The following is a 135,184-nucleotide window of genomic DNA, read 5'->3' on the forward strand; positions in this document are numbered from 1 at the left end:
CTCCTGAAATCTATGGTTCTTGCTACGTTTGTTATATTCATTTACATAAAGCTGCAGATATTGTGTATATGCGTGAGAAGGTAGGTCTGGTGTAGTGCATTTGCTAATACAAAGTAGAATAAGCTTGAAAATCAGGTAGCCTATCAATCCTAACAATAGTACTATGATTATCATAATCACTATGTCCTTTAACCATGAAAACATTCCACCTAAACCCAAACTAGAAAAGGGGTTCATTCCATAATTACCTATGTCCCTTGCTTGTTTCATTAATTCATTTACCTGTGTTCGGTGTTGATTAATAACATCATAGTAGTCTGGGATTTCCAGGCTGGTATTGTGAAACCATGTACAATATTCATAATTTTGGGTCATTTTGCATAAACCTGTCAGAGCTGCACTCATGCTTTCAATAGCCAATTCGTGTAACTCTAGATGTCTTCTAATTGCTTTGAGCTCGACATTGAGTAGTCCTATATCTTGAGAGTTTTTTTCCATAACATCATTTATTAGACTAGTGTAGTTATTTAATTTGTCCATCATGGTTATGCCCCATTCTGTCCAGGATGGAAACCATGTCCATGACTTATCTGAAGTAGAAAACATAGGTGGGTTTTCTCTCTTGTATTTATAAGTTAATCTATGTACTGGACTTGAAGTAACTTGTATGTGATGTTCCGGATTCTGGCCTAGGGCTGACATGACTGGTACCAACTGTGCTAAATAACACCATCCTTTCACTCCTGCGGGGATCCATGGGTAACAAATTTTAGCACAGCATATTTATATATTGTTTCCCAATGAAAAACTTCTTAGAGAACTACGTTGGGGCTCAGTTCCAGCCTCAAATGCAGCACTAACAAGTTTACTCACAAGTATCCTAGAGGTTGTGTTCCTGTATGTAGTAAGTTCACTAATGGTGTTGTTAAGGGATTGATTTTTGTAACTACACATATGACCTATGATAATTTTACTGGTGTGGAAGGGAATACCCTATGAAATGTTAAATACAGACTTGGAAAACATACCTATTCCGTTGGATGTATTGCCTAACTGAACACACCACTCGGGTTCATGTGTCCTTCCTAAAGTGTAAAACATAATACTCTGATTGCGGTACCCTTCTGAGACATTCTTAATACTTAATACTAGAGGTTGACTTGAGGTTTAGAGGGACAGCTAAAAGTGTGATCTTAGCAGTTTCTGGGTGCAACATACTACAAATCCAGCATTTTTCACATCCTGACTTTCTAGCATAAGCATATTTAAATTATTTTCCAGAAAAACTTGTTTCTTTGATCAATTCATTAGAGACATCTCTTTTACTGCGATTTCTGAGGTGAAAGTCAGTATGGTTGGTGTATATTTCGCTTTTACCACATATGAGTTTCAAGGCACCTAAGTCATCAGGATGAAAGATACAGTTAGTTATTATCCACTCTGGGACAAAGATCAGAAGTAGAAACATCACCAGAAGGCAAAAGGCCTTCCCAGAAGTCTGTGGTGGAATGAGTGACATCACTGTCCTTTATGTCTGTGCTTGTCTTTTGAGGACTTAAAACACCTGCTTCACCTCTTTTCAGCCTTTCTTCAATTCCTGGGCTTAGATCAACCTTCTTCACTCTGCCGGCATGGATCCCAGTAAGGACTTTCCTCTGTAAGGATGGCAGTCCTGGTGACAGCTACCACTTTGGTCACTGGTCTGAATGGAACCTCTTGCGGCTTTCGACCTTTCTGAAGCCTTTGGACCACAACTTGATCACCGAACTGGAACGGGTGGGTTGGTACCTGTGAAGGAGGAGAGGTGCGAGCAACTCTTCTTTCAACAATATCAAGAGTTTCAATCAGTTTTTTTACATATTCCTCCTGTATTTGTTCCAAATCACCTTTCTCTACCATCAAGGGATGATTAGCCCACGGTGTGGGGAATGGCCTACCCATGAGTACCTCAAAGGGGGAATAACCCGTCACACTGTGAGGGGTCATTCTGATTTCAGCTAATGCAGCTAGGAGAACTTTTTTCCACTTGCCAAAATTCCCACCCGTAGCTTTCCTTATCCGGTCTTTAATGGTTCTATTCATTCTCTCTACAATTCCTGAACTCTGTGGATGGTAGGGGAGGTGAAATTTCCAGTCTATTTTTAGTACTTTTACAAGATCTTGTCAGATTTTAGCCGTGAAAGCTGGGCCATTGTCTGAATTTATTTGCAATGGACATCCCCATCTAGGAATAATTTCCTGTGTGAGGATCTTCACTACAGTTTGTGCATTTTCATTGTTGGTGACAAAGATTTCTGGCCAGTGTGACATCATGTCCACTATGACCAAAAGATATTGTTTCTTTCCTTCTTTGGGCATATGTGTAAAGTCTATCTGTAAATGGGTAAACGGTGTTGTTGGGTACTCAAGATGTTCATGCTTTGATTTCTTTGGGTTTGTTGGATTGTTCCTAATGCAAGTGACACATCTCCTTACAAAAGCTTTGACTAGATTAGGTAATCCTGCAATGAAAAAATCTGCATCTAGAAGTTCACATGTGGCCTGCCATCCCTTGTGACCCAGTCCATGGTATTGTGCAATGAACAGGGGGGTGCTAGCAACAGGAATACACGGCTTTCCCTCTTTGCAGATTAATCCTGTTTTAGGATCCTTCTGTACCATCCCATCACAGTTCCATTGCGCAATATCATCAGGGGTGGCAAAAGCCTGCAGTTCTGTGAGCCAATGTGTCTCTTTCAGGGAACATGGCTGAGGTGTTAGCATGGGCATTTGAATGTCTGCCTTTTGTATAGATACAGCTTCTTTAGCTATTCTGTCAGCTAGTGCATTACCTTTAGCTATATCAGTCATTTGGCCTGTATGTGCCTTACAGTGCATGATAGCTAGTTTTGAAGGCAACCGAATTGCATCTAGTAATGCTGTGACTAGGTCAGAGTGTGAGATGCTCCTTCCATCTGCTGCCACATATCCTCTGAAAAGCCATATTAAACCATGGTCCCAGACCACACCATGAGCATACCTGGAATTGGTGTAAATGTTTACCTCTTTTCCTGCAAACAGCTGGCATGCACAGGTTAATGCTATCAATTCAGCAGCTTGTGCAGACTGATAGGTTATTGGATTGGCCTCAAGGACAGTATCCGGCGGTTGGACAACAGCATATCCTGCATGATAGACATTATCACTTGGTCTGCTGCAAGAGCCATCAACAAAAACTGTTTGTGCAGTAGGAATTGGTACTGAAAGCATATCTGCTCTAGGTGAAGTGTCCTGATGTATTGATTGTGTACAGTCATGAGGTGGTGGTAAGTCATCCTGTTCTCATTTAAGACCTAATAAGGCATTCAAATTTGGAGCTGGGCCAGAGTTTATAATTTAACTTTTTATTTTCAGGTTTGGATTGGACAGTAGGATGACTTCATACCCACTCAATCTTTGTGCTGACATATGCTGAGTATGTAAAGTTTTGAGGAGTATGGTAACATTATGTGAGGTGTGTAAAGTAGTGTTATGGCCCAAGGTAAATGGTGCTGCCATCTCTACAACCATAGAACAAGAAGCCAACGCTCTGAGACAAGCAGGCATGCCTTGCACCTGTACTGGAACCACCTTTGAGAAAAAAGCTACAGGGCGCAGTCTCCCACCATGTTCCTGGGCCAGTACTCCTGCCATGGTTCTGCAATTTTCCCTGGCAAACAAGTGAAACATTTTGCCAAAATCAGGGAGGCCGAGGCTCAGGCTGGTAACCATTGCACTTTTCAACATGGCAAAAGCATTTAACATTTCATCAGACCATTTTACAATATAAGACATTTCAGAGAGGGTTGCTTGTCTCCATATATTGTCATAGAAATAACAGTCAGGTATCCATTGGCAGCAGTAACCAATCATTCCAAGAAAGGTTAGCAGGTCTTTCTTGGTAAGTGGGCGGGGCAGACCCACTATAGCAACAGTTCTTTTTTGACTGACTTTCCTAACTCCCAGAGACAGCACAAACCCTAGGTACTCAACCTCCTGTCTACACCATTGTAATTTTTTCTTAGACACTTTGTGACCACATGTATGTAACCATTTCAATAAGGATAGGCTATCAGCTCGGCAGTCCTCCTCTGAAGAACTACAAATCAAAAGATCATCAACTTATTGCAACAGTACAGAACCATGAGGGGCAGTCCAAGGCCTGAGGGTGGCTTGGAGTACTATAGAATAGACCACAGGTGAGTCTATGTAACCCTGGGGCATTCTATACCAGGTAAAATGGCGATTGTGTTGGTCAATCGACATAGTAAAAGAAAAGAGTGGCCTTGTCTCCTTGTCTACAAGGACAGAGAAAAAAAGCATTCTTTAAATCAATTACAGTAAAAAATTTGGCTGTTGATGGAATGGAGGACAGTAGTGATGGAACATCAGGTACAATGGGTGCTATTGGGACTATGTGGTCATTTATGGCCCTCAAGTCCTGTGCAAATCTGAAGGAGCCACCCGGCTTCTTTACAGGGTTAGCAGGTGTGTTGTATGGAGAAATAAATTCCTCCAGGATTCCATCCTGCAGAAACGTTTTCACCATTGGCACTATGCCATCCATATTTTCTTTAGAGAGTGGATACTGTTTGTGATAGATAGGAAATGCACCTTCTTTGAGAGTGGTCTTGTATGGTGTGCATGAAACAAGTCCTACATCCAGATCTGATGTAGACCAGACCTGGGGGTCTGTATCCTCAAAATCTTCTTCACTATTTTGTTGTGGCAGCATCAATAAACCTGGTTTGCATGCTACTATAGTGATTTTATCTGAGGAAATGTCTAGACCTCCTTCTGAGTTGGTTCTAATTGTGATTCCTAGTGGCCCAAACAAGTCTCTTCCCAACAAATTTACAGGACACCTTGGTATTATCCTAAAAGAATGTGTGCATATGGTGCACCCTTCATCATCTTCTATTGGTAGGGGTGGGGTCCTATATGTTTTTGTCAGTATCCCATTAATTCCCAAAGAGGGTTCCCACTGGTTCCCACTTGCCTCTGAAATGATCTTCCCAAATAGTACTCCTAGTGGCCCAGCTATCGACGAGATAGGGGAGGAGTCTCCCATTTATTGAAATAACAACCATTGGACTGTCAGTGAAATCATCTGAGACTAAAGGAAAACCTGGGACACTACCCTCCGGGCCCCATCATTGTTATTGATTTCCCCATTTGATTGCAAATGTTGGACCTTGTTGGATGGATGCCTGTGGTTGTTGTGTCTGGTTAGGGACAGAGCTGGAATCGGAAGTCTGAGGAGGGGTGGGGTGAGGACACTGACTCACCCAGTGATCCTCAGCACCGCAATTGAAACATCCATTGTTTCTAGAGCGACTCATCCCTCTTCCATTTCTGCCTTTAAAATTTCCTCTGCCTCTAAAGTTCCCCTTCATATTCCCTTGAACATGTTGTGTGGAGACAGGCGACGGCTTTGGTATATCAAAACAACCTGCTGCATCTTTCTGTGAAAGAACTTTGCCAAAGTCAGTTCTAGAAAGTGTTGACCATTCAGTAATCATTTGTTTGACTGTGACCACTAAATGGGGTTTGAGATTACTCAGGAAAGTCTGGATCAATAATGGATCCAAAGTTGTCAGAATACCCAAACCGGCTTTCTGTCCATCCTGCCATATGATCCACCCAAGGGTTAACTAGGCAGTGATGTACATTCTATTTTCCCATGAAAGCAAAACAATTTATCATGCTTGACTGCCACCTAACGGTGCAGACAATGGTGTGAATTAGACAATACCTCAACTTAGATTCCTTTAACAAAAAATATCAGTACTGTCCATGATACTTTTTTATACTAATACAGCTACAATCACTTCAAGTCTAACAGAATAAATTTGGAACAAGTTCAAGAGTATTTCAGACATACAATAAACGCACAATCTTGCTCATGGAGCTGCTGTTTTGTTTCAGACAAATTTAAATCTTCTATGAAATTAACTTTGCAATGTACATTAATCTGTTTACCTTTCCCAAAATAGCTTTATCCAAATTGTAACTTTATAACCTCCGGGAATACCACTCACCAAGTATGCCTTTTGGTTCTTGAAACAATATAGCAGTTCACATATACACACTCAGCGCAATTCATTCAGCGTGATACTTTTAAAGCAAAGCAGTTATACAATCATACACAAAGTTTACACAATACATTGATCATCAGTCACCAGTTCTGTCCCGAACCGAACTAAAACTCTAGAGTACTCTGTAAACTTTGCTAAGGTCACCAAAACCTTTTCTTCTAAGGTCACCAAAACCTTTTCTTCTAAGGTCACCAAAACATTTTCAAGTCTCCCCAAAACACTATTTGACCCCTAAGGTCATGACCGGTCAACTTATCTATAATTATGAGAGGTTCTATAACCCAACAGCAATCTGTGGGATGGAAGCCAAGTCACACACCTGACGCCTGGACCCCGGCAAGTCAATTTCACTCAATAAGAATAGAATCAACTTACCGAATCCGTTAAAAGTAGCTTTCCAATTCCATTAAGGGTAAATAAACATCCATCCCGGGACAAGCCCCCAGTGCTGAAAGGGTTAAACCTGTGTCTAGGGTGGTCCCTTCAACCTCTCAGACCTTAGATCCAATGTATTGTATAAATTCAGAGTACTCTGGAATCAATTCTCAAAGGACAAATAAAACCACACACACCATGGCGTCCTTCGAGAACTAATTGTATTGAGTTATCACAAAGTGATTCATATAGTAAATTACACGTCACACAGAATAAGACATGCGCAGTAGACATCAAGACGATTACAGCTGGTCAAGACAAAACGCTATTGTTCTTTGTTCTAAGCTGGCTAAAATAATGTGAGAAAAAGATAACAAGATGTGAGACAGTTCATGATTTCTCCAGTAGCTAAAGGAATACTGAGAAAATGTGTGAAAGTTTTAGTTAAGTGTGTGAGAACAAATGAGTTAGCCCACGTACACACGGGCGGAGATTTTGCCAACCAAATCTGTCGGATTTTGCCCGTCGGATTTAGTCCGATGGATTGTGTCCGAAACTGTTGCATACACATGGTCGGGCCAAGTTGTCTGAACGTGATGACGTAATTTCGTTACGATGGGACTACATTCAGGCTAGAAGCCAATAGCTTTGATGTAGGAATTTGATCTGAGCATGCGTGGCACTTGGTCCGATCAAAATGCTCTACACATGATCGGATTAGGTCCGTCCGGCCCAGTTGGTCGGGAAATATTTCCAACATGTTGGAAAATTGGGTCGGACGGAGATTCGGACGGAATCAGTCCGATGCATACCACACACAGTCGGATTATCTGACGACACGGTCCAATAAGACTCATTCCGACAGATTCTCCGACCATGTGTATAAGGGCTTAGAAGAATCTCATGTTGAGACAGTTATCTGAGAAGTTAAAGGGGTGTTCAAACTGTACATATTGTAAAATGGAAGTTTGTGAATATTAAGATGGCTGACAGAAACAAGATGGATGCTTTTTTTTTTTTACAATTAGAATTTATTAAAGAATTAGCCAGTTACAATACAAATATAGCAATACATAATAATCGCAAATACAATTGCCTGTGTGTACAATAGGGTAGCAATAGCGTTACAGACTCATACTTTTAGTCCTCTTGTTTGCATATAAACAGATTGACAGGAGATCCCATTAAACTAATAAGCCCCTCCAAAAGATGGAAAGACCTCTTAGTAGAAGGATAGGTACCTTACCATTCCCAAAGCGTCAATAGGACCTGAACATATATATCAATGGATTGTAAAAGCCTGTCCCGGCATGTCTGCATTATAACTTTATACCACTCTAAATACACCCTATTACCTATCATACAAAGGCCAAATGTGACTAATGGATATAGAAAAGAGGTGACAGCCTATCTCAAGGCTAGCACCTTAGAAAAAGGAGAGAAAGGAAAAGAAAAAAAGAAAAAAATAAAAAAAATAATGCAGTTGTCCCTAAGGAACAAGCGGGCATTGCTAGCCCAAACACACAGCGCCCCCTCCACCTCATGTTTGTATCAGAGAGGCGTATACAGAGGAATAGCTAAACACTACCCAAGGTCGCCATACAACTATGTACTTGCCCGTGCTTTCATGGGCTATAGCCCTAATTTCTTCCATTTTGTGCAAATATCCTATCTCTCCCAGCCATTCCGTAATTGAGGGAGTCGTAGTGTTCCTCCAATATCTCGGTATCACTGTCTTGGCGGCAGTTAGTAGGAATCTGATCAGCGATTTTTTATATTTTCTCATTGAAAGGTCAGTAATGTGTAGTAGACAACATTTAGCGTCTAGGGGGATCTGTGTATCAGTTATTTGTTGTATAATACTAATCACTTGGGCCCAATATGGTCTGATTAGGTCACACTCCCACCATATATGTTGTAAAGTGCCCTTAGCTTGATTACAACGCCAACATAGGTCTGGAACAGCGGGGAACCACTTATGCAATTTAATTGGCGTATTATACCAATTCGTCAAAAGTTTAAAAGAAGTTTCCTGTAATCTAGTGCTAATTGCACATTTATGAGCAAATACACATGCCTGTAGCCATTGATCGTTTGTAAATGATGCATTTAATGCTGCTTCCCAGAAAAGCTTATGTTTATTAGGTTCCAGACGTGCTGCGGATTGTAACCAAGCATACGTGAGAGAGATATTTTTCGTAGAAGCGTTGGCACGAAGGCAAACCGCCTCAAATGGCGTTAATGGTCGTATAAAATGTTTGATCCTCCGTGGGCTCAAAATATAATCATGTATTTGTCTATACGTCCAATGTCCCAAAACGGTTAAGCCCAAAGTATGTTGTAAGTCCGACATTGATTTAATCTTGTTACCCTCAAGACAATGAGTGGCTAATAAGGGCAGATTCCCACATATGAAGTGCCGGATAGGTTTATGCATGCCTGGTATAAAGTCAGGATTATCTACTAGCGGTGTTAATGGGCCAGGTGAAGTAGTCAAACCCGTCGTTTGAGACACTGTTTGTAATTGTCTTAAAGTGGTCCCTATAAGGGGATGTTGCTTAAGCTGTTTAGGGCATAAGTCCCACGGAATCCAAGGGGAATATGTCACTGGAATAGGACCTACATCGTTTTCAAGTTTCACCCAATCTTTATTATCCGCATGGCAGGTCCAGTCAATCATTCTGGTAAGATGAGTGGCCTTATAATAATTTTTGAAATTGGGGAATCCCATTCCCCCACTGCCTTTATCTCTAGTGAGTATTGCAAGGCTTATGCGTGGCTTTTTAGATGCCCATAAAAAGTGTCTAAAAATAGCATTCAATGACCGAAAAAAATTTGCAGGTAACCATATGGGCAGAGTCTGAAAAAAATACAGAAATCTGGGCAGGATTGTCATTTTGACGATCGCTGCCCTACCGAACCAGGAGAAATGTTTGAGTGTCCATCTCTCCAGGTCTTTTTTCACGTTTTGTAACAGTGGCAGAAAATTTTGGCTATATATCTCGTTTAAACTGGGAGTCAAATGAACTCCTAAGTATTTAAGAGAGCGGGATTCCCACTTAAATTTACAGTTGCGTAAAACAGCCTCCCGCGTAGTCTCTTGTAGCGTAAGATTGAGGGCCTCAGATTTTTTATAATTAATTTTGAAATTCGCTATATAGCTGTAATGCTTAAATATAACATGCGGCTGAGTTATAAAAAACAATAGATCATCCGCATACGCAGCACACTTGTATTCCTTATCGCCTACGTGGAAGCCATGTATAGAGGATGATAAATTAACTGTGCGGATTAACGGTTCCAAGGTGAGTATAAACAGCAAGGGCGAAAGAGGACACCCTTGCCTAGTCCCATTCCGTATCTGCACCTTGTCTGACAGTGTCCCATTCACCTTAATTTGTGCCGTAGGGTTATAATAAATAGTTTTAATCCAGGATAGCATATGTGCTCTCAGACCTATATGAGAGCAAATCGCATACAGGAAGTCCCACGACACACGGTCGAAGGCCTTCTCTGCATCTGTAGATAAGAGCATGCCTTCAAATTGTTCTGTTTGGGCCCTATGTATAAGATTAAGGGCTTTAATCACGTTGTCTTTCGCCTCCCTACCAGGCATAAAACCTACCTGCTCGGGACCTATAAGTTTGTGCAACAATGGGCGCAGTCTGTTCGCTAGTATTTTCGTATAAATTTTTAGGTCCACATTCAATAAAGAAATCGGCCTATAGCTGGCACAATCTAGAGGGTCTTTATTAGGTTTAGGCAATACTGTAACGTGCGCTCTCAGAAAATCTTCTGGTAACGTTTGTGGGTCTCGAAAATGGTTAAATGTCTTAATCATGTATGGAATCAATAATTCCGTAAAGGTTTTATAATAGTGGGCTGTTAAACCGTCCGGTCCAGGGCTTTTCCCCTTTTTTAATTCCTTAATAGCTGCGGTGAGTTCACCTTCAATTATCGGTTCTTCCAGCGACAGCGCTTCCTCCTCAGTAAGTTTGGGGAGTCCGCTGTCAGCCAGAAATTTATTAGTAATCTCTGCTGACGTCCCCCTTAAGTCGCTAGGTTTATGTAGCTGCGGTAAATTATACAAATTGGAGTAATATTCCTGAAATCTTTGCGCGATTTTCGCAGCATCCTGTGTTGTCTGACCAGCACTGGTTTTAATTGCAGCAATATTCGTCGATAATAATGTTTCTTTAAGGGCCTTCGCTAAAAGTTTGCCTGTTTTATCATTGTGTTCATAGAAGAACCCCTTCTTAAAGAAAAGGATCTTCTGTGCTTTAAGGTTCAAAGATGGATGCTTAACATAACCTTTCAATGACATCACAGTAAATTATAAACAGTAACCCTTCCAACGGAGTTCATTCAAAAGAACCAATCACAGATATGTATACATTCAAATAGACTAGCAGTGATGTGTGCAAACGATCAGGTGCAGAGACATAGGTTACACTAGAAAGCTGGCTCTGCACAAAACCACATGCAAATCGATCATCTGCTTTCAATGACGCAAACCATACAAAACCATGGCTCAATGGGCCATAATATTCATATAGTTATGCTATAGTTCCCATGTACACAGACATGTCTGCTTGGAGTCATTAACACAGTTGCCAGGAAGTGGCCAGTCTCCTGGTGAGGCATAAACGAACATCCTTAAAAGAGCAGCCATATCTGCAGTGTCCACAGGAAGGTTTTCACGGCCACTGGACTTCCGTCAATGTCTGTATGTGCGAATACGCTCACATGAGCGCATTACAGCAAAACCAACACTGGGGGACATCTGACAACATACATTTATAGGAATTTCCACAACAACCCCCAGACAGGTACAAGTCTGACCTTCTATTGATAGGGTGATGGGGCAACACGTGAGAGAACATGACACCATTCAACTCAAACCGCGGGCCGCCCTCATCCTAGCCAAGCGCGGTCCTGATCCACAGCACCCCAAGGGCTCTCCCCCTAACCCCAAAAACCCTGAGGGCTCAATGCACCTTGTATAGCGCTTCTCTCTGAGGACTCCAAGTATTAGAGATGGCATTGGCCGGGAATCGAACCCGGGTCAGCTGCTGAGAAGGCAGCTATGCTCACCACTGCACCACCAATGCAAGGACTGTGTGGGTTTCCTCCCACACTACAAAGACCCGTTCTGTCCACTTAAAGCGCCACCAGAAGAAAGCCAAACTTATCCTTAACTACAAAATATAAAAATGTTTTTATGTGTACACACACAAAGAATAAACGCACACCTCCACAACATGTGGGGAGGCGAGACGTAGGCCCGCCTCCATTTGTGGGAGGAGCCTCGCAATTATAAGATGGCCTCGGTTCCTCCCTGCCCTGTCGGATATCTCCGGAGGTTGTCGGAGGTGGGGGCGGTTCTCAGGGTCAAGAGGCTTAGTTCGCCGCGTCATTTCCTGTGCAACGGCATTTTCTAATTCCAGACGTGGAGATTTCAGCGGTGGTGGGCACTTATCTTTTCCCCTGTGGTCCGACGGGGGCAGGTAGTCATGGGAGGGGGGGCTCTTGCGGTCTATACTTTAACTCTTAGCCCTTGTACACACGGTTGGACATTCTGACAACCAATTCCGTTGGATTTTGTCCAACGGATTTTGTCCGAAACTGTTACATACACACGGTCGGACAAAGTTGTCGGAAAATCCGATTGTACATAACGTAATGTTATTTCATTACAACGGGACTATGTTCAGGCTAGTAGCCAATAGCTTTGGTCTAGGAATTTTATCTGAGCATGCGTGGCACTTTGTCCGTCGGAGTAGGCTACACATGATCGGAGTATGTCTAATCAGAATAGTTTGTCGGAAAATATTTCCGGCAAGTTGGAAAATTTGGTCCGACGGATATTCCGACCGAAACAGTCCGATGCATACCACACACAGTCGGAATATCTGACAAAACGATCCGATCGGACACATTCCAACGGAATCTCCGACCGTGTGTACAAGGGCTTAGTGTTTCAATTCGTTTTGTGGGGTGGGGGCTTCTATGGCGGGGGGGCGGTCACAGGTTGGGGGTTTAAAGGGTATGGGCATTTCGAAAAGGGGGGGTGGGGTTGGGGTTGCTCAGCAGGGATTTGGATTTATGAGGGGGGGAGGAGGGGTGGTCTTGCCACTGCCTGTTATTTTGGTCCGGGGGGGGGGGGGTATGTCACTGGTTCGCAACAGCGGTGCTTTCCATAGGGACATCGCTGACTGGGATAGGACATTTCTTGCTGGGATTTTGGTTAGAGGTAGGACGGTGTCATGGTCATGCAGGGGTAACGGCTGGGATGTTTTGTAGTCATTTCTTTCCGGTTTCATTTCATTATTTATTGTTTCATGTTTCCCTGCACAGGGAAGGTGGGGGTGGGTTCTTCTTTTTTCAGTTATACTGCAATGTCATTTATGCTTATGTTTTCCTTCCTTTTCCCTCAGGAACTATTTGGACCTGTTTGTGGGTGTGAGCAGCAATACAAGTTGTACTTATTTTGTCAAACCCGTAGTAATGCCTGTACGGTCAGTTCTGGGTTGGTCATGTCACTGAGGAAGCTCGGTCGGTGGGGAGTCTAGATAGGGCGTACATGCAAGGTTTAGGGGAGGTTTGAGAAGGGGGGGGGGTGTGGGGGGGGGGGGGTGTGCGTTCGGTCCAGATGGTTAGGGGATGTTTTCAGGTTTGGGGGGGGGGGGGTGAAGGGTGCCTCTTACTTTGCTGCGATTATGGTTGGTCATGTTTAGGCTCATTTGTCATCAGGACCTCATTTCTCTCTGGGTATTTTTGTCAATGCGTATACACATGTGTGGGATCAGTTGTATGTTTGCTCTTGTCAGAACTTGGTTTCTGTAGATTCATCGGCGAGTCGCATGGTTATTTGGCTGGTTTCATTTCTTTTGTCCTGTTCAATGTACTGTCAAGTTTGGCACGGTTGCAGGACCTCAGGGGTGTTTTCTTCTTTAGACTTGCAGTCTCAGTTTTTCAGGTATGTTCGGCTTTACTTAGGGGTTCGTCCCCCATGGTGAGAGCTAGGTGTGAGGTCACCAGGTTGGGTCTCGCAACACGGTTTCACTACTGAGGTACTCATTTTCATTTGTATGCTTACAAGGGGAGAAGGTCGGTCCAGGTTATCCAGGATTGCTTAGTGGCAAGTCATTTATTCATTTCACCTTTCTTATTATCCTAGCTGACACGTTTTTCAGGTTCTTGGGGCCCGAGTGTACGTTTTTAATTGCCTCCGGAATCACAGGTGGCTCGGCTCTATCAATTTCATTTCTGACACTTTTCCAGTTTTCCTCTCATTCACAGTTTACGCACGGGAGGGTTGGTACGTTGGTGTCGGGAGGAATGGTCGGTTGGGAATGGGGAGGGTGAGGTCATCATTTCAGGGTATCGGCACTTCTATAGTCTCGGGTTAGGTTTGGCAGGGTGGTTTCCTAATTCACTGTCACTTGTGTCAAATTAGATCATGTCTCAGGCGGCAGATATCCAGGATTCAGAGATCATCCCTCCTTCCCAGGCTGGGGAGTCTGAACATGGCAGCACACCCTCCATGAGGTCTTGGACGGTCCCCAGGTTGATGGCCGTACTTCGTCGTAGCGGTGTCGCTTATCCGGCTTCAGCTCGTAAAGTGGAACTTTTCAGACTTTTATTCCCCAGTGCTTCAAGCGCTACCCCTGAACAAGTTACCTTGCATTCTGTGGGTGCGTCGCTCACATTAATTCACTCCTCCCTTAGTGTGTTGGCTACATCTTTTCAGGAATTACGAGCCAGGGTGGAGGTTTTGGAGTGTCCTCCATGCCCTGCACCAGTGGCACCTGTGGGTCTCGACATGTCAGCAGTCCCGGGGTTACCTCTGGTCTTGCCATCGGCAGCAGGTAATAGTGCTAGTTCATTTTCGGTCACTCCAGCCCATTTTATCCCGGCCAATATTAAGAAAGATATTTTGGAGGGAAAGGACGTTAATTTGGCCTCCCTCTTGATCGCGGCTCATGACATCGCGGACAAGTCATATGCTTGTGGCGACGTGTCGGTGGTAGTCAAGACCAGGGCCCATAGGCTTAGTCGCAAACTTTCCATCCCTGATTTTGTGCTAGCTTTTAGCATCTTCAGGGATGTTGTTTGCTCGGTCAGTCCTCAGAGAAGGGAGGAGCTTGACCTATATTTGTACGCGGTGGTGGAGTTGGGACAGAAGTATGGGGGTTCGACATTTTACGATTATCATCGGTCCTTTTCAGCTAAAGCGGCGGCGGTGTTCGCTCAGCACCAGGTTACAACTGACTGGAGCAAGGTGGATACCGAACTTTTTTGTCGCCATTTTGCTGGGTTGAGGTCCACTGGCCACTTGCCAGTCCTCAGCACATACTACTTACTGATGCCCTCTCACGGGTCCTCCATCAGTCCCGGGCACTTCCAGGGGCCTCTCCGGTGTTTTACCTTCCCCAGGGCTTTCCACGGCTTTTGACAAAATGGGCCGCCCCAATTCAGTTTTTGGGGGAATCACAGGTCTGTAACAATTTCAATCAGGGTTTATGTAATTACAGCCAGTGTCATCTCCTTCATGTCTGTGCCAGCTGCTTTAGGGCACACCCCAAATCATTGTGTTCACTCAAGCAGGGGAAATCTTCCTGACTAAACCGGATCAACAACTTGGTTTTGCAGGCCTTTTTGGAGTTTCATCCGTCTCCCTCTTTACGACAATTCTTGGTGGAGGGTTTCACATGGGGCTTATCACCTTACTGCAGGGCACCTTTGAGTGCAAGAATTTATTGTCCACAGGCACAGACATGGAGGCGGTGGATCGGCTGCTTCAATCGGAGCTGGAGAAGGGGTTCATCATCGGCCCCTTTTCCACACCTCCGTTTCACCAGTGGAGGGTGAACCCTTTGGGGTTGGTCAGGGGGAAATTCTCCAATAAATGAAGGTTAATCTATGACTTGTCTGCGCCTCATTGTTCCGTAGTGCCTAGCTTGAATTCCCTGGTTCCCGCGGAGGAATTTTTATTGAAGTATGCATCAGTGGATTTAGCTATCCAACGCATCATTGGGGCAGGAAGGAATGCTTGGCTGTCTAAAGCAGATATTTCTGATGCTTTTAAGCTCCTTCCTATTCAGCCAGCGCTTTGGCGGTGGCACGGGGTCAAATGGAGGAATTTGTATTATTTTGCCACCAAACTTACTTTTGGGTCTAGAAGTAGTCCTTGGCTTTTTAATGTGTTCTCGGAGGTGCTCAATTGGATTCTCAAGCAGAAGGAGCGTTGTCAGGAGGTTATTCATTACCTGGATGACTACCTTCTGATTGAGTACGGGTCGGGTACCTTCGGATCTTCAGAAGTTTGTAGCTGTTTTTTCCGCTCTCAATGTTCCCTTGGCAAACAAAAAGATGGAGGGCCCGGCTACCACTCTGACCTTTCTGGGTATTGGTCTGGACTCCCAGGCCATGCAGGCCAGCCTGCCGGAGGATAAGTTGGTCAGGATCAGAGAGCGGATGCATGGGTTTCTTATTTCCCAGGCCGCTACTAGGAAGGATTTGCAGTCATTACTGGGCATGTTGAACTTTGCCATGAGGATCATTCCTCAGGGCAGGTCCTTTATTTTCCGGTTGCTGGCTTTGCTACCAATGGCTCCGGACTCGGATTCTAGGGTCAGTTTAGATTCCGCAGCTTTGTCCGATTTACACATGTGGGACAAGTTCCTCCATCACTGGAACGGGATTTCCATGTTTATCCCGGCAGTGTCATTGTCTTCTTTGCAAGTAGTTACTGATGCCGCCACCTCTAAAGGTTATGCAGCCATTTTTGGTACGCATTGGCTGGCGGGAGGAGTGTGGCTTGATTCCCAGGTTCTTTTAGACCTCGGCGTTATTTGAGATTTACCCCATAGTGGCGGCAGCCCAGGTGTGGGGGCATTTATGGACTGGCAATACGGTCACGTGTTTCACGGACAATCAGGCAATTTCGGAGGTCATCAATAAAGGCAGGTCTAGTTCCTTGCTCATCATGTTTTTTTTACGCAGGCTCACTTGGTTGTCAATTTCAGGTTTCACATACACTGCAGGTTTATTAGTGGCGTGCAAAATTCTGCAGCGGATGCTCTGTCCCGGTTTGATTTTTTATCTTTTTTCCGGCAGGTTGACAGGTCTCTGTCCATCAACACCAGGCGGGCTTACCACACAGCTTGGAAAGCTTTCCAGACGTTTCATACCCTGTACCCCAGGTCGGATTGTTTGGACGTGCGGTTCATTTTAGCGTTTGTAGCTTACTGTCATTCTCAGCTCGGGTTATCTCACGGCACAATCAGGGGTTACTTGGCGGGCCTGCAGCATTTTTTCTCTTTACAATATCCCAGTAGACCCTCTGTGTTTGCGGCTCATGCGGTCAAGGCAGTTCTGAGGGGTATTCAGAAGGGTAGCTCGCCGAGCCTCAGCAATAGGCTTCCTATCACTGGGGACATTTTCCGGGCCTTGTCGGTCATGTTATCTAGTTCTCCTTTCGGGGTTTTACCTAGTCTGGTGCTGAAGGCAGCAATTTGGCCTTCTACAGTTTTCTTAGGCCAGGGGAATTTGCTTGTACCGAGCCTGGGCCTCGCACGTTGTCCATTAATCAATTAGTTAGGTATCCTGATAATTTTTTGTTATTTAGAGGTTTGTAAGATGAAACAGATTGGGTCCGACGCAGATGTCAGGTTTTTCAGGATCAATTCTAGTTGGTGCCCGGTCATGGTTTTTGTTCTGTTGTTGCTCCAGTTGGCAGGACAACCCAGGGATGGTCCTCTTTTGCCCTTTAACGGGGCCACGCTCATGGCACCGCTTTTCATCAAATACTGCCGCATGCTTTTGGGGAATTTTGGGCTCAACCCCAAGTCCTTTCTTGGGTCCCTCCTTTAGGATCGGGGCAGCGGCTTCAGGTCAGGGGGTCCTTGTGCATATCATTAAGAGATTGGGTAGATAGAGGTCTTCATGCTATGCCAGGTACGTCCCAGAGCCGGTAACAGATGTCCCAAGCATTTCTTCATTTGACTGATTGATTGGTTCAGGTTGAATAAACTTTGTATTTTCATCTCCCTGCCTGCTGTACTTTTTTGCCCCCTTTTAGGCATACTGACCCCGGAACACCTTCAGATCGCTTTCTTTCAGTATGTGTCATTTCCATTTCATCATTGTTAAGAGTCTCTGAGCACAAACAAACTTATCCTCATCTACAATATATAACAAACAAATAAAGAGGGGTATAGTGGGGGGGGGGGGGGGGGCGTGCCTTGGAGTTCGGTGGGAATGGATGCTGCCTAACTGAGCTCTGCTAGACCACGGCACACGGAGCCCCTTCCAGCCTAATAATACTCGGTGACGGGCAAAAGAGACAGATTGCCTGCTTGCCCACAACAATGCCAATCTTTATCCATGCCTGGCTCCCGCAGCATACTAGACCTTTTCGGTACATAGACTCACAGAACGAGGGAGCAATCCGCTGTCAAGATGGCACAACATAGCGAGGAGGATTCCCCATCAACCTCAGAGGACATGGTAAGAGAACTGGAGCACACTGACCATTCCTTAAGGTTCTCAGATGACAAAAATTGCTGCAGACATAAACACACTTTTTGCCGCCATTACAGATCTAAGAATTGACTTTCTGGCATTATCAGATTGCCTATCCCACACACAGGGCAGACGCTAAGAGGGACAGAGCAGTTGAGAGGCTGACTAATACAGTCACATCCCATGCCACACACTTGAGTCTCATGAACAGGCAACCTGGAGGACCCGAACAACAGGGTCCTCAGGCAGAACATCAGGGTGCTATGCACACAGCCACATCTACTGTGCTCATATAAGAACCCATTTCCGTCTTAATGATATAATGCTTCTTACCTTAACTATCGACCCTCTCATCCAAGTATTCAGTCATCACTAGCATTCCTACATCCTCATCTCCGCTTGGCTGCTTCTAAGCCAGGCCCCTCTGGTTCCCCATTAAAGAGACATCACCAGCATTCTTACGTTCTCCAATAGGTCAGCATGCCTGAGCCCTCTGACCCAAGCGTCTGCTTTTATTTACATATCAACAGCAAGCCACACCCTGGAGGGTTTGCCTCCAACAGCTAAACGCCTCCTTCAAAGCTTGTGACCTCATAGGAGCAACACAGGATGTGAATAACCATATAAGGATTTGACAACACAGGAACCCTTCCAACAGCGTTAGTTAAGCAATACAACACAATACAGAAAGTGGTGGTGTCTTCGCAGACAACCAGACATTTGTTTTCCTTCGAGAGAACCAATCACAGACATATATACATTCAAATAGACTAGCAAACCGACTAAATGCTTTCAATGACGCAAACCATATAAAACCAATGAACGATGACTACAATTCTGCTAATAATCCAGGTATGCATTGTTCTCTGGAACAATGTATATTAACCACTTAAGCCCCGGACCAATTGTCAGCCTAAGGACCAGAGGTCTTTTTACAATTTCGTACTGCACTGCTTTAACTGGTAATTGCGCAGTCATTCAATGTTGTATCCAAATGAAGTTTGAGTTCTTTTCTTCCCACAAATAGAGCTTTATTTTGATGGTATTTGATTGCCTCTGATTTTTATTTTTTGCGATATAAATGGAAAAAGACCGAAAATCTTCTCTTTCTACTTTGTTATAAGAAAAATCGAATAAACTCAATTTTAGTCATACATTTAGGCCAAAATGTATTCAGCCACATGTCTTTAAGTAAAAAAAAAAAAAGTAAATAAGCGTATATTTATTGGTTTGCGCAAAAGTTATAGCGTCTACAAACTAGAGTACATTTTCTGTAATTTACACAGCTTTTAATTTATGACTGCCCATCTCATTTCTTGAGGTGCTAAAATGGCAGGGCAGTACAAACCCCCCCAAATGACCCCATTTTGGAAAGTAGACACCCTAAGGAAATTGCTGAGAGACATGTTGAGCCCATTGAATATTTTTTGTCCCAAGTGATTGAATGACTAAAAAAAAGTTGTCACTAAATGATATATTGCTCACACATACCATGGTTATATATGAAATTGCACCCCAAAATACATTTTGCTGCTTCTCCTGAGTACAGGGATACCACATGTGTGGGACTTTTTGGGAGCCTAGCTGCGTATGGGGCCCCGAAAACCAACCACCTTCAGGATTTCTAAGCGCGCAAATTTTTGATTTCACTTCTCACTACCTATCACAGTTTCGAAGGCCATAAAATGCCAAAATAGCACAAAACTCCCCAAAATTACCCCATTTTGGAAAGAAGACACCCCAAGCTACTTTCTGAGATTCATGGTGACTATTTTACAGCTCTCATTTGTTTTTGAAAATGAAGAAAGTAAAAGAAAAAAAGATTTTTTTTCTTTTTTCAAATTTCAAAACTTTGTGACAAAGCGAGATCTGAAAAATACTCACCATACCTCTCAAACAGCTTGGGGTGTCTACTTTCCAAAATTGGGTCAGCCTTAGAAAGCCTGAAACCGGTGCTTGGTTTTTGGGGTCCTGTACGCGGCTAGGCTCCCAAAAAGTCCCACACATGCAGTATCCCCATACTCAGGAGAAGCAACAGAATGTATTTTGGGGTGTAATTCCACATATGCCCATGGCATGTTTGAGCAATATATCATTTAGTGACAACTTTGTGCAAAAAGTTTCCCAGACAATATTTGCACAGCGATTTTTCAAATGCATTTTTTTTTTGTGAAAAAACACACTTTTTTTTTATTTTAATGCACTAAAACACACTATATTGACAATTTTTTTTGATGAAATAAAAAAGATGATCTTAGGCCAAGTACATGGATACCAAACATGACATGCTTTAAAATTGCGTACAGACCAACATCAAACGTTCCCTCGACTCCTGGTATAATCTGAAACTTACTTGGTGGGGGAGGATGAACGTCATTAAAATGGACATACTGCCCAAGGTTCTGTATCTGTTCCAAACTCTTCCTATACTTCTTCCTCGGACGTTCTTCCTCTCCCTCCGATCTGCGATAATTAAATTTGTATGGCTCCGCCACCCCCCTCGACTGAAACATAGGATCCTATGCGCCCCCAAGCTCCGCGGGGGGACTGGACTACCTGACTTTCAACTATATCACACGGCATCCTTGCTGTCTAGACTGTTAGAATGGTTCCCGAGACCCCTACCCAAACTTACAGTGACTATTGAACAAGATATGGCCCTTAGAGACCTTAGGGCCCTGTTATGGGGACATCATGCCGTGTTCCGCTCACTTCGTGGGGTCTCCCCCCTGACGATCGCAGCTCTGACCAAATGGTACGCCGTCTCCGGTACGACAGGCCTGTCCACGGATCCTGGCCCTCTTTCCTCCCTTTTTGACAACCCACTTCTCCCCACTCTCCTCTCGGCTACCCACATTGGGGCATATCGCAGGGAGGATTGGCCCACAGCTAATCAATTTGTCCACCCCTCCACTGGTCGCTTGCGAGCCCTGGCGACAGCGTCTCCCCTACCGGACCTAGATTGGCTCTCTGAGCGGTCCATCAATCAATTTTGCAACTCACTCTTCCTATCCGGTAAAACTCATAGGACCCTCACCTTATTTGAAGAACTTTGTACTCTACCTCACACACCGAGACACACGTTATCTCTTCTTTACAAAGAACTCCAATCTCATACTTACACCTCACTTCCCACTTACACTGACAAATGGTCCGCTGACGTCGGAACCGAAATCTCCTCATCACAATGGCATACCTCCTTTATCCTCACTCACCAATCCTCTAGATCAGGGTTCACTCAGGAAAAAAACTATAAATTGTTATCACGCTGGTATAGAGCTCCAGTCTCGGTACGCAGAATGTTCCCCGGTTCAACGGATGTGTGCTGGCGGTGCCATGGTGCGACAGGTACGTTCTTTCATGTCTGGTGGGAATGCTCTATGGTTCGCCCTTTTTGGGATAAAGTTTTTGAAACGTATAATGCTATGTATCAAGCTTCCTTATCCCCCTCGCCCTTGGTGGCCTTACTGTCCATTATACCGGGCTCCATCAAACGGCACAAGTCTTGCCTTCTTAGATTCCTCCTCTCTGCTGCCCGTCATAACATCACCCTCTCTTGGAAGACGGATCGGGTCCCGTCGGTGGTTCGCTGGATAGAACTTCTTAACGAGATGATGGTCATGGAGGAGCTGCAGGCGAAGGTGGACGACAGATATGACAAATTTATTGTTTTGTGGTCTATCTGGCGCCATCATTCGGCCTCAGCGGGCTTCCTTAATGGCATTCGATAGGACAATGCCATGTCCTGTATTTTTGCTGTTCACCTGTGATACTCCTTTGGGGTTGCACAGCTAATGGGCCTGTGCCCATACTTCTTTTTGCACACCACCATCCGGCTGGGCCCCCTCTGTCTTCCCTCCCCTCCATGTGGTGATATAGGTTGAATGTCGGGCCACCGACCTGGATCCATACTGACGGCTGCACTACGGCCCAGTGTGATTTCAGTTTTTTGAGGTTCCTGTCATCCTCCTTTCCTCTCCCTCACCTTCCCCTGTCCCTTCCCCCCTCCTCCCCCCCCCTCCCTCCCCTCCACAGGTTGATATTTTTTTTCTTTATTTTCATTTATACTGGTATTAATCAGTCTTGTCATTTACGCAGTTTTTTATGCTTTTACACTTGTACCTCGCTGTTTGTGTATCTTTTGAAATGTACTGCTATTTTGTACTCCTTATTTACACTGACCTTGTGATAATAAAAACTATGTTCAACCTTAAAATTGCGTACAAACGCGCAGTGACGACAAACTACGTACATTTTTAAAAGCCTTTACAGGTTACCACATAAAATTTACAGAGGAGGTCTACTGCTAAAATTACTGTCCTCGATCTGACCTTTGCGGGGATACCTCACATGCATGGTGCAATTGCTGTTTACCTATGACGCTTGCGTTTGCGCAAGAGCAGGGGGGACAGGGGTGCTTTATTTTTATTTTTAAACAGTTCCTTCCATTTTTTTTTTTTTATCCTTTTTATTGTTATCTTAAGGAATGTAAATATCCCCTATGCTAGCAATAGGTAGTGATTGGTACTCTTTTTGAAAAAATTAGGGTCTATTAGACTCTAGATCTTTCCTCTGCCCTCAAAGCATCTGATCACACCGTTCGGTGTGATAAAATGCTTTCCCAATGGTGCTGGGGGGGAGGGGCATTCCCTCCCACTACTTGTAAAAGCAGTCTAGAGGCTAATTAGCCGCTAGGATTGTTTTTACATGAAAGCCGATCACTAGCTGAAAAGAATGATACCAAGATGATACCTAAACCAGCAGGCATCATTCTGGTATAACCATTCAAAGTTCAGAAAAATACCAGTACGTTTCCTGGTCCTTGTTGGACATATATTGTAATCTTTTCATGCAGCCTGTTGGCTGAATGAAAAAAAAATTAATCGGTGGGTATGCCCACCATTAGAATACCTCCCTTCATCCACCCACTTCTAATGATGGGCATACATGCACCATTTATATATGCCGAAGCATGGGGGCATCCTACCGCAAAAAAGTTACGCCACATACACACGGTCTAACTTTTCCACTGGCAAGCCCACCGTCGGAATTTTGACCGTATGTACGTGGCATTAGGAGCAAAATTGCTCCTCCGCCCCTGCTGCCCCCATGCTTTGGCATATATGCTCTTTTTTTTTTTTTTTTTTAACTGTGTTGGTGAAATCACCTCCTACAGCACTGGAGTCATGGCTTTATGTATCGTGGGAGCAAACGCTGTTGCTGCCAAGATAAATAAATTTGCGCTGCAGCTGAATGGAGCACCTGAAAACAAAAAATGGTTAACAATAAAACACAGTAAAAAGTAAAGTATAAAAAAAAAAAAAAAATTACATACCTGAAAAGAAAGCATGATAAAACATAATAAAATATTGCAGAATAGAATACAGTAAAAAAGAGCAACAATAGAGAGAGATAGAGAACAATAAAATGGCAACTATTTTTGGTTTTTATATTTTTTTGTGTTTTTTTTTTACTTTTTTTTGTAACTGCAACAACTGTAACAGTTTGGGAGACCCTGTGTAAGTGTGTCCTAGCCTGTGAAAGGCTGTACCCTATGCTAAAACTTCACTAGTATGTTGTAGCGTTCAAAACATTCACCGATGCAAAGACCAGTATTGCCAGGACAGCTTGGACAATAATAATGGGTGTCACGCCTATATCCGCGCTTGGTACAGACACGACATCTTTGGGGGGCTCGTTGGGTAGGGGTACTCAAGAACATACAGAAAATGCCTCTCATGCAGCCGGCTTACTGCATTTGGTTGGGAATGGTGAGGTGCAGAACCGTCTGGATACAGAAGGTCTGTGACAATCTCTTTCTGGAATAAAAGAAAGGATAAAGTCCCGCCTGAAGCTCTGTATAGCACATGAGCGTTCAGCAAAGCCAGTTGAAATAAGTAAACAGACATTTTCTTGTACCAGCGTCTGGCCTTACGGGCAACTAGATACGGTGCCAACTGGTCATTGAGGTCCACCCCTCCCATATTTTGGTTACATTCGTGGACACAGAGGGGTTTCTCCACAACACCAGTCGCAGTAAGAATTTGGACTGTTGTGTCTGCATGAAGGGAGGCAAGAACGAAAACATTCTTATTATCCTTCGACTTCATAGTGAGCAAATTATTACACCGAAAGCAGGCTCTTTCCCCCAGCCTAAGACGGGAATCTATAAGCCCCTGGGGAAAACCACACAACCAGCCAAGCTGAAACAGAACCAGAATTGACAATAATGGCAGTCTGAGCAATTCTGGTTCTGTTTCAGCTTGGCTGGTTGTGTGGTTTTCCCCTTGGCCTAGGGATGGCTCCCTATTATTCGGCCAAGGTTGGAACAAGCTGGGTGTATTGAGTGCCTCTTTGCCCGGAAACAGTCAGTGGGTGTGGTCTGCCTGCTGCGCATTCTGGGAGAGGGTACTTATGGGACAGACAGGGGGAGTTCTGACCTGATGGCCCTCCTGGCCTAAGGTGTGTTGCTTCTGCTAAATTGTCTCAGGGTCGTCAGTGTCCTGTGCTGTCTTGCCTGCGGGAAGAAGTCGAACGACTGGAAGATCTAGGGGAGGATTTTTCAGGAAAGGACCGAGCAACAAGGGCGGAGCCTCTAGAAAAGCCTGGAGACTCAGTTGGAGGATGTATCCCGGGTCACCTACCACACAGTACCATAGGTTCGGAAGAAGGGGACTGGTACTATGTGCTCAAGCCTTGACATTGCAAAAAAGTCGCTAATTACCCAATCCTGTGGCAAAGCATTGTGTAATGGTTATACCAAATATTAAAGTCTGTGGCAGAGACTATGACCGAGCATCGCATTGGCTGCTAGGTCAGTGAGAGAGGCCTATCCGGTGGTTGCTGAATTCAGTTGTGGAGCTGTTGCCCTCTGGATCAAAGAAAGTATTCCTTATCTGGAGTTCAGAGGTACCTGAGTTCCCCTAAACCCTCCATCCCTTTATTGCATGTGTCTTTCTTTAAAAAAGCATTGGAAAAAGAGACTATGGGGCTGATTTACGAACGGTTTGCGCCATGAGTTGTGGCACACGCCGATGCACACAGGCCGTTTTCATATTCACAAAACATTTGCGCCTCTAACACATTCCCCATTCCCCATTTTACTATGATAAATGTTAACCGAAGGATGAAGGAAATAAGAAGGAAGAAGACCCAAAGAAGATGAAAGAAGAAGACTTTATTACAGGAATTGTCAAAAACTGGCTCTTGTCATTTTTAACACTTTTGATACTTTTTTGGGTGAAATGGTAGGGGTACTTTTGTACCTCCTTACCATTTCACACCGGGGGGGGGGCGGGATCTGGGGCTCCCGTTGTTAAAGGGGGCTTCCAGATTCCGATAAGCCCCCCGCCCACAGACTCCCACAACCACCGGCCAGGGTTGTGGGGATGAGGCCCTTGTCGTTATCAACATGGGGACAAGGTGCTTTGGGGGGCTACCCCAAAGCACCCTCCCAATGTTGAAGGCATGTGGCCTGATACGGTTCAGGAGGGGGGGCACTCTCTCGTCCCCCCTCTTTTCCTGTGGCCCGCCAGGTTGCATGCTCGGATAAGGGTCTGGTATGGATTTTGAGGGGGACCCCACGCTATTTTTTTTGCAGCGGGGTTCCCTTTAATATCTATACCAGACCTGAAGGGCCTGGTATGCTCTTGGAGGGGAACCCATGCCGTTTTTTTATTTAAAATGAAAGTCGCCTGGCCTGGGGGTGACTTAAAGTCATGTTGTAAGTCGCCCCAAGTCGTGTTGTAAGTCGCCCCAAGTCGCGCTGTGAGTCATACTCAAGTCGTGTCCAAGTGGCCTCCCAAAGTCGTCCTGGAAGTCGTGTTGCCCCTGTGTGAATGGACTGTTAATGAATACGGCATGCGCTATTATCAATGTCATATTATTATCGCGTGCGCGGCATATTATCTGTTGTGCTTATGCGTGCACCGATTCACACGCTCAATTAATAATTTATCAGGTGCACAAATTAAGGTATGAACCGGTGCAGCGCATTTACCTTAGTAAATTACCCCCTTTGTGTCGGAGCTAAAATCTGTGGAAAGAAGTCTTTAATGGGACCCCTATGATGGATATGGTGGAACAGTGAAGGAACGGTAAGCCCAATCAAATACCAGCAGCTCCTTCGGGGGTCAGTGCTACATATATATATAGATATATATATATATATATATATATATATATATATATATATATATATATATACTCATTTAAACAAGGATTGCCGTACTTAAAATTTATGTGGTCCAAAATAGACAGAGATTACATGTTATGATCCAAATAGCTAGCTTTCGGGCAAAGTACAGAACGCCCTTCCTCAGGCCAGAACATAATGATGATGCTCTAGCCAAAGGCGTTCTGTACTTTGCTATGTACTCTGCACTTATGAGTACACACACAAAAAAAAATAAAAAATAATAAAGTACAATACAAGTATACAGGTTCAATTTATATAGGGGAGAGAGAGGGAGAGAGCAGACGAAGAGAGCGCGCAGAGAATGAGAGAAAGAGAGAAAAAAGAGGGGGGGGGGTGAGAAATAGAACAGAAAAGAAAAGAGAGAAGAGAGAGAGAATTTGTATAAAATAAATATGTTTTCCAAACCAACAACAGAAAAAAATTACAATCAATATTTACACAGCTAATAGAGAAACAATATAACATATGAAATAAGAACACATGAATAATTCTGAATAAAAGAGAGACAAAGTGAGAGAGAACCGAAAAGAGACAGAGGGAGATCAAGAGAGGGAGATAGAGATAGAAGAGAGACCACAGAGAGAGAGAGAACAGAAAAGAGAGCAGAGCAAGAAGAGAGAGAGAATATGTATAAAATAAATATGTTTGCCAAACCAACAACAGAAAAAAATGACAGTCAATATTTAAATCGGTAATAGAAAAACAATACAATGTATAAAATAAGAACACATGAATAATTTTGAATAAAATAGACACAGGCAGAGAGGGGGGAGGGGGGGGGGAAGAGAGAGAGGGAGAGAGAGAGAGAGAGGGAGAACGAACAGAGAGAGGAGAGAGAGAGAGAGGGGGAGAGAGAGGGAATGAGAGAGAGAGAGAGAGAGAGAGAGAGAGAGAGAGAGGGAGAACGAACAGAGAACAGAGTGAGAGAGGTAGAGAGAGAGGGGGGAGAGAGAGAGGGAGAGAGAGGGAGTGAGAGAGAGAGAGGGGGAGAGAGAGGGAGAGGGAGAGAGAGAAGGAGGGAGAACGAACAGAGTGAGAGAGGGAGAGAGAGAGAGAGGTCGGCGAGAGAGCTAGAGAAAAGAGAACATAAAAGAGAGAGAGATAATTTGTATAAAATAAATATGTTTTCCAAACCAGCAACAGAATAAAATTACAATCGATATTTACATAGATAATAGAAAAGCAATTCAATGTATAAAATAAGAATACCTAAATAATTCTGAATGAAAGAGAGAGAAAGAGGAAAATGTTATACTTACCTGACAGTAATTTTCCTTTCCTGATTTAAAGCATGACAGCATATTCGTATGGGTAGGCTCTGCCCCCTGCCCTATTCCAGGACCGGTTATACTATATAAGTAAGTCTCCTCCTTGCAGGCAGAATTCTCGTAATCTATTATACATATCTTTGTTTATGTAGTTCCCTCCAATACCGAACAGCCAAATAGCACTGTTGTTAAGGCCTTGGGGTCCGCCTTATAGTGGCTTAAGAACGTATTGAAGGTTACCCAAGTTGCGGCTCTGCAGATCAGTTCAGGGGTAACCCCCCCGGAATTCAGCCCATGATGCCGCCATCCCCTGGGTGGAGTGAGCCCTTAGCTCCGCTGGGGGTTCCAGACCCTTTGCGATATAAGCTCTCTGTATGACCTTGATTAGCCATGATGCTAGTGTCCTTGTGGACACTGCCAGCTCTTTTCTGCTTCCTTCAGGAGTGACGGACAGCTTTTCAGTTTTTCTAAAGGAGGCATCATCTCTATGTGTATTTTTAAGGTGGACCCGACGTCCCGACTGTGCGGTGCTTCTGATGCTTCCTTCTGGAATGTTCTGAGTACTATTTCCTGATTTGGATGAAAGGGTTTATTGATTTTAGGCCTGTATTGTGGAAGGGTCCACAATACTACTCTGTCTGTAAGGTGGTAGCAGTATGGTGGTTTGTAGCCTAAGGCTTGTATATCTGACACCCTCCTTCCTGAGGTAATTGTCATGAGGAATACCGCTTTTGAGGAGACGTTCCATAATTATGTAGTCTGCCCTCCCCGAAGGGAGCTTGTGACAGTAAGTCCAACACTATTTGAAGGTCCCACGGTAGAACATATGATCGTTCTGTAAGACAAATTCTTGCACATGCCTTCAAGAATTGATGGGTTAGACACCGACAGGCCCACTTAACCCCCATTAGCGCTATCATGGTTGAAATTTGCACCCTCAGTGTGCTCACACTAAAGCCTTTATCCAGGCCGGTTTGTAGAAAGTTCAGTACTTGTGGTTCCTGTGGCGCTCTGGGATCAAATTCAAATCAACTTCCTAGGCTTCGGCGAAGGATTTGAACTTCTCCCAGACCCTCAAATAGGTCTGATTATTGATGGGCACTTCCAATACTGTTTTCACCACTGCCGCCGAATACCCTGCTTCTTCTAATCTTCTCCTTTCAGCTTCCAGGCTGCTAACTGTAGTACTCCTGGGTCTGCATGTACCACTTGACCCTGCTGTAGGAAATCCAGTATGCCCGGAAGTGGCATTGGTGGTTCCACCGTTAAGGATTACAGTGACGGGAACCATGGTCTGTGTGGCTGGAATTATTGTTATCACCTGGGTGTGTTCTTATTCTGTTGAGTAGCCTGAAGATTAGCACAACAGGAAAGGGAAAGGGAAAGACATATGAAAGTCTGCACTCCCATCTGGCATTGAGAACATATATTGCTTCCACTTCCTGGAACCTCACTCCGGACAGAAATTGTCTGAATTTCCTATTGACTGCAGTTGCTATTAAGTCCAGGTCTGGGTACCCCCACTGCTTGCATATCCAGTGGAAGACTGACTGGTTCAGGGACCACTCTTTGGGGTCTAGGGATTTCTGACTCAGGGTGTCCACGACAAAATTCTGAGGCTGGAATGTAGACCGCTGAGAGGTGGGTTAGATTCCGTTGCGCCTAATCCATTATCGGTGTTACCTCGGTCAGTAGCGACCGACTTTGCATTCCGCCTTGTCTTCTTACATAAGTGACTGATGCTCTGTTGTCCTTCTGGATGACTATGTTTGCCCCCTGAGTCTGCATGTGAAATGCTTTCAATGCACAGAAGGCTGCCCTCAGCTCTATCACATTGGAGACCTCCTTTTGCCTGTGGCCCCATCTGCCCTGGGCTAGGAGACCATTGTAATATGCGCCCCACTCGGATGCTAAGGCATCCGATGCGATCACTTATAGTGGCTCTGATACTAGCTGATGTCACTTGCGGAGATTTGTCAGATTTCTCCACCACACAAGGGACTGTCTCATTTCTGGGGTTAGTAAAATTTTTTTGTCGGACTGACTGTCTTCGCTATTGGTTAAGGAAGCCTTTCTGGAACACCCTCATCCTCCAATGGGATTGTGTCAGAAAGTGTCCCCAGGAGACTGAGGCAACATGATTCTGAAAGATAAGTCATTTTCAGCGTTTCTTCTATCTTGATTTTGAGGGGTTGCCATTTTCTCCTTCTGAAGTTTTATCGTGTTTCTGTAGGTGTAGACTCTGTGTAGGTTCTAACTGACTCTTTTCCCAATTGTTGAGCCAGCTCAACTCTTGTAATGTGTTGATCAGCATTTGTCGATGGTCTAACAAGACCTGCAGACTTCTAGCTACCAGCAGGATGTCGTCCAAGTAGTGAAAGGCTTGTAAGCAAACAATGGCTATTACTGGTAGTAGACTTTTGGAAAAAGTTCTGGGTGAGGTGGACAGGCCAAATGGTAGGCACACGCACTGGAAGTGTTGGTCTGACACTGCAAACCACAGATATTTGAGTAAATGCAGATGCACCGGGACGTGCAAATATGCATCTTTCAGATCGAGTGACAACATCCAGTAACCCCTTCTGAGGGCCTGCATTATTTATTGTAAGGATTCCATTCTGAAGCTCTGGACAGAGATTGTCTTGTTCAAGCTTCTTAGACCTAGGACTGGTCTTAAGTTGCCAGTTTTTTTCTGACTCAAGAAAAGTGGCAAATAGAAGCCTTGCATTTTCTCTTGTGTTGGTACTGGTTCTATCGCGCCCTTCTGTAGTAGCATTCGTATGTACTTGAATATTACCTGTATCTTCTGCTGGTCGCCTGGTAACCATGTGGGAGAAAATGGGGGATTATTGGAAGGGATAGAAATCTCCAACGATGTCCTGACTGGATCACGTCTGTGACCCAGGGGTCTTTGACTTGCCCCGTCCAGACATGGGTGTATCTGCGTAGCCTGGCACCTACTGCCCCTATCTGGATGGAGAAATTCTTAAAAGGGTTTCTACTGTTGTGCAGGAGCTGTCCCTGCTTTTGGCATATGCATCACTGTTGTTTGGGGTGCTCTTCTGCTTCTTCTGTACTCTCCGAGAGGCCTAAAGGGTCTGAAATCTCTTTATCTTTGTTTTGGTACTGCTTCTTTTCTGGATAGCGTCTCTGCTTTGGTTTCACGTCTTGTGGGAGCATACCTGATTTGCCCCCCCCCCCCCATGACTTTTGACATTGCTGATTCCATTTTATTCCCAAACAAGGTAGTTCTGTCGAATGGGATATAGCACCCATTAATCTTTGACGAGGTGTCCGCCGTCCATGGCTTGAGCTCTCTTTGCCATTACAGATGATTGCATGGCCCTTGCTGAGCAGCGCAAAGAGTCGATCGTTGCTTCACCCACAAAGTTACCTGAGTGTTTGATATTGTTGAGTAGTTTGAGGGCTGTTGCTGTGTCTGCACCTGACTGCAAATCTGCCTCTATTTTTTCTGCCCATGCGCTAATGGCCTTGGCCAGAGATGTAAGCTCCAACACTGGTCTACATGTGTTGCCTGCTGCTGTGTAGGCTCTTTTCATGTCTGCATCCATTATTCTATCTAGAGGATCCTTAAAGGACACTCCATCATCCATGGGTAGTGTTACATGGCGGGCAAGTCTCATGACTGCCACATCCACTAGAGGCGGTGTCTCTAATGAGTGCATGTCCCCTGTCTTGAAAAGGTATATTTTGTTAAATCTGTTGAACTGTGACACCATTCTTACCACCTTCTCCTATTCCTCTTGAATTACATCTTTCACCTCTTATTTAAGGGGAGAAGAGAGGGGACAACAGAGAGAATGAGAGAGGGATATAGAAAGAGGGAGAGAGAGAGAGAGAGAGAGAAAGAAAGAAAGAAAGAAAGAAAGAAAGAAAGAAAGAAAGAAAGAAAGAAAGAAAGAAAGAGAGGATGAACAAGAGAGAAAGAGAGGAGAGGGGGAGAGAGAGAGAGAGAGAGAGAGAGAGAAAAAAAAACAGAAATGAAAAGAGAGAGAATTTGTATAAAATAAATATGTTTTTTAAACCAACAACAGAAAAAAAAACTACAATCAATATTTACATAGATACTAGAAAAACAATACAATATATAAAATCAGAATACATCATTAATACTGAAAAAGAGAAAAGGAGAAAGAGACAGAGAGAAGATACAATAAACACATATCATTTTTTTCTTACCCTAAAAAAAAAAATACATTTATTAAAAAAAAAATCGAGATGTATATTGATAATATTTCAAGTTACATTTATTTCATGTTTTTCGAGATTTTCTTTTAAATCTTTTAAATCTCAAATCCACTTAGCTCTTCAATCTATAGGATCAAAATAATAAAACATGCATTAAATAGGAATATAATATAAGACAAAGCAGAAAAGAAGGATAATAACACAAAATAAAAATAGAGCTGAAGATTTTTAAGGCACGAAACAAGACATTACATGCAGTTTTCTTATTAAAAGGTGTAGTGTAGAGAGGACCTCACCAATGCAGTGGGGGAAACTTGATACAGAATCTTGTGAGAGGAGAGAGGGGGAGGCGGGGAGGAGGAGGTGGTGGATAGAGGTGAGAGGAGAGAGGAGGAGGAGATGGATATAGATGAGAGGATAGAGGAGAAGGAGGAGGTGGATAGAGGTGAGCAGAGAGAGGAGAAGGAGGAGGTGGATAGAGGTGAGAGGAGAAAAGAGGAGAAGGAGGTGGATAGAGGAGAGTGGAGAGAGGAAGGAGGAGAAGGAGGAGGAGAAGGAAAAGGCGGTGGATAGAGGTGAGAAAAGAGAGGAGAAGGAGGAGGAGGAGGTGGATAGATGTGAGAGGAGAGAGGAGAAGGCTGAGAAGGAGGTGGATAGAGGTGAGAGGAGGAAGGAGAAGGAGGTGGATAGAGGTGAGAGGAGAGACAAGAAGGTGGAGGAGGAGGTGGATAGAGGTGAGAGGAGGAAGGAGAAGGAGGTGGATAGAGGAGAGAGGAGGAGGAGCAGTAAGTGGATAGAGGTAAGAGGAGAGAGGAGGAGGAGGTGGATGGACATGGTAGGAGAGAGGAGGGAGAAGAAGGAGGAGGGGGAAGAGGTGAATATAGGTGTCAGGTCTGGCTTAGCCCTTCCTCCTCTGGGCTGGCCGCTCAGCTGTCGGCTAATTGACAGCTCTCTTCTCTTTCCACAGTTACCAGCTCTTCCCGATGAAGAGCTGCCTTTGTGTTGGTCACATCACTAGGAACCATCTCCTGCTGTTTGTTTCAAGACTGGCTTGCTGACATCCCTCCTGGCTTCTTATCCTGCTTGTAGCTGCTCTCCTTGGATCCCTGACTTCAGGCCTGGCTGATTACCGGATCTGGCAGTGGTTAATGAACTTTGGACTGGCTGACTACCCAATCTGGCTACTGGACTCTAGCTATGGTTGACTACGCTTTTTCTATTTAGCTTTTTATTTTTATTAATAAAGAAGTGTGATTTAAATGTACTTCTGGCTCAGTCTGATTCAGGGTTTCTGACAGTACACGAAGGCCATGAATTCAGAAGATACAGTCAATCCATTTGTTGGTAATATTTTTTCCAGATTGGATGAGCAAGATCACCGCATGGATCAGTTTGCCTTGGCGTTACGAACACTCCTGAATCGCACGGCTCACCTGGAATCCCCCACGGTGGCTGCTCCGGTACAACCTGAGTCGCAGGCCGTCCCTGCTGCTGCCTCAGTCTCTGTGTAGGCACCCGCCTCGAGTATTACCTCTATAAGAGGTATGTCTGGTTCTGCTCCACTTCCCCAGCGATTTGGGGGCAATCCAGTTCAATGCAGAGGGTTTCTCAATCAGGTTGAGATTAGGGCTGCAACTAACGATTATTTTCATAATCGATTAATCGGCCGATTATTTTTTCGATTAATCGGATAAAAAAAAGGGGGGGGGAATATATATACGCGCACGCGCGCACACACACACACGCACACGCGCACACACGCACACGCGCACACACACACACACGTGTCCCCCCCAGTATAGATGACACATTCCTCCCCTCTCACATGGTGTCACTGCCCCACCTCCTCTCAGTGCTCCCCTCCCCCCCTCCGGTGTCTCGGGTTTTCTCACCCCTTCATGGTGACAGCGGCTCCTCCTCGGTGTGCCGGGGTGGTGTGGGGCGGAGTCTCAGTCCGGACCCGCCATACGTGACTCGGCCGACTCCTCCAAATGGAGCGAAGGGCACCCCGAAGCCGGGAGATGGATGCACGCATGTGCAGAGCCCAACCTCCAATCACAGCAGCGCTGGAAAGCGGGGATGTGCGGGGACAGAAGAGGACGGGGGATGTGTGGGGACAGAATAAGAGGACGGGGGATGTGCGGGGACAGAAGAAGAGGACGGGGGATGTGCGGGGACAGAAGAAGAGGACTGGGGGGATGTGCGGGGACAGAAGAAGAGGACGGGGGGATGTGCGGGGACAGAAGAAGAGGACGGGGGATGTGCGGGGACAGAAGAAGAGGACGGGGGATGTGCGGGGACAGAAGAAGAGGACGGGGGATGTGCGGGGACAGAAGAAGAGGACGGGGGATGTGCGGGGACAGAAGAAGTCAGGACTTTTTAGGAAAGTTGGAGGGAAGATGTGAAGTCTCTGAGGGCTGAACTTTATTCAATCTGCTACTTGACAAGGCAGGCTGTATGGAAAGGGTTAATGTTAGAGTAATCCCCCTCCCCCTATACACAGACCCCAGCAATGTGAGGACTGAGGAACTCATCCTGCACTGTACAATAACGCTGACAGACAGCAGGGAGAACCTACCGGTAGTCCAGCCACGGGGGATGTGCGGGGACAGAAGAACTCCGTGACTCCTCCAGAATTCATTCACTTGGGCTGACAGGCTGAACGCCGCGCTGGGGGTGACATCAGCGCGCAGCTCGCTGCCGCCGGGTGTACCAAGATGGCCACCAGCTCCGAAGCTAGGCCGAAGCCGCGGTCTTTCCTAAGGCCGCGGCCCGCTCTGCGGATCACATGGTGCGGACCAACTAATCGATAATGAAAATCGTTGACAACGATTTTCATTATCGATTATTATCGATAATATCGATTAATCGTTTCAGCCCTAGTTGAGATATACTTCGAAATGCTGCCCCAGGCATTTCCCACGGACAGAAGCAAAGTAGGTTTCGTGATATCTTTGCTTTCTGAGAGAGCCTTTGCTTTCTGAGAGAGCCTTGGCCTGGGCTAACCCTCTATGGGAGATGCAAAAACCTGTTGTCTTGAGTTACCCTCAGTTTGTGGCCTCCTTTAAAAGGGTATTTGACGTTCCCGCACGCTCCGATTCTGCTGCCAAGTACCTCATGTCCATCAAACAGAGTACGGGAACTGTTGCCGACTACGCCATTGAATTCCGTACTCTGGCAGCAGAGGTTGCTTGGAACAATGAGGCCCTCGTGGCTGCTTTTTCTCATGGTCTCTCAGATTCCATCAAGGATGAGATAGCGGCCCGAGATATACCCACTGAGCTGGAGAGCTTGATCTTGTTTGCCATCCTCATTGACTCCAGATTCAGAGAAACACTTTCTCTTAAGGAGCGCTTGCAGAAGTCTCCTGTACGTTTGACTACAAGCTTTGTAGTCTCACCCATGCCTCCCTCACCTCCCATGGTACCGAGTTGGTCAGTAAAGATGAACCCATGCACCTGGGCTTACCACATCTCTCTGCGGATGAGAGAGCCTTTAGGAGGAGGGAGAGATTGTGCCTTTATTGTGGCCAACCAGGTCACTTTTTGAAGTCTTGTCCTACCCGTCCAGGGAACACCCGAACCTTGAGGTCTATTCATATCGAGCGCGCTCACAGAGACGTTATGATATTTGGAGCAGCACTTTGAGCTGTTCATACAGAGACTGTATGTGTTGATTCACTTTATGATGTTGCACAGTGCACATGATTGATATACCAACAGAAGTGTAATAACAACTATGGGTGTACTGTATGTATTCTGTACTGTGTACACTACCAGAAAAGAAGTAGCAACTGCACTAGGCATGCACAGTACTGTGTACACCAACAGAAGTGTAATAACAACTATGGGTGCACTGTATGTATTGTGTACACCACCAGGAAAGTAGTAGCAACTGCTCTAGGGGTGCACGGTACTGTGTACACTAACAGAAGTGTAATAACAACTATGGGTGTACTGTATTGTGTACACCACTAGAAAAGTAGTAGCAACTGCACTATGGATGCACAGTAGATTGTACACCATCAGAAGTGGAATAATAAATATGGGTGTATAAGTATATTAGAAAAAGTACACCAGGAACGGCCTGCAGTGAGATATAGCTAAACTGGATACAGAGACTGTCTGTATATATATATATATATATATATATATATATATATATATATATATATATATATATATATATTAAATACACTTCACCTACCTGAATAACCTGCCTGCCTGCTCAATCTAAGTGACACTCTCTCTCCATCCACACCAACAACACACTACACAGGGCCGACGTGCAGGCAGCCTTATATAGTGTGGGCCGTGGACTTCGTCCCCCTGCGCCATGATTGGCAAAAGACACCCTGCCCTTGGCCAATTATGGCTCTCTTAGCTGAGGGTGCTGGGATTGGCCAAAGCATGCAGGTCATGGTGCATGCTTTGGCCAAATCATCATACAACAATGCACTGCGCTCCCAATATGGGCCGTTACACGCCGCTTGAATTTGTCGCAAATGGCCCATAATGTTCAGTTTTTCGATGAATGGGTGAACAGCTAATGTTCGAGTCCAACTCATGTTCGACCCGAACAGAAAGCTCATCCCTACTCAGGATGTACGTTGATGATGTTCTTTTATTTTTAACAGACCCAGTAGTTTCTTTGCCAAACCTGGTTTCGACCCAACGCATCTTTCAGGATTTATTAGGTCTGGGGGTTAATCTTTTCCAAATGTACCGCACTTCCAATTAATTTCCCACATGCCTCAATATCTGATATTCAGTCTAGATTTGGTTTTGTCTGGGGCGGGGAAACACTATTATATTTGGGCATCAAATTCGCCCCATCCCTTCACAAGATGTACTATGCTAATTACCCACAGGCGTTCTCACATACCAGACAATTACTGAACACCTGGGTCCGATATCGCATTTTCAGGCAGGGTCCAGGCTGTTAAGACGTATATCTTTACAAAACTTTTATTCTATTATTATACTTTAGGGCTCTCCGCTTATACTTCACTCATCAGACACTTGAATTGATTCAAAGAGACAATAATAAATTCATTTGGCTTGGTAAAAAGCCTCGCCTAGGCAAAATGATGGTGTATAGACCACGGGAGACGAGCAGGTTGGGTTTGCCAAATCTCTGGCTATATTATCTGTCCATCAGATTGGTTCAACTGGCAAAATGGCACCCCCCCAGCCCATATTCCTTGGCTACACTTTGAGCAGATTTCCATTGACCCCTACTACCTGCCAGAGTTATTATGGTGAGGCTCAGTTCGCCATAAGGACATTTTCCCTCCCATTCTATTAGTGGGCCAATCACTCCATCTGTAAGCACTATATAAACAAACACTTTCACTGCCCCCCCTCCCCCAGGCTGGCTCTTTTTTGGGGGACCCTACCTTCCTTCCTGCATTTTCCCTCCCGAAAAGATTTCTCCCATTGGATATAGAACAATATCATTACCCTTGATTCACTGATGAAAGATAGCGTATTTAACTCTGCCCTCCAATCAAGCCATTCCTTCCTCAGAACTGAATTTTATAAATACCTGCAGGCAAGGCACTTTTTTACCACCTTGGACAGGCCTAGCACTGATACCACCTTTGAGCTCTTGTGTATGTCCTCTTCTAGACAGAGGAGTACAATTTCTATTATCTATAATTATCTAAATGGGATAGGTCCCCCAGAAAAGTCCTCTGCGATGCTGAGCTGGGAGGAAGAGACCAGCCAGGAAACTTCCCCCAAGGACTGGTTTGATAGGATTTATAATATGCATAAATGCAAAAAATTCATGAAAGTGAAAGAAACAGTTGTTAAACTCCCCATCAGGTGGTATTACACCCCTTCAAAATTACACAGGTTCTATCCCACGGTCCCAGAAAATTGCTTCAGGGGATGCAGCTAATAATGCCACAAGCACAGTTTTGATAGCCTTTTATTATTTCCTTTTTGTTATTTAAGCAGTTGATTGTTTTCTCTTATTGTATTATTATCTCTTGTACTTTACACGGGGTTAATTCTCGGCTGCGTAGAATGGCTGAGGAAATCTATGATGATTATTTTAGTAGGTTCTCAATCGGGCCTCAGGCCATATTGCAGAATGAAATGTACTGTTCTAGAGCTGATTGCACTGTTTTGATACTTGCTATGTAAGTATTTGTATGTGTTTTCTTGTTATCTTTATTAAAACAATCATTGATATTAAAAAACAAATAAAAAAAAACTCAGTTTAACAATTTTGACCAAGTACCAGGATGTATTAGTTAAATATGGAACAAAAATAAGCACCCTTTCTTTCGGAAGCCCTTTATTTCAAATAGAAGATGAAATATGCATTACATTATCATCAATAGATCTAATGGAAAATACCCCTACCCCTAAGCAAGTAGGGGTTACTATGAAAAATACAACAGCCACTATTACAACCATATTTTATCATGTCTCGATAAAAAATAAAGAAAGTAAGCAAATAAACATTTTATAAGTAAATTCTGCTAAAAATAACCATTTTACAGTTTTTTACCATTTTCTTTTAACACATTTAACACACAAGTGCCCATTTTGGCCTGAATAAAGTCTAACTAATGGCAAAACTTTTTTTTCTAGTTTTGGATTGAGAAGAAAGGCAATAGAACACCTGTCAGTTTTTATTGCTGTCTGTGCTCCCTTTAGGATGATTCACCTTCTCTGTTTTTCCTGTTTACTGTTATCATCCAAAGTGAAAGTAAAAGAAAATCCACTAGGGATGGACCCCCCTGTTTGGTTCGCACCAGAACTTTTGAACATCGCAAAAGTTCAGAAACCGAATAACAAACCCCATTAATGTCTATGGGACCCGAACTGGAAAAATCAAAAGTGCCCATTTTGAAGGCGTTTATGCAAGTAATTGTACATAGAATGGTTATGAGGGGTCCAGGTACTGCCCTGGGGGACGTATATCAATGAAAAAAAAATTACATGTTTAAATGAGCAGTGATTTAGTGATGCTTAAAGTAAAAGCATAAAAATGAGAAATAACAATAAAAATGAATACATATATATATATATATATATATATATATATATATATATATATATATATATATATTGCCTGGGGGTCCCCTTAGTCTACCTGTAAAGTGGCGCATATGTACTTTGTATAGAAGCTGCTGAAGCAATAATTGCATTTATAAAGCCATAAAAATTACATTTTCCCAGCAAGCTTTCTTTATTTTGTAAACAACAGTTTGAGGAACCAGTCTGTATCATGAGACCACGATGTAGTACACTTTGAATAAGATTAGAGATTTTTTGGATAAATTCTGGTGTTTCTTCCACAGACTTTGGATAGAAATAACTGGTGCAGAAAAATTGGCCTTTGGGTGTCGGTGGCGCCTTCACACTGTAACCCTATAGAGATACTCTTGATGAAAGCAAGAATTGTCCATGCTGTCAAAAATATAAATGATATGCACCTGTGAAAGAGGTGGGGAAAAATTGGTCTTTGAGTGTTGGAGCTGCCTTCACACCATAACCCTATAGAGGTACTCTTGATGAAAGGAAGAATTGGCCTTGCTGTCAAAAATTTCAATGATATGCACCTGTCAAACAGGTGGGGAAAAATTGGTCTTTGGGTGTCCGAGGTGCCTTTACACTGTAACTCTATAGAGGTACTCTTGATGAAAGCAAGAATTGCCTTGCTGTCAAAAATTTCAATGATATGCACATGTAAAACAGATGCGTAAAAATTGGTCCTTGGGTGTTAATTGTGTCCATGAAACCTACACCAAAAAAATTCTTCAAGATGAAATCAATACCCACAATGGTAGGCAGCTTAGAAGTCCTGCAGAGATTCCACATCCCAAAAACACTTAATTGGCGACATCAGCTGGTCAACCAGGGCTGATTCATTTTGATAAATGTCAGACGGTCCACGGAGTCTGTGGACAGACGCATTCTATTATCAGTAACAAAATCTCCAGAAGCACTGAATACCCATTTGGAAAGCACACTGGACGCAGGGCAGCGCAGCAGCTCAATTGCTTACTGGGCAAGTTCTGACCAGTGGTCTATTCTCATGACTCAGTAAGCCAGTGGACCGTCAACTGGAAAGCTCTCCATATCTGTTTTTGCCCGTAGATAATCACCCTCTGATGCAGATGCTGCCGATGGTATTTGGAAGCTGACAGTACTGGGGGGTGAGGACTGTGAAATGCATCACCTAGGCAGCCGCCTTCTCTACCGCAAGTCTCTTCACCAACAGAAACCTGTTTTCCATACCACTGTAACCTACCAGATTAGAGAAAAGTGTTAGGTAAACTCCTCTTTAAGGTGTCCTTAAGAGATTTCATCTCCTGCACCCTCTGTGGAGATGAGATGAGTTCTGAGACTTTCCCCTTGAAACGGTGGTCAACGAGTGTTGCCAACCAATAGTGATCCTTCTCCTTTATGCCACGTATTCTTGGGTCCTTTTGCAAGCATTGAAGCATTAGGGAGCCCATGCACTACAAGTTTGCAGAGGCATGAGAAGCAAACGCCTTAGGGTCACTGAGGATTACAGTATCTGGAACTGCCTCCTCCCAGCCAGTTACTACTCCCAAGGGTTCTGGGGATGGAAAATCATCTCTTAATGTTTGAAGTATGTCTTCCTCTGTTACTCCAAAACTGCTAGAATCCTCCTCCTCCTTCTCCTCCTCCCTCTGCTCTTGTGTGTACTGTGGTATAGGAAGAATGGTGTCTGCATAAAGTGATGCTGCTCTGCCTCTAGTGCCCTGTTCATAATGCCATGCAGAGTCTGCTCCAGCAGGAACACAACAGGGATTGTGTCACTGATGCATGCATTGTCATGGCTCACCATCCTTGTGTCCTCCTCAAATGGGGACAGTACAGTGCATGCATCCTTTATGAGCAGCCATTGGTGTGGGGAAGAAAGAAGAGCCAGTCTGAGCCTGCCTTTGAGCCATACTCAGACAGGTACTCCTTGATGGCCCTCTGCTGCATGTTCAGCCACTGAATCATTGCCTGGTGGGCATGTCACAAATCAGGCACTGTATTGCCTGAAATGGATACAGACTTCACTGGCCTGCTTTAGCAGATCTTCCACCCTGGGTACCTATTTAAGAAACGCTGCACCACCAAAATTGAGACCATGTGCCAGGTATGGCACATTTGTCAACTTTTCCTGTCTAAGGGTGGACAGGATGCTTGTGCCATTATTGCACATCACCATTCCTAGCTCCTGCTGATATGGCAGGAACCACCTCTGAGCCTGCCCCTGCAGAATTGCAAGAATCTTGGCTCTGGTATGGTTACTGTCCCCTAGACACACCAGCTGAAGCACTGCAAGGTACCTTTTAGCCTGATTTATTGAATAGCTCCTTGAACGCCTAGGGGGTACTTGAAGTTCATAAGAGAATTCAGCAGAGGAGGGCATGGAGGAGGAGGAGGAGGAGGAGTGGGTAGAATTCACAAATATTCCATCATTACCACTAGCTGTATGGTGACGTGGTGCCACGTGGTGGCACAACAAGCTGCAGCACTGAGCCCTGTCCTGCATCCTTCTGAGTTGCAAGCAGAGTTACCCAGTGTGCTATGAACTAAAAATATCGTCCCTGACCATGCTTGCTGGACCACGTGTCAGCAGTAACATGGAGTTTGCGGCTGACTGCCTTGCACAATAATACCACAACATTGCCTTCCACGTGATGGTACAGAGCTAGAATAGCCTTACATGAAAATAAATAGCCACTGGGAACCTGCCATTGTAGTACAGCGCATTCTGCAAATTCTCAGAAGGGGGCAGAATCCACCAGATGGAAAGGCAGAAGTTGTAGAGCCAGCAGCTTTGTCAAGCTTTAGACACTGGGCATGTGGGTGACTGTATCTTGTTTTTCGCTGCAGCAGATGGGGCAGAGAAAGTTGCCAGCTATAGCAGTTGGTAGTGTGCTACTGGCAGATGTGCTGCAAGGAACTGGGACACCCTGCGCTATACCATTATCCCTGCCAGTGAAGGCTGCTTAGAGGTCATGAGGTATAGTGGGGGCAGACTAAGTTGAGTAAGCAGGAGGAACAGAATTGTGTCCCTTTTGTGTGGCTTTCAGGTAAACATGTGCATGCCGGAAAAATTTGTTTAGTTTTGTCTCTATTCGTTATTTTAACTATTTTGTTTCATCAAATTCAGTTGCGTTTTTTCATTCCTTTTTGGAATTCATATTTGAAATTCGTGTCAAACTTCGATATGCATTTTTTCAAATAAAGCGCTGTGCAAACTATCCTGAATAATAATAATAATTTTTTGATTTGCCAGTTTTTTCGGCTATAAGCATTAGTTTGAAAAAACATTAGAATCGTTTGATTTTCGATTAAAATGCAACATTCAAATCTTGATTTTGATTTTAGATTAATATGTGACAGCCTTAATATTGACATAAGAAACAAGTGCATTTTTGCTTACTAAATCTGAATTCACTGACAAATGAAGTTCAAACATAAGTAAAATATTTTATTTTCCCAGTTCTTATGTAAAATAGTCATATATTGTAGACCACTACCATAATGCAGCGCATTTCCCCTTGCCCTTGCACATCATATAAGGCCTTGTGTGTTAGCCATTTTGTGAGAGAGAGAGAGAGGAGAGAGAGCAGAGAGCAGAGAGGCAGTGTTGTTTAGGTGAGATTGATTGATTGTGTACTTTTTTATTTGAGGATGTCTGTTGTGCAAAAGGTGATTGTGTGTGAGGGTGAACATATTCTAATTGTGCATGGAGGAGGTGATCGTGCTGGTTGTGCTGCATCTGAATGTGAGCCTGTTGGGGAATTGGTTAGTGTATTTGAGCAAGTGAATGTATGTAGTAGAGAGTCAGAGCATGTTGTATTAGATATTAAAGGTGGTGCTGGTGCGTTGGAGTGTGTTGATGTTGATGTGCGTGGTGACAGGAGTGGATGAGGCATGGTGTGAAGGAGGAAGGGGAAAGGAGTAGTGTTAGGAGTAAGCAAAGGAGGGATGAAGGAGTAAGTTACATCATGTTTTCACCCCGTGTGAGGAATCTGAGTCAAACTCAGATTCTCAACCTTGGGCTGAAGGTGATGCTAGTCATGCGGCTCCCTCCAAGAAGCGTTCCAAAAGGGGGCCACGGTTCTCTGAAGCTGAAAATCTAGCCCTTGTGGCTGCAGCTGTGAAAGAGCATCTTGATTGAAAAAGCAGCCACACAAAACCAGAAGAATGCTGTCCGGGTGCGGGTCAGCTTTGTTGTGAATGCTGTTGGAGATGTTGAGCGCAACACACAGTGTATACATAGTGTAAAGGAAATTTGTTCTATATATACCGTATATACTCGAGTATAAGCCGAGATTTTCAGCCTCTTTTTTGAGGCTGAAAGTGCCCCCTCGGCTTATACTCGAGTCGCCGCTGTCTGACTGCTCGATCAGCGTATCGAGCAGACAGACGGCGGACATTAATTTTCAAAAGCCGCGCCTCCTTCTCCGCCTCCGCCTGTGATAGGCGGAACACTGAATTTCCCAGCAGGCAGTGTTCCGCCTATCACGGACATCCGCTCATTCTCATACTACGGACGAGTATGAGAGGATGTCTGTGATAGGCGGAACACAGGCTGCTGGGAAATTGAGTGTTCCGCCTATCACAGGCGGAGGCGGAATTTTCAATTGTAGAATGGCCGCCGAGAAGAGCGGCGATCCATCGGCACGGGACGGAGGAGGCACGGCACGGCACGGGACGGAGGAGACACGGGACGGAGGAGGCACGGCACGGGACGGAGGAGGCACGGCACGGGACGGAGGAGGCTCGGGACGACGGCGGCTCGGGACGGAGGCTTGGGACACAGGTAGGCTGGACACACACACAAGGCTGCACGGACACACACACACACACACACACACACACACACACACACACACACACACACACACACACACACACAGGGATGGATGGATGGATGGATGGATACACACACACACACACACAGGGATGGATGGATGGATGGATGGATGGATACACACACACACACACACACACACACACACAGGGATGGATGGATGGATGGATACACACACAGGGATGGATGGATGGATGGACACACACACAGGGATGGATGGACGGACACACACACAGGGATGGACGGACACACAGGGATGGACAGCCATGTCTCACCCTCGGCTTATACACGAGTCAATAAGTTTTCCAGTTTTTTGGGGGTAAATTGGGGGCCTCGGCTTATACTCGGGTCGGCCTATACTCGAGTATATACGGTAATTGTATTCTATTTTGTATGAATTGCACACTGTCCTCACTGTGCACACAGCTCTAATAATGTTTTCATTACATGTTTGCATTCATTCGAGTCCTGATTAGCAAAACAACCATTTGGAAAGATGCAGAGTGCATCTTTTGTGTCTGTTCCCAACTGCAGTAGTTATTATTAATTTGGAACCACTAATCAATATGAGGATAGGATTTGCCTATCTATAAAATGTCCATTTCAATAGTTACATAGTTAGATAGCTAGTAAGGTTGAATAAAGACACCAGTCCATCCAGTTCAACCTGAGTGAGTGTGGGTGTGAGTCTAAAATGATATGTCATTGGTAAGTATACATAATTATACTACTATATGTGAATTGATTATATTTGTTTTAATTTTTTTAATCGCTTCACACATGCACTGTCTGGTCACCATTTAGGTTGTCTCCTCACTAGTGATGGACGAACTTCCGACGGGACGTTTCGCGAACGCGAAACGCGAACGGACACAAACGTTCGCGAAAACGACCGTTCGCCGCGGGCTCCATTGACTTCAATGGGAGGCGAATTTCGCAAACCTTTAGGTCGAATTTGCGGCCACGGGGTAATTATTAGGGGGTAGCACGTAGTCCCACCACCTGGACAATAGCATAATACATGTATGAGGTGAATTTGGGATCGATAACTACAAGCATTTTTTTTTTATTTGGGAAATTGTTCTGACAATTCAGGACTATGGAGCTAATGAAGGCAATGGAGGAGAGGGAAGGTCAGGGACCAGGGTAGGCAAACAAGAGGGTGCAGGAGATACAGAGCACTGACAGCAGCACCGTAATACAGAGCACTGACATCAGCACCGTGACATACAGCGCTGACAGCAGCTCCGTGACATACAGCGCTGACAGCAGCTCCGTGACATACAGCGCTGACAGCAGCTCCGTGACATACAGCGCTGACAGCAGCTCCGTGACATACAGCGCTGACAGCAGCTCCGTGACATACAGCGCTGACAGCAGCACCGTGACATACAGCGCTGACAGCAGCTCCGTGACATACAGCGCTGACAGCAGCTCCGTGACATACAGCGCTGACAGCAGCTCCGTGACATACAGCACTGACAGCAGCTCCGTGACATACAGCGCTGACAGCAGCTCCGTGACATACAGCGCTGACAGCAGCTCCGTGACATACAGCGCTGACAGCAGCTCCGTGACATACAGCACTGACAGCAGCTCCGTGACATACAGCGCTGACAGCAGCTCCGTGACATACAGCGCTGACAGCAGCACCGTGACATACAGCGCTGACAGCAGCTCCGTGACATACAGCGCTGACAGCAGCTCCGTGACATACAGCGCTGACAGCAGCTCCGTGACATACAGCGCTGACAGCAGCTCCGTGACATACAGCGCTGACAGCAGCTCCGTGACATACAGCGCTGACAGCAGCTCCGTGACATACAGCGCTGACAGCAGCTCCGTGACATACAGCGCTGACAGCAGCTCCGTGACATACAGCGCTGACAGCAGCACCGTAAGCAGCCCCAGGAGGAAGTCAGCACAGCACAGGGATGGTGTGATCCCCTCATAATAAGAACCCCCAGGAGGAAGTCAGCACAGCACAGGGATGGTGGGAGCCCCTCATAATAAGAACCCCCAGGAGGAAGTCAGCACAGCACAGGGATGGTGGGAACCCCTCATAATAAGCAGCCCCAGTAGAAATATGACACCGCTCAACCTCTTCAAAGAGGAGGGTAGGGGCATATAGTACGGTGTGCTTTTTTGGGTCAGGGAAGTGAGCCAAATGAATTAAGAAGGTCTGTGTGCTTGATTCCAAAAATTGTTTATAGACATATACATGGTCTACTGATCACATGTGTTGAATTCCTCCGAGATCCATGCCTCATTCATTTTTAGAAATGTGAGGTAGTTAACACTGTCGTGAGCTAGGCGAGTACGCTTATCGGTCACAATCCCCCCTGCTGCGCTGAACGTCCTTTCGGACAGGACACTGGATGAGGGGCAAGCCAACAGTTCGATTGCAAATTGGGCAAGCTCTGGCCAGAGGTCAAGCCTGCCCACCCAGTAGTCTAGGGGTTCATCACTCCTCAGAGCGTCCACATCGGCCGTTAACCCAATGTAGTCGGACACCTGACGGTCTAGGCGTTCCCTGATGCTGGATCCGGATGACACCTGTCGATGGGTCGGCTGAAAGAATGACCTCATATCCGAAGTCACCAACACATCTTCAAACCGGCCTCTTCTTGCAGGCGCTGTTGGATTGGTACCCGCAAATCCTTCTCTGGGAGTGGGAATTGCTCCTCTGCCAGCGCACGCAAAAGCAGAATGCAGCATTTCTCGAAGCAAGGCCTGGAAGTGCTGCATTCTGACAGCCCTCTGCGACGGCGGTAACATTTCCGCCATTTTGTGTTTGTACCGGGGATCTAAGTACGTTGCCACCCAGTACTGGTCCTTGACCCTCATGCTTTTTATACGGGGGTCCCTATTAAAACACTGGAGCATGAAGGCCCCCATTTGCACTCAAGCGGAAGGTATGTGGTGGTGGTGGTGTTGTTGGTGGTAGTGTTTTTGGGGGTGCACATAGCAGAGAGTGAAGAAGAGGGTGCAGATCGAGAGGATGAGGAGGGTGCAGAAGAATAAGGCTGAGTGAGCCACTCAACCAAGTCTGGTGCGTCCTTTAAAGTAATTGAACGCACCTTCTGCAACTTCCCACTTTGGCTCAAGGCTGTTGCTCCTGCCCTACCCCTACCACCCCTGCGGAAGGGCCTGCCTCTTCCTCTGCCTGTCATTTTTTAAATCACCCTGTGACAAAACTCTTAGTCCCTATACCGCTGAAGGACTGCTGCAGTATAGGGCAGCGGTCAGCAGTAGTGCACGTCAACCCTATGTATTGTGGACCGATAGCGGTCCTTACAGAACAGCAGACTGTACTGCACTCAGGCCTATGTACCGTAGCACCCTATACCAAGTTACCAGTCCTTATAAAAACTTTTGTGGACCAAGCAGGTTGTGTGTTAGTGTTTAGCAGACTGTGCGTCAGTCCCTATACCGCTGAAGGACTGCTGCAGTATAGGGCAGCGGTCAGCAGTAGTGCACGTCAACCCTATGTATTGTGGACCGATAGCAGTCCTTACAGAACAGCAGACTGTACTGCACTCAGGCCTATGTACCGTAGCACCCTATACCAAGTTACCAGTCCTTATAAAAACTTTTGTGGACCAAGCAGGTTGTGTGTTAGTGTTTAGCAGACTGTGCGTCAGTCCCTATACCGCTGAAGGACTGCTGCAGTATAGGGCAGCGGTCAGCAGTAGTGCACGTCAACCCTATGTATTGTGGACCGATAGCGGTCCTTACAGAACAGCAGACTGTAACGCACTCAGGCCTATGTACCGTAGCACCCTATACCAAGTTACCAGTCCTTATAAGAACTTTTGTGGACCAAGCAGGTTGTGTATTAGTGTTTAGCAGACTGTGCGTCAGTCCCTATACCGCTGAAGGACTGCTGCAGTATAGGGCAGCGGTCAGCAGTAGTGCACGTCAACCCTATGTATTGTGGACCGATAGCAGTCCTTACAGAACAGCAGACTGTACTGCACTCAGGCCTATGTACCGTAGCACCCTATACCAAGTTACCAGTCCTTATAAAAACTTTTGTGGACCAAGCAGGTTGTGTGTTAGTGTTTAGCAGACTGTGCGTCAGTCCCTATACCGCTGAAGGACTGCTGCAGTATAGGGCAGCGGTCAGCAGTAGTGCACGTCAACCCTATGTATTGTGGACCGATAGCGGTCCTTACAGAACAGCAGACTGTAACGCACTCAGGCCTATGTACCGTAGCACCCTATACCAAGTTACCAGTCCTTATAAGAACTTTTGTGGACCAAGCAGGTTGTGTATTAGTGTTTAGCAGACTGTGCGTCAGTCCCTATACCGCTGAAGGACTGCTGCAGTATAGGGCAGCGGTCAGCAGTAGTGCACGGCAACCCTATGTATTGTGGACCGATAGCAGTCCTTACAGAACAGCAGACTGTACTGCACTCAGGCCTATGTACCGTAGCACCCTATACCAAGTTACCAGTCCTTATAAAAACTTTTGTGGACCAAGCAGGTTGTGTGTTAGTGTTTAGCAGACTGTGCGTCAGTCCCTATACCGCTGAAGGACTGCTGCAGTATAGGGCAGCGGTCAGCAGTAGTGCACGTCAACCCTATGTATTGTGGACCGATAGCGGTCCTTACAGAACAGCAGACTGTAACGCACTCAGGCCTATGTACCGTAGCACCCTATACCAAGTTACCAGTCCTTATAAGAACTTTTGTGGACCAAGCAGGTTGTGTATTAGTGTTTAGCAGACTGTGCGTCAGTCCCTATACCGCTGAAGGACTGCTGCAGTATAGGGCAGCGGTCAGCAGTAGTGCACGGCAACCCTATGTATTGTGGACCGATAGCGGTCCTTACAGAACAGCAGACTGTACCGCACCCAAGCCTATGTACCGTAGCACCCTAGACAGACCAAGTTACCAGTCCTGATAAAGAGCTTTGTGGAACAAGTGAGTTGTGAATGATTAGCAGACTGCAGCAGAAGGGCAGCAGTCAAGTATAATATTCTTTCTATATTTGGAAGAAAGAATATTATACGTGTACAAGCCTATTACCGTACCACTGATACCAGTCCTGAAAAGAACCTTTGTGGAACTAATAGTAACAGCAAGTCTTTAAAATTATCCTCACTGCCTGACACACTGCTTCCTGCCTGTCCCTATACAAATTGGCAAAAAAGAGTAGGCTGGAACGATTAGCTGGAATAGCTCTTTTGTGGACCTGATAGTAACAGCTAATGATGATGATGATGATGATGATGAAGAAAGACTAATCTGGCTGAGCTGTCCCTAAAATAGCAGCATACAGCGCTCTGTCCCTTTATCTAAACTGACAAAAGAAACTCAGGCTGCTGACCTAACACCTATACCAGTCCTGAAAAGAACTTTTGTGTACCAAATAGCTAGCGTTTTCTCTGTCCCTACTCCACACAGGATCCTTTCCCTACAGTGACAGAAGAAAGAATGTAAAATGGCCACCGGATCGGGTGTATTTATAGGTTAGGGGGAATGTCCAAGTGTCCATGAGCTGTCATGTCTCAATTGGTTGTCCTGTAACACATGATAAACGTGTCACGAAAGGTTAAAGTTCTTGTATACATTAAACACGTAAGTCCGCCGGGGCGAACGACGGAAAAAGGCGTTCGAACCCGCGGACGGCGAAAGTCGGAAATTCGCCGCGAAACGACCGCCGGGCGAAACGTTCGTCCATCACTACTCCTCACTCACTTCATGTTTTGTACCATACAACCATAGGCTGGAAAGTAACCTGCTTTTTAGACATGTGCACTGCCGAAAAATTTGTTCGTTTTCGTATTTGTCTCATTCAGTTTTTGTTTTGTTTTTTTCGTTTTTTTTAAGTCATGATTGAATTTCATAAATTTGAAAAATTTGTAAAGTCAAAAATCCAGAAATTCGAATATCCACAAATTTTAAAATTCAATGATTCGTAAATGTGAAAATTTGGAAATCCGAAAATCAGACAGAAAAACTGAAAATTTGAAAAACCGAAAATTTGAAATAATAGCTAACTAATAATAACTAACTAATAAATTATTGGTATTGGAATTTCCTTTCAAATTTGGCTGTTAGTGAATGTAATGAATACGAATTTATCCGAAGTTGTGAATTATCCGAACTAACGAATGTCACATCTAAACACATGGAACAGAATTTTTTACGAATATTCAGAGAAATTTGTTAAATGGGTTTTTTGTTAACTTGGATATTTCCAAATTAACAAATTTGTTTAAATTCAGAACGGGACTAATTGCACATGTCTACTGATTTTCTGTTCCTCAATTTCCATCTGTGATGCCCCTTCTAGGACACCCCCTATTCAGGACTTATTTTACTCACAATGTTTGAGACAAATGTAGGAATAAAATGTATTTTAATAAATGTTTTATATTTATTTTATCCAAAAAAATTATTACAATTGAATTCTATTGGACTCACTAATGTTAGTTGTCTTATATACAGTTGTGTAAAAAAAGTATTTGCCCCCTTTCTGATTTTGATTTTTTTTGCATATTTGTCACACTTAAATGACTCAGATCATCAAACACATTTTATTATTATACAAAGATAACCCGAGTAAATACAAAATGCAGTTTTTAAATGATTGTTTAATTTATTAAGGAAAAAGCTGTCCAAACCTGGCTGGCTTTATGTGAAAAAGTAATTGCCCCCTAAACCTAATAACTGGTTGTGCCACCCTTGGTGGCAACAACTGCAATCAAGCATTTGCAATGTCTGGCAATGAGTCATTTACATTGCTGTGGAGCAATTTTGGCCCACGTTTCTTTTGCAGAATTGTTTTAATTTAGCCACATTGGAGAGTTTTCCAGCATGAGCGGCCTGTGTAAGGTCATGATACAGTATCTCAAATGGATTTAAGTCCGGGCTTTGAGTAGGCAACTTTAAAACTAAAATTTTGCTTTGTTTGAACCATTTGGAGGTGGACTTACTGTTGTGTTTCAGATCATTGTCCTGCTGCATAACCCAAGTGCACTTGAGCTTGAGGTCACGAACTGATGGCCAGACATTCTCCTTTAGAATTTTCTGGTAGAGCTCAGAATTCATGGTTCTATCAATTATGATAAGTCGTCCAGGTCCTGAAGCTGCAAAGCAGCCCCAGAACATCACACTACCACCACCATGTCTGACTGTTGGTATGATGTTCTTGTTATGAAATGTTGTATTCATTTTGTCAGATGTAACGGGAGGCACATCTTCCAAAAAGTAAAAATTTTTGTCTCATCAGTGCATAGAATATTTGCCTAAAAGTCTTGGGGATAATCAAGATGTTTTTGGTAAATGTGAGATGAGCCTTTGTGCTATTTTTGGTCAACAGTGGCACCATTTGGCCATTTTTGCCCAGTCTCTTTCTTATTGTTGAATCATGAACACTGATCTTACCTGAGGCAAGTGAGGCAGTTCTTTAGATGTTGTTCTGGGTTCTTTTATGACCTCCTGGATGAGTTGTCGTCATGCTCTTGGGGTAATTTTTGTAGGGCAGCCTATCCTGGGAAGGTTCACCACTGTTCCAAGTTATCACCATTTGTGGATAATGGCTCTACCCATGGTTCACAGAAGTTCCAAAGCCTTAGAAATGGCTTTGAAACCCTTCCTACATCACACTACATGTACATTACTTTGTTTCTAATCTGTTCTTGAATTTTTTTAGATTGTGGCATAATGTGTGGCTTTTTGTGATTTGTTAGCGTGCTTCAATTTGTCAGACAGCTTCCATTTATGTGATTTCTTGATTCAACAGGTCCTACAGTAATCAAGCCTGGGTGTGGCAACAAAATTTAATGCAGCTTTCCAAAAAATTGTGGTTAATCACAGTTCATTCATGATTCAGCATGGGAGGGGGAAATTACTTTTTCACATAGGGTCAGGCAGGTTTGAACAGATTTTTTCCCCTTAATAAATGAAATAATAATTTAAAAACTGCATCTTGGATTTACTTGGGTTATCTTTGTGTAATATTAAAATATGTTTGATGATCTGAATAATTTAAGTGTGAGAAATATACAAAAAAAAAAAAAAAAACAGGAAGGGGGCAAATAATTATTCACACAACTGTAACTCTAGACCTCAATATTGCCACTGTGTTGTGTGTTACATTAGGACTTAATGGGATGTTACTGTAACTGTTCTATGTAAACTTCTTCCAGTCTTTCGCCCCCTTACTCTGGAACCAGTGTAGAGTGAAATTTACCCTAATACACGTATGCATTTTTGATTAATGTTCCATGTTTGCACATATCATTCATACAATGTTGTAATTTGTGTAGATACAAAATGTAAATAAGTAATCATGCTGGAAATGTGAATTATTTGTTGACATTTTTCTATTTCTTAATCAATTTTCAGTCACAAAAAGAGAAATTTCAGTGTCCTATATAGTCAAAGTCTGTATATTTTCAAAAATGTATTTTCTATGTACAAACATATCTATGCAAACTGCAAATAAAGGATGACGAATTAATAATAATTACTAATTTTGTACAGATTTTATGATTGTAATTCTACCGTCAAAGGAACGTTGTCCACTACCAAACAGGGTTAAAAAACCATGCTCCCTAACATTAGGCTGAACAAGTGTCAGAAACTTCTGAAAAATTTGTTTTTGACAACAAGGAGGTCATCATTAATATGTGGAGGCCAGGAGGCTGAGTTGGACAGGCCCAGGAATCTTCAGAGTGCTGGTGAGTAAAAAGAAAGAAATCATAGGATATAGCAATATTTCATTCTGTAATTAATTAGTATTAACTTATTAACTATGCATACATTAGACTGAATTTTTATTTTTTTTCATTTTGTCAAGTTCCAAAATCCCAATCTCAACTTCCCGCAACGCCGTGCCGAAGCAAGAAGACTGCAGCATCTAGTTATTCTTGTGAGTATCTAAAAACATTATCAATATTATGTAAAGGTCCTGGAGCAAAAGAAAAGAAAGAAAATGAGCGTAGGGACAGCATGACGGGGTGGATAGTAGGACAGCTAGTGAAAGGTAAAAATTGTCAGGGCAGTAGGTCTCTTTAAGGTAGGGGGTTGTGGCTGGGGCTGGGAGGGGTCCCAGGAAGTTTAGGGGGAGTGGTGAATGGCGAGGGGCCAGTCGGGAGCAGTACCAACAAGAAGAAGCTTCCCACCCGCCCTCCCTATGGTTGTGGTTTTTCTAACGCAGCTGTCATGGCAGCCTGGCGGTGGATGGTCTTTGGAGGAGGAAAATCCTGGATTATAGAATAGCCGGGACCCATCAGTGGTATGGGGTTCTCGGGTACATTCCGGTTAACGAGGGGTTTAACTCGGAATAGGCAAATGGAGGTCACTGCGGATGATGAGGATTGTCTCCTAGACAGTGTTTTGTGGCTGGAGGCCTAAGTTTAAGAAAAGGTTAGCAGTAACCAGGTTGTGTGTTGTTGCCCTCAATGACCACCAAATGTTATTTTCTCAATTTTTGTCTGATCATTATTTTAAGTATGTTATTTATGAAAGTTATGTATTTTTGTTAAATAAAAGGCTGCAATGTCCTGTTTACTCCAACCTTGTCATGTCTTTTATTGTATAGTTGGGGGGTTGTAGGAAATGGTCTAGCAGACTTGGGTAAGGCTGCAGGTTATCTATACTACACATGTCATGTCGTCTAACATGTATTGTGCACGTTGTTCTTTATAATAACTCTAAAAGTGCCTTATTTATTGTTGATTAAAATAACATGGTCTTATAAAATTATTTCCACAGAGTAGCCTAGTTAAAATACTTCTAATTCTCAGGTCCCCCTTTCTTTAGCACTCCTGGTCCCTCCCACTTACTGGGTGCCACCACAGCAAGCAACTTGCTATAGGGGCACCAAAGCATTGATGCTCCAGAGCAGAGGCTATGTGTTTTCATAGATTCTAGGACAGTGGTCATCAACCCTGTCCTCAGGGCCCACTAACAGGCCAGGTTTACAAGATAACTGAAATACATCACATCACCGGTGATATCATTTGCTGCTCGGTGAATGCAGTATTCTAGTCTGCATCTCCCCAAGGTAATACATAAAACCTGGCCCGATAGTGGGCCCTGAGGACAGGGTTGATGAACACTGCTCTAGGAGTCTCACCTTGGCCATGCCCTCTCCATCTACTGATTGCTGCACCGGCTGTGATTGACAGCAGTGGTAGCTATGTCTCCCACTGATGACAAAAATTCAATCTGGAGTGCGTGTTTCTGGAGAGCAAAGGATTGCTGGATCCATAGGGTGGATCAGGTAAGTAACAGTATTAGGGTGTCTGCTGCACACAGCTGGTTTTTTAACATCATGAATAAATTCAATGCATGAAGTTTCAAAACTGCGTGCCTTTGAAAGTGTAATGGAAATTTGTAGGTTCTGTATATAATTGTATTCTATTTTATATGTATTGCACAATGCCCTCACTGTGCACACGGCACTAATAATGTTTTCAGTACATGTTTTGCATTCTTTCGAGTTCTGATTAGAATAAGCCTGCCTATGTAACGCCCCTTGTTACCATAAACATACAATTGTAATATTAATGTGATACCTACGTAATCATGTGTATAAAAACCTTCACATGCGTCATAATAAAGGAGAACGGTTATTTGGAAAGATGCTGAGCGTATCTTTGGTGTCTGTTCCCTACTGCAGTAGTTATTAATTTGGAACCACTAATCAATATGAGGATAGGAGTTGCCTATCATCAAAATAACCATTTCAAAAGCATTTTAATTTATAATGATGATATATTTTGCAGATACATAATGTCCCCCCTGAATTTATCCTCATCTTTTAAATCAATAAACTCTCATCTTGTTTGTTATCTTACCATGTTCCGCCATTTTGCTCTGAAGGCACATATATTGTTTTTTTTGTATGCACTATAGAAGCTTGAAACCAAGCTTGTTAATTCATTGTTTGATAATTTTATATTTTCATAATTTCATATTAATTATACTAATCAACGTGATGCTTATAATCCTTGCTCAGCCATATCAGGCTTAAGGCATTGGCAGTAATAAATCTGAATATTTTATCAAAAAGGATATCCCAGCAGGCTCAGCTAATTTACACATATTTTGTACAGTGCACTAAATGCAAAGCTCCAATTTCCTATCAATATATAAAATGTATACACAAAGAATGAATATACCTTACCTCACAATTTCATTTACATTAATATTCCAGAGCAATCTGTTCACTATAATATTTGACAGCTATTACCTGAGATACATATTTAACATGCTTTGATCAGGTTAGCAGCATGCCGCTACATCATCATACTAGATGATGCTTACACTTTTCAATGCACTCAAAGATCACCCAGTGTTCCAACTGCTTCACACGTATTTTACAGTGAGTACCTATGTGATATGAAACATAGATGCAATGCTGAACATGGATGGATGGCACAAGTACCTTTTTTTTCAATCCTTTTAGCATGCAGAATGGTGTCAGGGCTGGGCTCAGCCCTTCCTTCTCTGAGCTGGCCGTTCAGCTGTCGGCTAATTGCCAGCTCCCATCTCTCTCCACAGTTACTCAGCTGTTGATGATATCCTGCTCGTCAGTCCTACTTAAGGTGTCCAGTCCAGAGGATTGCTACCTTCACTTTTCTCTGCTCTTTCCTGAGGATATTGCTGTTTTTTAACACTGTGATGGAAGTGTCCAGCAATCTTACAACATGAGTCTAGTAGTGTGAACAGCCTTCCACTTGTGTTTTCCTCAGAAAGGGCATTTTTAACAGCAAGATTAATTAAATGGGCTGAGCACCACACGCCCATATATTTACCATTGGGTTACGGCTTTCAACATATTTGCACCACCGTCAGTGACAACATAGCCCATCTCTGACTGTGTACCAGTACCACCCTGCTCTCCCAACCAATGTGCCAACATTTTCTATAATGCTTGAGTAATGTTTTGTGAGGTGTGCTGCTCATCCATAACCTCTGCATGGAGGAAGACTGACCGGTGCCCTTGATTAACTATCACAGCTGCAGAACCTTTTCTTTCCATAGCTGCTGTTAGATGTTCTTGTGGCTGTGTCACTTTGGGCTGCCATCAGTGTGCTGCCAAGGACAAGAATGCATGTTGCCCACTTGGAGGGCTCCATAAGTCAGTGGTAAGGTGAACTGACTGTCTAGCAGCCTTAGACAGTTCACCTTCAACACTGCAGCAAAGGAGTGATAAAGGGATGGCGCTATAGTGATAGTGATTTCCGGTAGGGAAATATTTAGACAATGTGATTTTGCCACATTAATTTTAAAGTTGCCTAAAGTACCAAAAAGTTATATTTCTTTAAAGTGGTTGTCTACCCTTATGTTACATTTTTATCTACAGGTAAGCCTGTAACAAGGTTTACCTGTAGGTAAAATTAATATCTCCTAAACCTGTACGATTTAGGAGATATTCACTTTGTATGCAGCAGCAGACATCAGAGGCGCATGAGCTGTGACGGTAAGGCTGAAGGTCCAGCAGATGCTGCCAGACCTTGCCGGAAAGAAGATTCCCACGCGCATGTGTGGGAGTGAAGTCATTGCGGCTCCAGCCACTCACAGCACTGGAGCCGTGAACCCGGAAGACACAGGGGAGAATGTCAGCTCCCTCGGCGGTGACTGGGATCAGATGCCGACGCCTCATTCCAAGGTAAGTATTTCATAATGAGCTAGTAGGCGGTGCCTACTAGCTCATTATGCCTTTGCATTACAGTATTTTTAAATTTTTGTGTGGGTATACAACCGCTTTAAAAGCGCCGGAAATGCAATTGTTGGATTAAGTATATGGAGCAAAAGATCATCGGCAAACAAACTTATCTTGTATTACTTACCAGCAATGTCTACACCCTATATTGAACTGTTAACAGGCAAAGCCATCTCCAAATGCTCCATTGCTAGTGTACACAAAAGTAGCGAAAGAGAACATCCCTGACAGGTTGCATTTGATAGATGGACCGGGTTCGGGAGTAGGGCATTCACTCTAATACGAGCTGTTGGGCAAGAATACAGAGCCATGGTATTTTTAATTAAGCCTGAAGATAAACCTATTTGCTCAAATGTTGCTTTCAAAAACTCCCAATCTAAGTGATCAAATGCCAATCTAAGTAATCAAATGACACAACAGAACCTTTTGTAGCTGACAATAAGAGACTATATTTTAATAGTGTGATCCCTTGCTTCTCGGGTTGAGACAAAGCCCATCTGATGTAAACCAAAAATAGAAGTAATGACTGCTTGGGTACACTCTCTGAAATGAGGGGTCCCCTTATGACACATTTCAAGGCCTCCCATTTAGCCTCCCATTTTTTTAACCAATTATAAATGCAGTATTCCACATATGATTGGTTAAAAACTGAGAAACCAATCGTCTAACTGTCGCGCATGTCAAATCGTTTTAGAAAAATGCAGTACATTAATATAAAAAAAGAATGGGAAATGGTCTGACCAAAATTGAGTTCCAATATATGACCGAGGTTGCCAACTAATGAATTGGGGAGGTGAGGGGATCCTTTAATAGACAGAAAACTCCTAGGGATTCTAGGACCCCGAGGATCAGTGGCAGTGCTGGGGGGAGGGGAGGTTGTGATCAATGGCAATGCTGATCCTTTTACTGACTACCAATATAAAGAGGAGTTCCAACACTGGCCACCAATGTAATATTGGTTTACACTGACCACTAATGTAAAAGGGGTTTATGCTGACCACTAATGTAATAGAAGCATTCACAGTAACCACCAATGTAAGGAGGGATTTACACTGATCACCAATGTAAGGGGACAGTCACACCAGTGGCCACTAGTGTGAATGAAAGGATTCTACATCAAGCACCAATGTAATGAGAAGATTTACACTGGCTACCAATGTAACTGGACATTTAGCCTGTGTTCACATTTGTAGGTGATGGGAATGCATGCAAAATCACTTTCCTGACACCACGGAAACATGCTGCTCTTTAGCAAATACACAATTCATTGATAATGACACCCTCACACATCTGCGGACATGTGCCTTGGCAACATCTGATTTTGAAAAAGGGTTTGGGACTTTCTTCCACATTCGTAGCGCATAGAGCAGCCCATTGAAATTAATAGGCTGCCCTACATGTGACCTACATCTTTATCCACCCTGTCAGTACACCTTTGCATCCTAAAACCCATGCTAACCTCTGCATTCCAAACCTCCCCCATACTCTCCACTCAAATCCCTGTCCTTTTTAACTCTATCTGCCTCCTCTGTTAAACTTTGCACCCACCTTCCTTACCTCCATACATCCCCTGCTTGCTCCCCTGTGCACCCCAAACTGTAAGTCCTACTCTGCCTACCTCTGCACATCCTCCCCCCACTGATTTGCTTACCTGTGTAGAACAGGCTGATGGTAGGCTTAATGACCACAGTTGCCAGCATTCAGCAGAAGTGATGGTGGATATGACCTCAGGGGGACATGATATACATACGAATACCACCTCTATTTACATATGAATACTGCCTGAAACTATTTACATATCAATACTGCCGCTATTTACATATCAATGCCGGTATTTACACAGGGTCTGCAGGTGAGACATCTGTACACAACAATAGGGCAGTGCTGGGCAGCATTAGTAACAGAACTTCACACTGCAATATCAGGACACAGCATGGGACTAAAACCTCAAGTAATGAGGGAATTTAAACTGGGACAGTTGGAAAGTATGAGGCAGCTGCTTTGGTCCCCTCCACAATGACAGGGCCCAGGGCAGCTGCTCCTTTGCCCTGCCTTAAAGATGGCCCTGACAGAATGCTGTGGCAGAACACTTTCTGAGAGAATGCCAAGGTGACAGGAATGATTCAACAGAACTGATGGCAAGGAATCATATGAAATGAGGAGCTAACCTACCAACCAGCCCCCCTTCTTGGTACTGCCCTCAGTGCCCCCCCCCCCCCCCCCCTGGAAGCTTGCAGAAAGAACTGCAGCAAACAGACCTCACAAAATGCCGACCAATGAACCTGCTGGTCAGTGCCCCCTCCCCCGTGAATTGACCATTTGTTCCTTATTTCCCTTTATAATAAGGGAATTTACTGTGTCATTTACATAGTAAAAAAGTCAAAAGTGTCTGATGTGTCCACCATAATGTCGCAGTCACGATAAAAATTGCTGCCATTACTGATGAAAAAAATGAATAATAATAAAAATGCCATAAACTATCCCCTATTTTGTAGACGCTATAACTTTTGCGCAAACCAATCAATATACGCTTATTGCATTTTTTTTTTTTTTTTTACCAAAAATATGTAGAAGAATACATAGTGGCCTAAACTGAGAAAACATTTTTTTTTATATATTTTGGGGGATATTTATTATAGCAAAAAATAAAAAATATTGCGTGTTTTTTGTCGCTCTTTTTTTGTTTGTAGCACAAAAAATAAAACCGCAGAGGTTATCAAATACCACCAAAAGAAAGCTCTATTAGTGGGAAAAAAAGCATGTCAATTTTGTTTGAGTACAACGTTGCATGACCACGCAATCGACGCAGTGCCAAATCGCAAAAAGTGCCTTGGTCAGGAAGGGGGTAAAATCTTCCGGAGCTGAAGTGGTTAAGGGGAAATTTTTTTTTTAATTAAAAAAAATACTTTTTTTTGCTATTAAGTGTAAATATGAGAGCTGAGGTCTTTTTGACCCCTGATCTCATATTAACCACTTCAATTTAAGGCATTTTCTTCCCCCCTTCCTGCCCAGACCAATTTTCAGCTTTCAGCGCTGTTACATTTTGAATGACAATTACGTGGTCATGCAACACTGTACCCATATGAATTTTTTTCCCACAAATAGAGCTTTCTTTTGGTGTTATTTGATCACCTCTGCAGTTTTTATTTTTTGTTCTATAAACAAAAAAAGAGCAACATTTTTGAAAAAAAAGAAAGTGGTCTTGTCATGCCTTTTTTTCTATTACAAGGGATGTTTACATTCCTTGTAATAGGAATAAAAGTGACCCAATTTTCTTTAAAAAAAAAAAAAATAAATAAGAAAAAATTTAATAAATTTAAAGTGCCCCGTTCTGCCAAGCTCACGAGCAAAAGTGAACTAATACGTAAGTTGTGCTTGCATATGAAAACGGTGTTTAAACCACACATGACAGGTATTGCTGGGATCGTTAGAGTGAGAGCAATAATTCTAGCCCAATACCTCTTTTGTACCTCAAAACTGGTAACCTGCAGAAATTTTTAAAATGTCGCCTATGAAGATTTTTAAGGGTCAAAGCTTGGCGCTTTTCCACGAGCGGGCGCAATTTTAAAGCATGGCATGTTGGGTATCAGTTTACTCATCATAAAATTATCTTTCACAATATATAAAAAATTTGGGCTAACTTTACTGATGTCTAAAAGTGTATTTTTTCCAAATAAATTGGGCTTGTAAAACCCCTGCGCAAATACGGTGTGACCTAAATTATTGCAACGACAGCCATTTTATTCTCTAGGGTGTCTGCAAAAAATAATAATTATATATATATATATATATATATATATATATATATATATATATATATATATATATATATATATATGTTTTGAGGTTCTGAGAAGTTTTCTAGCGAAAAAAATGATTTTAACTTGTAAACAACAAGTTTGAAAACTAGGCCTGGTTGTTAAGTACTTAATTAATGTATTATCACATAGGAGCATTAAAGCTTATTCCTGAATGAGGATTTATGGACTGCCTTGAGCTGGAGGTCTTCCAGGGTTGCTCCACCCAATCAAACAAAAGCAGATCTCTATATAAACTCTGTAGCACCGTGTGTCTCAGTTTTCTCTTCCACGATGGACATAACAGGGATATTAACAGGGATCCTCATACTAATCTGCTGCTTCTTCATCTATTCAGCATGGGACACAATGCACAGAAGACATAACCTACCTCCAGGTCCTACACCTCTGCCTCTTATTGGAACTTTGCTGCACATTAAATACGGTGGGCTAGTAAGCTCATTAATGAAGGTTGGTATATTTTTAATTTTATGTACAGGTCCTCATTTGAAAAATGTGATTTTTTTTTAGGGTTAGCATAATTATATAAGTTGGCCAAGGAATGGCATTTAGATCATATATTTTCTCCACTAGGAATAAAGGAGAAAAGCTCTCTGAAATAATTTTTCTTTCATATATTGAAGCTGTGGAAACAATATGGTCCAGTCTACACTTTGTACTTTGGTTCTCGTCCCGTGGTTGTTATATGTGGATATGAAGCGGTGAAGGAAGCTCTGGTAGAAAAAGCAGAAGAGTTTGGCGCTCGGGGTCCTGTACACCACATTGAGAATTTCACCCAAGGCTATGGTAACTAGTCAGTCACATGTCCAGTCTAGTCCAAATGATTTACTGTTTATATTGAGCCTATTATTCAATATTTAAACTTAAAGTAGAACTATGGGCAAAACTTTTTTTACATTTTGGATAGAGTAAGAGAGGATTATAACCCCGTTATATTTTTCTGTGTCCTATTGTGGAGATTTCCTTTTCTTTTCCTGTCCCAAACAGGAAGTGAGAGGAAATCCCTGCAAATTAAGGTCATCTCTTGGGGACCCCCAGATCACCAGAACTATTGTCCCCATTGGAAGAGTTTCCCCTTATTACTTTTCTGGGGACGATCCAAAATTTGGGATTTTCTTTTACTTTCCATTTCCATTATAATGGTAAACAGGACACATAGAGCGGATGAATCTCCCTAATAGGGGAATAAACAGCACTAAATGGGGACACTTCTTCTAATAGGGACACTAGTTCTGGTGAGATGGGGGTCCCCAAGGAATCACCTTGACCACTTCCGGACCACCTGCCCTCGTTATATCTTGGTACTTTGATGTTGAATACCGTTGCTATGGCAGCAGATAGCTGCCATAACCCCAGTATATTCTTAAATGGTGGGAGGTCCACTTTCAGATAAAAGTGGTCTCCATGGCAGATTCGCCACAAAATCACTTATATCGGCAATGGGAGAGGTGCCCCCCTCCCGCCGCATTTTGGTGCATCGGTAGCGGCAGGGACGATCCAATCCTTTCCCCTCTGAGGAACTGTGTCGAGTGAGGGAATGATGGCCAGCGAATGCAGATGTAAGTCGCACCCGCATATGTAAATGGTGTTCAAACCACATCGCAAACCACTCTATTGTCACGATCCTTAAGCCGCGTACACACGGGCGGACTGTATGGCCAACTTAGTCCGTCAGACAATCCGACGGACAGTCCGTCCTACTTTCAAATGAACGGACTTGACCACACACGGATGCACAAACAGTCCGTCGAAAGCTTGCGCGATGACGTGTACAGCACGTACGACGGGACTAGAAATAGGAAGTCCAATACACAGCAATGCAACCTTTCGCCGTGTAAATCCTTTCTGAGCATGCGCCATACTTAGTCCGTCGAACTAGCCTACTGACGAGCGGATTGTCCGCTGAAACCAAAGTATGACGGACAGTATTACGGAAATTCCGAAATACTTAGTCCGCCAGACTGCACGCTGAAAAAGTCCGCTGAAGCCCACACACGAGCGGACTGTCCGCTGAAATGTGTTTCAACGGACTAAGTTGGCCAGACAGTCCGCCCGTGTGTACGCGGCTTTAGAGTAAAACCAATAATTCTATCAAAAGACCTCCTCTGTAACTCAAAACTGGTAACCTGTAGAAATGTTTAAACGTCACCTATGGGGATTTTTAAGGGTCAAATTTTGTCGCCATTCCACGGACGAGTGCAATTTTGAAGCATGACATGTTGGGTGTCAATTTACTTGGCGTAACATCTTTCACAATCAGAAACAAAAAAAAATGGGCTAACTTTACTGTCTACTTATTTTTTTATTCAAAAAAGTGTATTTTTCCCCCAAAAATTGTGTTTGTAAGACCACTGCGCAAATACAGTCTGACATAAAATATTGCAACAGCAGCCATTTTATTCTCTATGTCTGAATATATATATATATGTGTATATATATATATATATATATATATATATATATATATATATATATATAATTTTGGGGGGTTCTAAGTAATTTTCTAGAGAAAAAAAAAAATGATTTTAACGTGTAAACAAGTTTGAAAAATAGGCCTGGTTAATTTGCAGGGATTTCCTCTCACTTCCTGTTTGGCTATGGGACAGCAAGTGAAGGTAAATCTCCCCAATGGGACACAGATGGCAAAAAAAATATCTGACAGGAGTTATAACTCTCCCTTACGCTATCCAAAATGAAAAAGAGATTTTGCCTATAGTTCTACTTTAATGTAACTTTTATGTCTTGTATTGAACTGCATTAGGTTATCAATTTATTGTAGTATGCTTACATTAGGTGGCAGTTGGGGGGCACTGCAATTTGTTTATCAATGTGATTTTGGTAGCTTCCTGTTTTCATTCCCAGTTTAGTGCTAGTTGGCATAGTCCTAACTAGACCCTCCCCACCTCTTTCATTTTCATTTAGTCAGTGTTAGATATTTGCATGCAGGGGTAAGAAAATTTGTTGTCTTAATATACTTCAAAAGACTGGAGGAACATCCTATGTAATGCAATTAGCTGAAGTAAAAAAGCATTAGATTCAACTTCTGTGTCTTATTAAAGGGTTAAGCAGCCTGTGGATGGTGCCAAGTCAGCAAGTAAGCATACTGTCCAGTCAGACTGGGTCTAAGGAAGTATGTCAAAGTATAAAGTTGCATTTGAAACAAAACATACAGGGAATTAAAGGGGTTGTAAATAAAAATAACAACCATGCCTATGTTTGCTCTCTGTAATCGTTTTGCACAGAGAAACCCAGATCATCTTCTTCTGGGGTGCCCAGCTGGCACTCCAGGCCCCTCCTCTTCATTGAGTGCCCTCACAAAGAGCTGCTTTCCATGAGGGCACCCGTGCAGACTCGCTTCTGAGTCCTGCTGCTGCGTCCATTGACACAGATGGCAGGACTTGGCCCCACCCCCTGCTCCTGTGTCACCGGATTTGATTAACAGCAGCGGGAGCCAACAGCTCCTGCTGCTATTAATCTGTACAATAAGGAAAGAGACAGTGGCTGGAGCCGCTACATTCGTGCACATTGGATCGGTTAGGGCTCAGGTAAGAAAAAATGGGGGTCTGGGCGGAGCTGCAGCACAGACTGTTTTTCACCCTAATGTATAGAATGAATTACAGTGAAAAACCTTGAGGCTTTACAACCACTTTAAATTTCACAGGACTTCTAGATAGGAATGTGGCCTCAGCATTAAACACACCTGTGCAATAAAAAAGATGATCTGGGATTTAATTGGCTTATATTCAATGTCTTTGAGATGGTTTGCATCTAAAGGGGTTAAAGGGGTTGTAAAGGTTAATTTTTTATTTTCTAAATAGGTTCCTTTAAGCTAGTGGATTGTTGGTTCACTTACCTTTTCCTTCGATTGCCCTTACTTTCCCTTACTTTCCCTGACTAAACACCACTCGGATGATGGTGTGAAGTTTACTGAGCAGAAACAGGAAGCGAGAAATTCAGACAAAGAAAAAAAACATTTAGAAGGGAAATCGAAGGAAAAGGTAAGTGAACCAACAATGCACTAGCTTAAAGGAACCTATTTAGAAAATAAAAAACAAAGCTTTACAACCCCTTTAATCTACAATGCAGCATAAAAAATAGATAAAAAACAAAACCATTCGGCAGAAAGATTGTGTCCCATAAGTAAATTTAAATGGCAAAGGTTCACATCTGACTGATGCATACCTTAAATCAAATAAAATTTCTAATTCAGGGCTGAGTGTCAGCAACGGGGAAAGGTGGAGAATCATACGGACCTTCACGTTAAGAACACTGAAGAGTTTTGGGTTTGGAAATAAGAATATTGAAGGGAAAATACAAGAGGAAGCATTGTGTTTGGTGGAAGAATTCAGTAAGTTTCAAGGTAAGTACAAAGAATTTCATTAAAAGAAAAAAAAGTAAAAATTAATTAACTACAGTACTTCCCGACAGCGCTATAGCCAAAAGATGGCTACAGCTTGGTCGTCCAGTTCTGGGAGGATGTCCATGGCTGTCCTCCCAGAGCCCCACCTCCCACGTGGCTTCAGCTGTGGCTGACACACGGCGCTCGTGGATTCCTCCATAGAAGACATCTCGTCTGTTCTCCTGTGATCCTGTGACGCTGCATGTGGAAGCTCCTACCCACTCTAGCACTCTGTAAGTGCACCCCATACTAAAAGCCCCTTGACCGCCTTTAGGGAAATGGAGCCTTGACTGCTGGAAGCATGGCATCACAGTGGGTGTGAACCTAAAAGGGAAGATAAATAGATCCCTTAGAATTGGCTAAAGACCTGAGGTGACTGGGTGGAGCCTAAACTCTAGGAAAAGGCTTTGCTGAGGCACATCCAACTGCTGTGAGGAGATTCAGTTGTGACAAGATTTGGCCACCCTCCCGCCCGTTGTGATGTTTTGTCACAGTTTTATTGGTGGTCTTGAACTTGCCAGCAACTGATGTTGCTTTATGGGCTATGCCCTCAAGTTAAATTCTGGGGTCAGTCTAATGCCTGTCTGGCACTGATGTTAACCACTTGCCGACCGCCGCACGACGATATACGTCGGCAGAATGGCACGGGCAGGCATATGGGCGTATATATAAGTCCCTGCCTGCCTGCGGGTGGGGGGCCCGATCGGGCCCCCCCCCGGTGCCTGCGGCGGTCGGCATTCGTTCGAGAGCGATCCGGGATGAGGGGGCGGCCATTCATTCATGGCCACCCCCTCGCGATCGCTCTCGACGAATGGAAATCCTTTGTGACATCACTTCCTCTCCTGTAATGTAAACACAGGAGAGGAAGTGATGTATTCTCTCCTCCGTGTCGGTATTTTTCGTTCCGGCACCGAGGAGAGAGGTTCGGTGAGTTGCACCAACACACCACACATACAGTAGAACATGCCAGGCACACTCACACCCCCCCTTTACCCCCCAATCACCCCCCCAATTACCCCTGCCCCCCCAGTCACAGTGACACCAATTGCTTTTTTTTTTTTTTTTTTGCATTGGTGTCATTTGTGACTGTAATAACTGTTAGGGCAGTGAGGCCGCGTACACACGCGGGGACTGTTCGCTCAACTTTGTCCGTCAAACAGTTTCAGCGAACAGTCCGCTCAAAATTAGCATGGACGGACTTGCCCACACACGATGAACGAACAGTTTGCTGAAACCGTGCGCGATGACGTGAACGGCACGTACGACGGGACGGAAAATACGACGTCCTATACACTGCATTACAACTTTCGGCGTGTAAATCCTTTCTGAGCATGCGCGGAACTTAGTTTGACGAACAAGCCTACACACGAGGGGACTGTTCGCTGAAACCAAGTTTCAGCGGACAGTTTTTCGGAATTTCCGAAAAACTTTGTTCAGCAGACTGTTCGCTGAAACTGTCCGCTGAAAGCCCACACACGGGCGGACTGTCCGCCGAAACACTGTTCAGCGGACAAAGTTGGGCGAACAGTCCCCGCGTGTGTACGCGGCCTTAGGGTTAGCCCCCTTTAGTTCTAATGTGCCCCCCTAACCCCCCCAATAAAGGTTTAACCCCGTGATCACCCCCCGTCGCCAGTGTCACTAAGGCTGGGTTCACATTGCAGCGGTTTATGAGAACGGATGTGATTCGCACCGCACTGCAGTGCAAATCACATCCGATCTCTGTGCGATTCGAGTTCAGCCATACAGATAGTATGGCTGAATTCCCGCCGCACCCGCCGCAAATTCGCACGGGACCCTTTTTTTGGTCCGCAGCAGAATCGGATCGCATGGGTGTTCACACCATGCGATCCGAGTTTGCAGATCGCACTGCGATATGCGAACTGATCTGGGGGTGTCATTAACATTTCACTGACACTCCCAGCAGTTCGCATAGGGCAGTGTGAACTGCCCTATGCGATGCGGGAACCCGCCGCGGATTCGTGGCGTTCCCGCATCGCTCCAGTGTGAACCCAGCCTAATAAGCGATCATTTTTCTGATCGCTGTATTAGTGTCACAGGTGACGCTAGTTAGGCAGGTAGGTATTTAGGTTCGCCGCAACTTTTTATAGCGCCAGGGACCCCCATATACTACCGCATAAAGCCCCCTGATTGCCCCCTAGTTAACCCTTTCACCAGTGATCACCATATAACTGTTACAGGTGACGCTGGTTGGTTAGTTATTTTTTTATAGTTTCAGGGCACCCGCCATTTATTACCTAATAAAGGTTTAACCCCCTGATCACCCGGCGGGTGTCATTTGTGACTGTAATAACTGTTAGGGCAGTTAGGGTTAGCCCCCTTTAGTTCTAAGGTACCCCCCTAACCCCCCCAATAAAGGTTTAACCCCGTGATCACCCCCCGTCGCCAGTGTCACTAAGGCTGGGTTCACATTGCAGCGGTTTGAGAACGGATGTGATTCGCACCGCACTGCAGTGCAAATCACATCCGATCTCTGTGCGATTCGAGTTTAGCCATACAGATAGTATGGCTGAATTCGTGTCGCACCCGCCGCAAACTCGCACGGGACCCTTTTTTGGTCCGCAGCAGAATCGGATCGCATGGGTGTTCACACCATGCGATCCGAGTTTGCAGATCGCACTGCGATATGCGAACTGATCTGGGGGTGTCATTAACATTTCACTGACACTCCCAGCAGTTCGCATAGGGCAGTGTGAACTGCCGCCGGGAGGCATGCGATGCGGGAACCTGCCGCGGATTCGTGGCGTTCCTGCATCGCTCCAGTGTGAACCCAGCCTAATAAGCGATCATTTTTCTGATCGCTGTATTAGTGTCACAGGTGACGCTAGTTAGGCAGGTAGGTATTTAGGTTCGCCGCAGCTTTTTATAGCGCCAGGGACCCCCATATACTACCGCATAAAGCCCCCTGATTGCCCCCTAGTTAACCCTTTCACCAGTGATCACCATATAATGGTTACAGGTGACGCTGGTTGGTTAGTTATTTTTTTATAGTTTCAGGGCACCCGCCATTTATTACCTAGTCTCACTAGTGTACCCCTAAATTTAGGGGTGTCTACTTTCCAAAATGGGGTCATTTGGGGGGGGTTTGTGCCATCTTGGCATTTTATGGCCTTCAAAACTGTAACGCCCTTAGAAAGCCTGAAGGCGGTGCTTGGTTTTCGGGGCCCCGTACGCGGCTAGGCTCCCAAGAAGTCCCACATATGTGGTATCCCCGTACTCAGGAGAAGCAGCAGAATTTATTTTGGGGTGTCATTTCACATATGCCCATGGCATGCGTGAGCAATATATAATTTAGTGACAACTTTGTGAAAAAAATAAATAAAAAAAAAAGTTTGTAATTTTCCCGCAACTTGTGGCAAAATATAAAATATTCCATGGACTCAACATGCCTGTCAGCAAATAGCTTGGGGTGTCTACTTTCTAAAATGGGGTCATTTGTGGGGGTTTTGTGCCATCTTGGCATTTTATGGCCTTCAAAACTGTAATAGGTAGTGAGGAGTGAAGTCAAATATTTACGCCCTTAGAAAACCTGAAGGCGGTTCTTGGCTTTCGGGGCCCCGTACGCGGCTAGGCTCCCAAAAAATCCCACACATGTGGTATCTCCATACTCAGGAGAAGCAGCAGAATTTATTTTGGGGTGTCATTTCACATATGCCCATGGCATGTGTGAGCAATATATCATTTAGTGACAACTTTGTGAAAAAAAAATAAAAAAAAATTAAAGTTTGTAATATTCCCGCAACTTGTGGCAAAATATAAAATATTCCATGGACTCAACATGCCTCTCAGCAAATAGCTTGGGGTGTCTACTTTCTAAAATGGGGTCATTTGTGGAGGTTTTGTGCCATCTTGGCATTTTATGGCCTTCAAAACTGTAATAGGTAGTGAGGAGTGAAGTCAAATATTTACGCCCTTAGAAAACCTGAAGGCGGTTCTTGGCTTTCGGGGCCCCGTACGCGGCTAGGCTCCCAAAAAATCCCACACGTGTGGTATCCCCGTACTCAGGAGAAGCAGCAGAATTTATTTTGGGGTGTCATTTCACATATGCCCATAGCATGTGTGAGCAATATATCATTTAGTGACAACTTTGTGTAAAAAAAAAAATATATATATTTTTTTTGTCATTATTCAATCGCTTGAGGCAAAAAAATAAAATATTCGATGGGCTCAACATGCCACTTATCAATTTCCTTAGGGGGTCTACTTTCCAAAATGGGGTCATTTGGGGGGGTTTTGTACTGCCCTGCCATTTTAGCACCTCAAGAAATGAGATAGGCAGTCGTAAACTAAAAGCTGCGTAAATTCCAGAAAACGTACCTTAGTTTGTAGATGTGACAAGTTTTGCGCAAACCAATAAATATACAGTTATTGACTTTTTTTTTACCAAAGACATGTGGCTGAATAAATTTTGGCCTAAATGTATGACTAAAATTGAATTTATTGGATTTTTCTAATAACAAAAAGTAGAAAATATCATTTTTTTTCAAAATTTGTGGTCTTTTTCCATTTATATCGCAAAAAATAAAAATCGCAGAGGCAATCAAATACCATCAAAAGAAAGCTCTATTTGTGGGAAGAAAAGGACGCAAATTTTGTTTGGGTACAACATTGCATGACCGCGCAATTACCAGTTAAAGCAGCGCAGTGCCAAATTGTAAAAAGACCTCTGGTCATTTACCAGCAAAATGGTCCGGTCTGAAAGTGGTTAAGGACAGGCCTCTTAGACCATGTGAGTTTATGTTTATGGGTGCACATTGTATATACTGTGACCGGCATGTTGTTTGGTAAATTCTGGGGTTAGTCTAATGCCTGCCTGGCACTGATGGTAAGGACAGGCCTCTTGGACTATGTGAGTTCATATTTATGGGTGCTCATGGTATATACTGTGACTGGCATTGTTTGGTACATTTGGAAATTTGTACTTTTGAAAAGTTCAATAAAGCTGTGGCCTTGCCCTATTTCCAACTTAATCAGCTTCAATGTCTTTTTGGGGGGGGGGGGGCAAGGTATTGGTTTATTGGTCATAAATGAGCCTATGCTTCTCAAGCAGTCATGTTCACGCAAGTTATGTGTGTTTTTCCTGAATATACTGAATAAACTATATGTTGCTTAACCACTTAAGGACCGCCTCACGGCAATATATGTCGGCAGAATGGCACGGCTGGGCACAATTACGTACCGGTACGTGATTCTTTAAGTGCCCAGCCATGGGTCGGGAGCGCGCCGCCCACGGTGCACTCCCGACCCGGTCCTGTGCTCCGTGACCGTGGCCGCGGGACCAGCGGACCCGATCGCCGCTGGTGTCCCACGATTGGGTCACAGAGCTGAAGAACGAGGAGAGGTCTATGTAAACAAACCTCTCCCCATGCTTCCCTGTGTGGCTGTCACCGATCATCTCTTCCCTTTTATAGGAAATGACGATCAGTGACGTCACATGCCAGGCCACGCCCCCATAACACTACACTGCCCCCTAGTGGTTAGCTCCTTCACTGCCAGTGTCATTTACACTAATATAGCATTGATTGCTGTATAAATGACAATGGTCCCAAAAATGTGTCAAAAATGTCCAATGTGTCCACCATAATGTCACAGGCACAATAAAAATCACTGATCACCGACATTACTAGTAAAAAAAAAACATTTATAAAAATTCTATAAAACTATCCCCTATTTTGTAAACGCTATAACTTTTGCGCAAACCAATCAATAATCGCTAATTGCGATTTTTTTTTTACAAAAAATATGTAGAAAAATACGTATCGGCCTAAACTGAGGAAAAAATAATTATATATTTTTTGGGGATATTTATTATAGCAAAAAGTAAAAAATATAGAATTTTTTTCAAAATTGTCGCTCTATTTTTGTTTATAGCGCAAAAAATAAAAACCGCAGAGGTGATCAAATACCACCAAAAGAAAGCTCTCTTTGTGGGAAAAAAAGGATGCCGATTTTGTTTGGGAGCCACGCCGCACAACCGCGCAATTGTCAGTTAAAGTGATGCAGTGCCGAATCGCAAAAAGGGGCTTGGTCCTTTGGCTGCAAATTGGTCCGGGGCTTAAGTGGTTAAAGTGGTTGTAAACCCTTAGGCCGCGTACACACGGGCAGATTGTCTGTCCAACTTAGTCCGCTGAACCGTGTTTCAGCGGACAATCCGCTCGTGTATGGGCTTCAGCGGACTTTTTCAGCGGACTGTCTGACGAACAAAGTCTTACGGAATTTCCGAAATTTTGTCCGTTCAAACTTGGTTTTGTCCGTCCAAACTTGGTTTCAGCGGACAGTCCGCTCGTGTGTAGGCAAGTTGGATGAACTAAGTATGGCGCATGCTCAGAAAGGATTTACACGGCCGAAGGTTGCATTGCAGTGTATAGGACGTTGTTTTTCTAGTCCCGTCGTACGTGCTGTACACGTCATCGCGCACGCTTTCAGCGGACTGTCTGCTCATCGTGTGTGGTCAAGTCCGTTCATGCAAATTTTAAATGGACTGTCTGTCGGATTGTCTGACGAACTTAGTTGGCCAGACAATCCGCCCGTGTGTACGCGGCCTTAGAGGCCACTTTGACCTACAGGTAAGCCTAGATTAAAGAGGAAGTAAACCCTGATGGGTTTACTTCCTCTTTTTTTCCCTGCAAAGGTAAAGCATAATGGACTACTATGCATCGCATAGTAGCTCATTATGTGTCACTTACCTGACACAGGAGCCAGCGAAGTCGCCGCTGATCCCTGTAGTCCGCCGCATCCATCTTGCTGGTGGCGTCTCGCAGCTCCGACCAATGACAGTGGCGAAGCCGCGATGACGTCACTCCCGCGCATGCGCACGGGAGTCGCGTCTCGCAGCTCCGCCGCTGCCATTCGGCGAAGCCGCGATGACGTCACTCCCGCGCATGCGCACGGGAGTCGACAAATTAGGCAAATCCATTCTTGGACTTGCCGCATTTAGTGCGCCTGCGCGCCGCTGTCTACGGCGCATGCGCCGTAGACAGCGGTGCCCATTTTCGGGCAAATATCTCCTAAACCATATAGGTTTAGGAGATATTGCTTGGACCTACAGGTAAGCCTTAATCTAGGCTTACCTGTAGGTCAAAGTGGTTTGAAGGGGTTTACTTCCTCTTTAAGGCTTACCTGTAGGTCCAAGAAGTATCTCCTAACCCTACACGGTTTAGGAGATATTTGCAAATGACAGGCACCGGTGTCTCTGGCACATACGCCGTAGACAGTGGCGCGCAGGTGCACTGAGCATGCCACTGCTAATGGCAATCATGCCGTTAGTGACGGCTCCCGCACACATGCGCAGGGGGGCGTCATCACGGCTCCAGCCAGTCACAGCGCTGGAGCCGCGATACCTGGAAGTCACTCCGGGTATCATGGCGGTGTCGAAGAAGGACAACGAGGGTCGCTTCGGGGGCTTCGATCTCAGATAAATTATTCATAATGAGCTAGTATGCTATGCATACTAGCTCATTATGCCTTTGCCTTGCAGGGTCTATTTTTATTTTTCTTAAGGCATTACTTCCTCTTTAAGGATTGGTTTGGCACGTCTCTCTCCTCTCTTTGCCTTTCTTTTACGCACAGTGATCGGGTCCCCCAGCCCATGCCTGAAGCAACCTCGCTCCCTCTGCAGCACCTATTCAGAGACTTTACTCTATAGAGCAGGCATGTCCAAAGTCCAGCCCGGGGGCCAATCGCGGCCCGCCGTCCGGTTTTGAATGGCCCGTCTGGCTATCTAACCAGTCTTTCTCAACCAGTGTGCCGCGGGATCAGGGCTGTCAGATGAGCCCAATCCCCTGCACTGTGAGAAGCTCCGTCAGCTTCAAAAGTGAAAGTAAAGTGCAGGGGAGTGTGATGTGCTCTCTGCTTCCCCCTACAGTGCAGTACCCAGCTGAATGAGGAAGCTGGAAAGGTAGAGTACCGTGCTACAAGCTAGATTCCTTTTAAAAGGACTTTATTCATGTGTATGTGTGTGAGTGTATGTGTGTGCATGTGTCTGTATGTATGTATGTCTGTATGTGTGTGCATGTGTCTGTATGTGTGTGCATATGTGTGTGTATGTGTGTGCATGTCTCTGTATGTATATCTGTATGTATGTGCGTGCATGTATGTGTGTGCATGTGTCTGTCTGTATGTGTATGCATGTGTCTGTTTGTATGTGTGTGCATGTGTCTGTATGTATGTCTGTATGTGTGCATGTGTCTGTCTGTATGTGTATACATGTGTCTGTATGTATGTGTGTGCGTGTGTCTTTATGTATGTGTATGCATGTGTCTGTATGAATGTCTGTCTGTATGTATCTGTATGTATGTGCATGTGTCTGTATGTGTGCTCATGTGTTTGTATGTATGTCTGTATGTATGTATGTATGTATGTATGTGCATGTGTATGTATGTGTGTGCATGTGTCTGTATGTATATGTGTCTGTATGTGTGTGCATATGTGTGTGTATGTGTGTGCATGTCTCTGTATGTATTTCTGTATGTATGTGCGTGCATGTATGTGTGTGCATGTGTCTGTCTGTATGTGTATGCATGTGTCTGTTTGTATGTGTGTGCATGTGTCTGTATGTGTATGCATGTGTCTGTATGTATGTGTGTGCGTGTGTCTTTATGTATGTGTATGCATGTGTCTGTATGTCTGTCTGTATGTATCTGTATGTATGTGCATGTGTCTGTATGTGTGTTCATGTGTTTGTATGTATGTCTGTATGTATGTATGTATGTGCATGTGTATGTATGTGTGTGCATGTGTCTGTAAGTATGCATGTGCATGTGTCTGTATGTATGTGTGTGCATGTGTCTGTATGTATGTGTATGCATGTGTCTGTATATATGTTTGTCTGTATGTATCTGTATGTGTGTGCGTGTGCATGGGTCTGTATGTGTGTGCATGGGTCTATATGCATGTGTCTGTATGTGTGTGCATGTGTTTGTATGTATGTCTGTATGTATGTGTGTGCATGTGTCTGTATGTATGTGTGTGCATGTGTCTGTATATATGTCTGTATGTATGTGTATGCATGTGTCTGTATGTGTGTGTGTGTGTGTGCATGTGTCTGTATGTATGTGTGTGCATGTGTCTGTATGTGTGTGTATATATGTCTGTATGTATGTGTGTGTATGTGTCTGTATATATGTCTGTATGTATGAGTATGCATGTGTCATTATGTGTGTGCATGTGTCTGTATGTATGTGTGTGCATGTGTCTGTATGTATGTGTGTGCATGTGTCTGTATGTATGTGTATGCATGTGTTTTTATGTATGTCTGTCTGTATGTATCTGTATGTGTGTGTATGTGTCTGCATGTATGTGTGTGCATGTGTCTGTATGTCTGTATGTATGTGTGTGCATGTGTCTGTATATATGTCTGTATGTATGAGTATGCATGTGTCATTATGTGTGTGCATATGTCTGTATGTGTGTGTGTGCATGTGTCTGTATGTGTGTGTATGTCTGTATGTATGTGTGTGCATGTGTCTGTGTGTATGTATGTTTGTATGTATGTGTGTGCATGTACATGTGTCTGTATGTGTGTGCATATGTGTGTGTATGTGTGTGTGTGCATGTCTCTGTATGTATATCTGTATGTATGTGTCTGTCTGTATGTGTGTGCATGTGTCTGTCTGTATGTGTATGCATGTATCTGTCTGTATGTGTGTGCATGTGTCTGTATGTATGTGTGTGCATGTGTCTGTATGTATGTGTATGCATGTGTCTGTATGTATGTCTGTCTGTATGTATCTGTATGTATGTGCATGTTTCTGTATGTGTGTGCATGTGTCTGTATGTATGTCTGTATGTATGTGTATGTGTATGTATGCATGTGCATGTGTCAGAATGTATGTGTGTGCATGTGTCTGTATATATGTCTGTCTGTATGTATCTGTATGTGTGTGTGTGTGTGCATGTGTCTGTATGTGTGTGCATGTGTCTATATGCATGTGTGTGCATGTGTCTGTATATATGTCTGTATGTATGAGTATGCATGTGTCATTATGTGTGTGTATGTCTGTATGTGTGTGCATGTGTCTGTATGTGTGTGCATGTGTCTGTATGTATGGTTGTTTGTATGTGTGTGCATGTGTCTGTATGTATGTATGTTTGTATGTATGTGTGTGCATGTGCATGTGTCTGTATGTGTGTGCATATGTGTGTGTATGTGTGTGGGCATGTCTCTGTATGTATATCTGTATGTCTGTGTCTGTCTGTATGTGTGTGCATGTGTCTGTCTGTATGTGTATGCATGTGTCTGTATGTATGTGTGTGTGTGTGTGTGTGCATGTGTCTGTATGTATGTCTGTATGTGTGTATGTGTCTGTCTGTATGTGTGTGCATGTGTCTGTATGTATGTGTATGCATGTGTCTGTATGTATGTCTGTCTGTATGTATCTGTATGTATGTGCATGTGTCTGTATGTATGTGTGTGCATGTGTCTGTAAGTATGCATGTGCATGTGTCTGTCTGTATGCATGTGTGTGCATGTGTCTGTATGTATGTGTATGCATGTGTCTGTATATATGTCTGTCTGTATGTATCTGTATGTGTGTGTGTGTGCATGTGTCTGTATGTGTGTGCATGTGTCTGTATGTATGTGTGTGCATGTGTCTGTATGTGTGTGTATATATGTCTGTATGTATGTGTGTGCATGTGTCTGTATATATGTCTGTATGTATGAGTATGCATGTGTCATTATGTGTGTGCATGTGTCTGTATGCATGTGCATGTGTCTGTATGTATGTGTGTGCATGTGTCTGTATGTATGTGTATGCATGTGTTTTTATGTATGTCTGTCTGTATGTATCTGTATGTGTGTGCATGTGTCTGTATGTGTGTGCATGTGTCTGTATGTCTGTATGTATGTGTGTGCATGTGTCTGTATATATGCCTGTATGTATGAGTATGCATGTGTCATTATGTGTGTGCATGTGTCTGTATGTGTGTGTATGTATGTCTGTATGTATGTGTGTGCATGTGTCTATATGTGTGTGCATGTGTCTGTATGTATGTATGTGTGTGCATGTGTCTGTATGTATGTGTGTGCATGTGTCTGTATGTGTATGTATGTATGTGTGCGCATGTGTCTGTATGTATGTGTATGCATGTGTCTGTATACATGTCTGTATGTATGTGTATGCATGTGTTTGTATGCATGTGTCTGTATGTATGTGTGTGCATGTGTCTGTATGTGTGTGTATGCATGTGTTTGTGTGCATGTGTCTGTATGTATGTGTATGCCTGTGTCTGTATATATGTCTGTATGTATGCGTATGCATGTATCATTATGTGTGTGCATGTTTCTCTATGTGTGTGCATGTGTCTGTATGTGTGTGTATGTATGTATGTGTGTGTACGTGTGTCTGTATGTATGTGTGTGCGTGCATGTGTGTGTGTGTGTGTGTGTATGTACAGTGGTGTGAAAAAGTGTTTGCCCCTTCCTCATTTCCTGTTCCTTTGCATGTTTGTCACACTTAAGTGTTTCGGAACATCAAACAAATTTAAGCAATAGTCAAGGACAACACAAGTAAACACAAAATGCAATTTGTAAATGAAGGTGTTTATTATTAAAGGTGAAAAAATATCCAAACCATCATGGCCCTGTGTGAAAAAGTGATTGCCCCCTAAACCTAATAACTGGTTGGGCCACCCTTAGCAGCAACAACTGCAACCAAGCGTTTGCGATAACGTGCAATGAGGCTTTTACAGCGTCCTGGAGGAATTTTGGCCCACTCATCTTTGCAGAATTGTCCTAATTCAGTTACATTAGAGGGTTTTCGAGCATGAACGGCCTTTTTAAGGTCATACCACAACATCTCAATAGGATTCAGGTCAGGACTTTGGCTAGGCCACTCCAAAGTCTTCATTTTGTTTTTCTTCAGCCATTCGGTGGTGGACTTGCTGGTGTGTTTAGGATCATTGTCCTGCTGCAGAACCCAAGTTCGTTTCAGCTTGAGTACACGAACAGATGGTCGGACATTCTCCTTCAGGATCTCTTGGTAGACAGCAGAATTCATAGTTCCTTTTATCACGGCAAGTCTTCCAGGTCCTGAAGCAACAAAACAGCCCCAGACCATCACACTACCACCACCATATTTTACTGTTGGTATAATGTTCTTTTTATGAAATGCAGTGTTCCTTCTACGCCAGATATACTTGGACACACACCTTCCAAAGAGTTCCACTTTTGTCTCATCGGTCCACAGAATGTTGTCCCAAAAGTCTTGGGGATCATCAAGATGTGTTGTGGAGAAATTGAGACGAGCTTTGATGTTCTTTTTGCTCAGCAGTGGTTTTCTCCTTGGAACTCTGCCATGCAGGCCATTTTTGCCCAGTCTTTTCCTGATGGTGGAGGCATGAACGCTGACCTTAACTGAGGTCTTTTGTGACCTCTTGGATGAGTCGTCGCTGCGCTCTTGGGGTAATTTTGGGCGGCCGGCCACTCCTGGGAAGGTTCACCACTGTTCCATGTCTTCGCCATTTGTGGATAATGGCTCTCACTGTGGTTCGCTGGATTCCCAAAGCTTTGGAAATGGCTTTATAACCCTTTCCAGACTGATAGATCTCAATTACTTTCTTTCTCAATTGTTCCTGAATTTCTTTGGGTCTCGGCATGATGTGTAGCTTTTAAGGATCTTCTGGTGGACCTTACTGTGTCAAGCAGCTCCTATTTAAGTGATGCCTTGATTGTGAACAGGTGTGGCAATAATCAGGCCTGGGTGTGGCTAGAGAAATTGAACTCAGGTGTGGACAACCACAGTTATAGTATGTTTTAACAAGGGGGGCAATCACGTTTTCACACAGGGCCATGATGGTTTGGATTTTTTTTCACCTTTAATAATAAACACCTTCATTTACAAATTGCATTTTGTGTTTACTTGTGTTGTCCTTGACTATTGTTTAAATTGGTTTGATGTTCCGAAACACTTAAGTGTGACAAACATGCAAAGGAACAGGAAATGAGGAAGGGGGCAAACACTTTTTCACACCACTGTATGTCTGTATATGCATATGTGTGTGTGTGTGTGTGTGTGTGTGTGTGTGTGTGTGTGTGTGTGTGTGTGTGTGTGTGTGTGTGCGTGTCTTATTGCTCAAATGAATTTTAATGGTTCTAAGAATGTCAGGCAAAATGGTCGGCCCTCACGCATGTTCACTTCATCAAATCTGGCCCTCTTTGAAAAAAGTTTGGACACCCCTGCTATAGAGGTTCATCCCCCCAGGAACTTTCCGCTCCTCTACATTTTTATCATATGCTTTATTATCTTTTATTTTTTTATTTTCTGTTTTTAAATTTTCTTTTTACTTGTAAGCATTTTCAGTGTTGCTCTTTCATGTATCAGCATGCAGATGCATCCCTTCTTATTTAATCTCAGTCATCAGATGTTTTAGCGCTGAACATTATACTAATCTTGTGTATGTGTTTCTTCCAAAGTCAGGTAAGAAAAACATGTTTGTTATTTTTATTTTTTTTTTCATATAAAAAATTGTCCTTTACAATTACTTTAAGGGCCCATAGAAAATTGATGATTTTGATGAGTACATGGATAAAAGAGTTACAGTGCCTTGAAAAAGTATTCATACCTCTTAACCTTTTCCTCTTTTTGTCATGTTACAACCGAAAACGTAAATGTATTTTATTGGGATTTTATGTGATAGACCAACACAAAGTGGCACATATTAAAAAGTGAGCTCCTGCTATGGAAAGATAAATAACGCCTGTATAGGTGCTGCACACACCGTATGAGTCAAACAAATCTCACAGACAGGTAAAAAATATTCTAAAGTGGTGTTGCGCACCTAACGTGAAAATGTCAATAATTAATGTGATGCAATAAATAAATATAAAAGTGTCAATAATTAATGTGATATAATAAATATATAGGTGAAAAAAAATCTATTTAAATATAACGTGAATAGTGCTACCACATAAAGTGCTGCTGTGCTACTAAATAGCCACAATACTATATAAAGTGTTAATGTGCTATTAAATAACTACAATACTCACAGTGATCATAAAGAAAAAAATAGGACAAATAATCAAACATGAGAATATCAGCATAAAATAAATAAAAAATAAACAAGTGTAGCACATTAATAAAAAAGAAGTGTGTGATACACATTATTGCATAGAGCCCGATCTGAAATATCAGGTGCCACTGAAGTGAAAGTCTATATATGCAGTGAAACAAATCCTCCAAATGACAGTGAAGTCAGTGAAACATCACACATAAGTGACAGATAGTGTGCAAAAGCACTAATGATTCTCAGGTGTCCACCAAGCCCATGATTGTACCAGATAATTACCTTACAGCTGTAAGGTGAACAGCACAAATCATTAAATCCTCAAAGAGGGCTCGCTTCTATGTTTCACTTCTCCTGTCCAAACCAACTTCTTATTCCCAAATAGATAGCGAGAGTAACTTGAAAAATGCTCAAAAAACTAATTCATGGAGCCTGCTATCGCCGCGATTGTTAGAGTGAGCGTAATAATTCTAGTCCTAGTCCTCCTCTGTAACTTAAAACCTTTCAACCTGTAGAATTTTTTAAACGTCGTCAAAGGAGATATTTGTGGGTAAAATTTTGTCTCCATTTCACGGGTGGGGGCAACTTTGAAGCTTGACATGTTGGCTATCAATTTACTCGGCGTAACATTATCTTTCCCATTATAAAAAAAATTGGGTCAACTTTACTGCTGTCTTGTTTTTTTATTAAAAAAAGTGAATTTTTTCCAAAAGAAGTGCTCATGTAAGACCACTGTGCAAATACGGACAAAAAGTATTGCAACAATCGCCATTTTATTCTCTAGGGCAGGCATGTCCAAAGTCCGGCCCGCGGGCCAATTGCGGCCCGCGGTCCGGTTTTGAACGGCCCGCCTGGTCTTTCTCAATTTATTGTGCTGCGGGATCAGGGCTGTCAGATGAGCCGATCCCCGGCACTGTGAGAAGCTCCGTGAGCTTCAAAAGTGAAAGTAAAGTGCCGAGGATTGTGCTGTGCTCTCTGCTTCCCCCTACAGTGCAGTACCCGGCTGAATGAGAAAGCTGCAAAGGTACTGTACTACAAGCTAGATTAGTATTAAAAAGGCCTTTATTCATGTGTGTGTATTTATGTATGTATGTATGTGTATGCATGTGTCTGTATTTGTGTGCATGTATGTCTGTATATGTGTGTGTGTGTGTGTGTGCACATGTGGCTGTATGTGTGTGTGTGTGCACATGTGTCTGTGTGTGTGCACATGTGTCTGTATGTGTGTGTGTGCACATGTGTCTGTATGTGTGTGTGCACATGTGTCTGTATATGTGTGTGTGCACATGTGTCTGTGTGTGTGCACATGTGTCTGTATGTGTGTGTATGTGCACATGTGTATGTATGTATGTGTGTGTGTGCACATGTGTCTGTATGTGTGTGTGTATGTGCACATGTGTCTGTATGTTTGTGTGCACATGTGTCTGTATGTGTGTGTGTGCGCGCATGTGTCTGTATGTGTGTGTGCACATGTGTCTGTATGTGTGTGTGCGCGCACATCTGTCTGTATGTGTATGTGTGCACATGTGTCTGTATGTGTGTGTGCACATGTGTCTGTATGTGTGTGCGTGTGCGCACATGTGTATGTATGTGTGTGTGTGTGTGTGCACATGTGTCTGTATGTGTGTGTGTGTGCACATGTGTCTGTATGTGTGTGTTTGCACATGTTTCTGTATGTATGTGTGTGTGCACATGTGTCTGTATGTGTGTGCGCACATGTGTCTGTATGTGTGTGCGCACATGTGTCTGTATGTGTGTGCGCACATGTGTCTGTATGTGTGTGCGCACATGTGTCTGTATGTGTGTGCACATGTGTCTGTGTGCACATGTGTCTGTATGTGTGTGTGCACATGTGTCTGTATGTATGTGTGTGTGTGTGTGTGTGTGCACATGTGTCTGTATGTGTGTGCGCACATGTGTCTGTATGTGTGTGCACACATGTGTCTGTATGTGTGTGCACATGTGTCTGTGTGCACATGTGTCTGTATGTGTGTGTGCACATGTGTCTGTATGTATGTGTGTGTGTGTGTGTGTGCACATGTGTCTGTATGTGTGTGTGTGTGCATATGTGTCTGTATGTGTGTGTGTGTGCACATGTGTCTGTGTGTGTGTGCACATGTGTCTGTGTGTGTGTGTGTGCACATGTGTGTGTGTGTGTGTGTGTGCACATGTGTCTGTATGTGTGTGTGCACATGTGTCTGTATGTATGTCTGTATGTGTGTGTGCACATGTGTCTGTATGTATGTCTGTATGTGTGTGCACATGTGTCTGTATGTATGTCTGTATGTATGTGTGTGCATTTATGTCTGTATGTATGTGTGTGTGCACATGTGTCAGTATGTATGTCTGTGTGTGTGTGTATGTGTATGTGTGTGTCTGTATATATGTCTGTATGTACGTGTGTGTGCACATGTGTCTGTATGTCTGTATGTTTGTGCATGTGTGTCTGTATGTATTTCTGTATGTGTCTGTAAGTATGTGTATGTGTATGTGTATGTGTGTGTATGTGTATGTATGTGTGTGTGTGTATGTATGTGTGTGTGCACATGTGTCTGTATGTATGTCTGTATGTGTGTGCATATATGTCTGTATGTATGTGTATGCATGTGTCTATATGTGTGTGCGGCGTGCATTTGTCTGTATGTGTGCCTGCATTTGTGTGCTTGTGTCTGTGTGTATGTTACTTTTAATCCGGACCCCCCTCCCCCCATTCTTATACCATCAAAACTGCTTTTGTAGGGCTTGTGTGTGATATTAGCCAGGACTCCTGCTCCTTTGAAAAGCAATCCATGCACAGATCTCTTTTCAGAGGCATTTGAATGGCGGTCAAGAGGCATTATGTTGCCTCCTCATCACCTGTTTTAAGCCTGTAAATGCAACATCTGTGTGGCTGCGTACTGTGTGTAGGGCAGCCCATTAATTTCAATGGACTTCTCTACTCACAAAAATGCAGGGAAAGAAGTTCCCGAGCTTTTTTTTTTTTTTTTTTTTTTTTATTGCACTACATTAGTGCCTACATTTTCCAATGTGTGGGGTACCATTAAGAATTAACGGTGCCCCCTAAAGTGCAGAGCATTCGTCTGTGTGGTGGGAACGAGTGCGACAAAGGCAAGAGAATTCTTGTTGGGCCGTGTATTAGCGCTCGGATGGACACACTTAGACCGAATTTTCAATGGTTCAAAGAATGTCAGGCAAAATGGTCGGCCCTCAGGCATGTTCACTTCATCAAATCTGGCCCTCTTTGAAAAAAGTTTGGACACCCCTGCTCTAGGGTGTTATAAAATATATATATATATATATATATATATATATATATATATATATATATATATATATATATATAAAATGTTTGGGGGTTCTAAGTAATTTTCTAGCAAAAAAAAAAATGTTTGTTGATCAGTTTTTGGAATAATTTAAAATGTAAATGTAAGATCTTAGGGTAAAGCACGGTTGAGATAAAAGTCACATGATAATATTTTCTGTTCCAGATGTTCCATTAGCTCCAGATGATCTGCTTAAAATTTCCTTTGCCAACGTTCTCTGTTCTATCATATTTGGAGATCGCTTTGATTATGAAGATGAGAAGTTTTCTAAACTCCTGGACATTGTCAGGGAGTTGTTCAGTGTTGTGAGTTCTACATGGGGACAGGTAAAATTATGTTTGTAACTTGAAGGAATTTTTTTTTATTTTATGGAAGAATTTATTTCCACTTCAAGAGGATCAACAATAACCAACATGAAATAGATAAAGGTCGTGCTATTCAATAATGTATATACAAATATAAAAATTTGATGATTAGAACAGTCCACAAGTGATGTGAAAATAAATGCTGATGTCAATCTCCACCATCCACCACCATAGTGATCTTAAATATCAGGCCGCGTACACAACTTTGTCCGCTGAACAGTGTTTCGGCGGACAGTCCGCTCGTGTGTGGGCTACAGCGGACAGTTTCAGCGGACAGTCTGACGAACAAAGTTTTTCGGAAATTCCGAAAAACTGTCCGCTGAAACTTGGTTTGAGCGGACAGTCCGCCCGTGTGTAGGCTTGTTCGTCAAACTAAGTCTCGCGCATGCTCAGAAAGAATTTACACGCCGAAGGTTGCATTGCAGTGTATAGGACGTCATTTTCTAGTCCCGTCGTACATGCCGTTCACGTCATCGTGCACGGTTTCAGCGGACTGTTCGTTCGTCGTGTGTGGGCAAGTTCGTCCATGCTAATTTTGAGCGGACTGTCCGCTGAAACTGTTTGACGAACAAAGTTGAGCGAACAGTCCCCGCGTGTGTACGCGGCCTCAGTGTCTTTGTGTTTCCTCTGGACGGAGGAGATGCATCAACTGGAACCTAATTGAAAAATCCTCACATCTTATACGGTGCCAAGTAGTGATCTTGTTGGAAGACCATTTGGACCTGGGAAAAGGCCTTGGCTGGGCTAAAGCCACAAGCGCTGTAATGAGGGATCGATAGGTAAGAGAGCCTTTCAGCTGTTGGTGGACGCACTGATATTTAAGATTAGGGACGAGCCCAATGTTTGACTCAAACATCGGGTGTTCGCCTGTTTGCCGAAGAGCGAACAATTTGGAGTGCCAGGACCGAAAATTCATTATAGCCGCGAGTACTTTTAAATTACCTTTTTTCCTTTAGAAATGTCATTTAGTGCAGGGACTGTTGTAAACACAGGAAACATGCGCCACTTTACAGATTTTCTATAGACACCCTCCAGGTACGAGATTTAAAGGAATATTACACTTTTATTGTTTTACTTTAAGCATTATTAAAATCACTACTCCCGAAAAAACGTCTGTTTTTAAAACTTTTTTTTGCATTGATACATGTCCCCTGGGGCAGGACCCAGGTTCTCAAACATTTTTTATGACAATAACTTGCATATAAGCCTTTAAAATTAGCAATTTTGATTATTCATGTTCGTGTCCCAAAGACAATTTTTTTCCTGTTTGCATGTTCTGCTGCGAACCAAACTGGGGGGGGGGGGGGGGGTTGTTCAGCTCATCCTTATTTAAGATCACTACAGTGGTGGATGGTGGAGATTGACATCAGCATTTATTTTCACATCACTTGTGGACTGTTCTAACCATCTAATATTTACATTTGTATACAGTATACATGATTTAATAGTGCAACCTTTATCTATTTTAAGTTTATTCCCTGTGTATATGTCCCACAGAACATTTGCTGCTTACACTTTTCAGTTCAGAATATTTCTTAGCACTTTTTTTCACTTTTGTTTATAATAACTACCATGATCCTGAGACGGAGCCTTTTCATAACAGCTATCCCGATTTGCTTGACTTGTTTGGGTACCCCTGGTTTGTCCTGGTTTAGGTAGTGATGATGTACATCACTACCTAAAGAACCATCAGACCCTGCAAAAGGCTAAATTTGCAGGCGCATACGACCTCGCTCATTCAGGGGGTCCACCATTTCTGGTAAGAGTCCCGACTTATAGAGTAGGTTGTTTTTTCTCAAGAAACCCCTATCTCTTTGGTGGTCGCAGAAACACTTTGGAACACATCATTTCACTGGAAGTTTTTTTTCACACTGTGGAACTTTGCTATGTGGACTTAAGAATTTATTTTAATTTTTCAATATATGAAGATGCTTTGTATTCAGTTATACACACTTTTTCATATCTTTCATTTATTTTGTCATTTGTACCTCCCTTGTACTTTATTTAAGATTGCTTTGTGATTACTGTTATATATAATATATATATACAAGCACAACTTATTTATTTATTTACATATTTGTTCACTGTGGAGATATCTTAGCCCTTGTACATGCGGCCGGAGAATCCGTCGGAATGTGTCCTATCGGACCATGTTGTCGGATAATCCGACTGTGTGTGGTATGCATCGGACTTTTTCCGTCGGGAATATCCGTCGGATCAAATTTTCAAACTTGCTGGAAATATTTTCCGACAAACTGGTCCGATAGGACATACTCCGATCATGTGTAGAGAATTCCGATCGGACAAAGTGCCACGCATGCTCAGATCAAATGCCTACATCAAAGCTATTGGCTACTAGCCTGAACGTAGTCCCATCGTAATGAAATTACGTCATCACGTTCTGAAAGATCGGATTTTTCGACAACTTTATCCGACCGTGTGTATGCAACAGTTTCGGACAAGATCCGACGGACAAAATCAGACGGACAAAATCCGACGGATTTGGTTGTCGAAATGTCCGACCGTGTGTACAAGGGCTTAGAGTTGTGTTGCTGCTGTATAAATTTTTAGTTTAATTATTGTATGATCTAGCATGGTAAACCCATTTTATTTATTGAGCTGAGTATATATACTGTAAGGGATTTCAATGAGGAGACTTTCTTTGAATTTCTGAGATGTTAGAGAAGTTTTAGAAGGTATGATGAAGGGACAAGACTCCGTGATTTAAAGGAAAAATTACCAACAAGTTATCCTTGTAAAAACAGAAACTGTAGGGGGGAGGATGTGATGTGGGAAAGCTGGGGGAGGAGCCCGAGGCGGTGTCTGTGAGGACGGAAGGGGAGGCAGGAGATCCATGGCAGCAAGTCTGATGCAGATGCTGGTGAAGTGGGATAGAACACCGTGTTAGAGGACAGCACATGGTGACCCCGCAGATGCCTATTCCCCATGATATTGGATCAGGAGACCAAGGAGGAGCGACTGATAGATCGGGGTGGACAGCAGTAAAGGATGCAGGAAACTGAACAGGGGTAAGTGAGAGATATCCCTGGTTCAATCAAAAAAATGGCTGCAAGAGAAAACACCTGATCCTGAGACCCCACGAGTGACTGTTGGTTGCTGGCCTCCCTTCTGTCTCCTCCATACGCCCCCCCTCTTATCTCTGCCTTTGTGTCCTCTGTATATTATGCTCTGCATACTACCCTCCAGAGCCCCTAGGTTATCCAGCGCTGTTGCATCGTGAACTGTGTTTGAACTGTGTTTGCTGTGGAAGCTAAAGAGATTTGATGACTAACTGAGGGAGAGATGCAGCAGCTGGGACTGGCTAAAATTTAACTGACTGGAGACATAAGAGAGGTCTTGATGGAGCAATGATTCTTTTTGAAACCTATGAATCTATGAGAGCTACGGAATTGAAATGTTTGTAAGAACGTACCAATGAGAGGACTTGTTTAAATGTCAATGATTGTCTAATAACCCTAGGAGTGGCTCAATTGATTAAATGCTGGAATTACTGGAAACTGCTAAACTGATAGTTGAAACTAGTACTGAGTTTTAAGCTCACTTAAGGACTAAGTATTGATACAGCTTAGTACTGACTGAAAAGGTTATGAACTATGCTATGAACTAAGCTGCAAATTAAGTGATGAACTCTGCGATTTAACTATGCGATAAGTTCGGAGCGATACCTACTGGAGAGTAACTTTCCATTATATCTACTGGAGAGTAACTTTCCTTCCTGTGGTGGATAGCAGCTGATTAGATAATTGGGTTAAGCTAATATAGAGCTGAAAAAGCATAAGGACATTCCTTTTTTTTCTTCCCTCCGAATCCTCCCCCCCCCTCTGCGTTTTTTTCCTTCGTATCTTCCCGCCTCTCTTACGTTATACAGAGACCGGGAAAGAGGGATGAATGGTACGTTTTTCATAGGTTCTTTATAGGATTTTCATAGGTGCCCCAGCAAAATAAAATACAAAAAAAAAAAAATCCACCAAGTTGCAGAATTTTCAATTCCATCTAAACTAGGGGGCCTGAAAGGGTTAAGTGACTGGAGACATAAGAGAGGTCTTGATGGAGCAATGATTTTGTCTGAAAACTATGAATCCAGGAGTGGCTCAATTGATTAAATGCTGGAAGTACTGGAAACTACTAAACTGATAGTTGAAACTAGTACTGAGTTTTAAGCTCACTTAAGGACTAAGTATTGATACAGCTTAGTACTGACTGAAAAGGTTATGAACTATGTTATGAACTAAGCTGCAAATTAAATGATGAACTCTGCGATTTAACTATGCGATAAGCTTGGAGCGATATTTTCTGGAGAGTAACTTTCCATTATGTGGTGGATAGCAGCTGATTAGACAATTGGATCAAGTAGAAATAGAGATGCAAAAGTATAAGGACATTCCCCTTTTTTTTTTTTTTTGTTCCTTATGCGTTTTCTTTTTTTTTTCCTCTCTCTCTACGTGTGCTCCCGCCCCTCTTACGCTATATAGAGATCGGAAAAAAGGGACGAAGGGTATGTTTTTTTTTTTTATTGTTCCTTTACAGGATCTTTACAGGTGCCCTAATAAAAAAAAAAAAAAAAGTAAAAAAAAAAATCCATCAAGTCGCAGAATTTTCCATTCTTAAAGCAAAAGTGAAGAGAAGTATTCCATCTAAACTAGGGTGCCTGAGAGGTGAAACGGCAGGATATTCTTCTCTCCCCTTGCCCCTCCATTCAAATCCAATAAAAGCAAAGATTGGAACCGAGAGGTACTCCCCTCTATACAGGACAACTATTTTGTCAAACAAGACAAGTGAACAAGATACATGATGAGGGGAAGATCACATAAAACAACAGAATCTAAAACCCCGAGGGAGAGTTTAAATACTAGTGTAACCGCTAGTTCAATACAAAAATACTTGACAACTAAAGAGGGTAACCAAAAAAGCCCAGATGTAGAAAAAAAAAAAAAAAAAAACATCCTTGCCAACCAAAAACGCAAAAAAGGAAATGGCTAAGTTAAAAGGAGCCCAAGGAGATAAAACAAGAGAAGAAACACAAACAGAGAGAGAGATGGAAACTTACGAGGGGGACGGGGAAGAACAGCGAAGTATAGCTCAAATGCCCACGAAGATCGAGATGATGGCAATGTTTGAAAGGATGGAAAGTTTAATTAAGAGTGAGATTACAAATGTCCGGATGGATCTGGGCCATTTGCTGCGGAGAGTAGAAGAGGCTGAGGAGAGAACTGAGCAACAAACACAAGAAATCGCAGAATTAAAATCGCAAGTGAAAGCACTGCAAATAAACCAAAGAAATACCTTCTATAAAATGGAAGCACAGGAAAATCAAAATAGACGCCAAAATCTAAGGATAAGAGCCCTCCCAGAGCAAAATGGAGAGAAACTGGAAGAAAAAATAAGGAAAATATTTAACCCCCTACTAGGACGAGAAGAGGACGAGGAGTTAAAGATCGATAGAGTACATAGAATTAGAAAGCCTCTAGGAATGAAGGAGGAGACCCCACGAGATGTCATTGTTAAATTCCATCGGTATACAGATAAGGAGAAAATATGGAGGAACCTCAGAGAGAGACACCCGTTGCAATACGAGCAAACAACTTTGCAAGTATTTGCGGACTTGTCAAGTGAAACATTATCCAGAAGAAGACAATTAAAACCATTACTAGAACATTTAAGACAAGCTAATATTAAATATAGTTGGGGGTTTCCTGCAGCATTGATAGTACATAGGGACGGAAAGACGGTTAGATTGAAATTTCCGGAAGAAGTACAGGACTTTTGTACAGAGTTACAGATTCCAACCATTAGTATACCTAAGCGATCGGAAAGAGAAGAAAGACTAATTGAAGAGGGAATAGGGCAGAGAGCTTAATGTAAGGGGGGGGGGGGTAGGGGGAGAGGGGGGGAGGGGGGGCTGGTGTAATTTATTACAAAAGAAACGAGATGGGAGAGGTAAAGTAAATAAAAGTTAATGTGGGTATGGGTGAAAACGGGAAGAGCCTCCCTGGACTTTCTGCTCCCTCCTCTCCCCCCCTATGTCTACCGGGCCTTCAAGGCCGGGGGGGAGTGGAGGGACACGGAATGCCGGGCTTGGAGCTTCACCCCAAGGGGTGAGGTACATATTCCAGGATGGGGATATATTCTGGATATAGGTACAAGGACCAAAGAGGGGTCTGGGAGGGTTGGGAGGAGGTTGGGAGGGGGGGTGGGAGGGGTGGGGGGAGAAAGAAGACCCGACAGCAGAGAACCTCGTTAAGTGAGAAAAGAGGAGAAACCAGCCTGACTAAAAGCTATGTTTATAGTTAATTGTTTGTCATATAACGTTAGGGGGCTAAATGAATCAGCAAAGCGGTTTAAAATTCTGAAAGAAATAGAACAATATGAAGCGGGTATAGTGTTCTTACAGGAAACCCATCTATCATACGAAAGCAAGATTAGAATATACTCCCCTAGGTTCCCGGTGTGGTTTTATGGAGATTCTTACTCAAGGAACTCAAAAGGGGTAGCTATCGGTATAGGACGGGAGGTATACTATAAAATAGAAGAAAGATTAGTCGACCCGGAGGGTAGATTCCTCTTTCTGAAGGGGAAACTATGGGGAGTAGACTATACCCTCGCTAACATATACTGCCCAAATAGAAGTCCAACGGTTTTTCTGAAAGGAATATTGGAGAAATTATGGGATTTTAAAAGAGGAAGAGTAATTATAGCTGGAGATATGAACTTTTGTATGAATCCGCAAATGGATAGTTCGTCCCGTGTGCAGGGGATTGGGAAGGAGCAGAGGAGAATAATAAAACACAGGCTATATCAGTACCAGCTTATGGATGTGTGGAGAACTATGCACCCAAGGATACGAGACTACTCGTTCTATTCCCCGGTACACGGGACGTACACAAGGATCGACTACTGGTTAGTGGAACATAGGGTTCTGGACGAGGTGATATCCACAGATATAGGAATTAGAACATTGTCTGATCATTCTCCAATATGCCTGAAGATCAAAATCCCAGGATTTCAGAAATCTCCTTTTTCCTGGAAATTGAATAGGGAACTGTTGGACGAGAAGGGAGAGGAAATAATTAGAAAGGAATTGGAGTTTTTTTTTACCACTAATTTAAATGAAGAGAATATGGAAAATATTATTTGGGAGACACATAAAGCTTATATAAGAGGGATATATATTTCACTAGGTACAAATAGGAAGAGAGAAGGTATTAAAAAGAGTAGAGAGTTGAGGGAGGAAATCCATGGATTAGAGCAAGAACATAAAAAGGCAAATGGCAGGGAAAGTGGACAGGTAGTGGACCTATTACATAAACTGGCTATGAAAAGAGAGGAACTCGGGGAATTAATGGAACAGGAAATGAGGACGATATATAATAGGATTAATAAAGAGAGATATTATAGCGGCATTAAAAATAGTAAGATCTTAGCAAAGATATTGAGGAAAAAAAGATCGAAGAATTATATAGAGAAAATATTAAATAAAGAGGGAGAGTCGGTCTATAAAACTAAGGAAATAGCAGAAGTTTTTAGAGAATATTATGGGCAGTTATATTCCGTGAGAAAAAAAGAGACAGAAAAGCAAGAGATGAAGAGAAGGGGAAAAATCAAAGACTATATATTTCAAGCAAATATCCCTAAAATACCGGGGGAATTGGCGCAGGAATTGGAGAATCCAATCTCAGTCCAAGAAGTAATACAGGCAATAAAAGAGACCAAAGGAGGAAAGAGTCCAGGGCCTGATGGCTATACAATAGAATATCTAAAAAAGTTTGGAGACATACTAGCCCCAATTTTATGTGCATATTATAATGGACTAGGTACAAAATATGGACTGAGCGAGGAGGCCTCCACTGCGACAATCTCCACGATATTGAAAGAGGGAAAAGAGAATACAATATGCTCAAACTATAGACCGAACTCACTACTCAATACGGACATTAAATTGTTCGCAAAAATATTGGCCGCTAGAATAAAGAAGTTAATGCCTAGCTTAGTCCATGCAGATCAGGTGGGATTCATTGAGGGGCGAGAAGGAAAAGATAATGGAGTAAGGTCATTATTACTGCTTCAGAGGATGAAGGAGAGTAGAATCCCCAGTCTACTCCTATCAATAGATGCTGAGAAAGCTTTTGACCGAGTAGACTGGGGATTCATGATGGGTACCCTAAGGGGAATGGGGTTTGGTCCCAAAATTTTGAAGTGGATAAAGGCACTATATAACAGCCCCAAGGCAGTGGTAAGAGTTAATGGGGTACTATCAACAGCCTTCAGAATGAACAATGGGACTAGACAGGGGTGTCCGCTGTCCCCCCTATTGTTCGTTCTGGCATTGGAGCCACTCCTGGAGACGATAAGGAGAAACCCAGATATAAAGGGGGTTGAGATAGAGGGGGAAATACATAAGACAGCCGCATTCGCGGATGATATTCTGTTTTATGTATCCAGCCCACGAATCTCCATGCCAAACTTGTTAAAGGCTTTACAGGAATACGGAGAATTATCTAACTTTAAAATCAACCCAAGCAAGTCAGAAATCTTAAACGTAAATATAAATCCGAGAGAAGAACTTGACATTAAGAGAGAATTCCCATTTCTATGGCAAAAGGAAATTAAATATTTAGGGATTAAACTGACTGCATCAATAGAAAAAATGTACCTAATAAACTATATCCCCCTTCTAGAAGAATTGAGAGAAGAAATAAGGAGAATGAGAACAAAGCCCCTGTCATGGTTAGGAAGAATTAATGCCTTAAAAATGATTATTCAACCTAAAATCCTTTATAAATTTCAGCTATTACCAATATATATCCCCCCCCTATATTTTAAAATGAAAAATTCTTTAATTTCTAAATTTATCTGGAACAACAAGAAACCTAGAATCCCACTGAAGACTTTGCAAAAGGGAAAAGACGAGGGGGGTCTGAATGTCCCAGACTTTAGAAAATATTACGAAGCAGCAGTGTTAACACGGGTGGTGGAATGGGCAAAATTAGAAAGTAAAAAAAGATGGGGAAAAATAGAACACAGTTTATCAGGCACAAATTTAGGTAGAGAAATCTGGACTCCTTTAAAATATAGATCACTAGGGAAGACAACACCTTTGGTCACAAAAAATGTGTTTAGAGTATGGGAGGGAATACACAAACATAATAAGTGGAAATATAATTCCCCTTTAATTTATTTAAAAGATAATGATTTTTTTGCACCTGGTAAAAGTACAATAGGAGGGAAATGGATAAAACAAGATAATATGCAATTACGACACATAATTAAAGAGGGGAAATTGAAAACACTAGCAATATTACAGAAAGAAAATGATTGGATGGATTTGAATGAGTGGCGATACCTGCAGCTTAGACATTTCGTCTCAAGACTACCACAACTGCTTAGAGATGGAGAAAATTTGACTGCCTTGGAGCGGATATGTGAGGGGAAATCCCCAAGGGCAGGTATTGCCCAGCTTTATAAGGTCTTGAGACGGGAATGTGAAGCGGAGGTACCAACTTTCATTCAAAAATGGGAAGAAGAGATAGGAGCACGGGGTGAAAACCAAAATATAGAAAAAATATTGAAGATGGTGCACAGATCCACGGAAAATAGTAAGATGATAGAAACAAATTATAAAATTTTAGTAAGATGGTATAGGACCCCAGATATAATGGCAAAGTACCAGGAGGGACAATCTGGGAAATGTTGGAGGAATTGTGGACAAACGGGAAGTTTGGCCCATATATGGTGGGATTGTCCCAAGATTAAAGAATATTGGAGAGAAATAATAAGATATATAGAAGTAATAGCTAAAATACAGTTACCTGAGAACCCATGGTTATGCCTATTCCATGCAGTAGATACCCCAATTAAGGAGTATAGGAATTCCCTCACAAGCTCATTAATAAACGTGGCAAAAAGCCTGATTCCGAAAAAATGGAAAGAAATAGAAGCACCCAAAGTAAAGGAATGGCTAGGAAAAGTTGAGGAAATGTATAGTATTGAAGGGCTGGGAATGGAGGAAGAAAGAGAAAGAAAGAGATTCCATGTGAAATGGAAATACTGGAAAATCTTTAGACAATCTATGATTTTTAACGAGGTAATGGGTCGGTAGGGGTGGGGAGAGGGGTGGGAGGGAGATATTTTAGAAGAACTCGAGAAGTAAAGAAAGAAAACCAGGATAATGTGAAAAATTTAAGGGCATGAATGTATTTTGGTCCTATGGTTTTCTTTTATAATACTTGATTATGTTTTGTACGCAACTTAAATGAAAAATTTAAATAAAGAATAAAAAAAAAAAAAAACAGAAACTGTAATGTTCAGATCTGAAACACAAATCATGGAGTCATATCCAATAAATGATCCATGATGGATGTTTTGTTGAAGAATGTTTTGTTGAAGGAAGTAAAGTAGAGCGTCAATTATTTCCTTTAATGTCGGTATATATCCAGAGATACTGATGAGATCTTACTTGTAAAGGCAGGCCTGCCTTATAGGTAGGAAGTAGAAAGTCGATCTCTCCAGTTTACAGCCAGCAGTCTATTGATAGGAGAAACAACATATGTGAACCATGTATGTTGTAACATTGTGCAGTACTGATAGTTTGAAATGGAAACCCCAGCGATATTTAATTCTTGCAGACTGCAGGCCTCCCTCATTCTGCGTCTCCAATCTAGTGTGGCAGGGGAAATGTCTGGGTATATTTGAATACTAATGCCATCCAATTCTATGTTGGAGATATTCCTGGATGCACATATGATATCTTCCTTGGTAAGAAAATCTTTCCTACACATGATCACATCACAGGGAGGTTTGTCTGGTGGTTGTTTTGGGTTCAGAGCCCTATGGATCCTGTATATAAAAGCAGACAGCGGTTTATTAGGCAGGAGGTTATGGAAGAGTTTAGAAATGGCTGGCATGACATATGTAACAGACTCAGGGATCCCACCTATCCATATATTATTACAGCAATTTCTGTTATCTTCCACCTGGGCCTGCAGGAAAGAAAAGTAATTTTGTAGTCTTTCCTGAGATCATTATGTGCTAGAGATAATTCATCGCGTTTAGTCTCTGGAATATCAGTGCGGCCACCTATAGCTGCAATCTCCTGAGAGAGAGCATTAGTGGATTTGTTCAATTCAAGCTGTATCTTGTCTACCAGCTTTTCATATATTGCTGACAAGCTTGCATCTAAATCTGCTTTAGAAAGCGGTGGGTTGTACTCACAGTCTCTCTGAGCTGAAGTGTGTTCAGGTGCGGCGCTACAGGAGGCCGCAGGAGGCTTGACGCCATTTTGAGACATTTTCACTGCCTCTTTAGTGCGGAGAAAGTAGTTGGTAAGAGAGTGTTGCGAGCGGCGACCGCACGCCTTCTTGCCCATTGGGTAAAGAGATTAGGTTAGGCAAGAATATGAGCAAGAGCACAGTTCCTCCTGGGACAGGGAGCGTTTCAACTCTTTAGCTTGTTGTGCAGGAATGGCTGTTGGGCCATATTTAGACAAAAAGTGCTGAATCAGGTCAGTACAAAATTCAGGCGAGGTTGTGTCAGGGGCAGTCTGAACACTATTACTTGAAAAAATATAATTTGAGCTCTAAGGCCGCGTACACACGCGGGGACTGTTCGCCCAACTTTGTCCGCTGAACAGTGTTTCGGCAAACAGTCCGCTCGTGTGTGGGCTTTCAGCGGACAGTTTCAGCGAACAGTCCGCTGAACAAGGTTTTTCGGAAATTCCGAAAAACTGTCCGCTGAAACTTTGTTTCAGCGAACAGTCCCCTCGTGTGTAGGCTTGTTCGTCAAACTAAGTTCCGCGCATGCTCAGAAAGGATTTACACGCCGAAAGTTATAATGCAGTGTATAGGACGTCGTATTTTTCATCCCGTCGTACGTGCCGTTCACGTCATCGCGCACGGTTTCAGCAAACTGTTCGTTCGTCGTGTGTGGCCATGTCCGTCCATGCTAATTTTGAGCGGACTGTTTGCCGAAACTGTTTGACGGACAAAGTTGGGCGAACAGTCCCCGCGTGTGTACGCGGCCTAAGTGTTTTGCTATGTCATAATTTCTTGAAAGGAGTTCACCATGTCGGTCATGTATATGGTGAATTGTAAGAGGTCTTGGAGGCCTGTGTTACATCAGATTAGGCAACTCGTCGAATGTTGTAACAGAAGTGGCATTCCGTCGCTGCTATTTTGGTACACCTTGCACTCAGAAAGCCTACAGTCTGAAGTCGCCAAGAGGACATTTTTTTACACCAACCGAAGTCTTGCATTTCACACTTATTTTTACCAGTAAACTGAGCTTATATCGTGAAATCCAGTATTTAGAAGTCCGTGATACAGTTTTAATGTTGAATTTTAAAAGCAGCGTTCTTCTGTTAGATTACCAAATGTGTGAGATCAGCAGGCTTGCCACTTCTTTTCAAATTCAACATTAAAACTGTGTCACAGAGTTTTAAATACTGGATTTCACGATATAAGCTCAGTCACACATGTATGTGCTTCCCAGAGGAAGGGTTGCAACATCATCCCTTTAATCCAGGACATATATTAATTACACAAGTTCTGAGGCTGATTTAATGCAGATAAGGCACCAAGTAAGTTTAATTACCACCTTAATCAACCATAGAACTTGTGTAATTATTGCGTGTCCTGGATTAAAGGGATGATGTGGCAACTCTACCCAGAGGATGACAGGAGAGGCATAAGGAGTGGGGTTTTCTGCAAAATAAGTACAAAGCCGTATTGATAGCTGGTGATCTATTTCAGGGTCTTTCAGTAGGGAGGGATTTATTGTTCTATTATTTTATTATGACTTTAATAAATTATTGTATTTGAATGATCTTAAATATATTGTACTTTCTTTGATGTATACCAGGGATATGCAATTAGCGGACCTCCAGCTGTTGCAGCACTACAATTCCCATGAGGCATAGCAAGACTCTGACAGCCAAAAGTATGACACTCAGAGGCATGATGGGACTTGTAGATTTGCAAAAGTTGGAGGTCCGCTAATTTCATATCCCTTATGTATTCCAATATTATTTAGAGTAGGAAAGCTATCTGGATCATCTTTTCAGTGACTGAGTTTTGATGGAAATCTTTCAAATTTTTCTAGCTGCATAGCATTCTTCCTACCCTTATGAAATACATTCCTGGACCTCACCACAAGACAACGCTGCTATCTGAGCAACTTGCTGAAAATATACTTGAGAAGGTGAAGTCCAGCCAAGAGACTCTGAATCCCACCATTTCAAGGCACTTTATTGACAGCTTCCTTATTAAAATGGAACAGGTATTTATGTAATTAAATATTTTAAGTTGTATCATTTTAGTTCCCACAAATGCCACCTTCTAATGTGACAAAATGTACCATACTCAAAATAGTGAGCTATGGACAATGAGAGAGAGACAGCGCAAAATATTACAGGAGTATGCCTGAGGCTGCATGGAGACACTGGTGTCTAAGTGGTACTAAGGGTGCATTGGAGTCACAGGTTGAAAAAGTATGCTTGGGATAGACTGGAATCACAATTGGAGTCATTGCATGACACAAAGTGCTCTAGGATCATTGGCCAACATGGGATGCTCTGGGTTCACAGCTTGACACAGGATGCTCTTGGGTCATTAGGCAATACAGGATGCTTAGGGTGCTCTGGAATCATGGAAGTTGAGGATGACAGAGGATGCCTACAATGCTCTGAAATCACAGGGATCAAGGGATGCTACAGGGTGCTCTGTTGTCACAGGGGTCACCGAGTGATACAGGATGCTCAGGGTGCTCTGTGGTCCCAGGGGTAATGGGATGATATAGAGTGTTTGGGGTGCTCTGGTGTCACAGAGGTCATGGGATGTTCTGGATGCTTTGGAGTCACCAGGGTCACAGGAGTGAAAAAGAATGTCAGAATGCTCAGGGTACTCTTCAGTCACTGGGGTTACAGAGGTAACACAGGATGCTCAGGCTGCTTGGAGTCCAGAGGTCTCGGGATACTATGAGTGCTCTGGAGTCACAGGGGTCACAGTGAGCATTGAGGTTACTGGGGCAAATAAAGATAAGCACCTGGGCAAAGTTTAGGACTAGGGTACAAGTGGTTAAAATAATACATTCTGGTTTAGCGGGAGCTGCAGTATCTTGGGAATAAAAAGAGTGTGTAATAGCATTAGCCTTGTATGTGACAGAACCAGATTTGAATATGATCACAGAGTTCACCCAAGAGAAGAACAGGGACCAACAGACATGCCTGGAATTTAGGTGACAAGCAGTTTGCAAGTGCCATGTGAAATTGTGAAATGGTGATTTGAAGAGGCGATTAACTTTTTCCCAGGGTGGGGGAATGTCAAGGTCTTTCCCCATGGAGTAGAAAGATTACATAGGCCACCTGTATTGAAAGGTGGAAACTGAAACTGCAAGCAGGCACATGGAACTATCTGCTTTACACATAACAGTCTCATTATTTTGAAACCACTACAGGTACAGGGGACCTTGAAAATGTAAGCCCTTGTACACACGGTCGGAGATTCCGACAACCAAATCCGTCGGAGTAATTCCGACGGTTTTATTCCGGAAGAGGTCGGACTAAGTTGTCGGAAAATCCGATTGTACATAACGTAATGACGTTATTTTGTTAGGACGGGACTACGTTCAGGCTAGTAGCCAATAGCTTTGGTCTAGGAATTTGATCTGAGCATGCGTGGCACCTTGTCCGTCGGAGTAGGCTACACATGATCGGAGTATGTCTGATCGGAGCATTTTGTCGGAAAATGTTACCGGCAAGTTGGAAAAATTGGTCCGTTGGATATTCCGACAGAAACAGTCCAATGCAGACCACACACAGTCGGAATATCCGACAAAATGGTCCGATAGGAAACATTCCGACGGAATCTCTGACCGTGTGTACAAGGGCTAAGATCTGCTTGCTTTACTGACATCTACGCACCCCGTAATGCAAATATCTAATATATAATATTAAAAAAAGCATGCTACAAACAAAGTTCTTAACAATACTTTAAATACCTGAGAAAGCTGGGCGTTTGAAATTCCACTGAAATGCCCTCCTAAAATGGCCTTGTGTGCATCATATTCTCATAGAATTGCATTGTAGGGGGAAAATCTCCCAGTGAAACTGTCAGTTTTAAGGCCAATTTAAACATATACATTTGTCTGGTAGCTGGATGTCTCAACATGAATGTTTGACTTACTCAAGCTTGTTTAGTTATGGAAGATGGAAGAAGCCAGAAACACCCTCCCATTCAGGGTATATCACAGGTAAAGGAATCACAACTGAACAAGGTTATCAAACATGTCTTAGCCCTTGTACACACAGTCGGAAATTCCAACGGAAAAGGTCCGATCGGACCATGTTGTTGGATAATCCGACCATGTGGGCTACATCGTACTTTTTCCGTCTGGAAATATCCGACCAACAAAGTTTGAGAGCTGGATATAAAATTTTCCGACAAGGTTATCTGATCGGACTTTGTCCGATCGTTTGTAGAGAATTCCCATTGGACAAAGTGCCATGCATGCTCAGATCAAATTACGAGACCAAAGCTATTGGCTACTAGCCGCAACGTAGTCCCGTCGCAATGAACAAACGCCATCACGTTCCGATCGGATTTTCCGACAACTTTGTCCGACTGTGTGTATGCAACACCAGTTTCGGACAAAATCCTTCGGAAAAAATCAGACGGATTTTGTTGCGGAATGTCCGACCGTGTGTACAAGGGCTTACATCTGGATGTGGTTGGTATGGAGAAGGAGGGTCTTGTTTCTGCCATTGATATGAACTATAACATTTACCATATTTCTGCAGGAAAAGGAAAACCCCAACACCGAATTTACTATACGAAATCTCCTAGTTACCACCCATGACTTATTCATGGCAGGAATTGAGTCTTTGACTATTACCTTTCGGTATGGCCTTCTCATTGTACTGAAGTACCCAGAGATACAAGGTGACTATAAGGGGTAAACTAAATGAAGAATGTTTAAATATTTGATCACTTACAATGGGGAAACAGATACTTTTTGCTATTTTTTTTAATGTAAAATTGTCATGTTGCTCTCACATAGACTGAAATGAATGATGGAATCAGTCAATGAATGTACATGGCATGTCTGGCAGACAAAATTATAAAATACAGAACTCTGAGCAAACAGCTAAGTACACTAGTAGTCAGCATGACAAGGTAGGTGTAGGGGCCCCAAACACGTCTCTCTGGCAGTGCCCCCACTCAGTTGGGCCTTGTGTAATGCAAGTGGGACCCCTGATTGCGATAACCTTTACTCTAGGCTTAGTACTCCACAGTGGTTTTAAGGCAGCCCAAAGTCCTTGAATGTCATTTTAAAAATTTAATTTAAATAGTAATTGGATTGGAAAGGCTGGAATATCCAACAATAGTACATCTCATACCTAAGGTTGTGGCTTGGGCTTAAGGAGCCCCAAAGGGGAACTCTGAAAACTTTGCTCGCTAATACCCAACTAAGCAGACAGAGGCTGCATTCATGAGAAATATGCATTAAGATGGCACTCCAACATAGGAGCGAGTATGTCATGACACAATTACCTCTTCGTGTCTCATTCACTTCACAGCAACGTTACACTTGACTAACTGTACACAGGCTTCCTTCCATGGTGCAGCATCTTTGATGTCACCTCACTCCCAGTGAACTGCTATCTGAATTAAGCCAACTCTCAAGGATCCTCTTCACACTTCTTTCTCCCATGACATAGGGCTAAATAGAAAGGGGCTCTGTGACATGGGTCCAGTGCTGGATACATAAGGTCACTGGCTGCTAGAGAGGAGGTTGCATTCAGTCACCCCCTCCCTACCAGAGCAAGCGTCATCTTTGCTAGTCACACTGTACACACTCCAGCTGGCAGCTTAAAGAGGAGTTCAACTGAAAATTGGAAGTTCCGCTTTAAGCACTCCTTACCCCCTCACATGCCACCTTTGTCATGTCATTTATTTGGGGGGGGGGGCAGGTGTACTCAGTTTTGACAAGTACCTGCTCCCATTTTTGCTTGGGTCACCTAGGTGGCTCAAGCATACTGTAAGTTCTCCTCTCCTCCTCCCTCCCTGCAATCTTCTGAGCCACGTCACAGGTCCCAGAAGATTTCCTGGCCATTGAGGAGGTGCAGCCGCAAGCTGTCACAGCCAAATGCCTACACTTGCAATGCTGGTCGCCGGGGAGAGAGCCGATGGTTCAGGCAGCTGCATTTCTGGACCGTGGAACAGATGAGTATGTGTTTATTAAAAGTCAGCAGGTACCCAAAAGGGTGGCCACGTGTTCCCAGAGGAGCTACATCTTGCAACACAGCTCCCTGTCAGTTCTCAGGAGGAAGGGGAAGAGCCTTGAGAGACTGCCTCCCCTTGTATTTATAGCTTTACACAAGGAGGCAGAGTTATGAACACCACACCAGTTAGCAGGCTTAAAGTGATTGTATACCCACACATGTAAAAAAAATAAAAAACCTGTAAGGCAAAGACATAATGAGCAAGTATGCAACACATTCTAACTCATTATGAAATACTTACCTTAGAACGAGGTCCCCATATCGCAGCCCGGTCCACGCCAAGGCCGTTTCTTCCGGGTTCTCAGCTCCAGTGCTGTGTGTGGCCACAGCCGCGATGATGCATGTGTGTAGGAGTCTTCTTCCTAGCAAGGTCTGGCAGCGTCCACTGGACCTTCAGCCGGGCATTCACAGCGCAGGCGCCGCTGACCTCAGCAGCTGCATGCAAAGTGAATATCTCCTAAACCGTACAGGTTTATAAGATATTAATTTTACCTACAGGTAAGCCTTATTATAGGCTTACCTGTAGGTAAATATTAAAAATAAGGGTATACAACCACTTTAACACTTTCCTAACCCCCCGGACAGCCTGTAAACAAAGCTCACTAATGCATGCTCAATGCAGTACAATAACAAGACATAGTTTACACTGCCTACAAGGTGTTTCTACTACAGTAATAACAGCACTCTTCTGGGTCCTGTGTCAAGCAGCTTGCCTTCTGCCTGGTAACTAACACCACAGATGGTTGCATGCTCATCACTGTGGCCATTGAATGAACGCCTTGTATTTTGTTAATGTGTTTTGTGTTGCAGGAACATGTCAATAGTTGTTTCTTTTTTTACTGTCCAGTAACATGCTGGGTTGGGACAAGACCTTTAAGTGTTGCTTAATTGCTACAGAGAAAAATCAGGTCTTCTGCCCTTCCAGACAGGTCTGTGCTGTGTGGTAGGACTGTGTATATCTCAAAACCTGATAGAATACCAATCCTTTGAAGTAAAACATCTCCCATATACAGTATGTAATCCATCTGTGGATTAACTCACCTTGAAGTAACACTCGCAGGTCTTGTCCTCCCAGTAAAAGGAGAAACAGTTGACTGATAATATCATCTCTTTTTCACACTGCCCTTACTTTCTACTAGCATTTTCCTTTTTAGTATATGAGCACTGCAGCACAACTAACTGTTTCCTTATGCTGTTCCTCCCATTTCTATTCTTAAGCCCCATACACGCTATCAGATTTTCTGTTGATTTTTTCCTTCAGATTTACCAAAACCATATAATATGAGGTCAAACCTTAGGAGTTTCAATTTGCATGCAATCAGGCAGGTCCTTGCTCTACATGGTTTTGGTAATTCCGAAGGCAAAAATCGGCAAAAAATCTGATAGTTTGTATGGGGCTTGAGTTGTGCAGTATAGTGGGGTGCAAGGGGCTGAAACCAGGTCAAGTTTGGGTGCAGAGAACATTATTTGGGCCGTAATTGTAGCAAAGCCCTCTAAGTTGGCATCCTGCTCCAGGTTGTGTAGTAACCATACCCTGTTAGTCAATAGGTTCTGTAGGGCTGGGGTATAAGGAGTCAGTCATTGGGCCTTTGGTCTGCAAAAAAGATTGTTTGAAGCCATTTAGAATCAGGATGTAAAAAAGGACTATTTTACTTTAACTTCCCCTTAGAGGGGAAGCTTGAGGACTTTTGATATGAGAGGTATTGCTGACAAGGACACGTTGGGACATCGAGTAACCCAATGTGAGCACCACACTTGAATGAGTTACAACGTCCCAAATAACACATTAGGAGAGGTGTTTCAAGATGTAAGACCTCTCCCAATGTGTTATTTGGGACTTTGTAACTCATTCAAGTGTGGTGCTCACATTGTCCTGTATGGCTGTTTGTACATATGACCGTCTTAAAAAAAGCCTCTTCGTCAAGGGTTGTGCCCATGGAAAGGACTTGGACTAAGGCTGGCATGCAGAGTAGGCTGAATGGGGTCCTAGGTTCTAGTCAGGCAAGGCAGGGTTGAGCGCAGGGTGTTTCGGAAGTGTAATGTCTGTGGGCCAACCTTGGTGGGCTCCATGCTATAGAACCACAGGAGTCTTGTGGAATTGCCAGAACTAGCATGGAAGAGGTTGAATTACATTATGTATGGTCCTGTTACATTGCACACTTAAATCCATTCTATACTATTGAATTGGCATTTAAAACTGCATTTGTCTGAAATACGATTTTGCGGATATTGTATTTGTATAGCCAAACTCCATGATGAGATTGACCAAGTGATCGGACAAGGACGGGTCCCAAAATTCGATGACCGGTTACACATGCCATTTACGCAGGCTGTTTTGAGTGAGGTGCAGAGATTCTGTGATGTGGTACCCCTAAATGTTCCTCGCATGATGACCAAAGACACAGAATTTAGAGGATATGTGATCCCCAAGGTAGGAAATCTTATTCATTTTTTACTTGCCTTGTGTGACCTCCACCATCATCACCAATCAAAAAAGATATTTTATTGGTCTTCTTAAATGGACTGCATATAAATTGACTGACTAATCGCGGTTGTTAACAGAACATAACTATTGTTCACACTATATTATTTTATTTAAGTGTACCTATGGGCTGTAATCACTATCAAAATCAGTGTCGGGAGGCTAGTGCAGGTACCACCAAGTGCCCCATGTCATGTTTTACAGTTGATCGTTACCTCGAAAATGGTGGCACTTTATTAAACAAACAGCAACTGGTAACTCTGTCGATGTGTCTTCCTGGTTTCTCAGCACTGTGTCGGCAGCCATGTGTGCCAGCTGGCCTCCATGGCCAATGGTGAGCCAAGGACATTGGACAAAAATAGACCACGGAGCCAAAAGAAAAAGATTCCGTCAATATTTGCATAGACTCTGGAAAAAACCCACAGGCAAGTGTCACTATCAATACTCTGATTCAGTCAATAGTTTTGATAGGGGGCTCTAACTTTAAAGCTCAGGGTTGCTTTAAAGTTAAACAAACACAAGAACAATAATTTAGTATGTTGCAGCCTATCAGTACTATCTGTTTTCTTTTTTCAGACTAGGTATATTTCCTACAAGTACAAAAAAATACCTAGCGATCTTTATAGAAACCCAGTGTCTTTTTAGCTTACTGTGCATTGAACCAAAATCTCAAACAATGTTATCAGCCTTACTAGCTATGAACTACAGAACACACTCCTCCTATGTTATGGAGATGAGGAGAGGTGGATGTGTTCTATAGTCACATCACATTTCCGGTACCAGAGTGACAATGCTGCTCAGTCATAGATGGATTGCAGTGAGTGACTGCTGTCAGCCTTGGATGGGAAGTATACAGCTGACAGGATCACTTACCTGACACAGGAGCCAGCGAAGTCACCGCTGTCTCCTCTAGTTCCGAGCGTCCATCTTCTTGAGGGTCTCGCTGCTCCGGAGCTGTGATTTGCTGGAGCAGCGATGATGTCACTCCCGCGCATGCGCACGGGAGCCGACACTCGCGGCATATCGCCCGAGATCTGCGGCTTACCCAGTGCGCGTGCGCGCCGCTGTCTACGGCGCATGTGCGGTGGCTGTCTTCAGGTAAATATCACATAAACCGTATAGGTTTAGGAGATATTTCTTGGACCTACAGGTAAGCCTTAATCTAGGCTTACCTGTAGGTCAAAGTGGTTTGTAAGGGTTTACAACCACTTTAAAGCGTAGCTCTAGCCATCCAAACTTCTTTATGCACAGATGAAATACAGATCTGGGAGCTGTTTTACCTGCCAAAAGGATGTCTACTTCTGTCCATCCAGTCCAGAGATGTATACCGCTTTGCCTCACAGAACAGTTTTGCCTGGCAGGGAAACATACCTGATGTTATGTTCTACAGTTTCACTTTCACTTACAGGTCTCCTCCCTGCCTACACCATGGTTTGGACAGTAAGAGGAGAAGCAGCACATTGATGAGCTAATGCCTATGTCACTTTGCTCTCTTCTTCCATCAGCATGCTCCTTGCACGGCAACACACCTGATTGGCTGCTTGTGCTTTTTTTTTTCTACCCTTACCTAAGCTTTGCTGTTCAGTAAGCTGCAGGAGGCTGATACCAGGTCAGAATCTGGTACCTACACTGCTTGCATTTAAAACATATATTTAAGGATGTATTGTTGGTTACAGAGCCACCATGTAAATATTGAGTATCCATCAGAGGGTGAATAGCCCATTCACTAGCACACAGCATGGACACTGCACTCCTAATAATGTAACTTGGTTATTCTTCACTGGGTTGTATGTGGGTGTTATCACATTTATCCTATGTAGCACTACGCAGGTAGGAGCCGCTGATTTAACCAGTTGTTTCCCAAAACAGTGCAAAGGTTACCAATCACACAGGTAACAGTCCATTCATCCTGGCTCCATTAAAGTCTAAGGGATGTCTCTTTTAAGATGTATTGCTTATAGAACTTGTAACATGAGTTGGAGGAGTTGGTGTGCTATGGGATACTCCAAAAATGCTGATTTGCAACAGGAAGACACACTTCACTGGTCAAAACTTCTTTTAGCAGTCTTTAAACCAGTAACCCAGTGGAAGGCCAGAACAGAGACCTTGTAGTAACAGTCTCAGAGAAAGAACTACCACGGATCCCCTAGGTAGAACACCACACAGTGACTGGATTAATAAGATTGGATCAGTACTCACAATTTCTTATGGCAGCTGCACACCTCCCAGCTCCCACCAAGTACTTCTTCAGCAGGACCTTCAGATAAAATTTTTAGATCCAGAAGAAATTAGAAATAGGTCCCTCTGTACTACTTGTCACTTCCGTAAACATCAGCAGACCCCAACAGAACTGCCTCAAAAGGGCAGCAACACCTGAGACTGGGGACCTCTCCAGCAGGACAGAAACAGGGCTGTTCCAGGCATCAGACTATTTGTTCTTCCCAGCCACCTTCTGGGCACACCTCTCAAAGGATTTGGCAGAGAAATTTGCCAGTTATAGTCTACAGCTGGTGGTGTGCTGCAGGGACCTGGGGCACCCTGCGCTGTACCATCATCCCTATCAGTGGGGGCAGCTGCGAGGTCATGAGGTGTATCAGGGACAGACTAAGGTGAGTAAGGAGGAGGGAGAGATTTGTGCCCCATTTGTGTGGTATTTTGGTGCTTTTGCCAATGGACTGAGTGGTGGGAGGTTAAATGGCGTGTCAAGCACGTGGCACCCAAATGGTTGGTGTTTTTGTAACGATTGATACGCTTGGGCCAAATTTTGCAAATAGCAACAATGCGATCGGCTGCACATGTCCTAAAAAGGGCCCAGACAGCTGAGCTGTGGGAAGTGGGCCGAGGGATAACAGCTCCACAATGTGATGGAATAGGATGGCTGCTCTCTACTCTTCCATGATGGCTGCCTCGTTGAGGTTGTGCCTCACCCTAACTTTCCTCCTCTGCTCTATCCGGCACCCTAGTCGAGTCAGTGACCTCCTCATCATCATCATCTCCTTCATCCTCATTACCACTGGAGACAACTTGACAATATGCTGCGGTTGGGGGAACATGACTGCCAATTTGTGTACCAATTTTATCCCCTTTTTGTAGGCTCATGTTCCTGCCTTCCTCAATCGCAGAGCCAGAACCAACATCTAAATCGAGTAATGGCTGTGCAATGTCAAGGAGCAAGTGGCTGATGCTATGTTTAAATAACTCCGCTGACTCCTCCATGCCTGATGCTGTAGCTATGGCAGGAATAATTTTGGACAAGGAGGCAGATTTTGCCATTCTGGCAGCTGCAGAGGACTGCACACTAGCTCCTGCTTGGATGACGGAGGATGAGGAGGATGAGAACAGTTTAGTAAGCCAGTCCACTACTTCCTCTGCATGTGGCTGTATAGCAAGGGCAACATCACTAAACAGAGGAAATGATGCCCTGCCTGAGTACTGACCACATCCACCTTTGACTGTTGACACATACGCTGCTGGCCCTTTGCGGTGCATGGGAATGTCTGCCTCTCCTTGCTGTCCTCCCAGACATGATGGGGGGAATGAGGGTTGCTTATTAACAAAATGTATTAAAGATGTGTAAATGTGTAAGTGGATGCACTTTAATCAATTGAAAGTGGTGTTTGGTACACTTTAATTTGAGTATTCACGACACAGACACATTCCACGGATACACTATAATATTGCAGTAACCCACAGAACTATACAGCATTAAACTTGCAGTAACGCACAGAACTATATGACGTTAAACTTGCAGTAACGTGATGAAATATATGGCGTTAAACTTGAAGTAACGCACAGAACTATATGGCATTAAACTTGCAGTAACAAAATGAAATATACAGCGTTAAACCTTCAGTAATGCACAGAACTATATGACGTTAAACTGGCAGTAACGCAATGAAACAACGGCATGAAACTTGCAGTAATGCACAGAACTATATGGCATTAAATTTGCAGTAATCCAATTAAATATACTGCATTAAACTTGCAGTAACGCACATAACTATATGGTGTTAAACTTGCAGTAACGCACAGAAAAAAACTGTGTTAAATGGTCACTACATTCACACTGACTGAGCTATCCCTACATTGACACTAATGTAAAGATGAATGGTGGTGCTACTACACTCACAATGACTGAACGATCCCTACATTGGCACTAATGTAAAGATGAATGGTCGCGCTACACTCACTGAACTATCCCTTACTGGAACACTGATGTAAAGATAAATGGTGCTCGCACTACACTCACAGTGAACTATCCCTAGATGCGTACTAAACTAATATGCTTCTGACAATAGAAGCAGAATAGAATATAATCAGAATAGCACGCTATAGCGAACTAACTGTCTAATAGTACTAGACAAAGCCCCGTTCTATCACTCTCCATGGTGCTATCAAACTACAAATGGCTGCTATAGAAAAAAGACTTTTATAGTGGGGGTGGGATTAGGAATAATGAGCCATGATTGGATACAGTCATCATGACAGCTTCCAATGATGGCTCTGACAGTGCTCTGTTCCCGATTGGGCAAAGCTTTCATTGCTTCAGCCAATCAGGGATTTCAGTTCACTAAATTGGCAGTTTTGAGGGTTGTTGGTCACTTGTTTGACAATCTGTAACATTTAATAGTATTTAAACTTGTTATATAAATAAAATCTTTTTTGTAAACACCGCAGTTGGTTCTCATTTTTTCACTTTTGGCTGGGTGGTCTCCTTTTGACTCTCAGATTTTCCTTTTGTGTATATTGGATTCGTTGTTGAGTGACCCCACCCTAAAGTGTGAGACGGCGTTCTTGATCCACGTTAAGCAGTGCTTTTGATTTCAGCCCTGAGTTGGGTGTGTTGACCTCTGTGTTTTTATCAATTTTTTTTTCCTATTTATGGACCTGGCTCCCAGGCTTGGCATGCATTTTGTGAGTGGGTGGAGTAGGTAGAGGTACCACGCCTGGTAGGGATAGAACTAGTGGCAGGGAATAGCTCCTGATGAGGAGGGAAAGCATAGAGCTTCTGCCTGTTTGTGATACACTTATGTTTCTTGGATCAATGCATACAAATTCCGCCATGCACTATTGACTACTTGCTAGTAGGGATGAGCCCAGGCGTGTTCGCATGGACCCCGTGCAGAGTCCGCCAGGAGGTCGGTGCAGCGCTGTGCTAATCACAGGCAGTGAGACATTGCCCGATGTGCGGCTGCAGAGATCGGGCAATGTCTCACTGCCTGTGATTAGCGCAGCGCTGCACCGACTTCCTGGCGGGCTCTGCACATGGTCCATGCGAACACGCCTGAGCTCATCCCTACTTGCTAGCATTGGCAATGCATGCACATGGTAGAAAAAGAAGGATTTTAAAGGATTTTATTATAATAAATATTTAGTTTTTAATTAAGAATTGTATTTTTTTTATATTCTTTATTTTCATATTTTATACAGTTTTACATACATTTCATTTTAAGCACTAAGCCTTTTCCCGGCGTACATAACAATTCGTTTATTGCAGATTTTCCCTCCCCTCCCCCCACCCCTGCCCCCGCACCAAAAAAAAAAAAAAAAAAAAAAGGAAAGAATTACCCACTCATCTCCCCCACCCACTCTCCCGCTTCCCTCTCTGTCAGCCATTATCTCGCCATCAACCACAGGTATCTCTAGTTTTTCCTGAATGCCAGCCATTGACCCCATATCCTTTGGTATTTCACCCATGTATCTTGTGTCGTATGTATAGACTCCTCTATGCTTCTTGTCCGCTCTACCCTTCCTATCCACTCTTTCATAGTCAGAGGTCATGCGCTCTCTGTGGCGTTACATACCACCTAGCTAGCAGCTTATAAGCCCTTGTACACACGGTCAGAGATTCCGACAACCAAATCCGTCGGATTTTGTCTGAAACTGTTGCATACACACGGTCAGACAAAGTTGTCGGAAAATCCGACGTGATTGCGTTATTTCGTTACGACGGGACTACGTTCACGCTAGTAGCCAATAGCTTTGGTGTAGGAATTTGATCTGAGCATGCGTGGCACTTTGATCGGAATTCTCTACACATGATCGGAGTATGTCCGATCGGAGCATGTTGTCTGAAGATTTTATCAACAAGTTGGAAAACTTGGTCCGTTGGATACTCCGACGGAAACAGTCCGATGGAGACCACAAACAGTCGGAATATCCAACAAAACGGTCCGATCAGACACATTCCTTTGGAATCTCTGACCGTGTGTACAAGGGCTAAGACATTTCTGATGTTTGTATGTCCTTTGCTACTGAATGGGAAAGCCATATTATCTTGTTCCTGTGTTCATCACTGCCTAAGGGCCTAGCTCCCTTCCCCATTTTTCTAGAAAAATTGGGTATTCATGGTCTGCCTCCCACATCAATATTTTATATATTTTTGATATCCTTCTCTTTAAACTTTGGGGGGACTCCAATAATTTCTCTAAGGGTCTCAATTGTCTCTTTCCTAGTGGTTGTGGTAAAGTTTGTGCGAAGTGTTGTATTTGCGCGAGAATTGTATTTTCTCTATGAAAGGTTAATTTAATTTTTTTGTCTTCTTAGGGTACAGAAATCTATCCGCTGCTCTGCACTGTCCATCATGATCCTACACAGTACACCACTCCATATAAGTTCAATCCCAACCACTTCTTGGATGACAGTGGCAAGTTCAGAAAGAACGATGCTTTGATGCCATTCTCTGCAGGTATATCTTTTGATAAGTGGCAGGATCTGAAAATGAAATTACAAGTCATCGCTTATTATGATTTTTCTGCCCACTGTGAGCTTCTCGCAGAGTGTATTAGAAGTTGCAGCAAGTCAGATAGAGCCCGCCTCATTTCCTGGCTCGAGGACATCCATCATCTTCTAGCTGACTGTCCCTGTCCCGCCCCTTTCACTCCTTGGATTTAAGTTCTTGAAATCGCCAAGGGTAAGTATTGTGTGCATTACCTAGGGCAGATTTTATGCTATTGCAGCCTGCAATAAATGACCACTCCCCCAGAATGACATCCACGAATCAAGGCATTTTGATATTTGCATACTTCCTTCAAAGAACCAGCCCACTGCTTGCATCAATATAGCCAGGGGCTGTGATGTTCTTGGGATGCTATGACCCTTCCCACCTGCCATGATCTGCTTGCATTGCATAGAGAAGCACAGACACCCAGTAATGAAAATGTATGTAATGAAAACTGAAATTGAATTAGATTAGAATGAAAAGGAGGAACCTGGGGTGGCAAAATATACGCAAGCAGAATAAGGTTGTATGTAGCTTGTACGTAGCTTGCTTTGTATAAAAATACATTTATTCATCAAGTTCATATACTTCTTACAGGTAAACGCATCTGCCTAGGGGAGAGCTTAGCCCGAATGGAACTTTTTATCTTCCTCACTACCATTCTGCAGAAGTTCACACTGACTTCCCAGACTGAATTCACCGAGTCCGACATTGCTCCACAGATGACTGGATTCTTAAACACTCCCCCCCACTACGAACTGTCATTCATTCCACGTGAGCCCTGAAGGGTATGCCGGATGGAGTCTATACAGTATATTGTATGTGGACTATAAGGTTATATGAAGCTACTCATGAAATATTATAATTAAGAGGTTACTAATTATTGGGGGCCACTTGTGACATATACATGGGATAAAGTACCTTCACCAAGGCGTCCAACTGTAAATAAAGTGTCTTCATCAAGGCGTCCTGTAAATAATTGCAGAGGACTGGGAGCTCTACCACTTTTTGTCCAATAGATCATATAAAATTGAATGGGACAGACCAAGTGGGAAGTAACGTACCAAAGTCAAAATGTAATTTGACAGCTTGTTGTGTGTAAATGGCATGTGCTAATATCTATTCTGTTGACAACTTAAGGGACATCTTCAATTTTTATTGAATTTGTCCTTTAAATGTATCCCCTCCCCTCCCTGCTCACTCACATATTATCTTCAGCCCAACTCCTGAGTACTTCAGTGTGCAACCTTCTCCTTCACTGCACAGCCATTGTAAGAGAAGTACCCTGACAAGGTCATGTGCCTACTTGGCCCCTTTCATTCTTCTGGCTGCTTCATACTCTTCTTAATGGTTGGGGGCACCATGATTATGGACCAGTTATAGGAATGAATAAGACAAAAGGTGATTGTGCATTATACACATGGACTGGCCCGGATGTGTTTTCTTATAAGGGTTGTGCAGCGCTTAGGTAGGGCCCTACAGTGAAGAAATCAAAAACAGTAATGAAGGTGTTTTAGTATGTGAGCTACACTTTACTAGATCAAAAAGAGTCACACGTATATAAAGATGACAAGTGATATAATACATACAGTATGTAAATTAAACAGAAAAAATGCCTTCCAGTGAAAAAACAAATACAAAAGAAAAAGGTTAGTCCAATGTGCAAAAAGAAAAGACTAATTTTCTGTGTTCAAATGTTCTTAAACATGTGATAAGCCTCCATCACCAATAAGAGGAATGTTCAGTCGTAAAGCCACCACCTTTACGGGGAAAGTGCTTGCTTACCAACTAAATGTGACCCCCTAATTGAAGATAAGACAGCAGAGCTTTCAATCGGGCCCTGGATCACCATAGGGCAAATCCTCCGGTTCCCCAACTGGCAGATGATTATGGCTGGTTCTTGCCCCATAAACATATCTTGTGTGAATATATAGAAAGAATGCTCCGATAGTGTAAAACCTTATGGGCACGTTTATTATATAATTCAAATGACACTTAAATTTGATTAAAATGGAAGCACTTTAAAGCAAATCCTCGCTGGCCAGATAAACAGCACTTGCACTTCCGGGATGACGTCAGCATGACGCTCCGCGCTTTGTTACAAGTAATGTGACACATGTGAGCTACACTGAGGGGGGGTAGTGGTATATTTAAATATCAACTTCATTGATGTAAAGTTGCCCTTTGAAATGATCCTGTGAAGATGAACATATGACAATTGTCTTTTCTGACTTATTTTTTAAAAAGTGCAAGGTCAAAGGCTCGCCAGTTCCTAAATGTCTTGCAGGACAATTGTATGGGTCAGATGGTAGACACACCAACTAGAAATAAAGCGTTACTGGATCTACTGATTACCAACAATACAGACCTGATCACGGATGTGGAAATAGCAATTTAGGTAACAGTGATCACAGGTCAATTGGCTTCAGTATAAATCACACAAATAGGAAACAAAAGGAGAATACAAAGACACCAAATTTCAAAAGAGCCTACTTCCCTAAACTATGAACCTTGCTAGAAGGCATAAATTGGGATAAAATCTAAAGAACAAAGAACACGGAGGAGAAATGGGTTTGCTTTAAGAGCATATTAAATAAGGACATTAGCCAATGCATCCCATTGGGTAATACATTTAAAAGAGCGAACAAAAGTCCTGGATAGCTTAACTCCAATGTAAAAATGCATATAAAAGCAGGAGAAGGTCTTCAAAAAATACAAGGTTGCGGGATCATCATCAGTATTCAGACTTTATAAAGAATGCAACAAGAAATGTAAGGGTGCAATAAGGACAGCTAAGATAGAACATGAAAGACACATAGTGGAGGAGAGCAAAATCCCAAGAAAAGTATGTAAACAGTAAAAAAGGGAGGACAGACCATATTGGCCCCATCAAGAATAAAGGAGGACATCTGGTTACAAAGGATGGGGAGATGGCAAAGGTATTGAATTTATCCTTCTCCTCAGTTTTCACAAGGCAATCGGGGGGCTTCAGTAACCAAAACTGCAGTGTTTATCCTTATGACACATTACAAAAAGCAACTCCATGGTTAACAGAAAACAGAATTAAAATTTGACTTGGGAACCTTAACATTAATAAATCACCGGTACCAGATGGCTTGCACCCGTGAGTACTTAGGGAACTCAGTCAAGTAATTGCCAGACCAGTGTTCCTAGTTTTTACTGGCAGTCTACTGACTGCAATAGTAACAGCTGATTGGAGAAAAGCCAATGTAGTACCAATATTTAAAAAGGGCCCAAAATACATCCCTGAGAATTACAGACCAGTTAGCCTAAAAGCAATAGTATGTAAACTCTTGGAGGGGATGATAAGGGACTATATACAAGATTTTAGTAATGAGAACTGTATCATTAGCAGTAATCAGCATGGATTCATGAAGAATCGTTCTTGCCAAACCAATCTATTAACCTTCTATGAGGAGGTGAGTTGCCATCTAGATAATAGAAGGCCCGTAGACGTGGTGTATCTGGATTTTGCAAAAGCATTTGACACAGTTCCCCATAAACGTTTACTGTACAAAATAAGGTCCGCTTGCATAGACCATAGAGTGGGTACATGGATTAAAAACTGGCTACAAGGGCGAGCTCAGAGGATGGTGATGGGGAGTACTCGGAATGGTCAGGGGTGGATAGTGGGGTCCTCCAGGGTTCTGTGCTGGGACCAATCCTGTTTAATTTGTTCATAAACAAACTGGAGGATGAGTAAACAGTTCAATCTCTGTATCTGTGGATGATACTAAGCTGAGCAGGGCAATAACTTCTCCACAGGATGTGGAAACCTTGCAAAAAGATCTGAATAAATTCATGAGGGTGGGCAACTACATGGCAAATGATGTTCAATGTAGAAAAATGTAAAATAATGCATTTGGGTGACAAAAATATGAATGCAATCTATACACTGGGGGGAGAGCCTCTGGGGAATCTAGGATGGAAAAGGACCTGGGGGGGCCTAGTAGATGATAGGCTCCGCAATGGCATGCAATGCCAAGCTGCTGCTAACAAAGCAAACAGAATATTGGCATGCATTAAAAAGGAGATTAATTCCAGAGATAAAACAATAATTCTCCCGCTCTACAAGACTCTGGTCCGGCCGCACTTGGAGTATGCTGTCCAGTTCTGGGCACCAGTCCTCAGGAAGGATTTACTGGAAATGGAGTGAGTACAGAGAAGGGCAATAAAGTTAATAAAGGGTCTGAAGGATATTAGTTATGAGGAAAGGTTGCGAGCACTGAACTTATTCTCTCTGGAGAAGAGACGCTTGAGAGGGGATATGATTTCAATTTACAAATACTGTACTGGTGACCCCACAATAGGGATAAAACTTTTTTGCTGAAGGGAGTTTAACAAGACTCATGGCCACTCATTAAAATTAGAAGAAAATATGTTTAACCTTAAACTACGTAGAGGGTTCTTTACTGTAAGAGAGGCAAGGATGTGGAATTCCCTTCCACAGGAGGTGGTCTCAGCGGGGAGCATCGATAGTTTCAAGAAACGATTAGATAAGCACCTTAACGGCTGCAACATACGGGATATACAAGGTAATACTGACATATAACCACACACATAGGTTGGACTTGATGGACTTTTTTCGACCTCACCTACTATGTAACTTTGTAATGGATGGCATCCTTATCATGACTTTCTTTTACTGAACTGAAAAACACATGGAAAACATTTACATTTTCATGCCACAATGGATACATGGTTGCCCAAGACCCAAGACCTAAATAGTAAAGCCAGGATATGAATGGCAGCTTTGAAACCTGCACCTTTAAAAACAAGTCAGCAGTAGCAGAACTTCTATCCTCACATGTCCACTTTAACCTGTGAAAAAGGAATCAGAGTGCTGGGTGCAAAATAGCAGAGATAAACCACCTGAAAGTTCCTTACATGTCGCTATGGACAAACCATGCTTTAGTTCCTATGTGTACACATCTGCTACAGCCATAATAAGATTTTGTTGTTCTTTTTATGAAACACGCCCTCATTTGGTGGCACTGCCCACTCATCCGCCCTTATTGGCTAACTATCCTACACTGGGCAATGGAGATCCAAGCTTCTGAAATCCCCAACGACCCATGGGTCACATTGCTCCATTGTACAGGCTTACCAGCAGGAACATATAAAAAAATCAATAACACCACGTTTGCTTAATGCAGCAAAAGCACTTATCCCACTCTACTGGAAATAACCAACCATACCCAAATTACGCCAATGGCTGTTAGCAGTAGACCACACATACTACATGGAAGATCTCACTCACTCCCTCAGGAATAAGTCAGACCTCTTAAAGAAGATATGGTCCTGCTGGTTCGCCTTCAAATATACATCCTCATATACAGAGATTATGTCTCAAAATTAAGTGAGTTTTGTGTCTTATGCCATACATAACATTCTAAAGAGACTGGACCGAGGCATAAAAATAAAATAATTTCCAAAAAGGCTAGCTTAGAGCACATGAGTGGGGAAGCATCAACGTCCTCATCAGTCAAGACCGGTGAGTGTTGGCTGGAATCCGAAGATAATCATTTTACAGTTGCAAGTGAGCGTAGAATACAGCTTGATCATTCGTATTCACAGGAAAATCTAACACCTCAACATGAGTCCACTCCTCGCAGCATACAATCAGGATCAAGTTTCAGGAGAACGATTCAGTCTCCTGAGGAAACTGCATGTTTTTTTAAGACCTATGGCACTATGTAAATAATCTAAAAAGAAAACTATTATAACTGTCCAAAAAAAGCGATCATGTCCTGTAGCTAGCTGGGTATGGAGACGAGAGAGGGAAGATGGCCCCCACCCATCTCCATACAATTGCCGGGTGGTAGCGACATCAAAACGTCACTTCTGCCCACAGCTCTTAAAGGGCCATTTTTTTTAATTTTTTTTTTTAAATGGCAATTTTTTTTTTTTTGCATTGACCCCGATCTCATATTTAAGAGGTCCTGTCATGCTTTTTTTCTTCTTTCGGAGAAGAAGTCAGAGGAAGATGCCGAACGAAAAGACCGGAGAAGAAGCAAAGGAAGAAGCGGGGGAAGAAGAAGATGGAGGAAGAAGAAGAACACCGAAGTAAGACCAGAAGAAAAAAGATGGAAGAAGAAGCGGGGAAAGAAGAAGACATTAATTAAGGACTTGTCAAAAACCTTCTCTTGTCTTTTTTAACCTTTTTGACACTTTTTTGTGAAATGGCAAGGGTACAGTTGTACCCCACTACCAATTCACACAGGAGGGGGTGGGATAAGCCCTCCGCCCGCAGACACCAAAACCACTGGGCAAGGGTTTTGGGGATGAGGGATGAGGCCCTTCTCCCCATCAACATGGGGACAAGGTGCTTTGGGCGGCTACCCCAAAGCACCCTCCTAATGTTGAGGGCATGTGGCATGGTATGGTTCAGGAGGAGGGTGCTCGCTCGCCCCCCTTTTTTGCTGCAGCCTGTAAGTTTGCGTGCTTGGATAAGGGTCTGGTATGGATTTTGAGGGGGACCTCCACGCCATTTAAAAAAAAAAAATTGGTGCTGGGTTTTCCTTAATTTCCATACCAGACCTGAAGGGCCTGGTATGGAATTTAGGGGGACTCCCACGCATTTTTCTTTTAAAATTTTGGTACGGGGCTCCTCTGTGGGGAAATTCCATGCTGTTTTTATTAATGAACTCTTATTTGTATTGTCTGACCGACAATTCATTATAGCCACGAGTAGTTTTAAATTACTTTTTTTTCCTTTTAGAAGTGTCATTTTGCTGTCAGACTGTTCTAAACACGGGAAACATGCGCCCCTTTACTGGCATACTATAGACACCCCCCAGGTATGAAGTTTAAAGGAATAATACACTTTTATTGTTTCACTTTAAGAATTATTAAAATTAATGCTACCAAAAAAATGTCATTCATACATGTCCCCTGGGGCAGGACCCGAGGTCCCCAAACACTTTTTATGACAATAACTTGCATATAAGCCTTTAAAATTTGTACTTTTGATTTCTCCTATAGACTTTTAAAGGGTGTTCCGCTGCTTTTGAATTGCCCGCAAACACCCCAAATTGTTTGCTATTCGGCTAACAGGCAAACAGCCAATGTTTGAGTCAAACTCATGTTCGACCCGAACATAAAGCCCATCCCTATTCCTGATGTAGGTAGTGGGTTACTGCTCATTGAAGGACCCGGATTGCTGGGGTCTAGGTCTTGTGCCTGAACAGCCTGAGAAGCCAATTTGGGTGGGAATTATGGCTGCCAGTTCTGAGAAAGAATCTTTCATGTTCTGTTTAAGCAGATTGACCACTCTCTAGTTCTCTACTGGCTGCGTAGTCCATGAGACAGTCCTTAGAGACCAATTTATCAGGGAATAGCACAGCTCCACATGTCCAGCACTTCTTGCTTGACCCTCAAAATGGGGGTGAAGGAGAGCGACGACATCTTCGAGACCCATATCTCCTGGAACACTTATGACGTGAAGAGCGTGATCCTTGCTCTGGACTGTCGTCATTGTCATAGCGTCTTGAAGACTTTCTGGACCGATTTGCGGGAACAGGGCTGAAACAAACAGGGTTTGTTTGTAAGTGGCACACTCTTTTTTTTCTTTTGTATACTGACAAAAAACAGATGGTGGAGTAACTATTGGATATAAGAGGACTTCGTGAAGAATGGCTCATGGCGAAAATGGGCAGGAGGATCAGCTGCAGGAAGACGAAGCAAGAGAAAGAATAGAACCCATTGCAGAAAAAACAACAGAACTACTGCATTAGGAGTGGAAGTAAAGAATGTTACATACCTATTTTGCTGAAGAGTTTTGGACTGCAGGGCACACACTGCATATGCGGAGCAGCCCTGAGCCCAAAGTGGAGCCACATTTTAAAGGGAAAAGAGGTGGGGGAAGCTTAATTGAAAAGTCCAACCCCTAACAGCAATTGAATTTAAGCAGTTTTCCCTGAAGTAAGATGATGGCCGAGGTCTCACCGCCCAACGCGCCTGCGCAGCCGGGGAAGGCTTTGGTAGATATTGCCTTCAGCCATGTTAGTCCAGGCCTCGCATGCGCACTGAGCCTCGGATACATGACATGTCACATTGAGAGGATGCCACCACCCCCCTCTGCTGCTCAGCACTCCCTCCTCCCCTCCCCACCACCAGTACAAGGATCGGGGAGCTGGAACCAAAACCCCATGGCCACGGGAGGACTCTAAGTGCAGAGGGGAGGGGAAAAAATGGTGCGGATGGGCCGCTAACCCACAATTCTGGCCAGGAATAGAAAAAAAAACGATCGCCTGAGCCGCAAATGTGCGGAACGGGAATAAAAGTCTTAAAGGGGACACATTTTTCTGCTCTCTGTCTATTCCTATATTTTAGAGCTCTTCGCCAAAACTTTGTGATTTTACTCTAGAACATAAAGAAGACCAAAAAAAAAAACCTGACCTGACTGAGGAAGAAAGGAAGCTGATCCTCCCGCCATATCCACCAGCATTCATTTTACTCTTGAAAAATCAGCATTCCTGTGAGGAAACTTTGCGAAACCCCAAAAGATCCACATATGAGCGCTAATAGCAGCCCAAGAACAGGGAATCCGCACGGGAGGGGCTGAACCCAGCAGATGACTCTTCACCAGTTTCAGAGGTATGAGGAAAAAAGGAGAATGTTGGAGGGGGGGGGGGGGGGGCTATGCCAAGGAGGAGTTGAGGCGGAGCTCTATCACATGTATGGTGCCATGGAGGCACCAGGAAAAACAGTTTTTAACTTGTAAACACTAAATCTCAGAAAGAGGCTTGGTCCTTAAGTGGTTAAAATTAAACAAAATTGAAAAGAGGGCGAAGATCCACTTTAAAGTGGAGTTCCACCCATATTTTAAAGTCCTTGGCATCCAAAGCCGCTGTGTGCGATGAAAAAGAATTGGCATATTATTATATATTTTTTTTTAATTCACTGTTATACTCTGTATTATAATCTTCACTTCCTGTGCTCGGCCATGGCCAAGTCCTTCTTTTCCTCTCTGCAGTGACTCCTGAGAGATGTTTGTCATCAATCGCAGGAGGCAATAGGCATTGCTGGGCCATAGCATTGTGTTATTTCAAAATCGTAAATTACGTGATGCAAGGCAGCGGCCAGCGTCATTTTAAATAAGGGCAACCAGGCTTTTGTTGCCATTGTTAGTCTAGCTTCCAGAGCATCGAGATCGGCGGTGGTGGATATGGGCGATTTGTTCGGAAGGTAAGTGGCTGCATTTGATGGGCACAAGTGGCTGCATAAAAAAATAAATAAAAAAAATAATATCATACAATCCCATATACCACATTCTATACCCACAGTTGATCCAGAGGAAGGTGAAAAACCCCAGCAGATCATGATCCAATTTGCTAAAGCAGGGGAAAAAATTCCTTCCTGATCCCCCGAGAGGCAATCGGATTTTCCCCAGATCAACTTTACCTATAAATGTTAGTACCCAGTTATATTATGTACATTTAGGAAATAATCCAGGCCTTTCTTAAAGCAATCTACTGAGCTGGCCAGAAACACCTCTGCAGGGAGTCTATTCCACATTTTCACAGCTCTTACTGTAAAGAAACCTTTCCGTATTTGGAGATGAAATCTCTGTTCCTCTAAACGTAAAGAGTGCCCCCTTGTCCTCTTTGTTGACTGTAAAGTGAATAACTCAACACCAAGTTCATTATATGGACCCTTTATATATTTGTACATGTTGATCATATCCCCCCTTAATCTCCTCTTATCAAGAGTGAATAAATTCAGTTCCTCTAATCTTTCCTCATAGCCGAGTTCCTCCATGCCTCTTATCAGTTTGGTTGCCCTTCTCTGCACTTTCTCCAGTTCCCCAATATCATTTTTGAGAACTGGTGCCCAAAACTCAACTGCATATTCCAGATGAGGTCTTACTAATGATTTGAACAGGGGCAAAATTATCTCTCTCTCTCTGGAGTCCATACCTCTCTTAACCCCCCTGGCGGTATTCCTGAGTCTGGCTCGGGGTGAAAGATTTGTACCATTAGCGGTAACCCCAAGCCAGACCGCATAGCTGAATCCAGGGAGAGCTTACTTACGTTCTCCCCTGGATACAGCGATGTCCCCCCCGCTGTACGAGCGAGCCATCCTCCGCTCGATCTATCATGGAGCCGAGCTCTGTTCCCTGCGAGCATTGCGACGCACAGGGACGGAGAATGGCGCCAAATTCAAAAAGTGAAACACACACATTACATACAGTATAATGTAATCTTACAGATTACATTGCTGTATGTAATTATTTTACATCCCCTTTGTCCCTGGTGTTCTGCCCAGTGTCCTGCATGCAGTTTTATAATATAAAAAACTGTTGTTTATGCCTGGAAACTGGAGATTGTCCATAGCAACCAAAACTGTCCCTTTACATCACTCGCATATTTGAGAGATAGCGATTTGTGGGGAGATCTGTCATCAAATACTGAAAAGTAATGACAGTGACAATCCTGCAACTGAGCAAATTTCAGTGTTTTTGATTTTATTACATTATTGAATAATTTTTATTATTGTTATATTATTATTTGGTATAATTATTTATATTTATTTATTATATTAGAATTTATGATTTCATTTTTTAAACTTTAACAACCCGGGATGTCTACTAGACTCTGGTTTAGACAGATTTAAGTGAGTTATTCCTAAGAATTGCAGGACTACAATATAAAACGCCAAATTTTCATGCAAAATAATGGTACTGCTTTCAGCACCTAAAATCTGAAATAATCATACCGCCAGGGAGGTTAATACAAGAAAGGACTTTGCTCGCTTTGGAAACCACAGCTTGGCATTGCATGCTATTATTGAGCTTATGATCTACCAAAACCCCCAGATCCTTCTCCACTATGGATCCCCCCAGTTGTACTCCCTCTAGTATGTATGATGCATGCATATTCTTAGCCCTCAAGTGCATAACTTTACATTTATCAACATTAAACCTCATCTGCCACATAGTTGCCCAATTAGACAGAGCATTGAGGTCGGCTTGTAAATTGGAGACATCCTGTAAGGAGGTTATTCCACTGCATAGCTTGGTGTCATCTGCAAAGACAGTAATGTTACTTTTGATCCCAGACCCAATATCATTTATAAAGATATTAAAAAGTAAGGGTCGCAACACTGAACCTTGGGGTACACCACTGATAACCTGAGACCATTCAGAGTAAGAACTGAATTCTGAATTCTGTCTTTTAGCCAGTTTTCTATCCATTTACAAACTGATATTTCCAAACCTGTAGACTTTACCTTACTCATGAGCCGTGTGTGCGGAACTATATCAAACGCGTTTACAAAATCCAAGTATACCATGTCCACCGCCACCCCTCTGTCCAAGGTTGTACTTACCTCTTCATAAAAAGAAATCAGGTTTGTCTGACAACTTCTGTCCTTTATGAATCCAAGCTGTCTGTTGCTTAAAATATTTTTTTCCTGCAAGAACTTGTCTATGTGGTCTTTTATTAATCTCTCCAGTATCTTCCCAACTATAGAAGTTAAACTAACAGGTCTATAGTTACTTGGTAAAGACTTTGCTCCCTTTTTAAATATGGGCACCACATTGGCCCTGCGCCAATCCAGTGGTACATGCCATTAATGAGTCCCTAAAAATTGGATACAATGGCTTTGAAATTACAGAGCTTTTTCAATTCTTTTAGGATCCATGGGTGGATGCTATCAGGTCCAGGTGCTTTATCCACCTTTAGTATGTCTACATATTTCTGGACCATATCACTTTTGAGCCATTGGTGGTGGGGCACTATTGGCTGCATATGATGGGCACAAATAGCTGCATTTGATGGTGCACAAGTGGCTGCATATGATGGGGACACAAGTGGCTACATATGATGGGGCACAAGTGGCTGCATATAATGGGCACAGTGGCTGCATTTGATGGGCACAGTGGCTGCAATTGATGGGCACAGTGACTGCATTTGATGGGCACAATGGCTGCATTTGATGGGCATAGTGAGGCTGCAATTGATGGGGAAGGGGGTTCAGTATTTTTCGGTTTGTCTGCGCCCCCCCCCCCCCCCAAAAAAAAACATTTTGAACACCAACCACAACTGTAGGAAATACAAGAAATAATGCAATTTTTATTTATTTGCAAACTTTTTTAGTTTTTTTAGTTGTTTTTTATTTTTATCCTAAGGGATTGGCTTCACGGCGTCCGGAAGTGATGCATTTGCACGCCGAGACCCGGACAAACAAACACAGCTATGGAATAGAAGCCCTGCTGCGAGCTAAATATCGATTCAGGTATTTGCTGGATTATTGCAATAGATAATTTAAATGGAGTAGAGCTGGCGGACATTACAGTATGCTACCTGGCTGTGTGATCTGCTGTGAAATCTGCTGTGCTTGGCAATTTTAACTGTGTAACGATTTATTGGCTATGTTAAGTGCCTACTGCATTTGCCAAATAAGAAACTGTTTTGAATGAGACTAAATTGAAACAAAAAGGATCTACTCGATGTGGAGCTTATTTTTTTCTATGTGCTGCTGCTATTGCTGATTAACGGAGGTAAAAATTTGGAGTGGAAGTGTGGGCTCAACACACACAACTATATTCTGTGTATTACCGGAGGATGTAAATGTAAATCAGAAGCGACTGTGCTGACAGTTGGAGTAAGGCTCATTATAGTTGAATCTCTGGTGAGTTTAACCCCCTGTGGGAGTGTGGAGCACCGTGTGGAAGAGTTTGTGTGAAGTGCACTTATTTTCCATCTATACTCACTGGAGTCATTCACTACGGCCCTTCTATGGACTAGAAAAATGAATGGCTTTAGGATGTAATGAACTATGGCTTAATAGTGTGCACCCTCATCCCAATAAGGTAATTTAAAGAGAATTGTTGATATCTCTGGTCTCCTATCAGAGGTGTCAACAGATGAAGTGTGAGCATGGGGACTATCACGTGGCACATATAATTTTTAAGAAAGGTTAAGATCAAGGCATTAATTGATATAAAAACAATTTATTCAAAAATACAAAAATATAAGAATATATTATCTCAAGGTATAGGTCACAATTTTGTAGAGACGGGTGAGGTAATTGCTTGACTAGTTTCGCTTCACAGCTTCATCAGGACATTACCTACATCTGGAAATACATTGGTTTAGTATGGCAAATCATTATACACTGTAATCACAATATAAAAACGTAGTCATTTTGATATGGAGACATAATTAAATCATTTCAATGTGAGAGCGCCTTCCTACCTCTCCAGCCTTGTTCCAGCACCAGGTCAGATCCAGCGGTGCAAGAAAGAGGAGAGAGTCTTTCCCGGCGACTGGGAGGGGAATTTTCCGGACGCCGACTCGGATCCAAATGCAATTACCATGACTGAACATAAAGAAATATGAAGCATGAAATAAGTTGTAAAGTGTGAATAAAAGAACCAAGGAAAGAAGTAAAGTTATCTAGAAGTTAGAAGGTAATGAATGTGAATAAATGTTAACAGGGATTAAATTAATTGGTAAGAATGGTGCAGTTTATATTGATCACCTATTATGTGAATAGTGAGTGAGATCTGAAATCTGGTTTAACAGTATAAGATCCATGTTCTGAATATAACGGATAGCACCAATGTGTACAAAGGTATTAGTAACACATCGTGAGAGTGAAAGGATAAACCAATTACCATATAGACACCAGCGTGAGGGTCAGAAAAAATCACAAAAAATGTTCAATCATAGTTACCCCCTATTGAATTATTATGGGGACATGGGTCCCGGAGGTACACAAATGGTCTAACTAGACCAGTGATGGTAGACACAGGGAGTGTTGGTGGGTAGCGAATACAAGATAATTCACATTAAACTTGGTTAATTGGTATGCACAATCTCTGTTCACCGCCAATGCCGCACTGTCAAAGTAAAAGTAAAATGCATATGAGGCCATATGTGTATATATATATATATATATATATATGTGTGGCTAGGTAGAGTGTCCTATAAGTATCGCAACTCACCGACACAACAGAAACCCTGGGTCCCCTCCGGGTCCGGTCGACACACAGGGATGGCGTATTCGCCGCCATTTTATGCCCCTCAACCCCGCCATGACCTCAGCGCCGTGTCGCCGACGCATGACATCGGCGAAAAGAAGCCCTATGGATTGAAAAATTGAACGCACTTGTTCCCCCGGGTCTCAATGAAACCAATTCATTCAAAGCCTTTTTATAATTTTTACAATGTTTATACATATCCTTTTGTAATCCCTAAATGTGGTTATCCATTTTGCGGGATCCTGTTTTGGAGCACTTAAACCAGATTTCAGATCTCACTCACTATTCACATAATAGGTGATCAATATAAACTGCACCATTCTTACCAATTAATTTAATCCCCATTAACATTTATTCACATTCATTACCTTCTAACTTTTAGATAACTTTACTTCTTTCCTTGGTTCTTTTATTCACACTTTACAACTTATTTCATGCTTCATATTTCTTTATGTTCAGCCAATGGTAATTACATTTGGATCCGAGTCGGCGTCCGGAAAATTCCCCTCCCAGTCGCGGGGAAAGACTCTCTCCTCTTTCTTGCACCGCTGGATCTGACCTGGTGCTGGAACAAGGCTGGAGAGGTAGGAAGGCGCTCTCACATTGAAATGATTTGATTATGTCTCTATATCAAAATGACTACGTTTTTATATTGTGATTACAGTGTATAATGATTTGCCATACTAAACCAATGTATTTCCAGATGTAGGTAATGTCCTGATGAAGCTGTGAAGCGAAACTAGTCGAGCAATTACCTCACCCGTCTCTACAAAATTGTGACCTATACCTTGAGATAATATATTCTTATACCCTTCTATGGACTAGTTTAGCTTCTCAGCTTTTGCTTTGCTTTGAGTATAGGAATTGTTTGATTAATTTCTAGCAACAGCAATTGTTCGATTTCATTTACTCTTATTCATGTGTTTTTATGATTTATGTGAGAATATATATGAATCAACTGTGTTAATATGCAGAGTTGATGGGAGCGCTGCTTAGATTATTTTGAATTAATTAATTTACTTGAGTAGATTGATAAATACTTATAATCTGTTTATCCATATAAATATATATATATATATATATATATATATATATATATATATATATATATATATATATATATATATAGCATTATGTCATTACATTATATATATATATAATGTAATGTTGTGTACACACGACCGGACTTTTCGATAGCAAAGGTGGAACAAATCCGATAATTTGACCGCATGTAGGATTCATCGGACCTTTGCTGTCAAAAAATCAGACGGACTTTAGATTTAGAACATGTTTCAAATCTTTCCGATGGACTCGAGTCCGGTTGAAAAATCAGTTTGTCTGCATGCTAGTCCAACGGACCAAAAACTGATGCTAGGGCAGCTATTGGCTACTGGCTATGAACTTCCTTATTCTTGTCCGGTCATACGTCATCACGTTCGAATCCGTCGGACTTTGGTGTGATTGTGTGTAGACAAGTCCATTTCGGCGGAACTCTGTCGAAAAGTCCTTTAAAGTTCAGTTCGACGAAAAGTCCGGCCGTGTGTACACTGCATTAGTATTACAATCAAACATGTAAAGATGTATAAACATTTTCATTCTGTTTCCTTTTTTATTTTGTTTTTCTTTTACATAACACTTTTAACATAATTGAAAAGAAAATGATAAAATAGCAATAATGAAAAATTTTAATTGAATGTTACTCTAAGGACATTTCGGAGGCTTCTTAGTCACTAGAATACATGAATCCGATATATGAAGAATCCGGAAAAGCGTTTCGTACTGCATTAACAGCACAAGATGGGATGACTCTCCAGTTTCCCTTTCCCAAATAGCCATACAGACATGCAGTAAATGTTCTATGAGCTGTCCTCCGAAATTGTCTTAAAATAAATGAGAATAAATTTAATTATTAAAATTACATTAAAAAAACACTATATAATGGAACTTTTACTTTTGTTACAGCGGAGGTCTGCCTACCATTTTCAAAAATGTAAAAGCCAGCAGCTACACATACTGCAGCTGTTGACTTTTAATATTAGGACACTTACCTGTCCTGGAGTCTAGCAATGTCGTCACCCCAGCTGATGAAAGAAAGGTATCCAATCCCACATCCATTTGGCACCTTTTGGGGGTTGGAGATTGGTGGAGGTGACAAATGAGCGGCAGCAAGGGCATACCTAGAGCATTTGGCACCGGGGTAGATCCAATATCTGGCACCCCCCACGTTAAAATGTAAGAACACCCCACTGTGCCCCTTGCATACCTCTGCATCCTTCAATATCTCTTTGTTACTACTGTGTACCCCCTCTCCACAACTGCACCCCTGGACCCCTTTACATTATACAGCAGCCTGCACCTTGCACTTATGGACACCTTTACATTACATATCCCCCTGCACCACTGGACCCCTTTACATTACACATCTCCTGCACCTCTGGGCCCCGTTACATTACACAGCCCCCTGCACCTCTGAACCCCTTTACATTACACAGCACCCTGCACCTCTGAACCCCTTTACATTATATAGCACCCCTGCACCTCTGGACCCCTTTATATCAGTGCAGACCCCCTTCAGTGCAGACCCCCCTCAGTGCAAGCCCCCCCTTCAGTGCAGACCCACCTCAGTGCAGATCCTCCTTCAGTGCAGACCGCCTCCCTCAGTGCAACCCCCCCTCAGTGCAAACCCCCCCTCAGTGCAAACCCCCCTCAGTGCAAACCCCCCCTCAGTGCAAATCCCCCTTCAGTGCAGACACCCCTCTCCCTTAAGTGCAGACCCCCCTCAGTGCAAACCCCCCTTCACTACCTCAGATCAGCACGGTAGCACATGCACAGAAGGTCCCCTCCCCCTCTGTACACATAAACAGAGAGGAGGGGGGGGTGGCTTCATGCGGCTGTGCCTGTGTGATGTCAGTGACCGAGTCCGGGACCGCTCAGACAGCCCGCGGGTGCGAGAGGAGGGTATGGATGGTGCAGTGCTGTCACCCCGCACCTTCCCCCCTTTGTATCGCCACTGTTGCTGCCTCTCCCTGCAGCTTTTATCTGCCGCTGCCTAAAGTCACCCCGAGTTGCTGTCAATGCTTCAGTCATGGAGGGGGGGGGGCGCTGGCCTGACACCCCCCCCAGTGTGTGGCACCCGGGGCAGCCCGCCCCCCCACTTGGTATGCCACTGAGCGGCAGTTCCACTTTTGGGTGGAAATCAGCTTTTACTGGTTGTGGAAATAAGCTTTCAATAGACTTGTATAACAAAAGTAATACAACACATCATTTTTTTTTTTTTTTTAATGCTTAACATATTTTTATTTTTACATTTAAATTAAAAATAAAATTGATTATCAGTAATAATTTGGATGTTTAATCTATACCTGTTGTTGTCAGAATCGACAGTGGTGGACCCTCAAGATGCAGGGAGATGGTATGGTTTCATACATGTTGTTCGTTCACACTATAAGTTTGGAAAGTTTACTCAATACCCTCTGGTATGCTGCCGGCCAACTCATCATTTCCTGGCAGCACAAAGATTCAACATTGGAATGCATTTTCTGAACTTGTACCATTCCGTATTCCCGAGACATTGATTGCAGCGTGGAACTATTTCAAATACCACCAAAAGAAAGCTCTATTTGTGGGAAAAAAAGGACGTCAGTTTTGTTTGGGTGTAACGTCGCACGGCCCCTCAATTGTCAGTTAAAGGGACGCAGTGCCTTATTGCAAAAAGTGCTCTGGTCAGGAAGGGGGTAAAATCTTCCGGGGCTGAAGCAGTTAAAAGGTTCATTCTTGTAATCTAAATACTTTTTAAAAATTGTTGTTATATACACTCGTAATCTCTTTTCATTGTAATATATACAATCGTTATCTCTCTCTCTCTCTCTCTCTCTCTCTTTCATAATTTTATTCTAATTAAGTACAAAAAATTTTTTTTTTATAAATATTGTTAAATTTATTTAAAATAAAACCAAATAAAAAAATGCAATATTCTCATTTTGTTTGTTTGTCTTTTTAAATGTTGTTTTTAAGATAGTATTATAGGTCACATTATATCGAAGGTTTATATCTATCTCTCTCACACACACGTTATATATACATATAATTCTCTATCACGGGAGATATAAAAAAAAAATACATATTTACTCTCTCTCTCCTCAGGATATAAAATAAATAAATGTATGTATGTATGTATATGACAGATGCTCTCTCCACTTTATTAAAAAAAAAGTTTTACATTCCCTAAGTTACTAATAAAATAGCATGGCTAAAGATATAAAAAGAAATAAATGGAAATAACCTCTTGTTTTATCATTTGCAATTTGTCTTTGTCTAAATTTTAAAAATAAAGTTTACATCACAAAAAACAAATAATGCTTCAAGAATATTTATTTGGTTTTAAAAATCCCCTTTTGAACATTAACTTTACAATCTTTTATTTGCCTCATTTCTCAATTACACTGACATATTATGCATCTTTAGCAGGAGAGAGAGTAAATTTTTTTACACAGGTACGCTCATCCATCTCATAACCATTCTCCAGTATCAAAGAAAAATGTTTCTTTATCCACTCACCTTCTTACACCACTTCCTGGGGCATTAAAGAAAAGGACATAGGGATTTGAGCAGGCATAGATGGTTACCAGCACTGTAGATGCATATCTTCTCTTCCCGTATAACTTTTTGAAGCTTGCATCTTCATTTACATATATATATTTTTTTTTTTTCTTGATTAAAACACAGGATTGATGGTCAGGTAAGTGTCATATATATAAAATCCAGTCACTAAAGCAATATAGTATTTTTAGCTGAAGACGATACAATTTTGATTTATGATCCAGGTGCTCTAATATCATTTTCAATATTTTTTGATTGTGTTTATTTTTTTTATACTTATTATTGGTGTTCATTTACGGTTGGTGAATATCTCTATTATTAACCTCCCTGGCGGTATGATTATTTCGGATTTTAGGTGCTAAAAGCGGTACCATTATTTTGCATGAAAATTTGGCGTTTTATATTGTAGTCCTGCAATTCTTAGGAATAACTCTCTTAAATCTGTCCAAACCAGAGTCTAGCAGACATCCCGGGTATGATAAAGTTTGAAAAATGAAATCATAAATTATAATATAATAAATAATTATAAATAATTGTACCAAATAATAATATAACAATAATAAAAATTATTCAATAATGTAATAAAATCAAAAACACTGAAATTTGCTCAGTTGCAGAATTGTCGCTGTCATTACTTTTCAGTATTTGATGACAGATCTCCCCACAAATCGCTATCGCTCAATTCTGCGAGTGATTCCAATTTATTATCGCTGTTTTCTAGCTGGTCTAAAATCATTTTTGATGTAAAGGGACAGTTTTGGTTGCTATGGACAATCTCCAGTTTCCAGGCATAAAGAACAGTTTTTATAATATAAAACTGCATGCAGGGCACTGGGCAGACCACTAGGGACAACGGGGATGTGAAATATTTACATACAGCAATGTAATCTGTAAGATTACATTATACTGTATGTTTACTGTTTGTTTCACTTTTTGAATTTGGCGCCGTTCTCCGTCCCCGTGCGCCGCAACGCTCGCAGGGAACGGAGATCGGCGATGTGATGCATCGAGCGAGACATGGCTCGCTCGTACAGCGGGGAGACAACGCTGGATCCGAGGGAGAAGGTAAGTAAACCTCCTCCTGGATCCAGCGATGCAGTCCCGAGTCTGGCTCGGGGATACCGCTTTTGGTATGAAAATTCCACCCCGAGCCAGACTCGGGAATACCGCCAGGGGGGTTAAACCATTGATTGAACATTCTAACATTGAGACTTTTTGTGCTTCATAGCTATTTAAAATGATTTCAATAACAATACTTATCTAATCGTATTAGATTATGTTCTTAGATTTTTTTTTTTAAACTTATGAACATAATAATTAAAATGTATTTTTACCATAGATTTAATATAGACATTTACAGTAGGTGACCGCTATATTGTGTCAATCTCGCCGCTTTTATCGGCGAGATTGATAACCTGCAAGCCCCGTCGCGGGAGCCGAGCTGGCTCGCGTTGGGAAAGGAAAAATTTGTTTTTTTCTTTTCCCAATGAGCGACAAGCATTGCTGACATTGAGGCTGGGTTCACCCTGGTGCGGGGATCCAACTTGGATCCCCGCTATTACCAGGCACTGTTTGGTATGAATCTTGGGGGAGAGCTCCACGCCAAATTTTAAATAAAAAAAATAGGCATGGGTTCCCCTCCAAGAGTATACCAGGCTCTTAGGTCTGGTATGGATTTTAAGGGGAACCCCCTACATCAAAAAAACGGTGTGGGGATCCCCCCAAAATCCATACCAGACCCTTATTCAACCCTTCTGCCGGAGGAGCCCGGCAGAAGAACCGGAGAGCGCGGAGAAGAACCGGAGGGCGCAAAGGAGTCGGAAGAAGACCCCTGAAGTTGGAAGAAGACCCCCGGAGCTGCCTAATAAATTACTTTAAAAACCCGTCTAGTGTGTTTTTTTATTGACACTTTTTTCCCCAGGTGAATGGGTAGGGGTACGATGTACCCACATACTTATTCACATAGGGTGGGGGTAGAGTGCCCCCCTTCCCCAAAGCACCCACCCCATGTTGAGGGCATACGGCCTGGTACGGTTCAGGAGGGGTGGGCGCTTATTCGTCCCCACCCCCTTTCCTGACCGGCTGGGCTGCGTGCTCGGATAGGGGTCTGGTATGTATTTTTGGGGGACCCCCACACCGTTTTTTCGGCGTAGGGTGTTCCCCTTAAAATCCAAACCAGACCTAAGGGCCTGGTATGCCCCTGGATGGGAACCCATGCCAGTCTTATTAGAGAGGCGACATTGTCGCTTCTTTCTCGCGCTCGCTGCTATAGGAAAATGTGACATTTTCCTATTGCACCCAGTGCGAGATGTGCAGTGCCCTGTCGCCGAGAATTAGCGCAATGGGATCTCGCTGGAAACACATTCTCGTGGTCAGGTACTGTATCTAATGGAAAGCAAAAGAGGAAGCAGATTTTGAATATGTTCTGTTCATTTCAAACCAAACAACTTTATTCTTAAGGGTTTCAAAAAAATTCTGAGGCCTAATGCTGTGCCAACCCTTTTTCCCCAAGCAACTGCAATCCAAGTGTCCATGGAAAAAAATAATTTCCAAAAAGGCTAGCTTAGAACGCATGAGTCGTGAAGCATCAACGTCCTCATCAGTCAAGACCAGTGAGTGTAGATACACTTGTCATCGCTCCATGGCTTCCACAAAAACACACTGTGACGCAAGTACGCAAATAGGTGACTTTGATTTTCCATCATTGGAATCTGAAGATAGTTATTTTACAGTTGCAAGTGAGCATAGAATACAGCTTGATCATTTGTATTCCCAGGAAAATCTAACAGCACAACATGAGTCCACTCCTCGCAGCATACAATCAGGATCAAGTTTCAGGAGAACTATTCAGTCTCCTGAGGAAACAAAGTTTTTTAAGACCTTCTCCTTCGCTAAACCTTATAAATGCACCAATTCCTGTCTATGGTGAAAAACGTTCAACAATAGATTCTCCCTCTGAAAGTGTGCTAACAGGAAGAAAATGCAAACTCCGATATGAGGACGATTCAGGTTTTCAGCCCTCTGACTGTGAAACTCCTGATGAATTTGACACTAGTTTGGAGGACAATAAAATTGAACAAATTGAAGAATCAACATGGGAACATCTTTTAGAAATGAATGCTGTTTGTTAATTAAGAAGTTAGAAATGCAATTAGTTGGAAGCGTGGTAGTGGCGTTTTCCACATGCGTAGGAAAAAATTGCTGTAAACTGTGGCAAAGCCATCCAAAGATAAAAAATATTGCTGCTGGAAACATTTTAATTGCGGGATCAATAGTTCTCTCTGGATCTAGTTTGACAAAATTCAAAGAGTTATGTGATCTGATGGGAATTGCAATGTTTGGAAAATCCTCTTTCCACTTTCACAATCACGCGCTATTTACAACAGCGCTATTTTCCCAGAAATCGACCTACACTGGAGAAAAGACCATCAAGAGGTCAGAAAAATGTTAGACGGCAAACCCTTATTCCTGGTGAGCGATGGACAATGTGGCAGCCTGGGTTTTTTTTACAAAATATTGCACATACACGTTCATGGAGCAAATTTCTAAAAAAATTGTGGACATGGAAGTTGTGCAGGTGACTCAGAGCACTTCCTCTATGGCCATGGAGAAATTTGGCTTCCAAAAATGCTTAGACAGAATTTGTGATGCAAAATTATTGGCACAGATCACCATGCAGGAATTAGAAAACTGTTGAGCAGTCCAGAATATGAACGTGTAAATCACCAATTCGACATATGGCACTATGTCAAAAATCGAAAAAGGAAACTATTACAACTGTCAAAAAAAAAAAAAAAAACATACCGGCCACTGACACCATGGATTCTAAACCATTTTTATTAGTGCAGCCGAATGTGCAAAGGGGACAAACATGTATTTAAAATCAAATGGGAGTCAAAAATGTAAAAGTCACCAGCTACCTTACCTGTCCTGGAGTCTAGCAATGTTGTCACCCCAGTTGATGTTTACATCAGCTGTCGGGTGCTGACGCTGCCATTGCGGGTAAGAGAATCTGGCAGTGCAGCATTATGGCTTTTCTGGGACCCTACTGCGCATGCGTGAAGCACTGCTGCACTCTCCTACTGGCCCTGGGAAAGGAGGAGGGATCTGAGCTGCTGACGTAATGCGCTGTGGCCCAGACTCCCAGAAGTGAATGAATGAATGAATGAATGAAATACTTGGATAGCGCACAATGCGAACTGAATCGCCTCTAGGCGCTGTGGCGAGCTTTGATCATCTGCTAAAAGAGGAAGGTCTTGAGTTTTTTCCTAAAAGCCAGGTGATTTTCTTCCAGGCGGATGTTGATTGGGGACAGGATACATGTCAAAGACAGGAATCCAATCCCACATCCCCCCGAAAGGTGCCAAATGAAGCACCTGAGGGGTTGGGGGGTGGTGGAAGCAACAAATGAGTGGCAGTTCCACTTTTGTAGAAATAAACTTTCAATAGACTTGTATGACAATAGTATGCAACACACCTTTTTTTTTTAATGTTTAAATTATTTGTTATTTTTACATTTAAATTAAACATGAAATTGATTATCAGTAATAATTTGGATGATTAATCTTTACCTGTTGTTGTCAGGTTCGACAGTGGGTGGACTCTCAAGATGCAGGGAGAAGGTATGGACATTTTGTTCGTTCACACTATAAGTTTGGAAATTTTCCGACTGTGTAATACACTCAACACCCTCTGGTATGCTGCCGGCCAACTCGTTGATTTCCTGGCAGCACAAAGATTCAACAGGAGTCGCCATTGGAATGCATTTTCTGCACTTGTACCATTCCATATTCCTGAGACATTCTGTTTCACCTTCCTCTTGAGTTTCTGTTGATTGCAGCGTGGAACAATTTTGTAATGGATTACAGGGAAATGCTGGATCGTTTCTGGCTCTGGATATTATGACCATAGTTCCTCAAGCAACATTTGAGTCTGTAGTATAAACCAAAAAAAATATTCTTTACATATTTACCATTATAGGTTAATAAAGAAAATGTATTTTATTATGATTTTTCATTTAATATTGTTTTTTTTGTTTGCCAAAATTTGAAATGTTTTGATTTAGCACAGTTACACATAGGTTGCTTGTTATTTTTTATAATTCAATAAAATAAAAAATAAGTTTGATAGCAAATCACCATGGTTAATTTTTTATTTCATTTTATAATTACACACAGTATACTTCATGGTACATCAAGCTATTTCTAATAATGCTTACTCTCTCCTTCCACATATGCCGTGTACACATGACCAGACTTTTTCTACAGCAAAGGTCCAATGGAATGAATCCGTGGGACAATTCGACCGTGTGTGGGCTTCATCGGACCTTTGCTGTCGAAAAATCAGATGAACTTTAGATTTAGAACATGTTTCAAATCTTTTTGACGGACTCGAGTCCGGTCGAAAAATCCATTGGTCTGTATGCTAGTCCGACGGATGAAAACCGACGCTAGGGCACCTATTAGCTACTGGCTATGAACCTCCTTATTCTAGTCCAGCCCTATGTCATCACGCTAGAATCCGTCGGACTTTGGTGTGATTTTGTGTAGACAAGTCCGATTCGATGGAAGTCTGTCGAAAGTCCATTGAAAGTCTGTTGAAAAGTTTGACGGAATTCAGTTCCTTCGAAAAGTCCGGTTGTGTGTACACGGCAATAGAGTTGTTAAAACTGCTGACAAAGGGAGTTTGAACTTCAATCTGAGGCATTATTGCATTATCCTTAAAAAAAAAAAAAAAAGAATTTGCATTAAAAGATAATTTTTACCTTTCAAAAACCTTGACAATTTTAAAAGCCATTATGGATACACACACACGTTTAGTGAATGCACTTGCCATGCCAACAGGGATGCCTTCATAAATTTCACCCCCTATCTCATGTCCTCCTCCTGCATTCACATCTACCCCATCCCTTAGGCCGCGTACACACGGGCGGACTGTCTGCCCAACTAGGTTCGTCAAACAGTTTGACAAACAGTCCGTTCAAAATTAGCATGAACGGACTTGACCACACACGACGAACGAACAGTCCGCTGAAAACTTGCGCGATGACGTGAACGGCACGTACGACGGGACGAGAGATTCGAAGTCCTATACACTGCAATGCAACCTTCGGCGTGTAAATCCTTTCTGAGCATGCGCGGAACTTAGTATGACGAACAAGCCTACACATGAGCGGACTGTCCGCTCAAACCAAGTTTCAGCGGACAGTCTTACGGAAATTCCGAAAAACTTTGTTCGTCAGACTGTCCGCTGAAACTGTCCGCTGAAGCCCACACACAAGCGGACTGTCCGCTGAAACACTGTTCAGCGGACAAAGTTGGACGAACAGTCCGCCCGTGTGTACGCGGCCTTAGATGCCTGAGCCAATAAAATGAGGGCTATTTAAATCAAACAGCAGCTTAAGTCGACTGTCTTGCTTCCTTAACCACACTTGACTTTCAATGTTTTCCACCGTTGGCGTTTAATGGTCTATCCAAAAGATTTGTCCCCCCCCCCCTCCTCCTATACCGCAACATGTACATTTACAAAGCACAACATTCACATTATGGAACCAGCTGTGAAGTTGCAATTCTCCAATTGGAGTTAAAGCTACACTTATCTGCCTTCCACTGACACCCCCCCCCCCCCCACACCCAGGTGATACATTTTACACCTTGCGGGGGTTGGGGGGATATATATACATACATGCACACACATCTATACATACATACTGGCCACTTTATTATGTTCAGCTTTCATAGCACCTTTTTGAGTGCAGAACTGGAAGGGGCCATCAGAATATGGGTACACTGTAGTCATAAAGGGGTAGGCATGGTCAGCAAGAATACTCAGGTAGGCCATGGAGTTCAAACAATACTCAATTGGTACTAAGGGGCCCAAAGTGTGTCAAGAAAATATCCCCTTAGAAAATGGAAGACATACAAGACCACTGACAATCTCCCTCGATCTGGGGCTCCACGCAAGATCTTACCCCATGGAGTCAAAATGATCACAAGAACAGTGAGAAAAAATCCCAGAACAACACAGAGGGACCTAGTGAATGACCTGCAGAGAGTTGGGACCAACGTAACAAAGGCTACCATCATTAACACACTACGCCGCCAGGGACTCAGATCCTGCAGTGCCAGACGTGTCCCCCTGCTTAAGCCAGTACAGGCCAGGCCCATCTGAGGTTTGTTAGAGAGCATTTGGATGATCCAGAAGAGGATTGGGAGAATGTCATATGGTCAGATGATACGAAAGTAGAACTGTTTGGTAGAAACACAACTCATTGTGTTTGGAGGAGAGAGAACAGGGAACAGGATGACTGATCCATGTACATCAAAGAATGAACGGTTCCATGTTTCGTAAGATTTTTAGTGCAAACCTCCTCCCATCAGCAAGGGCATTGAAGATGAAACGTGGCTGGGTCTTTCAGCATGACAATGATCCCAAACACACCGCCCAGGCAACAAAGGAGTGGCTTCGTAAGAAACATTTCAAGGTCCTGGAATGGCTTAGCCAGTCTCCAGATCTCAACCCAATAGAAAACTTTTGGAGTTCAAAGTCTGTGTTGCCCAGCGACAGCCCTAAAACACCAAAGCTCTAGAGGAGATCTGCATGGAGGAATGGGCCAACATACCAGCAACAGTGTGTGACAACCTTATGAAGACTTACAGAAATGTTTGACCTCTGTCATTGCCAACAAATGATATATAACAAAGTATTGAGATGAACTTTTGATATTGACCAAATACTTATTTTCCACCATAATTTGCAAATAAATTCTTTCAAAAATCAGACAATGTAATTGCCTGGATTTGTTTCCACATTTTGTCTCTCATAGTTTATGTATACCTATGATGACAATTTGACAATTACAGGCCTCTCTCATCTTTTTACGTGGAAGAACTTGCAC

At 43.0% G+C, this 135,184-nt stretch overlaps 1 protein-coding gene and 1 non-coding gene across 2 annotated transcripts; one reads left to right on the forward strand and one right to left on the reverse strand.

The window, feature by feature from the left end:
* Positions 1-11,530: 11,530 nt before the first annotated feature.
* TRNAR-UCU (transfer RNA arginine (anticodon UCU)) lies at positions 11,531-11,602 on the reverse strand. The gene has a single exon. It is a non-coding gene; the product is annotated as a tRNA-Arg (tRNA).
* A 48,743-nt stretch (positions 11,603-60,345) lies between these two features.
* LOC143982789 (cytochrome P450 2G1-like) lies at positions 60,346-109,608 on the forward strand. Its single transcript, XM_077481806.1, has 9 exons — positions 60,346-60,522; positions 60,696-60,858; positions 64,283-64,432; positions 81,982-82,142; positions 95,295-95,471; positions 97,990-98,131; positions 101,718-101,905; positions 108,503-108,644; positions 109,275-109,608. The coding sequence occupies exons 1-9, from the start codon at positions 60,346-60,348 to the stop codon at positions 109,460-109,462; spliced, it is 1,488 nt and encodes a 495-aa protein (XP_077337932.1). The 3' UTR covers positions 109,463-109,608.
* Positions 109,609-135,184: the final 25,576 nt, after the last annotated feature.

This window comes from Lithobates pipiens, unplaced genomic scaffold (genome assembly GCF_037356315.1).
Source record: "Lithobates pipiens isolate NorthernLeopardFrog02 unplaced genomic scaffold, aLitPip1_a1.2 Scaffold_1, whole genome shotgun sequence".
NCBI classification, from domain to species: Eukaryota; Metazoa; Chordata; class Amphibia; order Anura; family Ranidae; genus Lithobates; species Lithobates pipiens.

Excerpts from the sequence above, each read along its gene's own strand:
- LOC143982789 (XM_077481806.1), top strand. The coding sequence starts at position 60,346 with ATGGACATAACAGGGATATTAACAGGGATCCTCATACTAATCTGCTGC. Across the intron at positions 60,859-64,282 it reads GAATTTCACCCAAGGCTATG|GGCTGAGTGTCAGCAACGGG; the intron begins GTAACTAGTCAG and ends TTTCTAATTCAG. Across the intron at positions 82,143-95,294 it reads TGAGTTCTACATGGGGACAG|CTGCATAGCATTCTTCCTAC; the intron begins GTAAAATTATGT and ends AAATTTTTCTAG.